At 35.0% G+C, this 144179-nt stretch overlaps 1 protein-coding gene across 1 annotated transcript; it reads right to left on the reverse strand.

Moving 5' to 3' along the window:
• Window positions 1–72758: 72758 nt before the first annotated feature.
• On the reverse strand, window positions 72759–113552 carry GNAT3 (G protein subunit alpha transducin 3). The gene is made up of 8 exons (XM_063100184.1): window positions 113435–113552; window positions 102436–102478; window positions 96941–97082; window positions 91756–91913; window positions 88070–88198; window positions 76200–76329; window positions 75855–76008; window positions 72759–72949 (listed from the first exon to the last, which is right to left on the reverse strand). The coding sequence occupies exons 1-8, from the start codon at window positions 113550–113552 to the stop codon at window positions 72759–72761; spliced, it is 1065 nt and encodes a 354-aa protein (XP_062956254.1).
• Window positions 113553–144179: the final 30627 nt, after the last annotated feature.

Genomic DNA, 144179 nt, shown 5'->3' on the forward strand with positions numbered 1-144179 from the left:
CTTCTTTGACCTATTTGTTGTTTAGGAACATGCTTTTAAATTTCCCTTTATTTGTATAGTTTCTAGTGTCCCCTTTGGTGTTGCTTTCTAGTTTTATTCCATTGTGTTAAGGCAAGGTAGTTCATATGATTTCAGTTTTCAAAAATTTGTTGAGACTTGTTTTGTGACCTATCATATGGTCTATTCTAGAGAATGTTCCATGGGCTATTGAGAAGAATGTGTATTCTGCAGCTGTTGGATGAAATGCTCTCTCTATATAACTGTTAGGTCCAACTGGCCTAGAGCAGAGATTAATTCTGATATTTCCTGGTTAATTTTGTCTGGATGATCTGTCCTTTGCTGATACTGGGGTGTTAAAGTCCCTAACTATTCCTTCAGCACCCTGAATATATCATCCCACTCTCTTCTGGCCCGTAGGATTTCTACTGAGAAATCCACTGAGAGATGTATTGGGGCTTCATTGAATGTTGAATGTTGTGGGAGTTTATTTCTTTCATTAGGTCTAGTAGTAATTGCTTTGTATAACTGGGTGCTCTGGAGTTGGGTGAGTGCATATTTAGAATTGTTATATCCTCTTGTTAAAGATCCCTTTCTCATTATATAACGAACTTTTTTGTCTTTTTTTCTCTTTCCTTGGCTCAGAGTCTATTTTATATGATATAAGTATAGCCACTCCTCTGATTTGGTTTCCATTTGCTTGAAATATTTTTTTTACATCCCTTTGCTTTCAGACAATGTATATCTTTATAGGTGAAGTGAGTTTCTTATAGGCAGCATATTGTTGATGCTTGTTTTGTAAATCGTGGCGCCATTCTGTGTCTTTTAATTGGGGCATTTAATCGATTTTCATGTAGATGTATATGTGGGGAGTAGCGGGACTTATTACTACTGGGGTTTTTTTTCTTTTTTTTCTTTTTTTCTGGTTGTTTTCCTAATCCTTTTCCCTTTTTTCTAATCTTACTGTCTTCCTTTGTGATTGAGTGGTTTTTTCTAGCAGTGTATTTTTATTCTTCACTATTTATTTTTAGAATGTCTCATAAGTTTTTGAGTTGTGGTTACCATGAGGCTTACAAAAAACATGTTATAGTTATAACAGATTATTTTAGACTAATAACAACTTAACTGAGATAGCTAAGAAAAAAAAAGCTAACTATGTTTTGGCGTCATTCCCCTCACTTTTTGACAATTTGTCATTTCAAATCATATCTATTAATATTGCCGATCTCTTATATGGTTGCTGTATATGTTAGCGTCTTGTTAGGTGTGTCCTTTAGCCTTCGTACTAAGTATGTAAGCGGTTTATTCACCACCATTTTAACATCGGCGTATTCTGGGGTTGTCTGTGAACTTACTTTTCTACTAATGAATTACATTCAAATGTTTTCTTGTTGCTCCTTGGTGTCATCTACTTTCAGACCGAAGAACTCCCTTTAGCATTTCTTGTAAGGCAGGTCTAGTGATGGTGAGCTCCCTTTGCTTTTGTTTGTCTGGGAAAGACATTATTCCTCCTTCATCTTCAAAAGTTAGTCTTGCTGGATAAAGAATTCTTGGCTGACCGTCTTTTTCCTTCAACACCCTGAATATATCATCCCATTCTCTTCTGGCCTGTAGAGTTTCTACTGAAAAATCCACTGAGAGATGTATTGGGACTCTGTTGAATGTTATGTTTCTTTTATATAGCTGTTTTCAGTATTCTTTATCTTTGGTTTTTGGTAATTTAACTGAGATGTGCCTTGGGATGTTCCTCCTTGGACTAAATTTGATTGGTGACCTCTGAGCTGCCTTTCCCTGGATGCTGTCATCTTTCTCCACAAATGAGAAATTTTCAGTCATAATTCCCTTCAATGTGCTTTCTACATCTCTTTCTTTTTTCTCTCCTTTGGATATGCCAATTATGTGGAAGTTGTTTCACTTGAGAAAGTCCCTTCTTTGCTGTATTTCTGTTTCATTTTTTCTTATTCTTTTTTCTTTTTGCTCCTCTGATTTGATAATTTCATGTTTTATCTTAGGGCTCCCTGATTCTTTCCTCTCTTTGATTAAGTCTGCTATCGGAGCTTTCTATAAATTTTTTCTATTCAGATAATGTACTCTATTATTTCTGAAATGTCTTTTTTTTAATTGATTCAATTTTTTTTGTCAAGTTTCTTATTCTGCTCCTAGATTGTTTTCCAGATATCATTTAATTTTCTATCTGTATTTTCTTGTGACTCCCTGAATAACCTTTTAGTGGATTGAATTATGTTCCCTCAAAACTTATTGAAGTTTGAATTGTGTCCCCTAAGTTTCATGTGTTAGAAACTTTGCCCCCACTGTGACTGTTAAGAGAATGGGAAATCCTATTATGGTAAATGAAAGGGGGAGCCTTGAAGAGGTGATTAGATTATAAGACCACGCTGTAGTGGATGGATTAAAAATGGTGGTCCTAGGTGTGGTTCGGAGAGCTTTAAAAGGGGAGCATGAAGAGTCACTCTCTGCTTCCACCATCTTGCAATGTGAGACCCCAGATCACCATTGCCACCACCAGATGGACTTTGGACTTCCCAGCCTTAGAGACCGTAAGCAATAAATTTTGTTTTTCTTTATAAATTATCCAGTTCCAGTTATTTTGTTATAAGCAACAGAAATGGGCTAATACAGAAAACCGGTACCAGAGAAGTGAGGTGTTCCTTATCACAAATACTTGAAAATGTGGAAGGAGCTTTGGAACCTGTGTTAGGCAAAGGTTGGAGGACTTTGGAGGACTCAGAAGAAGACAAAAAGACGAGGGAAAGTTTGGAATGTCTTAGAGACTGGTTATGTGGTGGCGGGCAGAATGCTGATAGAAATATAGAAAGCAAAGTCTGTTCTGAGAAGATCTCAGATGTAACTGAGAAGGGACTTATTAGAAACTGGGGCGAAGATCACCCTTGCTGTGAACTGGCAAGGAATTCGGCTTCATTCTGTCCGTGCCCTAGGACTTTGTGGAAGTCAGAACTTAAGAGTTATGAACCAGAGTATTTGGCAGAAGAAATTTCTAAGCAGCAGCAGAGCATGAAGGAGGCTACATGGCTATTTCTAACAACCTACACCATGTTATGGCAGAAAAGGCATGAGGAAGAGCCAGAATTTATAATTCAAAAGAAAGCAGAGAGCATGCCGCAGTGCAGCCCAACAACCCTTACTTAGATTAGTGCAAAAGAAAAGGGTTATCGAGAGAAGAGGAAAAGGCCCTGAAGGCATTGCAGAAGACTCTGGGGCCAACCCCTCCATTTCAGGCCCAATAGCCTAGGGAGACAGAATGGTCTTGGGGAACAGGCTTGGGTCACTTTCCATGGTTTCCCTGCCCAGTGCCACCTCAGGAAACTGCTTCCAGTACCAGCATCCCAGCTGTTTTGGCTGCTCTAGCCATGGCTAAATTGGCCACAGGTGTGGCTGGGCCTCAGCTTTAGAAAAATACAAGCCAGAAGGCTTGGCAGCATCCACATGGTGTTAGGTCTTCAGGCTCAGAGAATGCTGGAGCTGGGAAGGATTGGGAGCTTCCACCCAGATTTCAAAGGATGTATGGAAAAGCCTGAGGACCCAGGAAGAGATCTGTTGCAGGGGCTGATTCACTGCATAGAGTCTTCGCTAGAGCAATGCTGACTGGAAAGTTGGTGTCAGAGCTGCAGCAGAGAATCCCCATCAGCACCATGCCTAAGTGAAGCTGTAGGAGCAGGAATGCAATGGAGACTCCTGACCTCTGGAGCTACCAGAGTGATTCACCAGTCTGCAAGAGCTGAAGTGTGGCCTGAGACCAGGAAAGCCCTAGGTGCAGAGCTGCCCAAGGACTTGGGGACCCAACCTCCACAGTGTGCAGAGGACATGGAACTCAAGGTACGTGATTCACCAGCTTTAAGATTTAATGCCTGCCCTGCTGGGTTTCAGACTTGTTTGGGACCCGTTACACCTTTCTTTTGGCCTATTTCTCCCTTTTTGAATGGGACTATGTACCCTGTGCTTGTCCCGTTGTTGTATCTTGGAAATAGATAACTTGTATTAATTTCACAGATGGGACTTTAAACTTTGTATTTTTGAGTTAAAACAGGTTAAGACTTTGGGGATGAAATGAATGTATTTACATGTGAAAAGACATGAGTTTTAGGGGGCCAGGGACAGAATGTAGTGGATTGAATTATGTTCCCCCCCAAACTCATTGAAGCTTGAATTTTGTCCCCCAAGTTTTATGTATTAGAAACTTGGCCCCTACTGTGACTGTTAAGAGGGTAGGAAATCCCATTATGGTAACTGAAAGGTGGAGCCTTAAAGTGGTGATTAGATTATAAGGCCACGCTGTAGTGAATGGATTAAAAATGGTGGTCGTGGGTGTGGTTCCGAGTGCTTTAAAAGGGAAAATGAAGAGTCTCTCTCTGCTCTCCCTGCTTCCACCATCTTGCAATGTGAGACCCCTGGGTCACTGTTGCCACCACCAGATGGACTTTGGACTTTCCAGCCTTAGAAACTGTAAGCAATAAATTTTGTTTTTCTTTATAAATTACCCAGTTCCAGGTATTTTGTTATAAGCAACAGAAACAGACTAATACAATCCTGAAGAGGATTATTCTGAATTCCCTGTCAGACATTTCATAAATCTGCTCTTCCTCTGGGTTCATTGCTGTAATTCATTTGTTTCCTTTGTTGGTATCATATTTCTCTATCTTTGTGTCTTAATGTTGATGCCTGGACATTTGAGGAGACTTTATACCTCTTGTAGGTTTTATGGATGTTCTTTAGTGGTATGAGATCTTTAATGATTAATATCAGAACTTTGTCTTTGATCTGTGGCTTTTAATCCAAAATTGGGGGAACTTCCTGTAGGGACCAGCACTTGAGCTCTGTGGTTGCACTAATTTGCTGTTTCGGTGCTGATTCTCTGGGGAAGAATATTTGTGTGGACCAGATCTTAATTATTGGTCTTTTAATCACTTCTGAGTCTGGTGGGATCAGATGCACCTGGGCTGTGTGGAGATGCTGGCCCTGGACTGAGTCTTTCCAGCAAAGTGCATCCCATGCAGTTCTTTTGCCTTGACTAGTCTCCATTGAGTGGGCCTGTGCTGATCAGAAGGCAGATCAGCTGCCCACGCTGTACCCCAATGCTCTTCTGCTGGGCCAACCTCCCTCCTGCACTCCAAATGCTACCCTTGGAATGGGCCATGTGCCAGCCTCTCATGATGACCCACTGGCTTCTGGGTAGTTCCTTTCTTCAGTCAGCTGTGGTTCCTCACTCCTGTGTGGGTCCACAGGAACCCTGTCAGTGGTCTCCCTGGCCTGAGGGTTGGTATGGTGCACTCTGAGTTCCTCTTCTCCCCTGCAAACTCCAGGCAACTTCATGCAAAGGGCTCAGCTGCAGCTTTTGATGGCCCCTGCTGTGTGTGATGCAGCTTCTTCCACCTCGCACAGGGCTGGCCCTGACACAGCCAGGACTTCAAACTGCCGGAGCAGTTTCTTCTTCCTTTTACCACAGCTTCTCCCACCTTTACAAACTCTCCTCTTCCCCTGAGTTCCATGGCCCCCGGTTGACAGTCTGTGCTTTTTAATAATTGTAAATTGGTCAATCGTGGGGAAATGCTGGGGATTATCTATTCCACCATCTTGATGATGTTCCTGGGGGAGAACATCCTGATGATGTTCCTTTGTTTATTTAAAAAGAATGTAGATTTCTAGGACTTACCTAAAATTCATTTAAATCTGAGAATCAGGGTTTTTAAGAAATTTCTTAGATCTTGCTAATGCTGATGGACAGCTAGTTCAAGAAACTAAGAACAAATTCATTTTTTCCAGCTTATAGAAGACTGAAGCAGTCCAAGGGAGGTAAAATGACTATCCCAAATAGCACAGCAGATTTGAGGCAAGATTCTAAGTCTCTCAAATCCTAATCCAGTGTGATTTCCATGCACAAAAATAGAGGATTTCCCTTATTATCTAAAAGAAGTGGATATCTTAAAAGAATTATCATGGAAAATACACGAGTTTCTGTATTACAGTATGGTGGCCTCTATTAGGAATAAACTTGTGTGCTTCTATCTTATGTGCTGTTAGGCCATATTCTGAGTAAATTACATATTTGCTTGAAATTTGCTGTCATAAATTGAGGTCACGTAATAAAAATATTACTTATGACAAGAGCAAGTATATTACTGTCAATAATATTGTGCATATTTTGATAATAGTTTACTTTTCCATATTTCTGTAAGAAACTCAACATGATATTTTCCTTCAACTTTCAGCTTTGTGATTTTATAAGCTGGATTTTCAAATGACATTGAAATGCAGCATTAAGTTCTAAAAATATATTGACTTGTTCTGTAATACAACATTCCTGAGATGTGAGTAATCACTTTTTATACTGCTGCAAAGCTATAATAATACTAAATTCTAGCCAAGTCAGTAAGTTCAACTAGAGCAGACATTGCATGAATCATAAATCATGACAAAAACCCATATATTTGTATTTTTTTGATCTCTGAAGAGCCATGAAGTAATATAGCAGCTAAAATCTATGCTGATCTTTATTAATTTCTGCCTAATGATAGCCCTCAGTTTTATCCTAGACTTCACTGATGATAATAACATTTATGTGGTTCAAAAATCATCTCTATATAGGGGTGGCTGGTGCACTCACTGGCTGAGCGTGGTGCAGACCACACTGTGCTAAGGGTTGTGATCCCCTTACCGGTCAAAAAAAAACAAAATCATCTCTAACTACTTTAATAAAACAACATTCTAGGTCCTTAAAGAATCATTTGTTTACAGTGCTAATTATTTACTCTCATGCTGAATTGAAATTTTAGCTCTCTCTAAGGGAAATCTTTGCCATTCCGTTGTTTACTATCCTAGAAAGTACCATTAAGCTTTGAAAGAGCAGACAATCCTTTTTTTTCTTTTTTTTTTTGCCATTGTTAAATGTTTTCTAAAATACACCAGTCAATGCAAATTTCTGCTCTTAACTGAAAAGCAGAGGAATATCTCTTTGGCTATTCAGTCATCACAGCATGCTTTGAAGCTTTCCTATGAGGATAAATACCATGGTGCATGTCAAAAAAGTAGTAGCCTCTGACAGTATCAACTCTATTTCTAAATAGTAGCTTCAAATTCAGTGAAACTGTAAAATGAGTGGTAAAAACGAAACATCTCTAAGGAGCTTTCAGCTCCAAAGGTCTGTATTATTTTGTAGACGAGAGTTTGGGCCACGGCTGCACTGACCTTTGTTGATGATCTTAAATTTCTAGCATCAACCTCTTTTGTCATCTTTCGATTTCTATTTAAAGTATAGAAGATATATTGATTAACTGAGGTTTAATGTTAATTAACTACTAAAAAGAATAATTCATCAGACCACTGATTCACTGAACATTCCAGCTGATCAAGTGGCATGAATACTGTCTGTGCAATAAGACATTGAAATAAATGTCTGATAAAACTCATCCTTGTTCTTTCCTCCTCTCAAAGCCACTCAAGTTCTCTTATCTTGTCTATCATCCTCAGGATAAAGAAATAGAGCAGAAATGACTCAGACTTTCAACAGCTGGGGCTTCAGGGTTTTTCTTCTGTTCCTACCATGTCAGCAAAATGGGCAAAAAATAATTAGAAAAATAATCCAATCTATTTAAATTTGTTCTGAGATGTTTTATAGATTTTGTGTAGAGTGACTGTGTTCCAACTGCCTTGGGGGTATTACACGCTATTATTGGTTGTGTTTTAAAATTACATTTCTAAATATGAAGTAATTTTTAAAAATATAAACTATGTGTAAGACATAAGAATTGATGATACAAATGAACTTTCTATCCAACATTTGGTTTTTAAAAATGGTTGTCATTCTCTTTTAAATCTGATATAATTCTAACAGATATGATGTGGGTGGGGAGGGGAAGGGGTGGAGAGGAACGGGTAAAGGGGCATGAAAATCAACTACAATGTATATTGAGAAGTAAAATAAAATGAAATAAAATAAAATAAAAAAATAAATCTGATATAATTCTGAATTCCGTTCCCTTTTCTTTTAGAGGAAATTAAATCATAAACTTTGTTTTTAACATTGCTTTGCTTTGATTTTTGACTTTCACTGTGTATGTTTCTATACCGAAACATATCGTTTAATTTTTTTCCTTTTTTAGGAATTTTTAAATTCCTAAATAGGAATTTCATTGCAATCATCTATGATTTGCTTTTTAATTTTGTTGCATATTATGTTCCTGAAATTCACTCTTCTTGTTTGAGGATTCAATACATTCATTCTCACTCTTGTTTAGTGTCAACACAATATAACTCTATCACAATTTATTTATTGTTAATGTACATTTAGATTGTTTCCATAGCTATTCAACGCTATTATGAATACTTTTGTTGAAATGCACATGTGCTGGACTTACCTAGGGTAAATACTCACATGTTGAATTATTCAGTTACAGGTTTAGCATTGCTAGAGAATGTGAATTTGCTTTCCAAAATACTTGAGCAATTGGCATTCACATCATCATTTTATAAAAGTTTCATTCGCATCATGTCTTGTTAACACATGCTTGATATTGTCAGACTTCCATATTTGCTAACTTTGTGGGAATGAAAATATATTTCATGGTGATTTTCATTTTCATTTTACTGGTTACTTTTAAGGTTGAGTATCATTTCATATGTTTATTTGCTTTTTGTTATTTCTCTTCTGTGATATGCCTTTTCATGGCTTTTGCTGTCTTTTCTATTGTGTTGTGTATTTTTTTAATAGGCTTGAAGGATTTCTTTATACATTTTGGATGCTACCTCACCTTCTCTCAGTTGGCGACTTGATTTACTTTCTATGAGGTGTCCTTTGATGCCATAAAATTGTATTAATTATTTCCTTTGTGTGTGTGACTTTGTGCATCTTATTTAAGAAATTCTTCCCTAACTCACAACATAAAGATAACCTTCTGTATTATCTTTTAAAAGTTTCATAGCTTATATTTCACCTTCAATTCTTATATAACTGATTTTTTTGTAGGTGATGTGAGGTAAAAGCTCAATTTCATGTTTTCATAACAATAAACAATAGTCCCAGTATGGTCTGTCGAAACTATTTTTTCTCTACCTACCTATAATGGCATCATGTCAAAAATCAAGTTTCCAAATATGTGTGGGGCTTTTTTCTGGGGTGGACAGGAAAACTGTCTGTATTGCTCAGTTGGTTTATACCTGCACCAATACCAGATTATTTTAATTACTATAATTTTATAATACTTCTTGATATTTGGTAAGGTAATTTTTCTTACATTTTAATTTTCTTCAATAGTATCTTACCTGTTGTTGGGGCTTTATACTTCCATATACATTTTTTATTTAGCCTTTTAAATTCCATAAAAAATAGTCTCTTCAGATGTTGACTACATTGTCTTCCAACTATTGATCAATTTGAGAAGAATTGACCTGACAATATCAAGGTTTTGGGATTCATTGTTCATAGTATGTTCTTCTATATTGATTTTTTTACTGTCTTTCAGAGGATTATATAAGTATGTCTATACGGATTTTGTAATCTTTGTTAAATTTTTACTATGTATTTTACATTTTTGATATGACATCTTTAAAAAATTATATTTTTAAATAACCTTTATTTTTTAAAACAGTTTTATATTTACAGAAAAACTGAGGAGATAGCACAGAAAGTTTCCAGATACCACACAACATCTCCATACAGCTTCCCCAGTTATTAATATTCTTACATTAGTGTGGTACATTTGTTACTATTAATGAACCAATATTGACATAGTAATATTAACTGAAGTCCATACTTTATTCAGATTTCATTAGTGTTTTACCTGATATCCTTTTTGTGTTCCAGAATCCTGTCTAAGGTACCATGTGACATTTAGTCATCATGTCTCTTTTGGCTTCTCTTAGCTATGACAGTTTCTCAGACTTTCCTTGTTTTGATGACCTTGGGTGTTTTCAGGATTATTTAAGGGTCAGATATTTTGTAGAATGTCCCTAAGTTAGGATCTGCCTCATGTTTTTCTCCTGATTAGACTGGGGTTATGGATTTGGGGAGGAAGACTACAGAGTAAAGTGCCATTTTCATCACATTATATCAAAATACTTACTGTGTACATGATTTATGACTGTTGGCGTTGAACTTGGTCATCTGGCTGACGTAGTGTTTGTCCTGCTTTTCCACTGTAAAATTACCCTTCCTAACCACCCCCAACCTGTACTATTAGAAGTAGTCACTATAAGTCACATTTCAGAAATGGGGAATTGTGCTCCCTGTAAAATTACATTTTCTAACTACTTTTTTTTTTTTTTTTTTTTGCTGGTAAATAGAAATTAGTATATTGATTTACTATAACCAGCAAGCTTTCTGAGCTCTCTCATTATTAATATTTCTTTCTTTTTCTAAGAGACAAAAACAATAACATCATCTGCAAATGGTATCAGTTTTAGGTCTTACATTTTGTACTTATTTCTTTTTATTGCCTTACTGTGTTGGCCAGATGCCCCAATACAGTTCTTAATGACAAATATTGGATATCCTTGTACTTTTACTGATCTATCTATATGTCTGCTTTAGTTTAAAGTGAACCCTGGTTTACTGTGTCCCGAAGAACTTTGCAGAAGCAAATTTGGAAAAACATTTTTTAAGGCAAATGTGGTAGATTGTATTATGTTGTACAACTAAAAATTTTTTCTTTCCCCAGTTTGAAACTTATTTGTTGCTTTGACTCCTATGGATTTGTCACCCCTCTTCCCCTGGGTGATGGAGCCACAAAAGATTACTCAAAGCCCATCTCTTCCGAGCAGTGAGAAGCCCTAAAAGGGTTAAACTCCCAGAACCCTCAAGAGTGAGGCATTCCTTCCTAGGGAAATTAACCACGAATTGGGGTTCTCTTCCCGCATTTATTCTCCAGACCAGGAAGTTACAGGAAGAGAACATAGGTGGGGTTATAGTTTAACAATATATGCTGGTAACATTCAGTAAAACAAACAAGGTGACATTCCATGATGCAATTTGCAAGAGGTTAAGTCAATCCACCAACAAAAGCTTGATCTTAGCAAACATTCTCTCTTCTTACACCAATTTCCCAGTATCTTTACATATAAATCAGTAACTTGTCTGTCTTTGAGCCAGTAACCTTGCTGTGCTACCATTCTTTAACTTACAACAGAGACTAACCTGTGGAACAATTTCCTGTCTTTTGCAAGGTTGACATTTTATATGTACTTTTAAGAAGTTAGGCTAAACCTGAAACATCAAGAAACTAGACTCTGTGAAATGTAATATCTTTATAAATGTAAGTATACTCCACACTTATTGCCATCATGCTTTGGCTAAGTTATCTAAAACATAACCACAGATCAATTTTATGACAGCTAGGAAGTATACACCTCTGCTTTTATGAAACTGTCGCCTCTCCTGTCTCCCATGTGTTACCTGGTTCTCCTCCCTTTTTCCCTGGTTTTTCTTTCTGTCTTATTTCAAAGTCCACACCCCTGCCTCTTCAGTCAATTCAATTACAGCTCTAGTAATATTTCTATCTTACTAAAACATCTTCAATGAGGTGCTTTAAAGTTCTGAACCTGCCGTTTAATGCTCTTCTCAAATTATGTCAACATTTATTTTTTCATTGTGTATCAGCATTGTTCTCTTCAATTTATAAAAAAGTATATTCATTAAATTCACAGTCACTATGACTTGACAGTAAAATGGAATTTAAAATGAATTTTAACTTTATACAAGAAATGTTTTTTTAGAAAATAGGTAGAGAGAGTATCATCCTTTCAGGTTTTCTTCAGTAATGCACCAACCTACTCCCAATGTCTAACTCACTAGTCCAAGTAAGGGAAGTCAGAAAACTGTTTTTTTAACCTGCTCCTGACCTATTGTACTCTCATGGGAAAGTCTGCTCTTTTCTTGTTTGCTTGCCTGTAAAACAGTAATCATAAAATGTTTAATTCTTGACTATCTACAGGTGAATTATACTCATTGTAGATAACCTTGATTTAAAATCCTTGTTGGCTTAATTACACAGAGTAGTTGAAACTATCTTTAGCTGGAATTATACAATAACTCTTGTTTATACCCACTCTTTCTCCAAGCAGTTTGCTGCCCAGCAAGAGTGCTTTTATATTTAAAAAGTTAATATTTTCACATTCCTGGAAATCTCTGAACAATTATTTTTTAGTTACTATTTTTGAGCTGATAAATTCTCATTAATTTGAGAGATAATGCTAGTTATCTCTAGCTTAGAGTCAGGAGCAAGGATGAGAGGTATCGAGAAGAAAAAAAGTAATGTTTTCTCATCTACATTAGTTGGTTTGCTTGTTTGTTTTTAAAAAAAAAACAAAACAGAAACCAAAAATACCTTAATATTTAATAATGTGCCTGTCAAACTACAGATATTTATGTGGGATAATTTCTGAATTTAGTTTAAATATGCATTATGCCTCCTCTGTTTCTGTAACCCTGAGCGTATTCCTAATCTCTCTTAACCTCTACATGCTTATGTGCAAAATGGACACAATTTTAGTTTGGTATACAAAGTACCTGAGATAATGACTGGAGCTCTTAGCATTGTTGGAGAAATCTTGAGCGAACTCTCCTTAAGTGCTAGCTGTTACTTAATTTTGCTTAATAACTTAAATATAAATTCTAAACCATTACACATACACATAATATAATTTTTAAAAATACTCAATTTCTGTTGATTCTTTGAAGAGACAAAAGATTAGAATCACTTCATATTTTCCATGGAAGGATTGGAAACCACTGAGACATGGAAGATTTTTGTTTCACAGAAATACATATATCTTATTTTATATAAGGAATGTACTCTTAAAAAATCATGTACAACTTGGCATTTTTACAATTAAATGAATTTTAATAATAAGATTTCATCACTTAAAAATTCTTTCTTATACCATGATTGGCTGTATGCACACCACACTCAGAAGGTACATGGGACATATTGACCAACACTTGTAATAGTCAGAGATATAAAACATTAGACCAGAGGTCCTCAGGTGTGGTTCCCCAGCTACAGCATCCTCATCACCTGGGAACTTGTCAGAAACGCCCAAGCTTGGGCTGCACATGAGACTTACTGAATCAAAAACTCTGTGGATGGGGGCCACGCAGTCTGTGTGTTAGCTAGTCCTCCAGAGGATTCTGGCTACATTCTTGGAACCACTGTGCTAGAAGTACGAATAATGAAAAACCAACACTGAGGTACATTGTGGGAGGAAAAAGGGAATGATTATGTCTTCTTTACTTGAGAAAAATGTGAGGTAGCCACTACTTTTGAGCTGGTAATTTGTCCTTAATCGGAGAGTCAATGTAGAACAAATAATTAAACTTAGTTTAAAAAAATTACAAAGTTTTGTCCAGGAGAACAAGGTGGGGAGGAGATGTCGGTCACCATGTCACATTTAGGGAGCTGGAAGTTCTTTAGAATGTACAGAATGGAGGCCAAAAGAGATAATTTCAACGTATTTAGTTGAAAATATTTTAAGTTTCCAGACTGTGGAATTGGTTTAAAAAATCAAGAAGTCAGATTTTGGTTTACCATTTTATAAAGAATTTTCCAGCTGCTAAAGGCTTAGTAAGGGGACCACATCATCAAGAAGGAATGATAGAAATCTCAGCATAGGGTAGAGGATCTCTTTTCTCAAGGTTTTTGGGTATCTAAATCCCGAATTAAAGTGTGATCAAGGAAAAGCTAAAGTCTACAGTCCAACAACAAAGACAGGAGTGAATTATTTAAATCTGGCAATTTATTGTTTCTATTTCCCAGTCACTAAGGAACATTTAATATATATTCCAAACTGTGTGGATTGAAATTGACCTACTTTTGAGTGATTCCTTTCTTGAATGAATTATGCGAAGGTCAGAATTTAAAAACAAAACAAAACAAAACACAAACACTAGGAACAAGTGATGCTGTGCATTTCTGCCAGAGTCTGCTGCTTAGCTTCACTGAGCAAATTCGTGATTGCCCTGAGGCAAAGCAATTCCGTTTCACTCCTGACCCTCTGTAGTTGGCCCTGCCTTGCTTGCTATGAGGTTAAATTAGGAAAATGTGATCCTAAAAATATGTTTGGAAATAACATTATTCTTCAAGGCATGAATTCTGTTACTTAAATTGTCAATTTGTATGTACTTGTTAAGACAGAAAGGTTCAGGAACTGTTCTAACCTGTTCTGTTAACACTATCACCTTCTAAAACCCAGAGTTTTGCTTTGTTTTGTTTTTTAGAAATGTTCTCTCTTCTTCCTTTTTCTTTAGTAAGTATCCATTTTTCTAATCGGGGGCAGAATTGTCACCAGGGTCAGAAGACCCAACGTGTATATGGGAAAACGCAAACTCCCTAGCAGGTCATGCAACGCCAACTGTGATACAGCCTCTACTTGCCTCTCTCAACTTGTTTCTTTGTAAATTGGCAACTCATTTTTTTTAAAAATTGACATAATATTTACATATAGTTAAATGCACAGTCGTTAAGTACCATTCAATGTGTCCTGATAAATATGTATACCCACAGTATACCATTTTAAAACTTAAACCCCTAGAATAATGAACTACTTACATTTCCTCAAATATGCATGACTCTTTGATACTTCTGCACATGTATATGTCTTTTCTCCCTTGACCTGAAATATTTCCTTCTCCTGCCACCTGTCAGAATGCACCTGGCCAAAGTTCCATCTGGCAAACATATCCACTCTCTCTTCTTGCTCTTATACCTAATTTGTAACTGTGATGGCACCCATAAATCTTTATTATACTTGTTAATCCCATGTCTGTGTTATCTACCAGATGGTACAGTTTGAAGGTTGAGGTTCATTTTAAAACTTTTCTGTGAATATTTAATCCTTAGTACCAAGTAGGTGTTCAATAAATATTTGTTGAATAAAGGTACAAAATAAACACTGAATACAAAATGTTTTTCATAGAGCAGGTGCATGGAGCAATGGTTAAGGGCAGTGACTGAGGAATCTGACTAACTGGGAACAAATCAGGGCGCAGCTACATGTCGCTTCTGGGATTTTGGGAAAGTTATATAACCTAAATATGACTAGGTTTCTAGTGTCCAAAATGGAGATATACATCACACTTATGTCATAGGTTGTTACACATTTAAAATTTTTAAATTCCTTTTATAATACTTGGAACACTTCCTGGCACCAAGTAAACATTCAACATTATTGCTATTACTATTTACATGATTTGTTTAACATATTTAATTATTAATAAATTGTAAATTATTTTACATTAATAAAATGTTACATTAAAGATATTTAAAATTTTAGCAAATCTAAGGACAATCAAATATATATCTTAAAGAAGTCATTTAACTTGGTCAACTAGGAATCTTTTTTATAGTCTCTCTTTTAGGTCAGAAGGAAGCACTGAAATCTCAAAATCCTTTGTACCATGGGAATGAGAATATTTCCAGATTCTTAGCTTGTTATGTGAACATTTCCTTTCCATTTTTATCTCTTTTTTTTTTTTGGCTATCTTATTACTACCTAGTGCATACAAATTTGTGTAACAAACCAAATTTAAACCCATATTGTCAGTACTGGAGATCACAAAATAACACGTAAGCACATTCGATAGAATGTCATAAGCAAACCCAACCACCTAGAGCAACTCAGAGACGCATAAACCACTGATCAGTTTTTGAAAAATGAGAGGGGTAAAAGGTTGGGAAAGTAAAACAAGGAGCATGTGCGTCATTGAAAACAGGTGGGATTGATTTAGAATGCCTTCCAAAAGGAGATGCTGGTTGGATGGGAAATTTGTTTATAGTCTAAGATCTGGTGGTAGTTGTTTTTAAAAAAGATTCTCTTAAAAGGCTATATAATCTAACTGATGGAAAAACAATCAGTTGGCAGCCCATTTCGATGGAAAACTGTTGTTACTCAAGTAATTTTTTCCTATATAACACACAGAAAAATTTTGCTGCAATGTATTTTTATTTCTGTTCAACTAAAAATAAAACCAGGATGGAGATTGCAGTTAGTTTTTTCTGAGTATATCTGAATCTTTAGATTCTAAAGTAATGTAGCTTTATTTCTGCCATCTGGTGGTTGAAAATATTGATGTCGTTGCAGGCTGTGAGGCTATATTAATTCTTCATACACACATATTAATATGCACTGCCTCCTAGGGAATGATTTGCCATAACAAACTAGAATGAATTTCCGTATATTGCACATGCGCAAATTGAATATATTTTCCTTTTCTGAATCCTTCAATCAAAATTTGTAATAACATATATTAAATTATTTGCACGCAAATGTATTTTATTGTACTGAACCCTATAAATAGTATTTCAACATGCTCTAAAAGTATTTTTATCCATTCTTTAACTCAATGCATTTTCACAGTACCAAGGAAATTTTAGGTAGCTTTAAGATCAAGTAAAAATCGAATGCAAAATGTAAAAGCAAAGGGCAAGTATCAGCAGAGTCGAAGATGAATAACTATAAGGGTGCTCTTGAGCATTTGGTCCTTTCTCCACTTCCGCAAAGTCCAGTTTATTGTACACCTTCCTAATTATGTAAAATACGTAATGCAGGAGTGCATGTAGCAGGGGAACGAGAGATGAAAGACTACGGATATTTAAGTCCTTAAGGAGGAAATAAACTTAAGATATCCCAGGCTACATTGTCAAATAAAGGATCCTCTCTCCCCAGGCTCAGGGTCAAAACTAATTGTTTACCTTCTATGTGACCCTGACTCTGGGGTCACATCTACCCTTAAATCATTTTGCTCTTACTGGTTATCAGGGACCCTACTGTCCTGTGGCTATCAAAGAGGAAATTTCAACACTATGGGGAGTTTTTCCTCTTAATCTTGTGTGACTTCTTTCTTTGTTTTATCTTTTGCAGCTGCCTGTGCAAAAAAGTGTGGCTCGGCCTAGATGTGAACATTTTCAATATTGACTGAAGTTTTATTTGCAGTTTCCTTTGAAGCCTCTATTTTTTCTATTTTGGGGGGTAAAGAGACATGGGATTTGAGTTTTTTTTCTGTTTGGGGGGGTAAAGAAACATGGGATTTTGAAGCAAACTATCTGGATTCTAGGCCTAGTTCTTTCTGATAATTGACTTCACTGAATGATTTGAATCTCAGTAGACTAATCTGTGAAATAGGGATGACGATAGCACATACACTCCTTGCATCAGAAATTTTTTTGATGATCAAGAAACATCTTGTTTATTAAAGATTTTAAAAAGTAGATTGATAAAATATGTAAACATTACTATCTTTTTCAACATTTGTCCAGTTCTATTTGCTTTTCTCTATCATTGGTCCAGCAGTTCAAAAAAGAGAAAGGGATGATATTTAATAGAGAAAGAGAATATTGTTTGAGAAAGAAAAATTTTCCACAAAGGGTTATCTTATGATGTAGCATAAGAAAGAGCATGGGGTGCTAAGATTGTGTTTTAGAAACAACAATGGGGCCCTCCGCAAATAACTACCACCAACTTGAGGTGCCAAACTCAAGTTGCAATTTTGCCATTAAAGATGTATCCTTTTAGGGCTTGATTGCACCTCCTCCTCAAAAGTCCTTTCCAAAGTGAAAACACTCTGTAGGGGTCCCGCATTATTATTTATCAAAAGCATCTTGACAGAAGTTAAAGAGAGGTTTATGGGTTAGAAGCCAAGCAATGTGTGTGGGTAGGAAAAGGAGGAGGGACACCTTTTCCTTTACATCCACCTTTACCTTCCTAAAGGACTTTCCTAAGGCTACTCCCTATGTGCATGATATTTTTTTTTTCTTTCAAGAAATTACATGGTTTTACTACAATTAAAATAAGTATTCACCAGAGATATAAAAACTCAGGTTTGTTTTGCTCCAATATTTTCTAGGCTTTCTCTGAGTTTAAATTTGCTTTTAAAAAGTATTTTTGAATTTGTACTGTGTGCAGTTATTAATGTGGTATCTTTACTAATAAAAATATCCCTAGCACGTACAATATATTTAAAAACATTTCTGTGGATAACCTTGCTATGTTGGTGATAGCACAGGAAATTTTCTATTCCCATTTAAGAAATCAGGGTGATGATTTTTGTGTTTCTAAAATTATTCCCTACCAAATATATTTTGTTCATAACCATAAAAATGATGTTTAGGATGGTGACAGATTGTGATCACAATTTTCTCAGTGCCAAAAATGAATTTTTAAAAATACCATTCTTACAAGATTGCCAATTACCATTTTATATTCTTTTCTTAATATACTTATGAGAACTAGATCTATAAAATGGATAAGGTACAAAGGAAACAATTACATCTCAAATAATATTCTGTACGTAATAAAATCTTAGAACTTGAAATTAGAAGGACATAAGAAATTACAAATATGATCCTTCATTAAATAGCTTCAGAATATCTTTTCATTCATTCATTCATTCATTGCTAGCTCTAAGCCAAGAATTGTGCCAAGTGCTAAATATACAAAATTGAGTTAACCAGTAAGTACAAAGATGCTAAGTTGCTAAATGGATGATATGTGTAAATATTCAACATGAATCCTGCCTTTAAAGAGATCATATATTTCAACAGAATGTATGGGACATAGTTTACCATGCAGCATTATAAGAGCAATATGACAGATATTTAAAAGGAAAAAGGTAAGATGCAGTCAGAAAGAATGGCAAATTCGTCTTGAGAATCAGAATGAAGAAGCCTGCACATAACATGCAAAAAACAAGAGCTGAGACTTGAATGATGAAGAAAATAGATATTTTACTCACCAGATAAATATGGTGGCTAGAGATGTGGGTAAGAATTGGCATTCTGGGTAGATGGGTTGACATGTAAGAACCGTATGTGACATAAACTAATATTTAAATAATAGATTCCAAAAGAATTGGTTAACATGTCATTTTGTATCTAATGACCCACTTAGGTTTTTGTATTTCCTCATTGGAGTAATAGCTACAAAAAAGAATGAAGTTTTTGTGAAATTGAATTTTCAAACATTTTACCTATCTGGCTTGGATCCAATATTTTAAAATATCAGTAAATTTTAAATGATATATGCATATGTAAGAATGTGTTTAAATGCTAAGGAAGCATATGAGAACTTATGAATCTTGTATTTGTTCCTCAAGATATGTTATAAAATTAACTTTGATATTTCTTGCATTGGAAGATGTGAATATTTTGGTGTTTCAAAAATTTTAAGAGGCATTTTAAAAAATTTTATTTGGGTAAATATGGAGAATATGATAAATGTGGGTTTTACAGATGTTTATAAAGACTATAAAATAATTATAAATCTTACTGCATACAGGACTAAAAGAATCTATTTCATTAATGGAAAAATTATTTATAATAGTGAAATACTGGAAGCAAATAAATGTTTAGTGACAATGTAATTACTAAAGCAATTCAGGTACATCCATATGTTGGAAATACTATGCAGATACTAAATGCTGATTTTAATAATAATTTTGGGAGAAATACTCAGTTAAATATAAAGCATAATAACTAAACCAAATAGTTTTGAAATTAGTAGAAAAAATATATACTTATATATTTTTACAGACTCTAAATCAGGAAAGAAGCAGCCTAAAGTAGAATTTTGTAGAGCTGGGACTCAGCAGGCAGCTTGGCTCCAGGGAGGTGCTGTTAGCTACTACCCAACACTGTCTCGCTGGTAGGTCACTAAAATGTTAATGGCTATAATCTCTTAACATGCAGCAACAGCTGCTTTAAACTTTTTCTTCTTGCTTCATATATTGCCTGAACTTTTTGTAATTAACATGTACTAACAGTACTGCTATAATAAAACCATTATTTTTTGGATAAACAAAGTATGGGGAAGAAGTTGGTACTGAATTTATCAACTAGAATAATTGCAAATTTCTCTTTGTTTTTCTCACCCACTTCAGTTACTCTTGGAATAAACATGAGCATTAATTACTTCTATTCAAGTAATAGACAAAGGCAAATGACAGGCATCTCATTTATTCATTCATTCGGACATCTCAGAATGGAACCTTGTATTTCCTATAGTTGTCTGGTAAATCATAAAATTAGATTCTACCTTCAAGGTACATTTTGCAAAGACATGCCCATTGTTCTTGGTAGTATCCTTCAGGAGTGGCACTATTTTCTAGTAATCTAGAGCTAGCAATGAATGAATGAATGAAAAGATATTCTGAAGCTATTTAATGAATATTTAAATATTCCAGATTAAATCTAGCATTTACATTTGGAATATTTAGCTTCAAAGTTAACCTAAGTAAATGTTAATCACCAATCAATGATTGAGAACGATAAAATTAAGCTAAATTATAAAATACTAGTTGCCTCTTAGTGTACCATAGTTTAACTTCGTAACTGTCTTTTTACAGATAAATTAAAACCCTAAGGCTTACATAAAACAACTTTTACAGCTAATCAGTAGTACAATTAGGATGAAATTTCATTAATATTCAACAACTTCCTCATCAATATTCTTTCCACTCTGTAACATTGTTTCCAATTATTCTGAATTTTTTATCTTATTTGTTTGAAAATATTTTAATAATTTATTTTTGAGTCTTCTAATGAAGACATTACAAATCCAAATGCAAAAGCATGTGTTAAGTGAAAAAGGAATCCTAATGAAACCTGTACTCCTTTGGGTCATTTTGATGGAAAATAATGTTCTGAGAATGTCTGTTGTTTATTGCTATGCTGGTTAAATTTACAAAGTTTCTCTGTGATATAAGTGATTTAACATGCTTATATGATAGAATATATAACACTGTGTACATAATTCTTTAGTTAGATATCAGTTTAAGGCCATTAACTGGGGACATCAAAAGGAGAAGGTGTTTCATGAGAATTTTTTTTTAAAGTAAACTTGGTTGCTACGAATAGACATTTATAACTTTTAAAAATGTATATATTTTTCTTCTTAATAATTTGAGGGTTCTATAATGACTTTATAATCTGTCACAATTTTTAGAAACATGTATTTGTCTTCCTCAATATTTTTAAATTAAATTCTGTGATAAGTATACCGGAACTGTTTCTTACACTATATCTCAATACTGACTGACCTATAAATGCCAAAGAATGATTTACTAGAAGAAATTTGGGGGAAAAGGACAGTAATAAACATTTGGAATCTATCTGAATCATTAAAGGTCTGACTGAATCTGAAGGTCTATTTTTGAGCATCCATAGGACTACTGCATATCCTCTCTGGACAATACTTCATAGATATTGTTACGCTCAACTGAGCTTTGCAAGTATTAAACAATGGTGTATTTTATTTTTTCTCCCCGAATAGTACTTAGAGTACTACTTTTCCAGTTGCCAGTTAGCTAAGTGCAGTTGTCTGTTGTAGCAAACAGTTGTGTAATGTAGGATTGACTTCTTAGTTAAATCACTAACTGGGTAAATTTCTGAGCAGAGGTTTTCTTATTTCTGCTAGGTGAGTCAAGTAGAGTCAAGTAGAGAGACAAATGAAGTTAAAGAATTGAGGCTCATCGATCACAGGTAATATTAGAACTGAATTTGATGAGATTATTCAGGGAAAGCATGAAGGGGACCAGAAAAGTGGTATGTGTTGTGTACTTAGAGGCTAGAAGTCATAGGGGCACCATGAACACCAGAAGAAAATAGTGTTTTGGTAGTCATGACCAAAACGTATTTCAAGAATGAACTGGCCTAAAATACAAAATGTCAACGAGGAAGCAAATAGGATTAAACTGAATGTTAGCCATTTTTTAGGCAGTTAGGATGTCACTATTGACGCTGTCTTTGATAGAGGAAGATCGTTTGCAGTGCATTTAACACTGCAATCAGTGCGTTTAATACTGTAAGATATCAGAAACTTCCTAGTCTTCAAAGAAGTTAGACCGGGAGAAAGATAATTTGTTTGGTGAACTTGGGTAGATTTAGGACGAAAGAGCAGAAAACATTTGCAGTCTTGTGAGAGGAGGGTCTTATGAAGTTACAAAAGGCGGAAAAGATACTTGATGGAGCAAGTCCTGGGGAGATGGAAGACCATGTGAGGATGAGCTAACCTTGGAAAATAGAAGGCATACCTCTTACATTTAAATTTGAAGCTAGAAAAGAATGGCTAAATATAAAGGTAAGTAGAGAAGCAGAGGAAAAGGTTTTTGATAGATTGATTACCCTATAAAATCAACTATTAGATGATCAAGATTCTGAGAAAAATGTGTGGCTGATTAGAATCAAGGAATAGAGTTCTGAACAGATTAAAGGCTGATTCAAAAGAAAAGCATATATTAGTAATGATGCTGAGATGTGAGACTTTTTGATTCTCCCTAGCATTGCTTGGCAGCCTAAGATTTGGAGCAGAGAAAGGAGATGGTTAGATTTTTTACAGAGAAAATTATCAGGATGGTTGTCGTGGAAAGACAAAAAGACTAAGGAGTTATAGTTGACCTGGAGAAAAGAGGTTCTTTAGACAATTTGAATGAAACTACAGATGCTGAGACGCCAAACTGCAGGTGTTGCTCCCAGTTTGTTTTCTGTATAAGTTCACCTCTGTCAAAATTTGCAGCAAGACTAAGTTGAGTGATTTTATCTTAATTACTTCAACTCTATTTTTTTTCCTGTAAACACAAGCCAAGGGAGTGGAAAAATATTAAACTCAAAATAATATCCAATATTTCCAACCTTTGCTTTTCTCTTTGTGTGTGTGTGTGTGTGTGTGTGTGTGTGTGTGTGTGTGTGTAGTAGTAGTCTATTTCTGTTGCTTATAACAGAAATACCTGAAACTGGGTAATTTGTATAGAAACAATATTTATTGCTTACAGTTTTGGATGCTGGGAAGTCCAAAGTCCAGCAAACACGTCTGGTGAGGGCCTTTTTCTGGTGGTGACTCTTCACACCAACACTGGGCATCACATGGTAAGAATGGCTGAGCAAGAGCGAGCTCACCTTCTCACTTGCTCTCCTTTTAAAGCCATCAGAACCATGCCAGCTACTCTATGAATGGATCAATCCATTCACAAGGGTAGAGTCCTCACGATCTAACCACCTTGGAAAGACCCCATCTTTCAATTACTGTAGAAGGATTTCCTACCTTTTTAACACTGCCACAGTGGAGATTAAGTTTCTAATACAAGAAACCTTAGTGGACACATTCAATCCTTTTCAATATATATGGTTGATATGAAGTAATGATGCAGGAAAGAACTCCGTCATATAAATATTCACAATAGGGTTTTAAAACTTAGTGGAATTACAGTAAAACACTATTAGGACATACAGCGCCTAAATCCTAATTTAAAAAACAAAAACCCCCACAAGAGCTAAAGTTACTCTTGATTAAAGATACAACATGATGATAGATATATTTTATTTTTCCACAGGAGATTCTATTTTTCACTTAGAGAAACAGAGAAGTAGTGAGTCAAGATGACCTTTTATTTTATTTTATTTTATTTTTTTAAATTTTTTTAAAAGATGACTGGTAAGGGGATCTTAACCCTTGACTTGGTGTTGTCCACACCACGCTCTCCCAAGTGAGCTAACTGGCCATCCTTATATAGGGATCCAAACCCACAGCCCTGGTGCTATCAGCACCACACTCTCCCAAGTGAGCCACGGGCTGGCCCTTAAGATGACCTTTTAATATGCAGCTTATTTTAACCTTGAATGTGCCCTAAACCCAGCTGTTTCACCATTCCTTTATGTTTAATTAAATGTTTATAAGTAAGTTACACAGAATAGGTTAAGATCATGCATCTCTTGTTGAGTGAGAAAAATTATTAATTTTCTTGACTTAGCTGTCTGACATTGATTTTGAAATGTATTATGCTATCATGATAGATTACAAATAGAAAAACTGTGTCGATGAGGATACTTCAGAAAGTACGTGAGAAAATAGAATTGAAAGATAATATGAATCTTTCCACAAACTTTTTGAATACTCTCATATTTCTCTCTTTGAAAAGCTAACATTTGGTAGTTTTGATTTTTGACCTCTGTGGCTATTGTAAGGACTGAAGTTCGGTCTTGAATTGGCAAGAACAGGTGTTGGCTTTTTAAGTATTCATCTTTATTAATTTTATCTTAAATGTGCACATGAGGTTTTTTGGATAGAAGGCATTATCATTATTCACTGTAAAGCAAGTAATGACTGTGCAGACCTCATATGCTGATTCTTACCCCTGGGCAATGTGAAGAAACCTAGGTATAATGTCCTATACATGCAAACTTCAAAGTCTATCACAGGAAGGAAACAGAGAAAAATTGGTTTTCCCTGCTTACGTATAGGAGAGTCAACTGCCTCCTTTTACCCTTCCAAAATAAAGGAGAAAAATCTTTGCTTCTTAGACATGAAAGAGATTACCCTGTGTTCTCTCTCTAGCCTTCTGGAATGTAAGTATGAGGGTATTTCAAAAAGTTTGTGGAAAAATAGAACTGAAAGATCACATGATCCTTCCATGAACTTTTCGAAGACAACTCATACATCTCTCCAAGGACCAGATTTTATGACCTAAAGATGTTCCCATGTTCCCAGGTCTCATTTTCCCTTAAAGCGTAAAGTTGTACCTCCAAATTTAGGTCAGTCGCTCTGGAGTTTTCTCACTATCTATATATTTGAAAGTTAACATCGCAAGTCTTGCTCTTTCTTAGCTGAGGATCCCAAGTTTCAGCAAAATTCCTTCAGGAAGCCCCAACTATCCAGAAACACAATACTTCTTTTTCCTGTAATAGGTTATCTAAGGCTATCTTGGAAAGAGGTGATAGAAAAATTTGAGAATCAAATATAATAAACAATATGCAGATGACAATGTAGGCTATAGTGACTACCTTTAGTCACTACACATTCACAACATGACCTCAGGAGAGTCCAGGGACAGATTTTAGTTCAAAGTCCTGACACAAAAGAGGTCAAAATAAGTATAGAGAATTAAAAGGAGAACTTTGATTCAGGACGTAGAAAGTTTTTTTGAAAAATGTATACCATCAAAGGAGGTACTATCAAAAAACAATGCAGTGAGACAGGATAAAGACTTGGTTCTTTGTTACAAAATTTCTAAATCGTATACATTGGGTATAATGTATACATTTGTATACATGTATAAAGGTATACATTGAATACATTGGGTCATTCTTGATTCATTCTTTCAGCACTTGTGGACCATTTCCTGTTGAAGACTCATGACTCCCTTCAGTACTGGAAAATTTTCTATTATTATTTCTCTGTTAATTTCTTTTCTTCTGTATTTTCCATTCCCATTTTAAAAATTCCCATTAATTAGGAGTTAGATTTATTGGATTCATTCTCTGCCTCCTCTTACATTTTGCCTATTTTTTTCTTTTTGCCTTTTGTTCTATGTGCTGAAAGATTTCCTTGACTATTGATCTAGTATTTCTATTTTTTTTTAAATTTACAAATATATAGTTAAGTTCCAAAACCTTGCTATTATTCTATTTGTTATATTTTTATTGTTGTTTTATGAATTGAATATCTTCACACATATCTGAGGATAATATTCAGAATATTTCATTTTTTATTATTTTTAATATTGTCTGTATACTCCAAGATTATTTTTTTTATGTGTTTCCTGTTTGACTACTCTTTTATATTAAAGCTTTTTTCAAGTGTCATACAACCCTTGGTAATATGTCCATATTTAACAATAAAAAGTGTGACTGGGATTGTGGAACGTTGCAGCTTACTAACAGAAAGCTTCACTCTGGGGCCAGCCAGTGGCTCACTCAGGAGAGTGTGGTGCTGATAACACCAAGGCTATGGGTTCGGATCCTATATTGGGATGGCCGGTTCGCTCACTGGCTGAGTGTGGTGCTGACAATACCGAGCCAAGGGTTAAGATCCCCTTACCGGTTGTCTTAAAAAAAAAAAAAAGAAAGAAAGAAAGCTTCACTCTGGAGTGGACAATACAGAGCCAGCCATTTTGATGGTGTACCCCTAAATTCCAGAAGGAAGGAGTGTCTACTCTGTTGTGCTAACTTCTACATAAGTTTTCCTGATCTTCTCAGACACTTTTTTTTAAAGAGAGATTCCTAATAATTTTTATTTGGACTTAAACGTGTGACTGTAGGTCAAGTATTGAGGTATTATTGGGGAAAGGGACTTTTAAGACTTTTAGACTTTTGGTTGGTTCAGCTCTTCAGTGCCCCAGCCCTCACTCCAGTTGTTCATCAACTTACACTCTCGGAGTTCCCACTTTCTCTGGAGTTCTCCTGTCCTTCATGGCCTCTGCAGCTATAGCTCCCCCTTAGAATGCTTTAGGTGGAGGTTTCCTCGTCTCTTCTTACCAGCTAACTCGCTCTTCCTCTGTCTTCTACATCTTTGTTGTAAACTCTCGTCTGCTGAAGCCCTCTTCCTGTTGTCTGGATTGCTGTGGGTGTACACCATTTTTATTCCTTTCCTATCATTTTTTGTTTTATCTGAAAGTTCTGACTTTAAACACATCTACTTAGTCCCAAGCTAGGCACTAGGACCAAGGTCTAACCTCTATAGCTATGCAAATGTATTCTTCGAGATGCTTTGTGAAAGAATTTAGGGGGAGAGAGAAGAAATGAAAAGGAAGCTGGATTCATGTTATCTTAGCCTTAAACCAAATTTCATTTGGCCTGAAAAAGCAAACAAACAAAAAGCCCCAAACAGGAAGTGAATGGGATGAAACCAAATATAAAACCATTAATTTTCAGTTAACAACTTTTTAACAACGAAATACAAGTGAGGCCAATAACAAACAAACTAAACTAACCTCCACTATAGTGATACATCTGCTATGAGAATCTTATAGAGCATTCCTGTTCCTTGGAAAGAAGTTACTTTGGGTTTTACAGTTGGGTTTCTATGATTACCTTATTTCCTTGGTTTCTCGGTATACCAGCAATTCTTTGCATATGTTTATAACTGCAGGTGTTTTCCCTGATAATTCTGTCATACCAGATAGAACAAAGCACAAAAATCAGAACCAGAGTTGTTTTATATTTTAGAGGATCTACTCGATATTGTCTGTGAGAAATCCTTGGATTAGGGTAACAGTTTTATTGCTTCAAAAAAAACCCCACCTGATTATTACTAATTTAAATAGAGTGTAGATGATACTGTCGGGGCTCAGAAAGTGACACCCCAAAGCGAAGGCCTCAGGAGCAGCCCAAAAGCAATGATTTCCTGTGACCTTCTCCTGCACTCTTATCTCTGAGCCTCATTCTGCCCCTGAGGGAAGCCATAGAAACTAGATTCCCTCTTCCCTAAAGCAGATGAAAGAAACCAGAAACCCTTTGCCCAAAGCCAGCCCTAAGGACTAAGATCATACTCTATTCTTCCTCCTTCACCTTTTTGTCTTGGAGATGGACATAAAGAAATTCTCTGACCTTCCTTGTCTGATAATAGGACATAAGACCACCATCTCAGAAAGGGTCCTACAGAAACCCTGGAGGAATGAATAATACACAGAGATACCAAGAAGAATCGGAACCGAAAGGCCTCGCTGGGTTTCCCCAGTCAGTCTGTGAGCATCAGATCATACTTCTCTTGTTCAATCACATTTCTACATGGCTGTGCCTACCTCATAGAACCTAAGCATAAATATGGACAATTTTACTTGTATCTTTGGGTCTTCATTCTGCAGACTCCCATGTCACATAAAACTATGGTATAATAAAATTTGTTATGCCTTGTCTCCATATTAATCTGTGTTTTTCAAGTGTTTTTTCAGAGAACCTTGAGAGGGTTGAAGGGAATATCTTCCTTTGGCCCCTATAGTACCTTTAGGCATCCAAGGTGTCAGCAACTGATGGCTCGGTCTTCTACATGCTAAATCAGTAGGTTCTTGGGATATGTAATTCGTGCTGCAAAATAATAAAATTTATGGATTAGAAAGTGCTTTATCATTAAATCATACTCCCTGAAATGCTATAATTAACACAGACTGAAGATTATTTTCTAATTGTGCATATTAAATCAAATGAAGTACTTTGCAAAGTGAGTAATATTTTGAACTATATATAAATGGTTTATACAAAAAAAAATCAAACAACCATGTAATTTTGAAATCATAGTACCAAAATGACTATAATGAAAATGTTTAGTGAGGTTTAAGATACCAAATATGCATATTGTTTTAAACTTTATTAATATTCAAAAGCTTATAATGGAAAATAGCACTGCCTTGTTCTCCACCCTCCAGTGTCATTCCCATGTGGCAACTAACAAGATAATACAAATGTTCATTAAAGTTTTTATTTTATGCTAAAACACAAATGTGCATATTCTTTTTCAATGAGGTGTAACTCACATATCACAAAATTCACCAATTTAAAGGGTGCAATTTAGAGGTTTTAGTCTATTCATAACTCTACCACAGGATTTAACAATTGCCATCATCCCGTTCCAGAACATTTTTGTCACCTATTCCCCCACCCAAAAACGTTTGTACCCATGAACCAGTCACCTCCCCATTCTCTCAGTCCCTTGCAGACTCTAACCTACTGTCTGCCTCTCTGGATTTGCCTTTTCTGGACATTCCATATAAATGGAATCCTACAATATGTGACCTTTTGTGTCTGGCTTCTTTCACTTAGCATAATGTTTTCAAGTTCATCCGTGTTGTAGCATGTGTCAGTACTTCATCCCTTTTTTACAATTGAGTAGTATTCCATTGTATGGATGTAGAATGTTTTCTTTGCCTATTCATTAGATGATAGAATTTGAATTGTTTCCACTTTTTGGCTTTTATGAATAATGCTGTTATCAACATTCATGTACAAGTTTTTGTGTGAGCTTATATTTTCAATTCTTTTGGGTATGTACTTAGGAATAGAATTGCTAGGTCATGTGGAAAAATCTATGTTTAACTTTTTGAGGAATCACCAAACCATTTTCCACTGTGGCTGTACCAATTTACATTCCCACCAGCAGTGTATGAAGGTTTATATTTCTCCATAGCCATACTAATGTATCAAAACTGATCTCTCTTGTGTTTTTATTTGTATTTCCATAATGACTTATGTCATCAAGAATTTTTTTCATGTGCCCATTATCCATTTATATATCTTTTTTGGATAAATGCCTATTCAATTCCTTTGCCCATTTAAAAAAATTAGTTACTAATTATTTGTTAATTAATCGATTTTAAAAATTATTAATTATTTGTTTTATTATTGGAGTGTAATAGCTCTTTATGTATTATGGATGCTAGATCCTTATCAGATATATGATGTACAAATATTTTCTCCCATTTTGTTGGTAGTCTTTTCATTTTCTTGATAGTTTCCTTGGATGCACAAAAGTTTTTAATTTGACAAAAAATTATTTATTTATTTTTAGAAGGTTGCTTTTGCTTTAGGTGTCATATTTGAGAAACTATCATATAATTCAACTTTACAATGATTTACACCTCATTTTTTTCTTCTAAGAGTTTAATAGTTTTAGTTCTGATATTAGGTCATTGGATCAATTTTGAGTTAATTTTCATATATGGTGTGAGACGAGGATACAACTTTATTCTTTCACTTGTGGCTATCTAGTTGTCCTAGCATCATTTTTTGAAGGAGCTATATTTCTCCATTTAAGTTTCTTGACTGCTTTGTCAAAAATTAATTAATTCTGTAAAAATTTGAAAGCATTGATATAATATTTTAGATTCTAGCATAAACCTTCAGAAAGTTCACAGCACTTTTATTCTCTATCTTTCAAGAATATTTCATTATTTTTCCCTTTCTGGAAAGTTTTTGAAAAATCTGTCAATTCTAAATGTTTGGAAACCTTATATCAATGCACTGGTATAGGTCATTTTTTATTCTTTATGCTAAACCTTTATTCTGACATTCAAGCAATTTTAAAACATGTCTGCAAATCTTTGACACTCCTACACTCAAAAAATAGGGTCTATGTACCATCTGCTTGTATCTGAGCTTGATTTAGTGACTTGTTTATAATCAGTATAATTCACTGGGAGTGATGTCGTGTAACCTTCCAAGGCTTGGTCATTAAATGCAGTGCAGCTTCCATATTGCTTTCTGGAGTACTCACACTGGTGGCCTGAGCTACCACGAAAGCAATTTGACTACTTTGTAATCTCCACTCTGTGTGAGAGGCCAGGCCACACAGAGAGTCCAGACAGAGCTCATGTGGCTTCTGAGTCACAGAAGAAAGCTAGCATCAGTTGCCAGATACATGAGTGAGAATGGATCCAGATGATTCCAGCAACCTGTCATTAAGTCACTCCCAGTCATCGAGTGTCCCCATGTGACAGCCCAGAAGATGTGGAGCAAGACAAGCCATTCTTGCTGTGCTCTGTCCAAATTCTTGACCACTGAAACCATGAGCATAATAATAAGAGTACTTAAAATAGCTAAATTTTAGGGTATTTCGATAAGTGGCAATAGAGACCAGAAAACACCAGTCTTTCAGTTCTGGCAAATAATAATTTCCTACCTCTCTACTCTCTTTTTGGAACTCCTGTTAGTTGGATGTTGGTCTACCTAGAATAATCCTCTAATTTCCTTCCTTTTTTTCTCCCATGGTCTGTTAATCTTTGTTGTTATTTTCTGTGTGCCTGTGTGTGTGTGTGTGTGTGTGTATTTGTAGGTGGAAGGTTTTCCTTAAAGTTCTCAAATTCTTTTGTTGAATTAAAAAAATTTTAAAAAATTCTATAATAATGTCAGTTTACAGTAGTTTTTCTTCTTGTTTTCTGCTACCTTTTTATTACATCTTTTTTTTTTTTTTTTGGCATGCATGCATTATCATATGTTCTTCCTCTGAGGATATTAATTTTAGAGTTTTTGTATTATATTTTCTCTGGCTCCTCTCTTTTGCTTGTTTAGTTTGGCCTACTTTTTATCATTTTGGAGGCATTCCTTAAATGCCTGATGATCTTTGGCTATCTGTTCATATTTAAATGAATTTGCAACTACCTGTTCATGGTTAGTGTTTGCTGACTTCTGGTTACACATTAGATAATGTTTTTATGTGGATATTACCTAACCTAATATTTAGAGATCATGTGTTCTGGGGTCATTCCTAGGGAAGACTCTATGATCTTCTGCCCGGAAGCAATTCAGGTAGTTTCCATTTGGCTGTAGTTCACATTAGAAATGGTGTGGGGTCAGAGGCCTAAGAGTTTCACCATTCACTGAATTCCCTTTATCTTAGCCTCTTGTCTCTTGCTACTCTCTTATTTCTCCTACACTAGTCTGGAACCTCTCTGATTCAATTATTCCAAGCAATGAAACCTTAGGCTCTTTGGGGGTCAGGGGAAGAATGTACTCAATTGAGGAGCAGACTGGTAGGCTAATTGCAATTAACATAGACATAATAAATCCCCTTGTATCTGCTGTATATTTGAAGTCACCTTCTCCAAGACTTTGAACTCCCAATCTTTGTGAAGAAGTTATGCCTTATCTGTCAGGATAGCATTCTGCAAGTGACCAAGTTGTAACTTTCTTTGCTCTAAAAGGTCAGTAACCACTCATTTGTATGCTTTCAATCTTCCGGAAACATATTGAAATACCTCATCTGTTATTATCTCCTTTTATTTCTTCTCTGTGATTGTGATTTTATGTGCTTTAAAAAATCTTTACTGTTACTTTAATGGAGTTGGGAAGAAATAATTTTAGCCATGGTGAAGTAAAATTTTACAATTGATTTTTAAAAATCAGTAAGTAAACTATCAGTTTTTAGTGCATGACGCATACAAAATAACAGGAATAATATGATTGTTTATATTATGATAAATAATGATATCACACTATTTAATATAACTGAACTTCTATGACATTGAGAACTATGTTATGCCAAATACATATGTACGGGTGCTTTTATTTTCTTTGCACCATATTCTTTAGAAAAGTAGAGAAATTTTTAGTAGAGAAATATAATGTACCGCCTTTTATGTATCAAATTACATCTGTATTTACATTTCAAAATATGTGGAAGTAGTTTTTTTTTTTTTTTTCCTTCCCTAGAGATGTTAGAATCTGGGAGTTTGTAAAGAAAGAATTGGTTGATTCTTTCACTCATAATATTGTGAGCCTGACTGGTTAATTAATTACGATACTTTCTGTCTACGGTACACTTGGGGAATTTATTTAGATCTGCTCTCAGAGATGACTTCCCAAGAGAATACAAGTCAATTATGGTTCGAGCTCTTCTTGTCTCATTAGCTACTTGAATAATAATATATTTGAATGATGCCTCAAGAGACTAGAATTAGGAAGTACTTGTCTCAGTCCCAGATGAGCTTCTTAGTCAGATAATCCTGAGTGTCCATTATTAGTTCAAATTGTGCCATAGGATTGAATCAGGATATTCTACTCACTTCCAGAAAACTGGTAGGATATAGCTTTACCTGTTTTTAATACATAAAGATCCAATTGTACTAGACATCTGTAGCTTAGCAAATTTCTTTTCAAGCAACCAAAACCACCTCTAAATCAAGAAAAGATTGAAGTGTTATGTGAGTTTTGCTTTTTTCCCGCTTATAAAATGGGTAGACACTGTGTTTTAAAAAGAATTGAGTTTTTCAGGTTTTTAAAAATGACTGTTTCTTTGTAATCAAAACCAACACCCAATGCAAAATTATCTTGTTGTATTGTTCTCATGACTAGCCATCTTTTTATTCATGGAGAGAAAATAAACAACAGCCCTACCTATAAAATTCCACAAATGATTATGAGTTGGGTCATAATTTAAGTAAGTTGTTTAAATGAAGTTTTTATTTTATACAGTGTCCCAAATGCTTGAAGAAAGAAGGGCTAAGTATAATAAATACAGTATGATTGGAGTCAGAATTCATAAAGGAAAAACCAACCATACAGTAGCAATATGAATAACAGTCCCAGAAGAAATACGACTGTTCCTTTACATGTACTATTTTTAAATAGCTGTATATGTAAAACTAAGAAACAAAATTAGTTAGCTTTTGAATTAATCTCTAAAACACTCTAGAGAGGGTAAGATAAAAGAACAAAACCTGGCACCATTTCCCAGTCCCTACAATGAAGGCGTTTCCTATGTGATTAGTGCCTCATTTCGATAATGTGTTTAGCTAACCCAAAGCCAACATTTCTTACTTGTAATTACAGCTTATCTCTCATCTTATAAAATGCTGATCTTCACTGTTTGGAACATTAAACCTCTTTCTCAGAAACCCCAGAATTTAGAGATAACATGAATATAATATTTCTCTAATTTTATCTAAATTCTATATTATCATTAATTCTTCCTATTGTGTTAATACAAAATCTTTTATACAGACACTAATACTGTAGGAAAGGCCTAGATTTCTTATAAAGAGATTTCTGCTTACTTTTGTCTATAGAATTCATGAAAATTTTGTTGTTTTATGGACATTTTCATGCACAGTATGTGATATTGACCATATATTGGATTTTATGAGGTGATGGATTGTTCTATGCATGTGAAATGACTAGATTATAGGCGAGTCAACTTTTCATACTGGCTTTTTTGTTGATAGATGTTTACCACATAGGCAGTTACCTGTAGTGGCTAATATTGATCAGCAAAGGAATTATAGAATTTAACATGCCTTTTGCAGGTTCACTCATCAAATGGAAACCTAACTTCAATTAACACATTTCATTTAAACTAAAATGGAGATTAGATTATTTGATAAAGAATTAGCACCATCCTTCTATGATAAAATTTATTGAAATCATCTTCATGGACAGTATTTGTGAACGAATTGGGCTTGTTGCAATTATTATTATAGTATGAAAAAACTTTATAAAATGTGTTAAGTAAATCCCTAATGGTAAACATTTTAGCATAACAGATAGTCCCCGTCCTCCAATCTCTTTCTTCTCATAGTTTAATAAACATCTTGGTCTAAGAGAACAGTTTCTCAGGCCAATATAAAGATCTAACTATTGTAATTAAAGAGAAGAGCATGCTACATGTATTTCTAGACTTCTGCTCACTGAGTACTCTAAAAGCATGCTGCCTGTTCTTCAAAACACGATGACAATTCTCTCCAATTGGACTTGGCAGTTGTAATGGACTGAACTGTGTCACTTCAAAATTCATATGTTGAAGCCCTAACCTTGACTGTATCTGTATCTAGAAATCAAATCTTTAGGAGGTAATTAAGGTTAAATAAGTTCATAAGGGTAGGGCCATAATTTGATAGGACTGTATGTAGCCTTATAAGAAGAGGTAAAGACACACGAGTTGTGTGCCATTGTTAGACACACAAGAAGTTGGCCACCTGAAAGCCAGGAAGGAACCCCTCACCAAAAAATGGACCCTTCATTAGAACTTTCCAGCCTCCAGAAATGTCATAAAATAAGTGTTGCTTAAGCCATCCCATCTATGGTATTTTGTTACAGCAGCCTGAGATAATACAGCAGTTTATAATCAGTGTGTTTTGATAGAAGGTCTGCTGGCACATTGAATAAGCTGCATCACATATTTAAAAGTAAACTAATTATAAATTGTAGTTAATTAGACTATAGCCACATAGAAAAATAAACAGGTTTCTTATAAATATAGGATAAAAATTATCTTTTATAATGTCACTGCAATATTTAGCTGAAGTTCTAAAATACTAAAATAAGAATCTTGTAATATTTGTAACAATAGTTACAAATTCTTAAGTTCAATAACTATATAATAATAACAAGGATACCTCACATTCACTAAGCACTTACTATGTTCTAGGAGATGTCATTATATTTTATTACTTAAACTTCAGAGTATGCAGTAGATACTGCCATTTTTCCCATTTCACACATGAAGAAATTGACCACAGAAATGGAAATAATGAGAACAAAGGAATTTCATCAGATGGGCTTAATGCCTCAATTCTACACCTTCGCCCTAGAGCTATATTTGTGACACAGAACATAGGCTGGTGTCATCAGACAAGGCTTCTCTGGATAGTGCTGGAGACACCAGGCCAGTTTTCTCTCTTGTTTCCCTTTTTGCAGATAGCATTGAGATTTTTTAAAATTTCAGACATAGAAAAAGAATTTACCTACAAGGGTACTTTAAAAAGTTAGTGGGAAAATGGAATTAAAAGATAATATGAACCTTTCCATAAGCTTTTTGAAGATCACTCATAGATAAGAACTTCCTCATTTACAATCACTTTCCAGTTTTCCATCCTTGAGCTTATCCTCAGGATTAATTTGACTGAATTTGAGGTGTTCCCAGACCAACTCTTATGTCATCTCTTAAACAGGGCTGAACTTATTCCTTACATATTGAGCCCTTCTAATTTATTCTCTAAAAGTAATCATAATTTCAATTTGGGGAATGTCTTATTCTTATCCCTGCCAAGAGAAAGAGAAAGAGATAGCTGCATTTCTCTCTGCACCGCAGGAAATTTCCAGAGCAAATCAAGTATGTCTCCCCTTTTCTTAGATTCTGTCTTTCTCAGTGGGTCCAGGCCCAATAAAAATCTGTCATAATTTATGAGAGCCACTAAATAGGGCACCAATGATTCATAGAAACCCTTTTCAGGATAATGTCCTGTCTCTCCAGCTTCTCCTAGACCATTTAAATGAAGGGCGGGGCAGGGAATGCACCAAGAGAATTCTCCCATGGACCTAGGGAAAGGGAGGAGAGTGAAACTGCTAATAAATACATTAGAGGAATCAAATGTATGCACTTTCCTAGGCTCGATGCATGAATGTCTATTGGGAGAATCAGTACTAACTGCCCTTCATTATCCAGACATCAGTTTCTTAGCCATGGCAGACTGTTATCATAATCTCTCCAAGTCCAATGTTTTTTATGTCACAGAACAGGGATTAAACAAACACTAACAAGCACAAACTCATCATGTAAAGTACTGGATGTATGATATCCAATAAAAATATTTTAAGTGTAACACCTGCATTGAGGGAATAAGTTTCCCTTGGAGAAATAACCTGTTGTTCTTAGGGGTTGGTTAAGAATTTGTTGTTTGGGTAAGCATTCTTTGAAAGGATAGAAAATCTAGTTAGAGAGTCAAATGTGTGGCTACAGGGACAGCAGAGATAGAGAAGTTTTCCCAGTTCTCTGATTTGTGGTATAAACTTTATTATATGCCTAACCTATGGCCATAATTATTGTGACCATCATAAAGCAATTTATAAGATAAATAGGAGAAAAAAGAAATATGAAAAATGGAGCCAAGTTAATATAGAGCTGACAATTAAGAAGAGATTAAAACTGAGGAAAAAAAGAATAAAATAGGTCAAAATAAATAAGACTGTAGTAGAAGAAGTAATTTGTGATTTTAAAGAATGAAAAAATTAGAAAACAGAAAAATAGAAATTTAGGAGTAAAAATAAAAAAGAGATAAAATTATTTAGATTTAAAAAACAAAATGCTAAAAGTTAAAAGTTTACAACAAGTATAAACATACATAAAAATATATCTCATAAAATGTATAAACATATAAACAGGTAGGACTGTACAATGAGAATAATACTTAAGGATTAAAAAATGTTGAGTAAGATCACAATAAAAAACTATGAAAATAAGCAATATCAAGAAAAACACAAAAGTAAAGGTAATGATTACTAGACAGCTAGTTAATACAATTTAAAAAGTTATAAGAACAATCATACTAACATTAATCAAGACAATCAAAGAACTAAAAACATATTAAGATACTAATTTGTATTCTACCAAGACGTGTGTGATCCTGACAATGTTGTAATATGAGTCAGCAAAGTCAATAGCGCGAGCTCAGTATGGCAATCAAAACATTCTTCCCAGCAGAAATCACTAATTCCATGAAAGAAGAAACTAGTTTACACCTATCCAAATAGACTTATCTGTCTCTATTTTAGAGATTGACATTTTCGACTACATAGATATAAAAACTTTATAAACTTTCTGCTCGGTGGAAGGAAAAAACATCATTTCCATTTCAATATAAGCTGAGGCACATCTGCATGATTATCCGTGTCAAGATAAACTATCACAGTCTGGACATATTTTTCATTCTGTTTTACAAACTAGGAATAATCTTTAAGAACTGGAATAATGAACTCTGTGAGTCAAACAGATGAGCCTTTGTGTAAAGAGATGCCCTTTTAACATCTATCTGCTCCTTATACTGGTATGATGTTCTATTCTGGATAAGGAAGAAGTCAGGTCAGTAATTTCTGAATTTCTTATTTAGCTTTCCTTTTGTTTTGAGTTCAGCAATGGAGAACGAGGTGGCGAACAGTCCTGAGAAGGTAGGATAATGAGTTACATGAGCTATTAATACCTGTATTAGATTGTATAAAAGAGCGTTAAAACCAGACACAAGGGGACGAGTAGTTTTAGTCATAGGTGGAGAAGCTTCGAGCCATAGTGGAGGGCGCAGAATGAGAAGACGTCTGAAGGATGAGATGTGTAGATCTATGAACTGGTAGTTGGGACACTTCAATATTGTCTTATAGAAGATAAAAGATAGTAGATTAAGATGCTCATTTTATACCTTACTGGTCCCCTCAAGGACCCGTTCCCCAGAGAGGCATCAGCAGGAGATGGTGTTCGGGTTGGGCTTCATCCCTGTTCTTCTGGCCAAGGCTGGCTCACAGCACCCTCCTCTCCCCTGCCTCTGTGCTCGGCGTCTTCTGTCCAAAGAGTCCTGATGCACCAAGAGCCCACATGCAAACAACTCCTCTGCTGTGTCTAAAGCTCTCTGTGCTAAGCCTTCAATCTCCACTCAGATTCCCAGTCCTACACTGAATCTGACTGGATTTAAAAGGAACACAATTAGATTACACGAATTTAGAACCTATTCACCATCTCGATTGTTGCTGAATTAGCTTTAGCAGTGTCTGCAGTAAGATATTAAAAACCAGCTGACTTTGATTTTGAGCAGCTTCACAGTGTATCTGACAGATCATTCATTTTGAAAAAAATAGTCCCATTTTCCTGTCACTTACCTTCATTTTATTGTGAGAGTAAAAAGCTTGGTGAAAAAAAGGTCATTTATGGTATTAAATTTTAAAACAACTGACATTGCTTTCTTAGAGGACACATTTTCTATGGAATAACTGGCACCCACAGCTAAAAATAAACCAGTCTTTGTTATTACGTTTTCTTTGACAAATAGATACATCACCTTGTTCGAAGACATGTGGACACTGCGTCATAAGTATACCATAAAAATCCAAAACTTTATACTTCCATTTGCAAATTAGAGGAATAGAAGATTTTTAATAAAGAAAATTCAAGTTTACAGTCTTTGAGTTGTCAAAGCAGATTAAAAAAAAAAGTATGAACTGTTTCCACATTAAATATAAAATAAATCTGGTATTCTATAATATTTCTTTAGTCTGTTCTTTTTTAGAAAAAAATAAAGGGAAAATGTTCTCTCTAGTTTTTCTAGATTCTGAGAATACTAGATTAACTAGATAAGAAAAGATGTTTATAGAAGATACAGGAAGTTGTGAAAGTCACAAAGTTGAACATTTAGAAATGAAAATGGGGTTAAATGCAGAGAAGTCACACTTGCAAAGTGAAAATGCTTTCTTTTAAGAAAAAACAATTTTCTAAAAGTTTATTTGGATGCTTATTAGTGATTTATTTATTTGTTTAATTTTATTTTGATAACTATTGAGATATAATTCATATACCATATAATTCACTCATTTAAAGTGTAAAATTCAGTATTTTTTAGTACATTCATTCATGCTATTCAACAATCATCAAAACATAATTTTAGAACATTTTCTTTCCCCTAAAAAGAAACCCTGCTGTTATTAGCAGTCAGCATTACCACCCACTTCCTCTGTCCAGCCCTGATCGACTGTTAATCTATATTCTATCTCCATAGATTTGCCTACTCTTCATGTTTCATGTATACAGAATCGTACAATATGTAGTCTTTTGTAATTGGCTTCTTCACTTATCATACGTTTTCAAGGTTTATCCATATTGTTCCTTGTACCAATACTTCATTTCTTTTTATTGCTAAATAACACTCCATTGCATGGATATACATATTTCATTTATCCATTCATCAGTTGACAGACATTTGCATTGTTTCTAATTTTGGCTGTTATGAATAATGCTGCTATGAACACTTATGCACAAGCTTTTGTATAGACATATATTTTCACTTGGGTATAAGAGTGGAATTGCTGGGTCCTATGGTAACGCTATCTTTAACTCTTGAGGAGCTGCCAAACTACTTTCCACAGTGTCTGCGCTATTTTGCATTTCCACTAGGAGTGTATGAGGGTTTCATTTTCTCCACTTTCTCACTAACATGTGTTATTATCTGTGTTTTTGATTATAGCCTTTTTAGTGAAGTGTGTTATCATAGTGGTTTTAATTTTCATTTCTGTAATAACTAACAATGTTGAGCACTTTTTTATGTGTTCATTGATCATTTGTATATCTTTAGAGAAATATATATCCAAATCCTTTGCTCATTTTTAAATTGGGTTGTCTTTTTATTATTGAGTTTTAAGTGTTCTTTATATATTCTAGATACAATTCCCTTATCAGATAAGTGATTTGCAAATACTTTCTCCCATTCTATAAGTTGTCTTTTGACTTTCTTGATGGTATCCTTGGACATACAAACTTTTAAAATTTTGAGTTAGTGCAGTGTATCTATTTTTGTTGTAACGCTTTCTTTTGGTGTTGTAGCTAAGAAATCACTGCCTAGCTCAAGGTCATGAAGATACTTCTATGTTTTTTTCTGAGGGCTTAGTACTGTCAGCTCTTACATTTGGATTTATCATTCATTTTGAGTGAATGTATGATCTGAGGTAGGGGCCCAAATTCATTCTTTTGCATGTTTATATCCATTTGTCTTAGTATTTTGAGTAATCTAAAATGTAAAAGCTTTTATCAGTATCCTTGACTATTTGTTTTATTTCTAAAAGTAACCTAACCATGTTCTTATTCTTTAAGTTGCTTTTAAAGCTTATTTCTTGCTGAGAGCTTATCATTCAAAGGTAAATAAAATATTATTTGACAAGTGCAAAGTAAAAGAAAAAATCTTTCTACTGCATCTAGAATATAAGCAAATATAAACACATTGATAGTGTCATAAAGTGTCCATTACAAGACAATTAAATATGGTAAGGAACAACATACAAAACAAATATAATTATTTGGAATTTTTATGCTTAAGAACAAAGTCATTAATAAGTTATATATGTCTTTGAATAGGTAGCTTTTCCTTCTAACTGGCATATGTGATGCATTTTACCTCATGTTATAGCCTAATCCAGCATTTAAGATACAGAAAAAACAACCCAAATTTATGTAAGCAAAAAGTGAGCGTATTGATTCATACCAGTGAAAGTTTCATGAGTGGGTCTTGTCTCAGGTACAACTGAATCCACAGCACAATATTGTCATTATCGTGACTTTCTTTTTTGCTCAGTTCTGTTCTCTATGTAGGGTCAATTTTCAGGCTGGCAAAATAGCCACCATCAGCCACAGGCTATGCTTCAGTGTTCCTAATTCCTTTGATAAGTAAACATTTCTTTTCATTAACATTTTTAATCAACTTTCTTTACTGGACAGTGTCTTGAATACTCATCCCTGAACCAATTCCTATAGCTAGAAGGATGTGGTGACCTTATTGGATGGGATTGAGTCACAGGATGATTCTTGGAATCAGGTGTAGAGTCTGTTCTATCCAAACCACATTTGATCCTGGTTAATTTTATGTGTCTGCTTGGCTAGGCTATGATGTCCAGTTTTTTGGTCAAAGACCATTCTAGATGTTTCTGTGAGGTATTTTTAAAGAAGTGATTAATATTTATATCAGTAGAGTTTGAGTAAAGCTAATTGCCCTCTGTAAGGTGGGTGGCATCATCCTATCAGTTAAAGGCCTTAGAGCAAAGACTGAGGTCACCCAAATAGGAAGGAATTCTGCTTTTAGACTGTAACAGAAATTCGCATCATTTTCCAGACTTCAAACTCAAGACTGCAACTTAAGACTGTCTGAATTTTCAGCCTGCCAGCCTGCTTTGCAGATTTCAGAATTGCCAGCCTTCACAATCACGTGAACCAATTCCTTAAAATAAATTTCTCTTGATATATACACATCTGATTGCTTTGTTTCTTTGGAGAATACTGTGTAAAGTAGAAGAAGAAGGAGAAACAGATAAACCCAAGTTCCAGCATTTCAAGTCAGAATCTGGGATAGTGCTTGGATAATGCTTGCTCTTGGAATTAAAAGCATTTTTCTAAATCGTAAGGTTGCTATGTAATAAAAGAGGGGAAGAATGGGTTATTATGGGAAAAGCCTGAATTTTCTCAATAAATGTAAAAACACAAATCATGTTTGCTAAATTTAAGAAGGAAAACAGAATTATTGTTCCAATCACTCAGCATTAATAATTGCCAGGGTTGAAATTAATGGGAAGCCTTACTAGAGGACATAGGATTTGTGTGAGGCTGTTACCATAAAGGTAAGAGTTAGGAAAGTAAAAGAAAAAAACAAGAGTAGAGATTATTCCAGGCAAAAAGAATAGCATGAGCAAAGATACAGAGACAGCCTTGAACAGATGTGTTTAAGAGTCAATGTATAAACCAGATTGACTATACTAAATACCATGTGCAGAGAGTTTGATGGATCCCGGATTACAGAAGGTCTTATTTACTAGTCTAAGTGATTTGTATTTATCCTGTTGACAGCAAATTATACAATTGCACCAAAAACTCAACTGATGCATATGAGGCCTTAACTTCTAGTGTGCTATTGACTAGTTTTGCAACCTCTGGTCAATTGTGTAAATTGTCTAGGTCTAAGTTTCCTCATTAATAAAAACAGCAGGTTTGAATAAGTAATTCCTAACTTACCTTCCAAACTTCATTTACTTTTGACTCTGTAAAACTTTGAAATGCCATCGATGTGAACATTTTTAAGCAAGGGATGAATATAGAAAACATTTGGTTAGGAAGATGTGTTTGAATCACTTTGGAGAGGACTTGGCTTCAGGGAGTTCATGAAGGAAACAATTATTGTCTTGGATATCATGTGATGAGAATACTAACCAGAACTGTAGCTATGGGTATAGAAAAGAAAGAAGGGTTGATTTTGATGAAAAAAAAATTTTTTTTTTAGAAGATTTGAGACTTTTGACAGACTAGATGGTAGGAAATAGGAAGGTGAAATAAATTAAGATCAGTCCAAGAGTGTGAGCCTGAGTAAAGTCTAATATGTCAAAAATGTGGAAATTAAGAGCAGAAGATAGTTTGAGGAAAAGATATCATCGAGCTCTCTAAATGACGATGGCCATCAGGCTCCAGAATATGTGGTGAAATGTGGCTGGGAATGATGGATTTGAGACTCATTCACACAGAGGCAATGAGTGATAGAAGATGAAAATGAAGATAAGATCGTAAACAGTACAGAGCAAAAGAGAAAGAGACAAAATGCTGATTCCAGGGTATGTCCATATTTAACCGGTCATTGTGAAGGTGAAATTTAAGAAGGGAGGAAAACAGAGCTGTGTTTTGAAACTGAAAAAGAAAACCGTGTCAATGCTATGAATAGGTCATAGAGAGCAAGAATAGAGACATGGATATTAAATGTGGCAAAAAAAAAAAAAAATCCAACATTGATGACCTTGGAGAGAATAGTTTTGATAGAGTGAGAAAAGTAGTGCCATATAACAAAGGATTAAAGAGTAAGAGACTGGGAGGTGACCAGTGCAGACTAATGTTCAGCAATTTCGACTTTGCAAAAGATAAGACTGGGCTACAGCTCAAAATAGAAAAGCGTGTTGTGCTTGAAGAGGAAAAATAAGTCAAAGAAAAGGAATTTTAAAAATAGAAGGAATCATTAATTGAGTAAAGTAGCAGGGGATGTGATAGAGCATAAGACAAAGAACACAGGGTAGGATGGAACCTTTTAAAGAACAAGACACCCTTCTCTGGATACATGTTGAGGCGGGAAGCGAAGTTGCTTTTGGAGACATTTTTATTTGGGTTGCAGAAACTATTAAAAAGATTTTTGAATGATTATGATTACAGTGACATTTATTAAGCATATATTATATTCCAGGAGCCGTGGTCAGTACTTTCCTGATGGAATTTAATTCTCACAACAATCTTATGGGATAACATTATTACTCACATTTACAAGATGATAAAACTGAGGCTTAATGTTTAGGCAACTTACCCAAGATCACAGAACAATGAAGGTATGATTTAAACTCAGGCCTGTCTAACTCTGTTTTTAACCATTATACTAGTCTTTCTGTTATCCTTAATCTTTTTCATAAATCAGAAGAAGATATCACTTGCTGACAATTTAGAGTGATTTAGAGTGAGTGTGGCATTTATATACGGACTAGATTTATGATCTGTTTTAGTGTCTAAGAACATAGTCTAAGCTGGATATGAAATATGAAAGCTTAAGTATTTCTGATTCCTAAATTTCTATCTTGAACAGAGTTGGAAAAAAACAGTGACACGAAGGCTTGCTGAGGCAATGCCATATTCATGAATCACAGCTTTGCCCTTCTCCAGTAGGGAGCGGCACACACCAACATATGCCACCATTTGCTCTACCTGCAAACAGTACAAGTAACCCGAAATCTCTTGAAAGCTCTGCTGTGTAAAAGGTAGTGAAGAAACTGAACCTATAATAATAGGATCCTGCCTTCAGAAAGCCTTTAGCAAAATGTGTAGATTAGTTTTGCTCCTTATTATATTATATATTCATTAGTTCAAAGTGCTATGTTGCCAAGCCTATTTGAGAGTCATAAGGGAGCTTCTTAGAAACCGAACTGATTATAGATTAATCTCAAGATCAAATACATTTTAATTTAATATCAAATATAAATAAAATTCTTAAAATTCAGAGTAATAAAAGGAATTTTGCAAATCAATGCTTGGAAATTGATGCATTAAAATGTTTCCAGCATCTGAAACTTTGGAGTATAAATAAGAAAGTAATCTTTGTCATTGACTATATAAAAGAGAATATAACATTACTACAAGATGGAATTTATTTTTGCATTTAGAAGGCCACTGGACTATGTCAAGTTTTTCTTATGAGTATGACAAATTCCATGTTTGCTATTTTATCGGCTTGGTTCACTTCACTGCTACTCCATTAAATACTTCGTTTCAAAAATTTTTTTTTGAGCTTGATGATACAATTATTAACATAAAGAAGAAAAAGCATGTCTGTTACCATGGACACAAAGTAGAGATTTAGAAATGAAAGAGAAATTCAAACCATCTGGTGACTAAGCATTTTGGTTAAAGAAAAAGAAAGATTATATTTCAAGGTAATCTTGAACATTTTCCTTAATAAACACAAAATTTAAAAATTAAATACATTAGTTCCAGCTTTCGAGTGGTCAGAATTACCTGTAGGAAATAGGTTAAAATTTGTTGGGCAATCTAACAGGAACTTTGGATATAATATGTTATTTAATTAATAGACATTATTTTACTGCTGGAAAAAGGAGGTTTTAATAGATCATGTACTTTACCCAGTGTCACTTAGCTGGTGAAACTAGGATTCAAACACAGGTGTAACTTACCCCAGATCTTATCACCCCTCCACAATACAACATCACCTCACTCCGGCAACCCTAATATACATATTTGAGTCCACCATATAGAATGCTTTCTCATGAGCTAGGAATCTTAAGAAGGATTGAGAGCAAGAGGCTTAGAAGACCCAAAACAAAGTCAATAATATTCCAAATATTTTCCTTTTTACTCCTCAATCAGTATACTTCAGAAGATAACTTCTGACTATTATACTTCAGCACAGTTCAGGAGGATGGTGTAGGAGGAGGGGTTGTATACACAGACAGTGTCTATCATCCGGAAAAATGATAAAAGAGTGTGCCCTGGAGGAACTATCTCCTGTGTCTCTCTTCCCTGTGAACACTCTCCTCCTTTGCAGGTAACCGGTCTTCTGCATCACTCCTTTTGTTGTGCTGTGCTGTGCTGGGCTGCCTGGTCTGACTAGTAGCCCATTTCTAATCCTTCCAACAGGCTGCACCTCCATCAAAATGCAAGATTCTGCACTGGGACAATTAACCAAGTGGTGAACTACGTTTAATAATGTTTGCACTTTCTAATAAAGTTTTGGATTTTTACAACTTGAAGCAAAATTAAAATACAATAAGTTACGTATATTTAAAGTATATAATTTGAGTAGTTTTGACATTTGTATATACTTGGATAACCACCACCTAAATGTGAATAACAAACACTTCTATAACTCCAAAATTTCCTTGTGCCACTTGCAATCCATTCCTCTTCCACTCCTGTCCCCAGACTGACTTGCTTTCAGTCCTTACGGCTTTGTTTACAAGATCTGGAATTTATAAATGGACTCATACAGTATTTAGAAGCTATATGAATGGTCAATAAGCAGATGAAAAGATATTTAACATTTGTAGTCATCAGGGAAATAAAAATTAAAAGTACAATGATATTGATACATACTTATTTGACTGAATAAAATTTAAAAGGTTGATCATATCATGATTTGGCAAGGAGGTGAAACATCTGAGACTGCCAGTAAACTGGTGTGGGAATGTAAAATGGCGCAATCACTTTGGGAAACGGTTTAACCTTTTCTTAAAAAGCTAAACATATACCTATCATACGACCCAGCCATTCCACTCCAAGGTGTTTACCCAAGATAAATAAAAGCATATGTCTACACCAACACTTGTACATGGACACTTATAGCTTTATTTTGAATAGCTACAACCTTGAAACAACTCAAATGCCATCAATATGTGCATGGATAAACATATTGTGACATATCAATACAATGGAATAAAATAATGAACTATTGATATATGCAACACCATAGCTGAATCTTGAAGGTTTACATTTTTAAAGCTGCTGCCCTGCCTCTAAGTTAGGGATTTGTGGTGAGGGAAAAGAAAAGAAGGAAGAAGTGAAATCTGGACTTATTGAAATCATGTAAAGATTTTTTTTTTTCACCAAATGTATACACAAGATAGTTTCCATAGAGTGTACCGGAGAGAGAACACAAATATATTAGCAACCTCTTTCCCTGTCTTCCCTGTTTCCCTTTCTTGTAGGGGAACTTCAAACATGGTAGAAAGATAACTACATAGATGTACTGAACATCTTGGCATGTCTTTAGTCAAACTACATAGCCCTCAGCTCTTCTTAGGTGAAGTTAAACCTAGAAATTGACAACATGAAAATGTTTATCATTTTTAAGTCTTTTCTCCAAAAAGGAGAGACCCATGATGAATGACAGGGAAATCTTCTGGAGCAGATAGATTTACTTGAATTTCCAGGGCCCAAATACAGACCAGGCAAACCCGAGAGCCAGGGTGCACTTTCTTTGGGGTAATATTACTTCAGAGTTGTTCCACTTTTGAGAAGCGCATCATGAGTTAAGGCAAAATACAAGCTATTTAAGGCATAAGCAAAATCGTTCTATACCTTTTATTAAGATTTTTACTTCCCCAATCTAACTTTTTTTATAATTTGTCATCTTTTTGTAAAGCTCTTCTAATTTCAGATATCCTCTTACTATGAATTCAGTTATAAGCTCTCTTTTTGTGATTCATACTGAATGAAATGATTGCTTTTGTTATTATGCAAAGTTCTTGATTATGGATTTCAGTATGGTAGTTTGTCTAGGTTACTCCAATTGGCTCGTGTGTACTGTGACCTTTATTTGTTCTCATTAATAGCAGTATTTATTCCTTTCAGGTTTATGATTAGAGCCATTAAAAAACTTGTTTTTCTTTACCCTTTCCCTTTTTCCATTTTAATTTCATCTTGCATTGTTCCAATAAATAATTCCACATACTTATTTCTCAAGCTGATAATGTGGCACATATTCAGTGAATCCCACATCTCCATGTATGACCTGGACAAGGGCCCTTGCCCCTCACTCTGACTCTCAGCATTTGCATGTATTCCATATTCCATTTCTATAATTTTGTGTTCACCAGATGTTTTATAATTACTGCCATTTTCTCTCACAAAAGAAGACCATATAACATCAATTAAAAGCAATCTTCTGGTTGGATCAGCTGGACCAACAAATGACAAGCAAAAACCTCTTAGATAATAATAGGACCAGAATCTTCCTCTGAACTTGGAGAAGGCAGATCTTTGGGAAAGGCATAATTAGCATGTACCTATCACAAACTGAAAAGCGTGTTAGTTGTTGTGAAAAGATTTTTTGTAAGTAATAGACTTTATTCTTGTAGTAGGTTTAGGTTTACAGAGAAATTGAGAAGAAAATACAGATAGTTCCCATACCCTCACCCCCAGTTTCTCCTATTATTAACATGTTACATTAGTGTGTATGTTTGTTACAGTTAGGTAACTGTAACATACATGTTATATATGACTGAAAATGAATAGAGAGCTCCATAAACTTTGCAATGAATAGAAATATTTGTTTCTATTCACTTTGCATTATTTTTTAATATGGGAAGCATTTTAATCTGATTGAAGTGTTTATTTCTGTAAAAACATACTCTAACAAGGTTGTAATTTAGAGATGGAAAATACAATTATTAAGTTTTTAAATATCTGTAATCGAATCAAATTAAATGCACTGAAAATTAAATGCTTTTAATATCTATTGAAAGCTTACTATTAATTAAGTACCATTAATAACCCCAATGACTCAATCTTCCAACAATCCAAAAACATAGATTCTAGTGTTATTAGAATTCTACAAATAGGAAACTGAAGCGCAGAGAAGATAGAGTAAGTTGGAAAGTTAAGCCAAGGCTAAAATGTCATCGTGACGGTATATGGTGCAATAGAATGCATAAGAATGCAGATCTGCTCCCAGGAGGGGGGACAACTATGTCTCTATCTCTATTATTCTGGAATGTCTCTGGAGAGAAAGATGTCTCTGTTATTGGAAGTAAATAATAAAAGTATACAAATTTTCTCTTATAAAAGTATATAAATTTGGTCCTCTGCTCGTACAAACATTCCTAAATAGTTCTGGAACAAATTGGCTGTTAATGCCTGGATGTGTAAAAACAAGAGATTCATGGAGAACTGTCCTTCAATGAATAACAATTTGAATATCCTCAATGAATCTATAAAGGAGACTGAATTCAGGAAATTAAGGAAGCTTATAGAATCGGGGTTATCTGAGATATGAAAATGTATAGCAGTCTCAAGGTTATAATTCTGAGGATTTATCAGGGTGAGCTGCAGAACTGTGGAATATTACACGATATAAAGACCACTTTCAGGTGGTACTGAGGATATTGTTATTTTTCAGATAATCCAAGAAGGATAGGGTCTATGAAGCATAAGAAATAAATAAATAAATAAATAAATAAATAAATAAATAAAAGGTGTTTTCAATAGGAGAGAATAGAGAACAAAAGAAGGAGGGAGGGAGAAGAGGGGGGGAGAGAGAGAGAGAGAGAGAGAGAGAGTGTATGTGTAAACTCTATTACGGTCTCTCCTATCTCCTGCCATCACCACCATCACACATTATTAAGAAACAATTGGCTTCTGAACAATAGAAATCTAGAAAGATGCTCAAGTGATAATAAAGGCAAGAAGGCTTTCACGCTAGCTGTAAATGCAGAAGGACCTAGACATATAAGACCCTTCTTGTGGAATCGTTGTGTGATTACATGGCCTTTATTCCCAAATTTCAGTTTTCAATTCTCATCCTGAATGAATTTAGCTGAATAAAGCCACAAGGATTTCTCAGACTAGGTAGGCCTCTAGGGCCTGGCCTTGCTACTGTTATTTTGGCACCCTGTTGAGTGGGAGGCAACCCTAGTCCTCTTTAAAATACCTACAGCTTAGATTTTTACATAGGCTTAATTCCAAAAGAAGTATCAAAGTGGGAACTCTGTAGTGATGACTCCCAGGAAAAGAGCTAAAGAAACAATATCTTGAGCACATCGGAGATTTTTAATCTCCTTTCTTTTCAACCCAGAAGCTGTATCTCAGCCTTCTTGTAATAGTTTTTTTAAATTTTTTTAATTTTTTTATTATTGGTACAAGTAAAAGCAACTTTAGTGATTTGAAACAATACAAATTTATTATATTACAAGTTCTATGGGTCAGGAGTCCAAGTATTGGATAGATGGCTTTTCTGCTCGTGCCTCACCAGGTTGAAATGAGGTGTGAGCCAGGGTTGCAGTCTTATCTAAGGCTTAGAGTCCTCTTCTAAGCTCAAATGGTTTTTCTGACAGAATTTAGTTCCTAATATCTGTGTGACTGAGGTCTCTTTTGATTCTAGCTTATTACCCAGATCTAAATCTACCACCTGCCATTGTGCTGCATATATGAGTCCCCCTTGACTTCTACCTTTCACTTGGTGTCATTTCAGAGGCTTTTTAAAAATGGAGGGTTTTTTTTTGAGAAGTTTTAGGATTACAGCAAAATTGAGTGGAAAGAATCTTTCCTGTAAACCCCCTGCCCCCACACATACATAGCCTCCCACATTGCCAACATTCTTTACCAGAATGGTGCATTTGTAACAACTGGTGAGCCTACATTGACATATCATTATCACCCAAAGTCCATAGTTTACATTAGGATTCACTCTTGGTGTTGTATGTTCTATGGATTTTGAAAAATTTAGAATGACATGTATCCTTGGTTCTAATATCATATATAGCATTTCACTGCCTTGAAAATGCTCTGTGATCTACCTGTTAATCTATCCCTTCTCCTGATCCCTGGCACCACTGATCCTGTTACTGTGTCCATAGTTTTGCCTTTTCCTGAATGTTATATAGTTCAAATAATACCGTATGTAGTCTTTTTAAATTAGCTTGTTTCACTTAGTAACATGGATTTGAGGTTCCTTCATATCTTTTCATGACTTGATAGCTCATTTCTCTTTAGTGCTGAATAATATTTCATTGTCTGGATGTGCCTCAGTTCACTTATCCATTAACCTACTGAAGGGTATCTTGGCTGCTTCCAAGTTTGTACAATTATAAATAAAACTGCTGTAAACACTAGTGTATGAGTACTTATATCCACACATAGGAACTCTGAAAGAAATCAAAGAACTAAATAAGGGGAGAGTTATTTTAAGTTCATGGATAGGAAGGCTCAATTTTATCAAGATATCAGTTCTTCCCAACTTGATCTAGAGATTAAACAAAATCCCAATTAAAAATGGGTAACTTTGTGAATATCAATAAACAGATTCTAAAATGTGTATGGAAAGGCAAAAGTCCCAGAAAAGCCAACTCAATATTGAAGGAGAAAGACAAACTTAAAGGACTGGCACTACCTGGCTTCAAGACTTAGTATAAAACTACAGTAATTAAGACAGCGTGGTATTGGCAAAATAATAGACAATAGATTAAAGAAACAATAGAGATCCCACAAGTAGGTTTTTATGTGGATGTAAGTTTTCGAATCATTGGGAAAATACTAAAGGGTGTAATTGTTGGATCATATGGTGGGAGTATATTTAGTTTTGAAAGAAATTGCTAACCTGTCTTCCAAAGTGGTTGTGACATTTTGCCTTCCCACCAAAAATGTATGAGGGTTCCTGTTGCTTGACATACTCACCAGCATTGATGGTGTCAGTGTTTAGATTTTGGCCATTCTAACAAGGTGTGTCATTTTAATTTTTGATCCCCTAAGGACATATGATATTGATAATCTTCTCATACACTTATTTACAGTCTGCATATCTTCATTGATGAGGTTTCTGTTCAGTTCTTTTGTCCATTTTTTAATTGCTTTGTTTGTTTTCTTTTGGTTGACTTTTAAATGTTCTTTGTGTAATTTGGATAGCAGTTCATTATCAAATAAGTCTTTTGCAATATTTTCTTTCAGTCTGTGGCTTGTATTCTCATTCTCTTGACAGTTTCTTTCACAGAGCAGAAGTTTTTTATTTTAATAAAGTCCAGCTTGAAAAAGTTTTCTTTCATGAATTGTGCATTTGGTGTGATATCTAAAATGTTATTGCTAAACCCAAGGTCATCTAGATTTTCTGTTATTTTCTAGGAATTTTATAGTTTTTCATTTTACATATAAGTGTATGATACATTTTCAGTTAATTTTTGTGAAGCATGTATGGTCTGTACCTACATGTATTTCTTCACATATAGATGTCCAGTTGTTCTAGCACCATTTGTTGAACAGTCTTATCTTTGCTTCTTTGAATCACCTTTGCTCTTTTGACAAAAAACATTTTTTTTTTTTTTTTATTCTCTGACCAAAATTAGTTGGCACCTGAGTGCATTTTCACTACTGATGTTTGTTGAGGTAAGCCTGTTTCGGCTGAAAAGCAATTCAGAACCCATCCTAATAACTAGCCTTGCACTGAAGTCTACTTTGAAATTAATATAGCTACTTCTGCTTTCTTTTGATTAGTGTTAGCATGCTATGTCTTTCAAGAATTTTGGTTCATTTTATCTAGCTTATCAAATTTTTGGACATAGGATTATTCATACTATCTTATTTATTATCTTTTTAATGTTCATAGGACCTGTAATTATGTGTCCTCTTTCATTTCTGATACGAGTAATTTGTGTCTTCTTTTCCTCTTTGACTCGCTAGAGGCTTATTGATTGTGTTGTATTATTTTCAAAAAACAAGTTATTGAGTTTGCTGTTTTTTCTATTGTTTTCCTGTTTTCAATTCCATTATTCTGTGCTCTAATTTTTATTTCTTCTGCTTATTTTTGAATCAATTTGCTTTTCTTTTTCTAGTTTTCTAAATGTGAAACTTAATATATACACTTAATGCTATAATTTTCCCTCTAATCACTGCTTTCACTGCATTACACAAATTTTGATGTTTTATTTTTATTTTCACTTAATTTAAATATTTTTAAATTTCTCTTGAGATTTATTCTTGACCTATGTGTTATTTGGTAGTGCATTGCTTAATTTACAAGTATTTGGGGGCTTCCCCGTTAATTTTCTGTTAATTATCTTTAGTTTAATTTTATTGTGGTCTGGGAGCATATGTTGTATGATTTCCATTCTTTTCATGTTTGTTGAGGCGTGTTGTCTGGCACACAATGTGGTCTATCTTGGTGCACATTCCACCAAGAAGAATATGAGAGGAATGTGTATTCTGCTGTTGTTTGATGAAGTAGTTTATGTCATTTATAACCAGTTGATTGATGGTGCTGCCGAATTCAACTGTCCTTAGCAATTTTCTGACTGCTGGCTCTGTTCATTTCCAATAGAGGGGTGTTGCAGTCTTCAGCTATAGTTGCAGATTCATCTGTTTCTCCTAGTAATACTATTGTTTTTTGCCTCATGTATTTTAATACTCTGTTTTTATTTTATCTTATTTTATTTATTCTTTTTATTGCTTAATTAGTACTCTGTTTTTAGGCACATATACATTAAGGATTGTAATGTCTACTTGGAGAACTGACTCTTTTATCAATATGCAATGCCTTTCTTTATTTCTAATAACTTGCTTTGCACTGAAGTCTACTTTGTCTGAAATTAATATAGCTACTTCTGCTTTCTTTTGATTAGTGTCAGCATGCTATGTCTTTCACCATTTATTAATTTTTAATCAATATACATCTATAAAGGTGGGGTTCTTATGAACACTGTATGGTTGGGTTGTGGTTTTAGAACAATTCTGACAGTCTCTATCTTTTAGTTGGCATATTTAGACCATTGATGCTTAAAGTGATTATTAATATAGTTGGATTAATATCTACCACACTTTAACTGTTTTTTATTCATTGTCCTTGTTCTTTGTTCCTGTTTTTGTCTTCCATTGTTTGCTACCTTTTGTTGTTAATTAAAGCATTTTATATGATTCCATTTTCTCTCCTTTCTTTGCATATCAGTTATACTTCTCTTGTTTCTTTTTTGTAGTTGTCCTAGAGTTCACAATATAAATTTACAACTAAGCCAAGTCCACTTTAAAATAACAATTTAAATTAATTAATATTGAATATTAATTCTTGAATATTCTGCTTTGCTTTTTTCAGTCTTTTTTCTCTTTGTTTTTCCATTTTGGTAGTTTCCACTGGCATATTCCCAAGCTCAGAGATTCTTTCCTTAGCCTTGTCTAGTCTGCCAATGAGCCCATCAAAGACACTCTTCATTTCTGTTTTAATGTTTTTGATCTCTAGCATTTCTTTTTCACTACATTTTAGAATTTCTATCACTTTACATATGTTGCCCATTTGTTCCTGCATGCCGTCTACTTTTTCTATTAAAGCCTTAAGCATATTCATCATAGTTGTTTTAAAGTTTCAGTCTGATAATTCTGACATCCCTGCCATATCTGAATCTGGTTCTGATGTTTTCTCTGTCTCCTCAAACTTGTGTTTTGCCTTTTAGTGTGCCTTATAATTTTTTCTTCACAGTTGTATATGATGTACTGGGCTAAAGAAACTGAGGCACATAGGCCTTTAGTAATGTGTTAATAAGGTGTGAGGAAGGAGATGATAGAGGGGGCTGGAGTTGGGTATTGCCCTTCCCCAAATAGGCTCTGAAAGAAAAAAAAAACTCCAATAGCTTAGGATCTGGAAAGATAGTTTTTTCCTGAGTGCGGGCCTTGTTAAGAATAAAATGCTCTGGCATATTTAAACATGATTACTTTTCCCCTGTTCTGCCAGAAGCTCAAGAGGATTTTTCTCCTATATTTACTGTGAGAACACACAAAAGTTTGGGATCCCCCTTGTGACTGGGTCCCCCTAGTTTTTAACTCTCAGACTTGTCCATTCTGAGCCATCAGCAATTTGTCAAACACAGTTTTGGTTCTCGTACCTCAGTACTGGTTCTTGCAGAGGTCTCTGCCCATGCATTTCTGCTCTGGTATATTGTGATTCTCTGTATTCATCTGTCTATCTCTCTAATTTTTGAGGTAGCATTTTACTCTGTGATCTCACTTCTCTGAGGAATCTAACAAGAGTTGTTGAGTTTTCATGTTCGTTCAGCTTTTACTGGTTACGATAGTGACCACCTCCAAACTCCTTCTGTGCCAGACTGGAAACCAGAACATTTTAGGAGACATTTTAATGCGGTTTCTGTGTGTGAATCCATCTAGGTTATTCCCATTGAGATTCTATGTTGATATTAGTGAAAAAATTGTACAGCATTTTTCCTTTGAGAATTAGCTAAAGTGGAGAGAAATCTTGATAGTCTCTGATATAACTTGGATATTTTCTCTCGATTAGCTGCAACAGGTTTGCATATTGTCACTTCTATATTTCTAAGAAGGCTGCAATCAATAATAACAATAATAACAGTAGCATTTGTTTGATGTTTTAATATGTACTGGGGATTGTGCTATGTTCTTCATATACTTTACTGTCTTTCTTAAAATAAATCAGTGGTTAGGATGGCTTTATTATGGCCACAATAGTGATAAGAAAACTGAAGCTCAGTATTTAAGGCACACAGTTAGCAAGTAGCAGTGCTGGGGTTTGAACCCAAGGAGTCTAACTCCAGATGCCACATTCCCGAGCACTAGGACACAGTATTACTTCCTTTGAAGGCAGCAGGTGGGGTGATGGAGGAAGGAGCAGATAACGGTGTTTCTCTCACTTAATAGTCTCTATGGTTCCCCCTCAGGGTTCCACTGAATGTAGGTGCCTCTCCTACAGAAAGGTGCCATTTGTTGACCATAAGCAGAATCTCATACTAAACTTACTTCCTTCTTATTCTTATTTATGTCATGTTATGCTCATCAGTAAAGTGTTAAAATCACCTTTATTTATTACTGCTCTTTCAACATTTTTTTTTCTGGAATTATTGCTTCCATCTTAGAAAACTTCCAACTTTATACCAAAAACTAAATGAAAGTATAAAGAGATATTTCTATCACTCCTATTCACGTTAGTAGATCATTTTCTTCTAATTTAGTTCTGCTTGAGATATCAAAGACATCTCACTCACAGCAAAGGAAAATGTATAATACATTGTTTTGTTTTTATTCATTCATGATTTTCCACCTTCCTTTAGTATAATGGCTCCTCAATTTTTCTCTTCTGCCATTCATCTACTTCTCCATATAAATGCTTGATTTTCTGTTTTAATTAGCAAACCCAAGGGAATAAGTGGCAACTTTATCTCCTTTTTCTATTTAGATTATTTTGCCTATCCTTAATATTAAAAATAAAAGTGATAAAGGCAAATTATACACATTGTTTTGCATCTCTGCTTGGAAATTTATTTTCAAAAGTCTTTTTAAATGAAAAAGATTATAAACTAAATTAACAGAGATTATTTTATAGCCAGTCACTCAATCCTTCAGTAAATAATAAGAATGTTATTGCACATGACTTGAACTAATTTACCCCCATTTCACTTGGATTAAAACAATACACCGTGAATCTCTTTGTAGTAATGTAATGTGGACAATTATAAAGTTTAGATCACTGAATCTTCATGACTTTGGCTTAATCTGAATTTCTATTTAAATGTGAATTTTCTCTCCAGCATTTTATATCATTCTTATTAATTTTTGTATGTAGTTACTGAGTGGAAACTGGATAAAAGACATTATGCTCAGAAGAGTCTCATTCACATAAAACTGATAATCACTGAGGACTACAGTGATCAGGAGCTGTAAAGAGCTCTTTGGATTTACTATCTCATTTGACTTCCATGGAAATCCATGAAGTAAGGGATACTCTTCCCTTTTATTTGAGCAAACCCTGTTTAAAAGAAATTAAGTTATTTATTGGAGGTTAGGTTGTTAACTAAATGGTAGAGGTAGGGTGGATCTTTTAGTGGGATTAAGTCATGTTCACGTGACTAGAGGCAGGGGAGTGCAGGGCAGGAGAGAGTACTTTCAACAGCTATGCGGAGGGGTGGGAACCCTGAAGTGTGGGTGGAGAGTACATTAGAGCAAGATTACTCGTTTCATTGACAGAGAGGCTCACGGTGTATCTAACAGAAAATAAATAAATGTAAAAGGAAATTAAAAAGATGAGTAAGAATGTAGAGATCATTAGTGTTTTAAGTTTGGGACATATTATGTTTGAGATTAAAATCAACACTGCCTAATTTCTCTCCTCCAGAAAAAAAAAAAAAAGGCAAAAACCCAACATTGTCAGTACTCACTGCCACCAATACACCATTATCCCCTTATTGTTTAACTCATAACTATCACTTTGCCATCACTGTCAGCTGCATCTCTTTGCCAAAGCTTCATCAGTGACATCTGCGTCATTAATTCCGACGGCTATTTTCCAGACTTCATCTTAGTTGACCTTTATTACTTGATACAATTAATTGCTCTTCTCTGATTTTGCAAAATTTTTCCTTGAGTCTCATCACTTCACACTCTTTGGTCTGAAATCTAATTGTCTTATTTTTCTTTCTTTTTTTAGTCTCCTTTGCAATCTCCTCCTCTTTGCCGGATAATTTATACTTCTTCAAGCTCTTTTTTCTTCCCACTCTGTATCCTTAGACAATCTCATGTGCTTCTGCTGTTTCTGTTACTATGTATCTTTGATGATTCACACGTGGCTATCTCTAGAGTAGAATTCTCTGAGCTCCATACTAGAATTTCCAGCTGCCTACTTAGCTCTATGGAGATATCTCGAAGGCCCCTTGAACTGATCATGTTCAAAACCACTCTTACATGCTCTCTCTGTCTTCCTCAAACCTGGTCCTCTTCCACCATTTCCTACCTCAGCAAATCACAATCATTCCTGAAATTTCTTCCCTCTGACAACACACTATCCCCTACCATATCTTATAGTGTTGAATTAATCACCGAGACATGTTGATTTAGCCATCAGAATACATCATACTTTTGTCTGCCTTTTTATTCTCCACACTTAAAGTCCTAGTCCACATTATCGTTGCCACCCTTGGAACATTTGAATAGCTTCCCACTCATCCATACAAGTTTACTCTTCCTCCCTTTAGCCATTTTTCCATACCATAGCCAGAGTGATCTTTTCAAAATGCAAATCTTATTATGTCATTCTGTTAATGAGCACTCTTTTAAAAATAAAGGCAAAAATCCTCAATGTATCTTAAAACGCCCTGCATAATCTGATCCTTTCAACCTAACTTCACTCTATTCTTCCCCTTCCTCTTTGAGCTCCAGCTCTCTCAATCTTTTACATGACCCATAATTCCTCCTACTTCAGATCTTTGCACATGCACCTCCCGTGGCCTGGAATAGTTTTCTTCCTCTTTTCACCTCATTACTGCATTCTCATCCTCAGTTCAAGTTTATTTGCTCAAATAAAGCTTCCTGACTCCTCTGACTAGATCACTGTTTGCATAATACATGTTTAAAGGATCATATTTATTGTTTTTATAACATATATTACATTTTATATTTTCTGTATTAATTTGTGTAATGGCTTTCTCCCTCCTAGAATGTGTTTTGCTCGCAATCGAACCCCCAATTTAACACAGTGTCTGATCCGTAATAAGCAAATAATATATATTGAGTAAATGGATGAATAATTAAATGACTTAATATGGTCAAGGTTGGAAATCTGATCTTTATCATGTAATTCCTCTTGAGATACATGGTTTAAATCCCTTACTACAATAGACTTTTTTGAAAACAGGTATTAATCTTATCCACTCACATTTCCCTCAAATGTCTAAATTTGAACATACTAAATGTTTTCTTCACATTTAAACTGAAAAAAATGTAAGTGGAAATAAAACTTAATACGAATTAGTGTTTTGTTTAAATGCTGAAAGAAATGTCTCCTCTACTGCTTAATCATGATTGATAACAAATACTTGGGTATTCTTCAGAGCAACAGAAACCAGTTAGAAATCTGTGAATATTCATTTTTAAACATTCATCTCTGGCGTTAGAAAAGGTTGAGAAACACCAGCTTAATACAGTTAACATATTTATATTAATAATAGACATGGTGGTAAGAAAAAAAATGATATCATTCACACATCTGTCTTAAGGAAACTGTGTTCTCTTTTTTCTTTCTTCCACCTTTCTTTCTTTCTCCTATCCAATGTTCATATTGATATAATCCAAAATAAAAATCAAGTTTTACAATGAACTTAAAAATATTTTCCTCTTTTTCCTTGATTCATAAATTCACTTTGGATTTCATCTGACCACTTTTTGCTAGGGCAGATGCATGTTTGTCCTCCTGCATGATAAGGAAATTATTATTATGTCTTGAGGTAGAAGATACACTAGTTGAGGATGAATGCTGTGGTGTCTGTACCTAATAATATGTGATTTACCCTAATCCATAATGATGCAATTGTCTCTCATACACTTTGCTGCATATTCTTTTGGGAAATCTCAACCTTAAGTGCTAACATTTTTCGAGGTTCTACTATGTGGGTTAAATCATCTGGAAAATAGCTAGGCTGAGGATGCCATATTAAGGTTATTAGAACAACATTTTAGTAAAAAATTAGACTGTCAAGGAAGAATTCTACTCAGGTGAATAACCACATATTGATTTTAAACATAAGGGTAAGTGGTTTCCTAGAGAAAGGAAGGGATAATCCTGTCTTTGGTTCAGCATTTTAAAATCATAAGAAATCAAATCAATAACATTCTAATGGTTCCAATTTTGAAACAATTAAGATTTCTATTATGGTAGAATTTGGGTTTAGGCATTTCAATTTCGTATCTTAAACACAGTCATCTTTATGTTTCATATCTTAAAGTTAGCCATCCTTATTTCATGCTCAATTCACCATGGAAAGTCAGGCTGAAAGTTGAGTCCCCAGAGAACTGGAGAACTCCAAGGGCTTTTCTCCTTACTCAGTGTTCTTCTTCTTTTTTTTTTTTTTCTTAAAGAAAATTGCTGCACAAAAATCTTTTGCTATAGCATCTAAGCTCCATTCAGAAAAGAACAGTACTGGTTGCTGGAACAAACAAATTATCCATAAGTCAGTCTAACCTGACCCGGAACAGTTCTCCTACTCCTGAGAACTGGACTTTGTTAATCATCAGAGCTGCCCTTGCCTGTGAGAAAATCTGTTTTCCATGTGTCTATCTAAAGGAATATAAGTAGTGCCCCTATTTCATTGAAATTTAGTTGGTAATCACATCACTTACTGACAGAATTAAAAACTGAGAAGTAGAAAAGGTCCTTGCCCCAAAAAGGTGTCACAAAGCCCATGCAATAATGTTATTGCTGTTAACCTATTATGTAATATTTTCCAAACTCTGTTTCCAAAATTCTAGCTGCATAAGTAGGGATTCCAAATAGAAGGAGCTCTTATACTGTGTTTCCTTCTCGAAGATACACAGCAATAAAGAAACATGTTTAACTTTATTTAACCTTGTATATCAAGGGCTTGTTTGATGAAGCTTATACCTTGTCTTAGTCTGTTTGGGCTACTGTAACAGAATACCAAAGACTGGGTGGCTTTTAAACAATGGAAGCTTATTTCTTACAATTTTGGAGTCTGACGTCAAGACCAAGGGGCTGGCAGATTTGGGGTCTGGTGAGGGTCTGCTTTCTGGTTCATAAGAGGCTGTCTTCTTCCTGTGTTCTCACATGGTGAAAGGGGTGAGAGAGCTCTATAAGGCTTCTTTTATAAGGGCACTGCGCCAATCCCATTCATGAAGGCTCCACCCTCATGAACTCATCACCTCCCAAAGACCCCATTTCCAAATACCACCTCAGTGGGGATTAGGCTTCAACATATGAATTGTGGGGAGACATAAACATTCAGTCTGTAGCATGTTAGACTGAATATTTGTCACCTCAATATGAGGTGCCCATTCAAAGTGCCCATTCACAGTAGTTCTTTGCTGAAAAATCGAATGAGTAAGTGGATGGATTAGTGGATGAATGAGTTGATGGATGGATGAACAAATGATTAAATGAATAAGAATAATCCGTAAGCATCACACAATGAATGTAATTATTAAAGATAGTTATAGTAAAGATGAAATAAGAGTTGCTAAAGTCAGATGTAAGGTGAGCCATTATTTGCAATACATATGAAAATAGCTTGTAGCATCACCCTTTTAATCTATATACTAATGTTTTAAAGAACATTTCTTCCATATATTTTTCCCTTTTGCCTCCATTTTCTTCAAATCCCTTTCTCTTCCCAATCAGATCCTCTGCTACACTATGAAGCCTCTTTATATTTCTATCATACAACATAATATCACACATTAACTTTTTGCCCCTTCCATTAATAGCTATTCATCTCTAACATGTACCAGGCACCCATCCTTGTACTTCATACATATTATCTCATTTATTCCTGCACTCTGAGCTGTAGCTGTTAGTATTTTCCTCATTTTATAGATGGAGATACTAAGAAGTTAAGGACCTTATTCCGGGCTTTACAGCAGAATCCCATGAAGACACCTGCCCAGGGGTGTAACTGAAGAATCCTCACCCGGCACTAGTCTCTCCTATTTATATTCTCCACACTACAGAGGATGGTTCCCTTGTTCATTTATCTTTAAGTAACTTACGTTAGCTCCTCACACACATAAGTCCCTCTAACAGTGAATAAAATGAAACCCACATGCCTACACTGAAACTCAGACTGTCATTGCTCACAATATAGTAATTATGGTTCATCATAGTAATTATGAAACATTAAAGGAAGGGTAAACTATGTTGAAAACATTCTACCTCAGAAGACAGAATAGTCTATAATATAGTTGAACTATTCATTACAGTTTAAGATACTAGGGTTTGAAAAGAGCAAATTGTCTTCTAGTCTGAGAATACCCTCTGTAGTAAGAATTCCCCATATAGCCAGATAGTCAAACGTAACGTCTTTGAGTTCTAGATTGCACAGTTATTCATTTTCTCCTTACACAACTTGTGCATCTAAACAGAGCCTTTTTCTTTCAAAATTCATACTTAGCTATACTTTCCTTGCTTATTACATCCCTTGTTGGAGTAGTAATAAAATATGGCTCTACATGAGTTATTCAATGAACTAGTGATTTAAAACTACAACACATTTTCAATAAAGCTCTAACATCCTAGTCAGCTGATGTTTGGAGATTAATGTCACAATTAGTATGTGGATATTTAATATGCCAACCTCCTGGGGTTAGAACACTTGTGAAATGCTATGGGCTCAGCTGGGCATTTTGTTGTCATAGATCACAAAGGTAATATAAACAGACATCTTTTGGGCCTCTGCTGAGATAGAGTTAAAGCTAGGCCTCTTATGGAGTAAAACTTTATTTAGGCAAAAAAAAAAATACTTTCAAAGTGAAAATTATGTTTTCAGCAGGTAAAATCACAGTGCATTTCTAGACTATTATACATTCATCAGAAAGTCAAATTGTATAATTCACCATTCACGCTCTGTGTGAGTTTAATAGATGGTAAGCTGGTTGTAATTCAATTTGGTCATTATACATGGGGAAAACTTGCCTCTTCAAATCTCCTTAAAAATAGAAAGTAGTGATATTTGTATTTTTGGAATTTAAACAAAGCTGAGAGATAACACAAACTGAATAAATAAGCAATAGAAATTCATTGAATCTGTCTTAGAACTTTTTGTTAAAGAAATCCCATTAATTACATACAAAAAATTTAAAATTCTTAAGTGGTTGGACTTAAATTTCTAAGCTAAGTAAATGGTACGTTTTACTAGTTAAGAAAACAAACACTTCTGAAACTATATTTAGCAATGGTGTTTAGATCTTCACGAAGCATGAAATGATGCACTTGATTATATTCAACAACTTGACTTGATGCTTTACGGCAAGAAGACAAAACCCTTGAGAGTTGTTAGGCTTGATGAGTTTATAAGTTTAAGAAAGAACTGTAGAAGAAACGTGAAAATGTTAAGATGATTTCCCTAAGCCACACCCATATACACACACATGCACAAACACAGACATATATATGCATATAATTTTATGATGAATAGAAATGATGATACTCCTCAGACATCTAAATCTAAGAAATAGATGCACAATAAAGTCTTACTTAACCTTATAGTTCACGAAGGCATAAATATTCATTCAAAATTTTAGTGTTAGAGCTCATAATTGCTAAACTTCCTCAATTATTTGTTGATTTTTAATTGAACCATATCATAAATAACTAAATATATTCTTACACAATTAAATGAAGGAAACTTTTTATACAAAGATATTTTAGAATGTGAGGAATTTAAAGGAAAACAAAATATATTCATATTATAGAAAACTACAAATAAAAGTTTCACTATTATCTCCTAATATTTGTAGACACAAAAGGGTCATGAACCTATTCATTAAATATCCAAGTTATATTATGAGTTTTGAAGTTAAGCATTTTCCAAAGCTCTCTGATAGAACTTTGATCAGGTATGTGGTTTATAATCTTTTGGAATGTTACTGATAGTGGGTGGCTGGCTGTTTATTTCAGTTGATTTATAATCTCTTGGAATGTTACTGATAATGATAGATTATCAGTAACATTATAGTAGAGGTTGCTATTAGCTTTAAAAGTTACTCATACTTTGGTGAATGTTTTAGTTTTATAAAGTGGTTGGATATGCAGTTCAGAATCTGTGCTATTATTCAGGACACAAAAGCTGCTCTTGAAAGCCTCAGAGATAGCTGGGGAATGTATCAAAATTATAGTGGTAAATTTAAGTAGGTTATACTCTAATTACTGTGAAAATATTAATAAGCTATGAAACAAAATGTTTAAAAATTCTGAAGGTTGATTTCTTTATAATTTTTTCACTGTTCCAAGGACAATGCTTCCCGTGGCATAAATCTGCTTTTCAAGGAGTTAGACTAAAGAAATGCGTCTAAACACATTTCAAGGTTCATGTTTCTTATATAATGAACTAAATTATTACAGGCCTTTGTGATGTGCTGCAGCTCATCATCCAAAGCCTCAAAATCTATTTGATTTGCAGGACTATTCTGAATTCAGCAATCTCATCTCAGGCTGAGACATCTGGACAGGTCTCTACAGAAGCATCAGTCAGGCAGCAAAGCCAGGAGTAGTGTTGCTTTCTTTATAATGGCATTAGTAGTCTAATAACTGCTTTTTCTTTGAGTAGTGACAGGTTTGGTTTCCTCTCTAGAAACATGTATAACTCTTCTTGACACCAATGAGATGTAGTAAATGGCTTTGGGAAAATGGAGATTGCTGACATATCCATGTAGCCTCATTTGGAATATAAAATGTCTGTAAGATTTACCAATTGGAAATTTTACCAAATGCATTCAAGATTTTGTAAAGTCTCAATTGGGTAGAAATAAATGATGTTCTCTTACTCATGATACATCATTTTCTCTAGACTTTTTTATTATTCCTCCCTCCCCACCAAGAACATTAATACAGAACTGGTAACCTTAAAACATACACACATGCACATACACATACACACACACACACAGAGTAACAGAGAATACAAAAATTGTGTTTACCCAGAAGTGGATTATTTGTTTTGTGTTCACCCAGAAGTGAATTATTTGTTTTGTGTTCTATTCACAAGAGCTGAAAAGGATTTATTTGACTTTGTTATCATGATAAGGCCTATGAAGAAGGAAAAGTAAGATGGTCAGGTGGTCCTATAGGACAAGACCAGGCAGGCGAGAGGAAACTTTCTGTAAAAAGTAAAAAAAAAAAAAAACTAAAGGTTGAGTTAATCAGTCAACAAATGGGGAGCAGTAAGAAGAGTTTCTGGTAGAGAGGATGTTTGCCAGTGAATTTAGCTTTAAGAATGGCAAAAGATTGGGCCAGTGAGGTAAAAATGTGGCAGATCACGGAACACGTTTAAATATTATGGCAGTTGGACATTATTCTGCAGGCACTGGAGAACCGTGGAATCACTTGAAGTCATGTAGTGTAATTATTCTGGAATTCCGAAGGACCATCCTGGCAGTTGGGTAAAAATAGATTGAAGTGGCAAGAATGGAAGCAGCGTGGACAGTTTAAAAAGCCAATTCAAGACCTCTGCAAGAGACAATCTAGACAAGGGGCAGTGATAATGGAGAAAAGCAGATAATTAAAGAAATATTTAGAATGTAGAATCAACATAACTTGTTAAGTAATTTGAGGGGTTGACAGATGAAAGAAAAAAAGGGTACAATGTAATCTGGTTTAAACTACTTAGAGAAATCACGAGAAGGATAGACCCTGTGTAGGTAAAACAAACAAAAAAATATAAGTTAAATTTTGAAAATGTTGTGTTTTATTTCTTGGCATATGTTCCAAGAGGTAGTTAAGATATGCATCTAGGGACCAAAAGACTGATCTTGCCATGAAAGTACTTAAGATTTCTTTGAAGCTGTAGAATAAGAAGAGAACATGGTCTAGTAAATATTTTTAGCAACACTGACATTTACAGGATGATCAGAGAAGTTTGAAGAGGAGAAGCCAGAGAAATAGGAGACAAACCAGGGAAGAAAGGCATTCTGAAAAGCCAAGAGAAAAAAAGCTTTCCACGAGAACTTGTTGAACAATCACTGGTTCATTGTTTTTTTTTTTTTTTCTTTAATTCACATATATTCATTAAGTTCCTACTTCGAGTCAAGAACACTTGTGCAAAACCCACATATGGACTCTTCCCTCAGGGAGCTTGTAGTAAAATGGAAAAACAAATATAAATCAAATAATCACACACATAAGTATTTCCTTGTAAACTTTAAAAAGCTGTACAGAGTAAAATTATGAAAAGCCATAAAAATACATACAGGTGAACTTCTCTGAAGTTTGGGGACCTTCTTGAGTATGTCTCTGAACTCTGACCTAAAATTTGAAGAATGAGTAGGAGCCAGGAAGGCTTGGAGTGGATGAACCTGCAAGTACAAAGGACTAAATATGCGAAGGTCAGGGCCATGTTCCCTGAGCAGCAGGAGTACTCCTGAAACTGTATTTTTCCAGGGGAATGATCTCAGCTTCCAGGAATTTTAAAAAGTAAAACTTAATTATTATATTCAGGCAACTAAACATTCAGGAAAGTAAACCTAGATAGACAGGGATATTAGAGGCTGGAGCATTTTTGTTTCAGACTGAGAGGTCACTGTGGGGAATATGGACTTATCATTTATCAAATACTTTTAAATTCCATTCAGTATGTAAGACAATACAGGGAAGACTAAACCTCACATTCTTCTTTTTTTTCAAATCACCTTTATTATTACTGTTGTTGTTGTTTTGAGGGATAATTTATATATTTATATAGTTGTACAGTTCAATAATGTTCAGTAACTTTACCAAGTTGTCACATTATTCTTTAGTAAAGTTTTTATGCATCAATCAATGTATTTTCCCTCCCTTGGATAGCAAGGGGTGATCTACCAGGCTTAACAATGAAATGTTGCCCTTGTAAATCTTTTACTAGGAGCAATGTTAATTGCCTGGTCCTTCTTCCTAGGAGTATGTAGCACTACTAAGCCCTCAATTTAAACCTTAAAAAAAAAAAAAAAGAAAATCACAATTTTTAAACATTAAGTCATATTTTAAATGTCACCATATGGTTCCAGTCAAGATGGCAGAATAGACAGTCCCCAGCATCACTCTCTCTCACAAATCAACCAATTTACAACTCTAAAAATGTAACAACAGCAAGGCTTGGGCCACTGGAGCTCAGGGAAAGAGGAGGAGAGACCTATGGAGTTCACAAAGGGGGAGAAGCCACAACGAGAGAAAGAAAAAACTGCTTGGGGCATTTCAGCTGCTGCTGCTTCAAGGCTGGAACTGCTGAGTGCATGGAGCAGGAGCCAGCAGAAGCGGTAGCTGTGCCCTTCAGATGGAGTTGCTTGGAGGTGGCAGGGGAGCAGAGGGCCTTGGTGAACCCCAGGACAGCAAGACCACTAATAGTGTTCCCATGGACCCACACAGGAGCGAGGAGCCAGAACAGCTGGGAAAGAGGAGCCATTCAGAGGCTGGTGAGTCATCACAAGGGACCAGCACAGGGCCTGTCTCATGAGAAGTGATTGGAGCACAGGCAGTGGGGGAGACAGGTCCACTGGGAGAACACTGGGACACAGCAAGGACAGCTGATCCACCCCCAATTAGCACAGGACCACTCAGAGGAGACTGGTTCGGAACACAGAATTGCATGGGGTGCAGTTTGATAAAGAGATTCAGGCCCAGATCAGAGTTTCTACACAACCCAGGTGCACCAGGTCTCTGGAGATCTGGAAGTACCTATAAGGTCAACTATTAAAGCGGAGCTGCACAAAAAGTCTTCCTTATGGAAACAGCAGCAAAGCAGCAATTTAGCTCAACCACACAGCCCAAGTACTAGTTCCCATGGGAAGATCCCTTGTTTTAGAAATAAGCAAAGGACAAAAATTAGTTTGGGCCCAAGCACACCACCAGCACCTCAGGGAGCCTGAGAACCTGAGGCTTAGAGCTGGGAACCAGACCTCTGCCCACAACCAGGCACACCGCCAGCACCAAGGAGCACGCCAAAAACATCACCTCCATGTGGGTGGCCCACCACAGCCACCACATTAACCATGGCTGCCGGGAAAGTGACTAGATGTACCAATCACCACACAGATGGTCCACCAGCCACTGGAGTGCATTGACACAAGGAGAGTCACCAGAAGAGACCAAAGAAGAAGATTTCACTTTCCACAAAGCCCATTCTAGATTGACAGAAGCAGGATCTGCTCTACGATAATATTGGGGAACCTGAACACACCTCTCAGCATTGGACAGATCATCCAGGCAACAAATCAACAGAGTAGCCATTACTCTTTCAGAAGGAGAGAAGAAATCTAGGGTAATTAGAGGGGGGTGGGGGGATGGAGAAGGTGATAAGGAGAGATTGGATGGATAAATATTACCAAATACTATATGATGCTCTTGTTATCTGTAATTGTAAGAAACTAGAATTTCTGAGTTAATAATAAAATGTATTTTAAGAACTCTGAAATGATAATAAAAGTGAGCTATGTACTGTAAAAAAAAATAATAAATGTCATTATACATTCTTTACATACCATTCCTCTTTCTGTTTTTGTTTTAATAACAAGACAAGCTTACTCTGGTATCAATTTTCAAAATAAATTGCTGGCTCAGAAGTTTAGTCTATTTTTCGGGCTGGCCCCGTGGCTCACTCGGGAGAGTGCGGCGCTGGTAGCACAGAGGCCATGGGTTCGGATCCTATATAGGGATGGCCGGTGCACTCACTGGTTGAGCGTGGTGCAGACCACACTGTGCTGAGGGTTGCGATCCACTTACCGGTAAAAAAAAAAAAAAAAAAAAAGGAAGTTTAGTCTATTTTGGACTGAGGTGATTATTTACTCTGTTCATCTAAGGGTGAGAAAATGATCATCTCAAACAAATAAACAATTGTTCAATGTACCACTGGGAGGTGGTGCTAGAACTGGGATTTAAAATTAACTCTTCAAGCACAACCCAGAGTTCCCTACAGTGACCGTGGCACCTTTCCCAGGAGGACAAATATAGTTCAAGGGAAATTTTTGTCACAGATTCACGATGAAGTCCCTGAGTAGTAATTTAGTGTTGGAATCTCATAGTTTAATGGAGCCTTTTAAGAGTGCAGAATCAGAATTTAACTGCCTAGATACTTCCATACTATTTTAAGGTAAAACATCCTAGGAAAAGCATAGCAAAACAGGGTGGCTATTGCTTAAGAGCAGGAAGCAGTTGTAGGAGAGAAAAGTAATATCTTTTTTCTTTCTTTTTTTTTTTTTTTTTTTTTACCCATCGCTAGGTTCACAGCTGAGACTCCTGTAAGAAAAGACAGGTTAACAAAAGAAAGCATACAATTTTATTCAATACACGTTTTATGTGACATGGGAACTACAGAAATAAAGACCCAAAGAAGGAGGGAAAACTGTGTTCTTATGCTGAGATTTGATGAAGACTGGACAGTTCTGTAGAAGTATTATTGGACAAAAGGGGGGATCTAATAGTAATAAACTGAGGGAAACGTAGCAATGCCTGTTTGTTCAGAATCTTCTTGGCATCTCTGTGTCTTCATTCCTTTCCTCCAGTTATACGAGGAACCCCTCTGGAATGAGGGTCTTATGTCCTACATTAAAGGAAGGTCAGAGAATTCTTTTATGTCCTGCTGTAGGAGAGAACGATACGAGAAGGTCAGGCAGAACTTCTTGCTTGTGCTGTTTTCTCAAATGCCAAGGTGCCATATTTTGGGTTAGCATGACCTGAAACCTTTCACAATATTCCTTTTTATATTTACAAAACAGAATTATGGAAAAAGAATAGCATTTGTATGTTTTATGTAATGTAAATGGTTTATATACATTTTTATAGTAAAATTCTCTACCTTTTGTTTCAAAAGAGGGAGATGCTTATGCTACAGTGCTACAGGTGTCATTGGAGAGTGCACCATATATGTGAATAAAAATGTTAAGTGATTGTTTCTTGAATTGAGTAGAGACAGACTAGGCATTTGCAGACTCACTGTGGGCTCACAGACTCACTGACTCTAACTCCAAGGGAAATAAAATTGTTTCTTTTTCTGGCAAATTATCTCACATACCTTGTTGCTATATATAAATGTACACTTGTACACCAATATTTTAAGTGTAATAAAATATTCAGATTTTTAATTGAATAACAAAAATTGTAGCATAGATCATATTTTCCTTTGCCTTTCTGGATGGGGTGCTTTTTATGATAAACTTTCTTATGCTAACTATACGTATAATCATCTAGTTCTTTTTTCCAATGTAAGGCTTTCAATGTGTTGAAATATAAATATTCTCCATTGATTTTGATATTATAATGGCATTTAATATTTGACCATTTTCTTTTTTCAGAAGAAAAAACTCAAAGCAATATACATCAAAATAAATGATTTTCAATCACATATGTGTGCTTGGTTTTATTTCAGTCAGACCACTCAAGAAAATATGAGTGTCTTTCAAATAAAATAATGGGTTTGCCTGTGTTTCTCATATATTATTCCTTATCTGAAAGGTGTAATAATAAGAGGGCCATTATTATCTCTATCAAGTAAATTAGAGTCTTTTTATCTCCTTTTTCTCTCATGTGACTCTATTTCTCAGCTAGTCTGACAAACATGGCTTAAAATAAAAATTGTGCTATTACTAATGAAAAATGTGTTGGCAGCAGTAGTGCTGGTAAAAGGAAAATGTCACAGAGCCCTCATTTTCCTCTTGATTTGGTGGAGTGGTAGTTGAGGAAATGTAATAAACAGAATAATGGAATGGTTAATGTTTTAGCAGAATGGAATTTACTTTGATTTACTGAAAGGAATAAGCAACCAATTCATAAGTAACAAATTGATTCACAAAATATAGTAGTTGTCAGGCATCACATTATTTTTCTTCTTTTCACTGTGATCTAATCTCAAGATTTTAAATACAGTACAGATTAATGAAAAGACACACATTAAAAGTTAATTTACTTAAACAATTTGAAAATGACAAAAAAAATAACAAAAGCGTGAGAAGAGGCTGCTTATAACACTACAAATTTAGAGCTGTTTTAATGGCCTTGTTATTCATGAATTTGGCTAAAATATTGCATATTATGACTATCAGAAGATTATCATATGCTGCTGAGTTAGAAGCACAAAATGAACTATGATTCTTAGTAGGATTTTATTATCTGTTGCATTAAAGTTATTGGTAATGCAAATTAATTGTTTGTAACATTTGAGTAGAAAAATATGTGATGTAAGTGTGCCCCCATGTGGCTATAGATTAGTTTGTAGGAATGTCAGAAAAGGCATTAACGGAAGGAGGGCTTTGTTTGGTTATATTATCTAGTGAATATTTACTCCATGTCAGGGAGAGAGTTGTCTCTCCTATTTTTAGTCAGTCTGGTTTAGAAGATTCACAATGTCTGCCACACTTCTTACAAATATTTTATTTTTATTAATCATACATTTTAATCAATGTGTCTACTTCTGATTTTATAGTGATATAAAAACGAAAGATTTCTTTTTCTTCATGTACATAGTGTTTGGTTAAATCAAGCCTGAGTAATTATCTACTAATGTTTTAAAATAGATTTTGTGATTAAATAGGATGATGGATCAGGTAAGAAAATTTGTATTACAACAGGCCCATGGCCTGAAAAAATAATTGCCTATTTATGTGACTTGTGCGAAGACTGTTATTTGTTTATAAATTTTGTTATCCAATAGGTTGTTAGATATTTACAACAAATATTGGAGATTTCACTGAATTTCAAATCCCCTTTCCATAGAGCTTCTTTGCAGAATTGGCAACATTTTTAATATTTTTACACATAAATAGATATAGCCCAGTTAATACTTCTCTTCATTTCACTCTCTAGTCGCTGGTCCCAGAAGGCAAAGTGTTATCTATTAAACTATTAAAGAAGTTCATGCTTCTGAAAAAGCTCTGTGAGGACTGGTAGTTAATGACCCCGTTGGATATGATCCCACATCAGATCTGAGATAGTGCTATGTGTCTACACTGGACAAACGTTAGAAATGAACGAGTTGGGTGTATTAAAAATCTAAGGCAAGCAGGATTGAGGAACATTCTGAGTTGAGAAGAGAAACTTCAAATAATGGAAGAGAAAAATATCAGTATGATCACGTTTGAATGTGTTTGAGCGGCATTCATTTTTGTTTGTTTGAGCATCTTTCGTTTGTTTGAACACATGATAAAGCAGCAAAGACTAACTCTGCCTCTTTGGGATGTTGTAAAAGTAAGGACACTGTACAGGTAGAAGGCTGAATTTCCAATGGAAATAGATGTTTCAATTTTAACCAATCTTAACACTGCTGGGGTCAGCAGGAGTTTCTTCAGGCTAAAAGTAAATCTTGTATTTTCATTTTGTCAGTTTCTTTAGTACCACAAAATGATCTGCATCTACTCTAACTTTTTATATTAGAAATTAAAAAGTAAAATGAGAAATAGATTCAATTTTAAAGATTGAAATCATTAAAGAAATTATACAAACATTTATTTCATTTCTTTTCTAATAAAACTTTTCTCTTCTTAATTAAAATTCATTGTTTAGCATGGCAGTACTTTTGATTGTAAAGAAAAGTTAAGTTCAACCATAGGACTGGAAGGAATTGAACAGTTTTTTAGTTTATTTTTTTAATAATCCAAACTGACTTCCGTTTTTAGTTTGGTTATTTAACATACTTTTTAAAGTTCTCAGAGAACAATATTTTATGAACAAATATTGATGCCTATTATGTATTTTTAAAAGGCAGGTTGAACCATTTCTGACCCCACACTTTCCACCAACGTTATCTGAAAAAGGAACCCTAATGTTGCATCAGAGACAAAATCTAAATTATAGTAATATTAATACTTCAAATAGTATCTCTTTGCTTTCTAGACAATTCTTCTCACATTGATGCAGAAAAACAAATTAGAGTAGGGGAAAAAAGACAGAGCAATGAATGAAATGATAGTATTTAGATTCTTAATTTTAAATCTCATGTCATCAAATATCTCTTAGCAAAATGTTGGGTTGTTGTCATATGGATATTGGTTCTCAGTCAGAAAGTTTTATTGGATGCCTGAATTAAATGATTACTCATGCTTTTTTGTGCTTGATGTCTTCAGCTCCTTAATTTGTATTCTTCAAAGGAATTCCAAACTAATTTTTAATGTAATTTATTTTTTTATTTGACTGCATTTATTGATAACTCCTTTGTGTTTTTGAAAAAAAATTTAAAAAGCCACAGGCACTCTACTCAAGGTTACTTATCGGGTTACAATCATTCTTACATTTTTAGAATGGGAATGTGTTACAGAACAACAAGGTACCAACACTGAAAGACAGCTACTTAAATGTACCTGAAGTACAGATTGGCAAATTGCTTATTTTATGTTTTCTGTGTATCACCTAGCTTGTAAAACTAATTAAATCTCTTTTAAAAGTCATTATAAATCTTATGCATGGACCTAATATTGTGACATACATCATTTTACACAAGCGTAAAATGAAAAATGATATTCAGACATGCTTTGAGTATATTTTACAAGTGGTAGACAATTATGAAAGAGAAAAAAATCACCTTTTCTTTTCCTAAGCAGCATTATTTGAATGGTGAAGCACCAATTTAGCTTTTAAAAAGTAGGCTTTGACCATTACAATACAATATAATATTTAGAACCACACAGTACTAATAGAGAAAGTCAACATTTATCTTCTAAAAATCTCCTGCTTGTTCCTACTTATTTACAAAACACAAAATGGACTAGTATCAAGACTTCAATTTTTTTTCTCTCTTGCAGTCTAGAATTGTTGTCCCAAAGACTATCTGGCCATCAATTGTAGTACTGTTCTGTGCCACTCGAATAAAATGTGAGGGATCAGTACTCCAGTGAAGACTACTATTCAGCCTACAAATCCTTACATTGTGTACTTGACCATACACTTTCCCTTCTCTTCAACCAGAATGGTGCAAAAAGATATATCATTGAAAATTTTAACTGTAAGGATAAATTTAGCATTAGTAATTTTTTTAAGGAAAAAATGTAGCAGATAGAGTTATATATATTTGTCATGCATATGTAATTTCCCATCAAAAAGAATATGTATAGCAAACATTTCATTTACAGCTGCTAAATAGAGGAGTAATTGATTAATAAATGTCTTGTACCATTTCTGAATACTCTGTACCATACAAGAGTGGCTGCATTATCAGCAAAATGATGCCTCACAAAATCTGGCCAATGGAAATAATATGGAATATTCCAGTTTTCATTACTGTATGATTAAAAATAAGCCATATGCAGATGTTTATTTCCAAGAAAATTCAGTATTACTGAAATGTACCATTAGTTACCAAAATATGTTTTTAGACCCAAGGACATCAAAGACATCACCATTCTTCATGTTTCATAGAAATTGAAACTTATCCCATATACAGACAACAATACATTAAAATTTTGCAAGAAAACTTTTTGCTTCATAACGTTAGTTATACTTCTAGAAAAGTTAATATCTACTCAAACTAAATACATTGCACAGCACCTTTTCTTTTATATCTTGAAAAGCATACATGAGTAAGAGTGAATGAGAAAAGTATTGATTAGAAAAGCCCACAGTCTTTCAGATTCTCTTTGATTATTATATCTGTAACAGCATCAAACACGAACTTGACGTTTTGAGTATCAGTAGCACAGGTCATATGGGCATAAATTTCCTTATCTTCTTTTTTTAAATTCAGGTCTAGAAACTGGTTCTTGATGTAGTTCCCTGCATCTTCAAATGTATTTGGCCCTTGTTAAACAAAAAATTTAAAGAAGTAAATATTAATAGCATGTTACAAAGAATAAAACTCGGAATAGTATAGGAAGTTTCAAGTTTTTACTTTGTGTGCTGCTATTTGGTGTATTAAGTATTGCAAAATCAAAATGGCAAGGGTCGAGGATCAGAGATTTATGCAGCATCTACTTGGTCCTGGCAACTATGCTTATTCCATGGGAAGCTTCTGGTGGCTAAAATGTAACCTCTGCATCAAAAAGCTCACAATACAGTAGAAACACCAACATATTTACACAACAAAGTGAATAATGCAAACCCGCATATATATATATATATATATATATATATATATATATATATATATATATATATATATAAAATGCTCCATGTGTTTGTGTTCTCATGCGTGCATGCATGTTTTAATACAAACTAAAAGAGGAAAAGAATGGAGACAGCAGATGACTGAGCTGCAGAAGGAAGAAGTATTTGAGCTGCACCTTGAGAGATGGCTAGAAGGGAGAAGAGAAAAATTATATATGAGTAAAATGATGAACGCTGAGCTTGAGAAAGTTTAGTCTAGAAGCAGGGCATACAGTGGGTCAATTGGGAAAAAATAGAAATAAAATAGGTAGGCTAACAAATACAGGACAGCTAAAAATGGCCAGTTGATTGACTTTATAAAAGAATATGCTTCATGAGGATTCAACACAGGATGAAGCAGTACCATAAAGATTTCCAAAGGAGATAAAGTTTTGTTCCCCATTTTATTGTAACTTGGAGCAAAGTTCCACGGAGGACAATCTTTAAAACTATATAACATGGCTGAAATCCAAAAATACTGCAAGACCAGTTGCAGCGAAAATATGAAGTCACAGAAACTTTCATTCATTGCTGATGGGAATGCAAAATGGTACAGTCACTTTAGAAGGCATTTTGGCAGTTTTTCACAAAGTTACCTGGTCTTACCATACAATCCAGCAACCGTGCTCCTAGGTATTTACCTAAAAACTTATGTCCACACAAAAAAATTGCATGCACATGGAGGTTTATAGCAGCTTTTTTCATAAGTGCCAAAAATTGGAAACAACTAAGATGTTCTACAATAGGTGAAAGGTTTGTTTATGGAATGGAAGATTTTTTCGGGAATATAAAGAAGTTAGCTATCAATCTACAAAAAAACATGGAGAAGAAAGCCTAAATAAATATTGCTGGGTAAAAGAAGCCAGTCAGAAAATGCTACACATTATATGATTTCAGCTATATGACATTCTGGAAAAGGCAAAACTACAGAAACAGTAAAAACATCAGTGGTTTCCAGTGGCTGGAGAAGGGGTGAAACATAGGGAATTTTTAGTGCAGTGAAACTGTTCTGTAGAAAAGTGTAATGGTGGATACATGGTATGCATTTGGCGAAACACACACGACCAAAAAGAGTGAACCTTTTAACCTATAGACTTTAGTTAATAATGTATCAATATCAGTACATCAGTTGTAACAAATGTACCACACCAATGCTAGATGCAAATACATCATAGGGAAACTGTGGCAGGGGACTGGAGAGGAAGTCTATATGGGAACTCCTTATACTTTCTGTTCAGAGTACATTTCTCTATAAACTAAAGACAGCTCTAAGAAATAAACCCTATTACTTAAATATATATATATCCTGTATATATGTAAGCCCTTAATTATGAGTGTATTTCATTGTAATATTCAATATACAATCATCCTTATATTTAATCACATGGTAAATGTGTGAGCATGTTATAGATAATATTTGTAATTACAGAAGAAAGATATAAGCACTAATCATAGATTAGCTTGTATAAACATGTACTTTTGACAGAATGCCATGCTCCTAGTAACATTTGGGCTACTACTCCATGTACCTAAGTGGTGAAGTTGGATTTGTATTTGTTTAAATTATAAATATTTCAATTGCAATTTGAAGTGGTGGCATGCTGATAGTATTGATCTGATTACCACATCCTGGGCACAGGTGCTGATGGTCAGGTCTGTGTGCTGTGAATATGTATAATCAATTAAAAAAATAGTAAATTTAAAATGAGATAAAATATCATGAACTCCACACTATAAAAAGAACTCAGACTTTGAATGATAAGCCTTAAAGATTTTTTTGTGTCTTGTGTTTTCCAATATTCTTTAATTAATATCAATACTTATAAAAATAACTATGGATTGCAAACAAATATTTTCTTAATACACAGTACATTTTCTCAAAATATATGTCTCCCTTGATGAACTTTTCTGTTATATTTGACAAAAGAAAGGTTTCTAGATAAATTGTCTAATATTTTGTGGTAAAAAAATTACAAATATTTCCATCTTACATAATTTGTTAACAACAGAACATCCAAGTATTTGTAAAAAATAAATTCTCTGAAGGAAAAATCCTTCTACAAAACTTGACATTGATAGGCACTGACTAACAAAACCAGCACTAAAATTCTGGGACCTAGGGAAACCAGAAAAAGAGAAAATGCACTATTCTCAAATTCATTCATGTTATCCCTTTGGAAACAATTCACACATCGAAGAGGCATTGAGATCTAACAAAGCATTACAAGATTTCATTAGGAAATACACGAAAAATTCCAGTTTTGAATAAGATTTACATTCCTATTATAATGTTGACGACATTACAGTTTACATTTCATAGAGTAGCAACCCTGATTCACCTAACCTCTTCTGGTTTATTCCTTAGGGCTTTGCTTTAGTGTAAAAATGTAGGTAGTGTAGAAAAGGTTCCTCTTTATTTGTAAGATTCTTTATAGTTTGGATCACATACATGACTCAAAAAAATGATCACGCACTTCATCTTCATAAATATTAGATGTCAAGATCCAGATAGGAAAAAATATGTCTATACAAGAATTTGCTACTTTGGAATTAATCTTACCAGTGTATTCTGGAAAGCAGATACTAAGATGCACCTTGGTTACTTTTTCTTGAAAGAGATCTTTCTTATTCAGAAACAGGACAATGGAGGTTGTTGCAAAATACTTGTGATTACAGATACTGTTGAACAGGTGAAGGCTTTCATGCATTCTATTCTGTTAGGAATAAGAGACAAGAATGTATAGGATTATTATTTGCAAGGTGTGAATGTTAGGCCTCATAAACAAAGATCTAGAAATAATATCCATCTTTGGAACATCTTCACTGAGTTGGGCAGTGTGGTAGTACTATTGGAAAGCACAAACGTTTGTTTCTTACCTTGGCTTTGTTTTCCTATTAGACTTACCACTTCTTCATCTTCCACTAGGACCATGTCATAGGCACTGAGTGCAGCACAAAATATAATGCATGTAACTCCTTCAAAGCAGTGAATCCATTTCTTTCTCTCTGATCTCTGTCCACCTACATCAAACATTCTTTAAAAAATACATTAAATGAATAATGAATCTTACAAATTTCTTTCAAAATTTGCACTAAGGTTAAGGTTTGGAGTTGTAAATGGATGCTTGCATATCTTTAAAAGGTATTACTTTGATTTTTATTGATTATAAATTAAATCTTATCTGGTCAACTTGCAGCTCAAGGACTACAGAAAAAGAGAAAGTTCATCTTTTGGTGATTTTGTTTTTTCTATTGTCTTCATGCAGACTAGAGTAAAATAATTCGCACACTGAATTTGAGCAACTGGGAAATTTAAAGCAGTTTAGAGGGTTAGTAAAAATGTATTAGCCTTAGAAGATTTTGATCAAAGTTTACACATATTCTCTTGAAAAAACAGAAGCTACAAGAAGATTGGAAGTTGCTATAGTTTTGATACTCTGATTCTTGCCTGTTCTCTTAGCTCTTCCTACATTCATTTGTTTATTCAAACAATTACTATTTGTGTTCTATGTGCTGGACACTGTGCTAGGTCTACTGACACAAAGATGAAAAAATATGGCCACTATCTTCAAAGAGCTTGCTGTCTGATAGACAGAAAAACAAGTAAGTTATTATAGTATTATGTAATAAATATTCTAATATACAAGGTACAATGTGAGCACATCGGAAAATTTAAGTCAACCTGAAGGACCATGAAACTTACTCAGAGGAGGTGTTTGAAAACTTGGCCGTCCCTCTATTTTTGTATTTTGGTAAAAGTCACTATTGTGGACAAAGTTACTCTTAACATCTCCCTCCTCCTTATCTCCATATACTACACATCCAAAATACAGTTTCTAATTTATCCATTTCTTTTTAACTCCTCTCCTCTTGTACAAGACACCAGCATTTCTTACCAGGGCCACTACAAAAGTGTTCTAACTGATTTCCCTGTTTCTATTCTTGCAGCCCCCAAATTGATTCTCACAGCACTCAGAATTGTTTTAATGTAATTAATTTAATGTTTTAATAAATTTAATAAATTCCTTTTTATATTGTTTTTCTGGTTACAACCCTCCAATGGGTTCCCTTTTCCTTAGAATAAAACACAAACTTGCTGTGATGACTTATGAGACCCTAGCTGTCCTGGTTCTTGCCTACTTTCTAAACTTATTTCACACCACTTTCTTCTTTTTAATTCAGTCTGATCACAAGGCTATTCTTTTATATAAAGGTAGTATAAACCTAACTTTTTACTATGACAGGATTGTTGCACAGGCTGTCTCTTTTTCCTGTAAAAAAATTTTCTTTCTTCATTCTATGACTGCCTCCTTCTTTCAGGTCTTAGCATCAATATCTCCTCCACAAAGAAGCCTCCTTGAGCATCCATGTAAATTGTATATCTCATTTACTTTCCATGGCATCACTTTCTTTCCTTTATAGAAATCCTGACAATCAATAATTAACTGGCTTGTTTATTTTTTAACATGTTTAATATGTATCATGTCCCTAACAGAACAGCAGTCTCAAAAGGGCAAGAACTTGATCTATGTTAGTAACTGTTATATTCCCAGTGCCTGGCATAGTACCTGACACACAACAGGCATGCAATACATATTTGCTAAGTAGATTAATACATTCCATGTCACCAGAATGGGGGAGGGGAGATGTGCATGGGCAAGTCATCAAGGCATGAGAGAGCATGGCATGTTTGGGGTAAGCAAGTCATTTATATGTTGGGGAACATGGAGAGAAAGGACATTCAAATATATGTCCTAATACTTAACATTCATTCATTATTCACTCATTCATTCATTATTTGTTCAACAAATATTTATTGAGCACTTATCATATGCCAGACACCAAAGATTCAGCTTCAAGAAGCTTATAATCTGATGGTGGTGATGGGGTGTGTGTGTTTGGGAATAGACTTAATATACCCGTGTAAGATAGGAGTGTAAGGGGTGGGTTTTTGTACTTAGGTAAAAGGACCATTGTGGTAATTGGAAACGGAGTGGTCAGAAATTGTAGATGACAGATGTGTAAAAACCTAAGGAGACGAGGGATTGAGCCAAGTGGATGCCTGGGGAAGAATGTTTCAGGCAAAGGCAACAGAAGAAACAGCAAGAGCAAAGTATTTGAGAAGGCAGGAGTAAGCTGGAGGCGAGGGGCTAGTAATGGATTTACTGGCTCTTTCATGTTACATGAGAGGTTTAGATATTATACTGCAAGCAATGGAGGACTATGGGGGATTTTTAGGTAGGGAACTGACGTTTTTTGTTTGTTTGTTGTTGTGTGGATCATTTTGATCTGAGTCCACAAGATAGATTTAATGAGGAAGAAATCAGAGGCAAAAAAAGAAATTATGGGCCTTTCATAATAGTTTAAGCTCAAGATATTAAGTACCAAAAAGCTTCTAAGCTGTATGCACTTCAAGAGTAATAACTATACCTGAGGCTAAAATGCCGACCAGCTGATGTACTGAAGAGAATCAAAAGTTAAATACATTGTACTTCACATTTCACATATGAACCAAGTAGAGAAAAAGAGAACATATATATTGAACTAAAATTCCTCATATATATACACACACACACACACACACACACACACACACACACACACACACACAAACACACATATGCACCAATGCAAAATCATTCCATTTGGAAGTAGATTAAAAGAGAAGATGCTCACAATGTTGAAGATATGGTTAAGAGTTCAATAGTTACATGGTTTGGAAATTTAAATTCAGTGTTAATAAAGAATATTATATGTACTGCTAATTACCAAACCTTCAGTTTCAGACTTGAAAAATAAATGGAGGAAGAGAACAGTCAAAATTCTTTAAGTTACATTATGTAAAAATTAAACAATAAATTTAATTTTAAAAAATCAGTGAACATTCTTAAGAAAGCAAGGATAATTATGCATTCAGATATTTACATTTTTAGCTAAGTGCTTTGTTAATCCATAAAAGCAAACGGTATTTTTCAGACTTTGCAAAGTAGAATTTTATCTATTCCTTTATTGAAATTACCAAAACTATATAAAATGTGGGAGAAATAGAAATAGTTCAGATCATAGCTTTTATTTCCTCCTTAAATTCTCATATCACCAATTGTAATAGATTAATTTTAATTTAACATGCCTAATAAGAGTTTATTATTTGCCAAGCATATAAGCATATTACGATTAACTTATTTAAACCTCATCATGACCTTATAAGATAGGTACAATTATTATTCCTGTTTTTCAGATGAGCCCGTAAGTGACTTGCCCAAGGCTTATTAATTCAACCAATATTTGTTGAGGCCACTATGTACCAGGCACCTTGATAGGTTCAAACAGGTTCTGTGCATGTGATAGTTATGCTGTTAAAGTTGTTGACTTGTTAAGTATAAAACTATTTACTTAGACCAGAGGTCCCCAACTAGCATTAGTGCCTGTGGTTAGCTCTCAAACCCTCACTGGTGGATTGGAATGATCTTCACTGTGGAGTCTACACACCTCTCCCCAGGCCAGGCAGTAGTTCTATGTGTTGTCAAGCAGGTCACTGGGCAAAAACGTGAAACTCATCCTTCTGAGAGGTTTTGTTCCATTCTTTTAATGAAGATAATGTAGACTTTCTGCATTTGTTGTACGTATATTCTCCATTTGATTATATATGAATGTATTAAGAATTACTTGTTCATCACAAGGAAATATGATACTGTGATTGAATGAAGATGCATTCACTTGTGGATTTTGGTGAGTTGAGGGTGGAGTATATATCACCAGGTTTAAACTCCTGGTGAGCTTTTCAAACTAAGACCACTCTTTATAGCCACACCCACTAGATTTTAACATGTAAGAACCTCCATAGTTCTTCCCTCCTCCTTTGCTCTAAGCTTCTCCTCAGGATTTGCTTAATGGAATACTAAGTAAACATGGAAGCAGGACAAAAGTAATTGGATAAATGGAATATCTGTGCTAAAAGAGCCCAATACTCGGTTTCCATAGTAGGGATGGCAGTGCCGTGGAAACCAAATTCCAGTAAAACTTGGTTAAGTTTTCTCCACTAAGCAAGACTTGAACTAGCCTTTGCTTTTGAGTCTCCTTTTCTCTGCTTTTATGTCCAGCTATCCCACTTACCTCCACTCTGATTCATACTTTCTACCTTTAATCGCATTTACCTTTTCAGTCAGATCATATTCAAATCTTAACAGTTTGAGGAAATCCTTGTCTCCTTAAGGTGACTGCTGTGGATTGATTAAATTGTATCCCCCAAAGATCATTATTAGAAGCTTAATCCCCTCTGTAACTGTTGAGGGTGGGAAATCTTATTACGGTAGTTGAGGTGGGGCCTTGAAGAGGTGATTAGATTGTAGGACCATGCTCTTGTGAACGGTTAATAATGGTGGTCAGGGGCTTGGTTCTGAGGGCTTTAAAAGGAGAGCACCTGAGAGTCTCTCTCTCTCCGAACCACCGTTTTCTGCCATGTGAGACCCCAGTATTGCTGTAAAGCCACCACCAAAGAAGACCCTCATCAGATATGTTCCCTGGACTTTGGACTTCTCAGCCTCTGAAACTGTAAGCAATAAGTTTTGTTTTCTTATAAATCACTCAGTTCCAAGTATTTTGTTATAAGCAACAGAAATGGAGCAATACAGTGACTTTGTATAACTGCTCAGATTCCCTACATGGTGACCAAACATTTTACCTCAGAGAGGATAATCTTATTTCTTTCATATGAATTGCTTTGTTTTGTTTTTGGCAAGGGGTCCCTAGAAATAATATTAAGAATTATCAAAGTACAGGAATTCTAATTTATGGACTCAATGGGGAACATAAAAGTTTCAGGAAAGGGGGGAAAATGAGCTTTATATATTTCCTACATATTTATTTTGTGCAACATAGTGTTCTCAAATGGATTTTCCAAATATTGAAACATCTGAAGAAACTCCAAAAGGAAAATCACAGTGAAAGCAAGCCCAGCAATCTCACTAGCTATGTTCTGACTTGCTGTAATGATCCAGCTTCTTTGCAGCCTAGTGGAGATATATTAACACCAGTGTAAGAGGTGGCTACTCCCATCTTCAGGGAAATGCATACAACTGTCATAAATAACAATAGTGGGAGTAATACCTTATGGTTTTATAAAAGCCATATTAAAATTGTGTGCTCTGCTTGATAAATTCATATTTATAGTTTTATTTGTTCCTCATTACAATTCTTTGTGTCAGAAAGGAAAATAGTATTAAACCCATTATATGAGAGAAGAAACTGAGCCTTTGAGAGGCTAAGTGGTTTCTTCCCAAACTCATAATTAGTAAGGGGTGGAACTTATGTAATCTGACCCTTAGCCCAGTATTCTTTCAGCATATCATGCAGCTTCCAATAAACAGGTTTTAACAGGCTTAGCTTTCTCCCAAGGAAGGGAAGACAAAGATTACTGGTTCTTAGTATTTTATTCATATTGATAAAATGGCTTCTGAAAGTCTGTGTTAGATTGAATGCTTATAATCTTCTCATTTTGTGACTCACTTGAGGAACCATATATTTTTTTTCTGTGCAGATTTATTTAGGAGACATGGGTCCAGGGACCACTGAACATTTCTCTAATGCCATCTGCTGTTATTGGACTGACACATTCATTAGCAAATCGGATCAAGGGCCAGAGTTTTGTTTTGCTTTTATATTGATTCTCCTGGACACCATGTTAGTTCTAAGAAAAGTTACATTTTGTTTTGCTATTTTTGTAGTAGTTTATTTTTTGTACATTTCTTTTCAATTTTAGCTTGTCCTCTAAATTTTCATTTAGGCCTTATTTCACAGTGTTTTAAAGTATTAGAACCTATTAAAACAATTCGGACTTTTCAAAGTGTGGTATTTACTTACATATTTGACTGTAGAGGTCACCCTTATATATGAAAACAAAAACAAAACAAAACAAAAACTCCATTGTGACCATTTTGTAAACAACAGAATTAAAATCTGAGCAAAATATGTATATTTGCTGCCTGAACATTTGGATTGATAAAATATAATATACAATTAATTCGGAGAATAGACATGCTTGAATATCCTTAATTTCCTGAAGAAAGTTACCAGAGCCTTAATGATATTGAATAGAATTTATAGTCCTCATTTTAGGTAAAGAGTTTTTATCTTATTTATTTAATTTGGGGGGGCAGGGAATAATATGTATTTCCTTATTAAGTCTGATGTTTAAGTTAAGATTCTTAAAGTTAAAAAAAAAAAGGTTTTTAAGTGATTGGTATTTATGATGTAGCTAAAAAATGACAGGCCAGGCTTTTAAGTGGCAGCTGAACATTGATTATTTGTTAAATTGCTCATGGCATTAATATAGGGCAAGCCATCAGAGTTTTATGGTTTTATGTGAAATAGTTGACTAAACAATTGAGTTTTATAGTGCAAAACAATTGGCAAAGCTATTGAATTTTATGGGTTTATGTCAAACAGTTGGCTAAGTATTTGGCCACACAAGATTATTCACACTTTATATCTGAAGAGGTTATTATGAAATAATCTGCCCTTTATAATTCTTACAAAATTATTACCAAATCTAAGATAGCTAAAAATCAGTAATATTTCTGAAGCTGTTTTATTTGTTAATGTCTTTGCTTAACATATAAGCACGTGACTGTCTTTGAAAAATCAGTTTCTGACATCTTCTACTATATATTTGTCTACGGAAAAATAAGATCTAACCTGAGTAGATATTTATTTTAAACTGTTTCGTTAGATGTTTTGAAGGTGTTTGGTAACTCTGTCAAAGTTGGTATAGCTTGTTAAGATGCCTACATATGAGAGGTCGACAGGTGGACCGGAGTCATCACTACACAGCCATAGTAAAATGATCCAACCAAATCTTTCCCTTGTGCCCGATTCTGAAAATAGAGAAGGGTAGATACTTGCAGACAGGAATATGCACAGAGGTCTTTATAAATTCCTTAATTGCTCATGGTTAAAAAACAGAATCAAAAGGACTTATAACCATAAAGGAACCAGGGTCTCCAAATCCCCAGAAGTGTTAGTACCTCTGTGCTGTATACATTCTACTAAATGTGTGTGTGCGTGCATGTGCATGTGCATTTGGAACTCTAAATGCCCACTAGATAGTTCTCTGATTATTGAATAACATAATTTATGAAATTATTAAATAAAGTCTGTTAGAATAAATTAGACATCATTTTACATAACTTATTTTGGTCATATTAATCATGAACATACCTGAAACAAACACATAGTATACATGAGTTATTTTTCTATGAGATCTAATAGAGAATATCAAAACTAAATTGAGATATAGCTTCTGGGTAGACAACTAGACTCACTCCTCAGCTGAAATGAATCATACCCCACACAAATGAGCACAGTGTACATGATTCAACTTCATATTTCAGGAAGATGGTAATTTATTTTATATCACAGATCTCAAACAATATTGAAAATAGTTATGTTAAATATACGAAATCCAAAGCTCTACATTGTAATAGTCGCTGACCTTTTTTCTTTGGCTCCCATATAGTTTCTTTTCAATTTGTTTTTTTAATCATGGAACAATTAGGGAGGAAGTTACTTCTCTATAATTATTTGATAAATTTTTATAAATCTATTTCTAAGTTACTTGTTCTGAGAAACTATTCTATAACAGTAGATGGGCTCACATTTGCATTGCATTTTCATCTTACATAGTACTCTAATATCTGTAAAGACAATTTATTTAATCATTTTGACAATTGGAGTTCTGGTTTGATAAGAACTCTAAGGTAATTTTCCTTAAATTAGATGATATATAAAGATGATACAGTGCCTTGGCAGAGAAAATTTCCATTTTGGTGTTCATGTTTAAAATTTTAGAGTTGTCTAACTTAATATGTAAATTAAATCTTTAGCTTTAAATGGTCATAGAATGATTTATGCCATGTGAATACAAATCAATGCTAATGAAATATATTAAAACCTGGGCAATTGCTGAAATGAAGTTGGAAGGTACATTATTTTTATACTTCCTATTTTGAATTACAGCAGAAATCTACACTACAAAAGCCTGTGCACTTTGGACAATCCTATTCAGCACCTGAAAGAAAAGTGATTTAACTATGAGAATTTATTAAAGGATTAATATGTCAATTGCTGTGACTAATTAAAAAATGTATTTACATGATTTTAAATAGTTCCTTAAGAAAAAAAATTAAATATTTTGTAGCAAAATTTAAATATTTTCAAAATGTTATTATTTAAATAAAGACTTGTTTTTAAAGAAATTCCCTGCATTTGAGTAAGGAGTTAGTATCTACTCCATCCTCTTCCTCACAGAAGACACCTTTAATAACACACCATCTTGAGTCAGAGAGAAAGCAAAACCTCTTAAGAAAACAGAACAGTTCCAAGCCTGTTTTAGCGGATGGCAGAGATAGTAGTTGTACAGTAAAGAGAATGCTATATCAGAATAACTCCTAACTGTGCTTCACAATCCAATTCACAAAACACCTTACATTTTAGCATTGATACTGTCGCAGGGAATTAGCAAGACCCTTCCTATTCCTTCATACAGGGCCAGCAATAGACGAAAGTAGAACAGAACACCTTCCTGTATGACTTCAACCACAGAACTACAACAGGCCAGAGGAAATGGATTATGCACCCATGGGGGTCTGCAGGCCTAATCTGAAGAGGCCTAGTATGCTGGAAATATCTATCTAGTAATATTTTATTTTAAAAAATTAATGCAAATGCCGTATTCTACTCAAAATATGATTTTTTAAAATTTATGGTTATTTATATTATTTGGTACTGAGTAAAAGAGATGTTCCAGGAAATGAACATGATTTTCTGAGGTTTTGCGTTCACTGGCAATCATCTCAAACACAGTTTTAGTGCACAAACTTGTGATGTAGCACAAGACCCTGCCAACTCAAAGACATCTTCCCGATAGGCTGTCATTTTATCTTCCCTCTCCCCTTCTCTGTGAAAGGAATTGTAAATGACCCACACCACTGGAAGAAGCACTTACTCTACAGAAAAAGAATGGTTTTCACCCCAATTTCTTTAAAAACCCATCAGTGACATACAATGTAAGGAGTGTAGTCTATGAAGACAAAAGATGTGCATTTTCATCCCATTTGTACTACTTCTATGTAAGACTCTGGGAAAATCTTTCACCTTGTTTTAGCCTGCATTTCTTGATTCTTTATCCTTCATAAGGACAGCAAAACACATCTCCTCATGTTCCTGTGAAGGTGTAAAGATAGTGCAAGCATAGTGTATTTACTCATTCAACAGAAATCACTATATGGTTACTCTGTGCTAGTCACTGTGATAAGCCCTGAAGGGAGAGCTGTAGACAGACACGGCCCCCGGCTCCTGGAGCTCAGGGCATATGAGACAGAAACAGAAACGAAAAGAGAAGACAAATAAAGAAAAAAGGCAATCTCATATATTGGTAAGTTTAAAAAAAAAAAAGAAAAAAGTTGTGTGATGTGTCACTATTATAATGGAGATGGCCCACGCTGGCATGACTAGTGAGACTAGTGAGAGCTGTTTATTTGCCTTTCTTTCCAACTCTGCATTTAGTGACATAATGTTGGCAGGTTGAAATTAGCCATGGTAGGGGTATTTACCCCAAAGAAATTATCAAGCTACAAATTAACCCTCCCTCCTTGCCTCCCTACCCAAGAGAGCCTGCTGTTAAACATTTACCAGTCTGCAGTTGGGTGTAATGGTGACAGGAATATGCAGGGATGATAAATAGATAGCATGGTCAAAGCTCCATGAGAAGATGGCATTTGATTTGGGAACTTAATGATAAGAAGGAGATATTCCTTGCAGAGATCCAGGAACACAGCTCCTTAGGCAAAAAGCCCAGCAAACACAAAGGCCCTAAGACTTGGGATGTTAGAGAACAAGTATATAAACAAGATAATTTATGAGCGTGACTGTTTCTGAGGAGATACTAAATTGGTTGGTGTAGCGAGTGACCAAAGTTGTGAGCTTTTAGGCGTTCAATAGGTGACATTAATTGTAAAACTGGCTTTATGATTCAGATAATCTAGGACTCAGAAACTGTCATTAGCTTTATGCAAGATAAACTATATCAAGTTGTAACTGTCTGCTAGGATTGCACTTCATCTAATCTTTACAACAAATTTATCAGGCAAGTAAAGAAAAGGGAACTGTGTTCCTTAACTCCTGCTGCTAATTATTGGAGAGCATGGGGTTAGAACTTTCATCTGACCAGCGTCAAGACCCTCAGTCAGTTCTAGTCTGTGTTTCAGGGAGAAATTTGGAGAGGAAAACAAAGGGCAAAACAGAAAAGGAAGTGTGTCAAAAATGCTTTACAGGGGCAGGAGGGGCAGAGGAGAGAAGCCAAAGGAAAACCAGAGAAACTGTATCAAAGATCAGGAGGAAGCTCCCAAAGGAAAACCAGAGAAACTGTATCAAAGATCAGGAGGCTGGAGAAAGTAGTTGCCAGAGAGGAATACAACGTGGAGCCAGGACTGATGACAGACTTTTATTACATGTACCAAGCAAGGGATGATGTTGATCTGCATCTGTGCAGTCCCTTTACCCTGGTTTCATCTCTGGCTCTTCTTTCAGAAAATTAACTATTCATGGGCCTGAAATTTAGGTATAAATTTTGAAGAGTTTTTTTTTTTTTCATATTAATTGAAATATTCTATCTATATAATAGCTATTCTAATTAGATATTTTATATTACCAGTTTTTATACTTTAAAAATTTTAAAGCTTTTATCTCCCTGAAACAAAGTGTTTTTGATATTGACTAATTACTATTCTCTTACTTTTTCCTTACAAATAGTTTTTCTACTCTTTAAAAATGTTCAAATTATTAGATGTATGAATCTCCTTATTAATTGTATTTCTTTCCTTTTTTTAATTTAATTTTTTTTATTGTAACAGTTGAATGTACATATCTGTGGGGTACAGAGTTGAATATCAGTACTTGTGAGCAATGTGTGATGCTCAAATCAGAATAATTATTATATTCAATAATATACACTGTCATTGCTATTCATGATTTTTTCACTATGGAAGGATACAGCTAGAACCTGGTATTAATGGTTAATATTTCATCTTGTCCACAGTCCACAGGGAAAGGTGCTTAAGTATCAAGGGATATTTTCTAACACTATAGTATGAGTTTCCATTCCTTATATAGTTAATGAGTATAGGAAATGAGTGATTTTGCAAAAGAATTTCTAGGAAGGTCTTCATAATGAAACTGCAATGAAAATTATGACTGATTTTCATACCCAAAACATGCTTATAAAATATTCCTTGTTATTCTGGTAAATAGAATCACATTCAAATAATTGTGTTCTTAATTATTTGCATTTTTTAAAATTAAGGAAATAGATGTAATGGTACTATTTCAAGCAAATGGGAGAGTAGAAAGGCAAAGGACATAGGATTCCTGGCACCTGTTGCTTAAATGTTATTTGAATATATTTCCTTCTCCCTCTCCCCCCCCCCACCCGCGCAAAGTACTATGTCAGCGTTAAATATGAGAAAAGTAAAATCTAGCTCCTACCTGATCAAGACAGAAGCATTTTAGCCTGGAAGGAGGAATGAAGCTCAGAATGAGGGGTGGTATGAGGGGCAACAGGAGGGCAGTAAAGGACACTCCCTGGTGGTGAAAGTGAACTAGGCTGAGTGAGCATGCCCAAGGATCACTGCATCTGAATGTGGGTTAGTGCTTTTCTCCATGGAGAAATATTGAGCCTGATGCATACTTCTTTTCATGGTTAGAAGAGACATTTTCTTTTACCTGAAGTGCAAGTCTTTAAAGGAGAACTGAGTTTCAATGATTCCAGTTGTTTTCACTCGAGAATGAAGAACATCTTGTTCATCTGGCACATACCCAGAAGCTGTTATTCTATCTAAATCATTCAGGTAGCTAATGAAAACAAAATGAAATAAAGTATATATACTCATATTTTTAACTTTGCATTTGAAGACACCAGGATTTAGTACAAATAAATTTGTAATTTAAGGTCTGTTGACAATAACAAACTATAGACTGGTTATTTTCAAACTCTACTCATTGGAATTTCAAGAGCTTGGTGGCTGGGCTGTTGCGGAGCTGCAGAGCACTTATCTGTGGGGGCCTCTTCTAGGGCAGCAAAATCAGCATTGCCTTAACCTGTATTTTATGAGGCTTAGTTGATAAATTTGCTGGTATATGGGTAGGAATATGAAACAAAATTTCTCTTTATAGGGCACAGATATTAAAAAAAAAAGGCTTTAATAGCTTAGCCATATAGTCATTTATGTGAAAAATTTAAATACAAATAGTAATAGCATAGTAATGTTTTTATGCCAAATTTGGCCATTATATTGAACCAAATTCACTATATAGCTTAAATAGAAAGATAAAGATTAGAATACTTCTATGAGACAGAATTTGAGAATCCAGCTGAATGTGACTTAGTGTTCAAAAGTTGAATTTGTTCAGGGATTAAGTTGAGGAACTGTTATGCTTTAGCACCTAGTGCAATGCCTTAAATAAAGTTATTTTATCATTAAAAATATTTCAATAGCAATAAGGGTAATTTATTTTTAGAGTATCTTTGTAATTTTTCACTGAAAGAAACTAAGAATAGGCAAGTGTCCCAAAGAGGTATTGGCCAAGGGCAAAAATAAAAGTATACCTTAGAAACATGTATAATTCGAAAATTTATCACCATTGTTTTATTCTAATAAAAATTAGGTTAAAAATAAAGTGATAAATCAAGATATAAAAGTATCAAAGAAAGGATTGGCAGATTTTGCTAGTTTTACTTTCTACTTCTGGGAAACAAGTCCTTTTGTGAAGTTCCTATTGACTAAGTTTGCGTATGTGGTAGGTATACTCTTGGTCAGTTGGTGCAGGCAGTAATAAAAAAATAAATAAACATACCTACAAAAATAAAGATTAAATTCATTTTAATGATAGCTAAATGAAAGCTTTGATAAAGACACATTCTAATGCACTTTTATTTGCATATAAAAGTGATTTCAAGCAAAGCAGAGGCATAAGCAGACTGACAAATTTACATTTAAAATATTTGTTTTAATCAACAAATATGGTATTTAGATGTTGAAGCCTGTAGTTTAAGACTTAGACTAACCAGAAGCCCTCAATACCTGTGGTTTAAATGAAAAATACTTAATTTTTTTTACAGTTATGTAAAAATGGTATTTTTCCTGGTGAAGTCTATGTTAAATCTTAGAGCATATGGAATTTAAATAGAGTACTGGATGGCCCCAATCAGTAAACCATATAGTCTTAATTAAAACCTTTCCCTGGGTTACCACTGCCATTTTTTTTTTAGTTTGCTGGAATTGATGGGCTGGAACTGATGGGTTGTTATGTTGCCAACTACAGTTTTCCTTTCCCTTACATTGATTAGATTCACCTCTTTGTTAGCCTCAACTTGAAGTATCTCTAAATTTGAGTAAATAAATATCTTACTTTCATCAAAAAAAAAAAAAAAGCAAGAAAGAAAGAAAAGGAAAGAAAGGGAGAAAGAAATGCTAGAGATCTTGCTCTACATAATGTGTATGAAATAGACATACGATACAGTACCAATCTGATTTTACAGCTTTACAATGTGAATGTAATTCAGTATTTGAAAAAAAATCTGCTCTTCATTTTTGGAAGAAAGCAATGGCCATTTAACAATTTTTCTTAGTAAGCTTTTATATAACTTTCCTTTTAAGGACACCTAAGGGCAGAAAAAATAGTCAACACTTTAATTTTGGGGTTTAGATAAGAAACATTTTTGAAATACAGGGGGAAAATCAGCTTTCCCATTGTTATTCTACTGCTATGCAAATTAATCTGGGTAGTCAAAAACTATTACAATATAGGCAACATTCATAAAATGAATGCACATCAATATTTTTAATTGTATTTAATTTGAAGAACAGATAATTTTTTTAATATGAATCTATAATAAGGGAGATAGTCCCAACATAAAACATATTTTAAGCATTAAACAAAATACCATTTTAAATATGTAATTAGCAAATAACTTTTCACTATCACAAAGCAAATAATTAATTTGGTAAAAGCAATGCTAATATAATTGCAATTATATTTCTTTCAATATTTTAAGGGAAAATAATGTTTTATTGTATCATATATCCAAAATTAAATTTATTAATGGCAGCTCACTCTTACCTATTTGTCTGTCTTTCTCTCACTCTTTCCCCAGAAATTTAACTACCAACATTTTATGGGACTGTCCCATAGTCAGCTTTTTACCCATTGTGACTGCCTTTACCAGTGATTGGTATAGAAAAGCAATGTTTTACTACACTATAAAGATTCTTTTTACTGTTAAAATGTGGTAGGCACTGAGACACTTATGAAAGAAGTTATTCAAGTTTATGTAATCACAGAATGACACCCGTTCTCTCCTTCATCAGAGAGATAAGAGCAGCAATTTCCTCCAAAGGCAGTGTGCCCATTGGAATTTGGGGTCTAAAATAAAGATGAATGAGTAATCACAACAAGACTGTTTTTTTCCTGCTATAATTTATATGGTGTCTTTTCTCTCCATAATCATTCTGTCTGATTAAAAATCTCAGCTGTCATGCAAGTTTCATTCTTCTGTCTTCACGTGATCGTTCATTGTTTCACTTTTACATTACTATTTTTTGTTTGTTTAATTAAGTGCTGCTAGTATGTTCTGTTGGGAGGGTTCATTAAAAAGACTATATTTATACTTTTTTACACATTCACGTGCATGGACAGAAATATGAAATCAGTAATTAGATTATATTTACATACATGTGCAAAGACTCTTGCAGACATATAATAGGATAGGTTAAGAGTCACTTGCTAAAAGGAAATTTTAAAACACTTTGACAATGAAATTATAAATAGTGTCACAAGCTCCTAATTTCCTTATACCTAATTAATGCTAACTGGATGATATTGGCTATGAAAATTATATAATCTTTCTTGAGACTCCAAAAGAATCCCACAGTACACAAATGTTTTGGAAATCAATGTATTACGTCCTTTTAGAATTTTGGATCATGTTCATCAATCCAACGAGCCAAAACATTATGTCATTAATAAAATTATCTTAGGAGACAATTTCAGTAACACTAATGTAGATAAAATGAATAGCCAAAAACCTCGATGTGCATGTCACCAGTCTGTGATAAACCAATTGGGCACTATGCATAATTGTTAGTTCTTTTTAATTAAAAAATATTTGCAGCGTATATATTTTCTTAGGCAAATAGTTTCAATATTAAAATGCTCCCTGATTATATTATGTCTCATTTATGTCACCTTGTTCTTTTTTTATCTCTCTTTAATTGCTTTTTAGTTTACTATAATAAAATGAAAAGCCATTGTCTTTCCTCAGTTGTGTTTACAAATGCACAGTATGCCGAATTATAATTCTTAATTTTAAATGTTTCAACTGCAAAGCCTGTCCAAATGACTTCACTTACTAAGCTGCAGAGTCGTTGAGCTGATATTCAGATGCCCTTTCAAAGCAGGCCTGAATTCCCGGATCCCGCCACAGTCGTTTTATTACCTCAGCCAGTTGAGGTGTCATGCCACCATCTTCAACGGCATTTGCCATCGCAAAAAGTTGTTGCTGGTCTTCCTAGAACAACGTTTTGGTGAGAAGAATAAAAATGCGTTTTTGGAATCACATATTCTATTTTTAAATAAAACATTTTGATTCGATGACTTTTAAAAATTCTTTTAGCTAATAATGCTGCTGAACATCTTTTCAAAATATATTAAGGGCAATAGAACTAAAGTTCCTTATTATGGCTGGCTGATGTCCAGAAGAGTTCTCCTTTGCAAAAACTATAAAATATTATATGGAGAAATCAGGATATTTTGGTATGTATCACTGACTTCTGAATATGACATCAGAAAGGATAACAATACATTGATGTATATATCCATTGAGTTTGCAGAGGGTCAAACTGATGGGGTAAAAGAAAAGGATACTGATCCAGTCTGGCATTTTGTCTTCCTTTGATTATAGTCATATATTTTTTCAGGGAAAAAAATGACAAGTAAGAATTAGAATATAAATGGAAAATAAATTCAGTATTCTAAAATTGTATTTAAAAAACGATTACTGTTCAATATTCTTTGCCATCAGTTACCGCTTTGTCATAGTAGAAATAAGCAATGGTAAACATTTAAAACCACGTAAAGTTTTTGAACATCACTGTAGGTGTTGTTGATTGCATGCTTTCGGAATGAATCAACAGGGCAGAGGTTAGTTCATTAAGAAAAGAAAAGAGAAAAAAAAAAAAGCAAGCATTGTGTTAGCTGTTGGGATAATATTTAGAGGTTAGAAGGAAAGAAGGAAATAGAAGTTTATTCAGTGAATACTATAGTTCACAATTTATTTTAATTAATAATCAAAACCGTTTTATGACAAGAACTTTTTTTAAAAAAGATTAAGAATGGGGATGGGGGAGTTTCAGAGTAATTAAATTGACCATGGCAATAGTCCAGGCAAACAGCGGAATCTGGGCTCAAATCCTAATTGTCAGACTCCAAAGCTCATATCCCATCCAGCTCATAATCATTGTAGTGCATATCACTACAATAATTCACAAGATGGCACATGTACTATCTTACAGAATCCTCAGAACAAGAATGAGATAGATACTAAATGTTCTAGGTTTTACATGTGAAGTATCTAAAACTCTCAAGAGTTAATGTGCTAAGCCTGTAAATACAATATGCATCAGAGGAGTCAAATCTAAGCACATTTTGTGCGATGGCAGGCTGCTACCAATGATGCATGTCTGATAAGAACTTGCTGCTTTCCTGATATGATTGTTTTAAATTGACTACAGGTTCATTTCACCATTTTATCAAAAATCCGTTCTGTGTATAAAAAATTAAGGGCATATTTCTTATTGTTCAAGAGAGACTCTGTTAAGACTAAAAAACCTTGTTTCTTCTTTCTTTACCATCAGATTTTATTATTAAACCCAAACTGATCAGATAATCATTGGACCAGTTGTTAAATGGCCAAAGTCAAGGCTTGACCCCATTTTCTTGCATCAACACCAGCTAAATTTTTAAATCCTTCTTCCGTATTAGATGGATGTGAGAGAGAACTGCAAATCCAGTGAGATACAATCCAGTTACTTTTGCTGGCACTGTCCTATCTGGCTCCTTCCACATTAAAGTGCCATTTAGGACGGCAAATGATGCAATGAAACAGCTGCTCACACAGTTTTATTCCTACGGGGGAAAAAATATATATCTTCTCAGCATATCTTTATAAACCAAACTAATATGCTATCTCATTTCTTTTAAAATATTCCATTTGTAATTTAAATACCCTTTATTTGTATAGGCATCATGAATATAGTTTCACTTTAAACATTTAAATGTGATTAAGTCCTCTTTGACCACCTTTCAATCCTGGTACTTCCCCCAAAGGCAAACCATGCCACCAGGTTGGTTTTTGTTTCTCCACACCTTTTACTTTTCAAATTATTGCATGCATAGGTAGAGCCCAGGGTGAAGATTTTCAATCCAAGCTGCATATTATAAGCACGTGGGTAATGTACTCTTTAAAATATTGACAGCAGAACACCAACCTCAATAAAACGGTTCAGAATCTCTGGGTATCAGGCCCTGCAAAGGTATTTTTTTAAGTTTCCAGGTGACTCAAATGTGCAGCCTGAGTTAAGAATTCCTGGCAATATACAGTTGTTGTTGTTTTCAACCATAAATAACATTTTATTGAACATAGTGCATTTCAGTTCTTGATGTTCTTCTGTACTTATTAAAGGGCTGATGGAGTTTAAAGAATTAAAATTCATGTTTTTAAGGGATTGGGTGCTCTCTCTCTCTCTCTGTCTCTCTCTCTCTCCTGCTCCTGCTCCCCCTCCCTCCCTCCTCAAGCCAAGCCTCAGGATGCCCTGGACTCCTTGCTGTTCCTTGAACTCACTGGCCACCACTTCAGAGCATGTGATTGGTTGTTTTGGTTGTTTCCTTCATGTCTTTCCTATGGCTCACTTCCTATTTCTTTCAAGTCTGTTCCTAATACTCCCTCCTCAAGGAAGCCTTCTGTGACCACCCTTTCTTCCACTCTTCCATCCCCTTAACGCCCTACCCTTCTTTATGTTTCTTCATGGCACTTATAACTGCCTATATAGTGCCTATCTCTCCATTTATTTTGTATCTTTTATATTAGACTATAAAGATAATAAGGCAGAAATGTTATTGTTCTATTCACCTCTACATTCTTAAGATTGAGAACAGAACCTAACCCATAGAACATGTGCCTGAAATATTGTTGAATGAATAAGTAAATAAAATTAATATGCTTTTAGCTCAGACCTCATAATCATTGTAATTCAATGATGAAAGCACTAATATTCTGTGAATGAAGGAACTAAAAGTTAGAGAGGTTAAGTAACTTGTCCAAACTTGCAGAACCAGTGACTAACAAAGCTCATGTAAATTTTCTATCATGACTTTCTCTCTTTGAATGGTCATCTGTGTGATGATGTGCAAATGGTAATGTCAAAATATATAAACTTGTACAAGTAAACAAACTGAAAGGTAAATAGAAAGCCATCGGACATCAGAATTCTGAAAGCCACACATAGGTAAAGTGTTTAGCAATTAATCTGTTGAATAAACAGTTTAAACCAGGCAGAGAGCATATTAATCTTAAAATCAAATACTAAAGACTGTGATTAAAAATGCTGGAGTTTACATCAGTTGAAATAAAAATATGACTATGTAGTATAGTGTCTGACAACTGTGATGTTCTGATATTTGAGAACATAGGTATTCCTTAAGACATGACAATTGCTTAGTGTTGCTTAAGTTGCTCAGTTTATACCATTTAATGTACAGTTTGAATAAATTACACTTATTTTTACTTTCTAGTCAGCATAATCAGGTCTTTAGTAATGACTGGCTTACTGAATTACAAAAACTGGGCTATATGAAGCATACAGTATATTTAAATAAGTAGCAATAGACCAAGTTGTGATTTTCAACTTCCCTGAAACAAATACATGGAATATTGCACATACAAATTTGAGCATAATTAAACCCTTCTTGAAGGAATTTGGAAAGTACACCTATTTCAGTAACTATTAGTGCCTAGAAGAAAAGAAATATTTCTAATTATTAAAAGTATTTTATAAAAATCCTTGCATAGGGACAAATACTATAATGGAAGCCAGGAGAAGTGGGTTTTACCTTAAACTTTAGCTACTTAACTTATACCAACTTATCCTCTGTGGGCCTTATTTTTCTCATCTTTAAAGTAAGGGGTTTATACTAGATTGTCTCTTAAGGGCCAGTTTATAATCCTAGGTTCTTAGTAAAAACCAGGGTCAGAGAGATAACTCAACTACCCTTAAATAAGAACATGATCACTAAGTCATAGAATGAGAAAGAATGAAAGGATCTTGGAGTTCAACTCCTCCAACTTCCCCTCCTGCACGTGAGAGGGAAACGAGAGACAAAGAAGTAGGTTACTTAACTGGGGCCAAGTTGTGTGGAAAGCTCGAAATGAAAGAGTCTATAGAACCCCTGTCATTTGCCTTTACAAACTATCTGCCCCAAGGGTATACTCCTCATTTTCTTGCTCTTTGGAGAAAAGTAAGAGGAAGAAAGGCATTTACCTTTTCCTTTAACAGCCGGGAAAAGAAATTTTCCTTTTCATCCTAAAGACTTCCAATGGTCATTTACACGGTCTAACCCTAAACCTGGTGGTGGGAAGGAGGGAAAGTACAAGCCTAGGTTTCTTCTCTGTCCTTTTTGCACCCTTTCTCTCTATTTCTATTGTTTCTAAAACAAGGCATCTAAAAATTACATTGGGAACAGTTCAATGGACATCCTCAGGAGAATGCCAGCTGCTCCTGGAGGAGACATATAGAAATGGGTGAGTTCTTGTGGAATGTACTCAATTACTCTTTTTTGGGGTGGGATCATCTATTCTTTGGAGAATACTATATGTTTTATTAGCCAAATAAAATGGCTTTAAATATTTGCTTATAAACTGTATGAACAGAGTATATTTGGTGGATTTTAGCATAAAATGATTATATTACAAAATGTAAAATAGAGAGAAAATGGAATTACTTTGATGTTACCTTATAAACAAAACTATGACTACTTGAGTATATTAAGTATACCAATATTCTATTTACTCACACAATTTTGAATTATTTTTTAAAAAGTTAACATTATAAAATAAGCATTTCCCTGTTGCCACAGTCTTTGTAATCATCATCAAACATTAATGGTAATTAGAGTGTTATTTAAAAGTCACCATAAAATGATTCATAATTAAGCTATGAAAATAAATGCATGGATATTGTAGATTGATGCAATAAACTCTTTTGTATTTAGCAAGCACACAAAATATTTTTATTATAGTGTATTATTTGAGATTATGTTTGATCTTTAGGAAAACAGTTAATGATGAACAAGATTATAGTGCACAGTAAAAAAGTTTCACGGAAAGGAAAAGAAGAAATCTTATGCTAAATAATGTTTCCAAAACTCATATTTCATATTCTTAAACTTTTGGTATAGATTAGTACTTCAAATTTATTAAGTCCTACTATTGTATGGTTCACACTTTATTCTAGGATCTACTGTCATTATTTGCATACTTACTGCACTTCTGGGATTCACATAGCCAATCCCAAGGGTAGTCATGGCTTTCACAATAGCTAGGATGGATTGTAATGTATTACTGTAAATTACTGCTTTGAATTCCATGCATTCTTGCTCAGTGTAACCATTCTTATGGATGATCCTATAATTTAAATATGAAAAGCTTTTGTGAGTTGAACAATTGATTGCAGCACTAAAGCACATTAACAATAAATTGCTTGAATAAAATTGCAGTACATAATACTTAAAAAAGGAAGAATTTTAACCATATGTATATGCTAAATCTGAACAATATTATGCCTTTGGATTTTTATTATCATTGTTGTTTAATACAATGTTTTCTTTCTGGGCTCCCCAGGCTAAATATGAAGAGAACTTAAGATTTGTTCTAGATAAAACACTTTTTAAAATGAGTAAATCATGAGCATTTTACTTAGAAAGCTTCTTTCTTTTCAAGAGAAAAATTCCCAGATTCCCAGAACAAGGATACATACAGAGTTCTGACACTTGGTGTTGTGTTTACAATATAGTGTCTAGAGGAAGTGAAGTCATTTAGCAGAACGTTCATGTCTTTTCCTACCATTTAAGACATGCTGGAAAATAGGAGTGCCTGCTTTCTATTTCCAGCATTAACAAAGGCATCTTTTTTTAATGCAGGTAATTGCCCTCTGTTAAATCCCTTTTCACTTTTCCATCTGTGTACATGCCACTGAGTTCTCAAAGTTGAAATGCCTAGACATTTTATTTGGCTGACCTCTTCTCTTCTTTCCACTGATTCGGTCAAAAGTCACGGTTTTACTAATAGTTAGAATAAATAATAACTTAAAATAGGTTTACCTATTAAAAGCTAAAATCTTTGCATGTGCTAATTATACTTTATTGCATAATATATTCTTGTTCTGCTTTTTTTCTTATTGTTTTTGAAGAGCTTTGTGTTCATTAGGTATCTTTTCGGATGTCATATTACTAAAGATGTGTGTCATGGCTACGCACATAGAGGCTTTAGCACAGAGGGAAAAAAGAATACAAATGCCTCTTTAATATCCTTGAAGATATTAAAATGTTCAAATATAAGGATTCCTAACTGAAAGGAATAAAGGCTGTATTATATTTATTATTTATTGTTTCTTATATTTGATTATCAATAATGGCTGCATTTCTCCTTTAAACATGACCATGTTTGTCTTGCTATATTAAACAATTAAATAACTTAAATAAATAAATAAAATAGACATTAAAGGTTGTAGAAAATTCAATAAATAAGTGTCTTTATGGGCAGATAAGGAATAACTTCATTAAAGAAATCCCAGTTCTCTGTCAAAAATTGAAATTGGAAAACTAATTATTAAATTAAAATGGTAATTGTGAATGAACTTGGGGCAATTAAGTTTTCATAGTGGAATAAGTTCTGCCTGCTATCCTTTCTTCAGAGTATGAGGAAATATCTATCACAAAGCAAAATGATAAAAGCAGACTTAACAAAGTCTAATTGGAGCTGGACTTTAAGCAACATTAAGTGACATGCTTTTTCTAAAAGCTGCATGATAAATTTCTGTAAAACAGAGCTCCCTAGCAACAAGTTGGCTCATAGATTTTTTCAAATAGTAAGATTTTATTGGGCATTTTTGGTAACACACCGTGTTATGTGCTAAAGAGAATGAATAAATTATGCAAGTCCCTCTTCCCCCAAAACACATAGACATATAGATTAGTGCTCTGCTGTACAGCACAGTAGCCACTGGTCAATTAATTAAAATTAAATGACATTTAAAGTTCAGTTCCCCAGTCACACATTTTTCGTATTTGTTTGTAAAGCTGTATTTCCAGTGGCTATTAAAGCTACATGTGGCTGGTAGCTACCATATAGGAAAGCACAAATGTAGAACCTTGCTATCATTATGTAAAATTCGGTTGGAGAGTACTGGGTTATAGGAAGAAAGAGCATATAAACAGATTCTTGAAGAGTGTGTAATATATAGTAACAATATCTGCATGTGGTAAGATGCACTAGAAAAGAAAAAAGTGATAAACTTTACATGTCACAGGGAACAATTTCCAGGGGCAGTGATGATCAGCTGATTTTTCATAGATGAACAATTATTTTCAGGTGGTCAGAAGGAAGGAGAACATTTTAGAAAGAAGGATCATTCTGAGCAAATAGATGCTTACAACTATCAAGCTTTCAATATGTGCCAAGCATGGTTCTTTATGTCTTATCCTCTTATTTCTTACAATAAGCCCTTTATGGTAGATAAAATTATTATCTACATTATACAGGTAAGAAATGTAGACATAGATAAATTAAACGGCTACCCCAAACTTATTCAGTTAGTGAGTGGTACAGCTCAGCAACAAATGCAATCTGATTTTAAGGCCGTGATCGTCGCCACTAAACTATACTGTTTTCCATTGCATGCTAGTCCACAGACTTATAAAAGTTCAGCAGTACTGAAGCAGACAGTAGAAGGGAGAAATTATGGGCCGTGAAGATGTACCATAGCAAGGAGTTTGATCTTGATATTACAGGCAAAAAAATGTAATTCAGGAAAGAGAATCATTCTTAAAGGGATCAGTTGTTGCAAGTATGGACAATGCAGTGGAAGGAAGAGGAGGGAGGTAGAAACTACTTAGGAAGATACTGAAATTGATCTAGATCAAAATGATAAGATTTTGAACTAAGGCAGTGACAATGGAGATAAATGAGTGTTTGGAGACAAATTGCGTAGATGTGGCATGACTTGGTGAGAGGGTGAGGGCTTAGCATAAGTACACCGAGATGTATTGCTTAGGAGGCTGGTGTTCCTGTAATTAATTTTAGGAAATTAGAGGTCAGATGGGTGGCAAATTTAATTGTTGTTTATTCTGATTTGGACCTAGCTATAGTGAATAGAAGTAGATGTATCTACCTCCCTAATTTAGACAGTGTCTGAACGTGAAATAAATATTCTGGTACTGTCAGCTTGAAGATGCTTGTGAAAATCATTGAACTTCAGCAGTTTCCATTCTATGAAGGTATTGAGTAAGTAGAAAAGAAGATCTAGTATATTAGGGACATTAGGGACAGAAACATTTAAGATGTCATCAAAGAATTGAGAAATAAAGACAAGTTAGGGAAAGAGTTGTCCTAGAAGCCGAGGAAGAGTTTTAAAAGGGAACAGCCCAATGGTGTCAAGAGGAATTAAGATAAAGACTTAAGAATATTTCATAAAAAATGGCAATTAGGAGATCATAAGTGGTCTTTGTAATGGCAATTTCTGCAACATGCCAGAGGCAAAAGTATGATGGAAAGAAATGACTGAAGAGTAAATGGAAAGTGGAAAGTAAAGAGAGCCAGTGTTAATTATTCTTTACAGAAATTCTACTGAGAAAAGGAAGGAGAGATAAGGCAGAACAAGGAAACATTCTTTTTTAATAATAAAAGTAATAAGTTTTCATAGTAGAAAACGTGAAAAGCCTAGCAATATTCAAAGCAAAGGTGCAATGTAACTTTAAATCCCACGATTGAGAGTGAATTTTTTTCAACATTGATATATGTTTTTTCATCTTTAAAAAATAATCTATTTAGTCATAGTTGAAATAAAGATGTTCGTGCAATTTGTATTCTGTTTTTCAGTTAACATAGCATTTGTCCGTATTAAAACTTTTTCATATACGTATGAATTATAATGGCTGCATAATATTGCATTTGAAGAATGAACAGGCCCGTAATTTTGTAACCTACTTGCTTGTGTTTTATTTTAATTTATGGTAATTTATTCAATCTCATATTTCATTATTTAAAATAGTTATATAATCTCTTTGTACATAAATTTTCATATCTTATGTTTCTTAATTATTTTATTTTCCCATCTTTGCATATTACACATTTTATTATTCAAAATTCTCAGAAGTATATTCAGATGATCGAAAATTATAATTTTCCCAGCTTACAGTGTATATTGAAAAAATGATTTTTATAAATTTGCTGTAATACATAATTTTTCAAGCAGCAATGAGAAATATTCATTTCTCAAAACCTCACCCTTACTGGGTTATATTATCTTAAAAGTATGTTTGCTAATTTACTAAGTAAAAAAATACCTCATTATTGATTTAATTTTTAAATTTTATACTTAGTAAGGTTAAACTGATATGCATTATTTACTTATCTATTTAATTTTGTCTTTTGTGAACTGTATGTTCATAGTCTCTCCCCATTTATATATATTGGGCAACTCACTGTTTTACTTAATCTATTGGTCTTATATACTAAGGTACTCAATTATTTATCTATTATATTTATTACAGATTTCAGTTTTCTATTTTGGGTTTTTTTAAATTTATGGTTTAATATATTTAAAATTTTTATTTTTATATTGCCATATAATTGTCCTTTTTTAAACTGTGTTTAAACTCATAGAGAATGGAGAGATAAGCATAAGAGAGGTTCAAGTAGGATTATAACCTGAAAGAAAAGAGCAGGTGAGCACATGGTAATGTTGTACAAGAATGAGGGATGACGTGGGTGCAAGGATGGACCTGAGAACTCTAAAGTAGTATCATCAGGGAACAGGAAGAAGAAGCCCCGTTCTTCAGAGAAAGGAGGAAAGGTCAAACATTTAGTCGCAGATATAGGTGACAAACGATTTTAAAAGTGGTGCTTAAATATTGGTTGCTAAGGAACTAATATGACATTATCACATAGAAGAAGAAAAAAAAAAGGCTTAGATTGTAGCCAGACAATTTCATCACTGACTGAGCTCCCTTCCTCACACAGTATGTCCCAAAGAACAAGATCCTTTAACACATAGTTTAAAAATAGGCTTGAAAATCATTCATTGTCTTCTTCTATAGCAAAAACCGTTCTTTAAAATTCTCTAGCAGTGACAGAGCCTTGAAGTTTCACCCATTCACCTCCACTTATCAATCACCAATTCCATTTTATTCATGAAAACATTGTATTATTTACTTACAGCTCTTTTGTGTTCATTATTTCCCTACTAAGAAATTCAGGTTTAGTTATGAGCATTTCAGTATAAAGAGAAAAAATGGAGAAAATAAATGCGAAAATACATCAAAATCCTTGATAGTAATAATTTTAAACATGCATTTTATTCCCAGGTAGGCAAAATGCCAATATAGTTAACAGTATTTTTTCCTCAAAAATTCAAACGAATCATTGATTAACATACTTAGAAATGTTTATGGCTTATGCCCACAGTATTAAAGCCCTAGATTACTCCCAGATTAATATAATTTAAATATAACTGCTTTTAGTATTTATCTTATTGAAAGGTGAAATTTAAAAGAAAAATGAAAAATTGTGATATCACTCATCTATTATGCTTTCTGCTAATGAATAGAAGAAATATTTGCACAGGAAGTATGACAACTGTGATAGCACCTATGATTTAGAAGATACTAGCAATCAGAATTCCTAAAATCATTTATTTTTAGAATGGTCAAATATATAACAGACATACAATATTAAACATTTGAAATAGCTGTGTACCTACTTCATTTGTTTAACGATAGTACTTTTTCCAGATTCTCCTGCTCCTGCAACAGAAAGAGGAGAATGTTATCAACTGATACACCAAATTTGTATAGGTATTTAAACCTATCACTTTCTCATAGAAAACCTTTAACAGACACCTCTCTTAGTGAATCTGCTAAAGCAAGCGGTGTATACAATCAGGGAAAAATTATACCATTGCATTTAAAAATAATTTGGGAAGCTTATATCTCCTGGCTCTGCAACCTAAGGAAACAGTCTCCAACTTCGTAGTCTGTAGATCAGAATGTCTCCTCATAGATCCTCTTTGATTAAATAGCAAGAGAAAAAACACAACGAGGTAATAATCTTTTGCTTCCAGACTGTGCAAAGACTGTTCTGATCGAAGGATGGGCTGTTGCCTACAGCATCCTGTTTACCCTGGTGCACAGGTGTAGTCTCCTCCATTTTAACAAGGAAGGTTGCTAATGACACTAAGCAATCCTAAGGATCCGGCCAGTAAGAATCAACATGGGAGTCTCTCAAAATGAGTTACACGTTCCTGGGGGAGGAGCCAGGTCTGAGCAAAGGGAAGCTGGCAAATGGAGAAAACTGTTGCATGTATCTGTAATAACTATGTGATGATACGCAATACAAAACTTTCTTTTAGTATCAAGTCAACTCTTCAGACAATGCAGAGGAATACAAATACATATGACCTTTAAAAGATTAGGACATAAACCTTTGATGAAAAATCAATGGTTGTTTCAGGCAATGTCTCAAGTCTTTTTGAGGATAATTTATTAAGTCTTCCAAGGAATATTCCTTTAGAAAATGAAAACCAAGAAATACTGAAAGTTTGATGATCTAGATTTGAGGTTTGTCTCTCTACCTGTGCGTGTGTGTGTGTGTGCGTGTGTGTGTGTGCGCATGTGTAATGTTTTCAGTGAGTCCCTTTACCCCTTAATTTCCTCATCTATAAACTGAGAATACTTACCTCACACGATTACTAAAAGACTCTAATGACAGACTACACATGAAACTGTTTGCAAACTACAGTGCAAAATTAAACCTAAAGCAATGCTATCTGCAACTTTGCAGGGCTTTGTAAAGAAAGCAGTCTAATATCCTATTGTAATACTCTACAGGTATTTGGCAAATGATGCTGCAGCAGTTGGATATCTATATGGTAAAGAACATATATTCATATCACAGCATATCAAAAATTAACTTGAAATGGTTCATACACATATATAAAAACTAAAACTATAAAAGTTCGAGAGAAATTCATAGATGAAAAATATTTGCAACCTTGAATTAGCCAAAATTTTCTTAGGTAAGATATTAAAAAATGAATTAACATAAAGTAAAAAATTGACAAATTGGACTTGATCAAAGTTAAAAAAAATAAAAAGGGGTAAGCCACTGACTAGGAGAAAATACCCATGACACATACATCAGACATAGTACAGGTATCCAATAGCATAAATATAGAAATCTTTAAAATGACTACAAATACAAGGCTGTCATATGAAAAGACACTAAAAATGACTATCACTCTTGAGAATGAAAATGAGAAAATTTGATTAAATTACCGCAATATGTAAGGTATGGATAGAATATTTAAAAAAACTAAAATTTTTGCTTAGCTGTGAATCTTAGACATGTCGGGTATGGGAGAGGGGAAAGAGTATATTCAGGCAACTTCTTGTAGTTTGAAAGTTCTGATTTTATAGACAGAAGAAAACAGAAAGTCATCAAAAGTTGGTAAAAAGCCTGGTAATACGAATTTGTTCATAAAATTTTTAGATAAAATAACTAATAAATCTCTAAAGTGTTGTTGAGGAAAACAGCATTTTATAATTGATATGAAATCATATCTTTTAAAATTTCTTCTCAGGCTACAACCAACATTTATCAATATAAATATAATACTGATCTTCATGTACCAAGGGCCTGGCAATGAGAAGATTTTTAATCTTCAAATGCCGGTTTCTGTGTCTCTAGTAGAAGCAAAGAGCTTGATATATTACTGGTAGTTCCAGAAATTGGGTCACAGGACATCTTCGAAGTCTCAGTGTTCCTTTTAGTTTTGGACAGGTTTCAAAGTTGCACAACTAAGGAATTTTTCAGATTTCCCAGGAAAAATCCAAATTCCAGAAACCTAATAGACATAGACATACCCTTTACCAGTAGGACAGTCAACTGCTTTGTTTTACTAAAACTAGCATGATTTTATGTAAGCAAAAGTAATATGAATTTTAATAACCCTAAATCTCAGAGTTTTATTCAAATCATATTAAAGTATATATTGAATCAGAGGGCCCTGACCACCCTATTTAAATTTCTAACCCCACTCTCACCACTCAATCTTCCTTTCCTTACTCTACCCTCACTTTCTTCCTAGCACTTATCTTCTTGTGCATGCTTACAAATTATTCAGATATTATTTTCAATTTTTCCTGTCTTCCATCACCACGAGGTAAATTCTGTAAGGGCAAGGATCTTTGTTTTGTTTACTGATACATCCAAAGCACCTAGAATAGTGCTTAACTCATAGTAAAATTTCAGTGAAATACATGAATTCTTCAAACTCATAGTTCAAAAATAAGATTTTGCCCTTTGTACTGTATATTATTTTTTTCTCACTGAAATGTTTCTACTTGATTTTAAAGTTTTCTTAAGCCTTGATGAACAGATAAAGCTATGCCTAAATTTAATTCTATTTCACATAAATTGTTTTTGTCCCAGGTCTATCTAAATGTATCTCGTTTCTGCAATTGTCTGAAACAGCTGCCCACCATATATAATATTGAGGAAATGAGAGCTATGGGAAATAATATTTCATTGCCTGGTGATGCTACACAGATTCTTCCCCTTGGGTAAACCTCCAAGATACTTCTTCTTATGATTTTATGCTAGTGTGTTCTACACCACAGGTAGTAAAATTTGAAACAAAGTAGATGAATGCAAAAATCAACCAAAGTAATTTGCATAATATTTCATCATTGACATGACTTAACATAATCAAACACAAATGACAGATTGGGCATAACTATCTCATTTCATAGAGGCTGCTATGCCCAAGAATAAAACATTTGAGAATAAAATAAAACTACATTAGAATTTAACCTCACCCATTTTCAGAAGACAACTGACTATATTAATTTGTATGTCTGAGAGTTATTTGTCTGTGAGAGTGGCGAGGGCGAATCAATGAGCTTTGCACAACATTCTGGTTTCCTGGCTTTAGATAATTTGCTACTTTGCTGTAAGTTGTGCATCACTTTGAGTGGAAAGTTATCAATAAGATTACAAAGCTGTCCTTGATAGGTTTTAAAATACCTAGCAATAGAAGTGGATATTGAAAACTGTAGCATCATCCTACCCAGGCTACAGATTTGGACAATATCTCACTACTCCAAATATATTTATTTATTTTTACTGTCTTGAAAATTACAGAGTTATGTGGATGTGGGAGGAAGGTCAATGGGCCTAGTAGAAACTCCAGTACTTACACGGGCAGGTGGATTTAGTATTATATTTTGTTAAACCAGAGTGGAAATACTGGGGAAAAAAAACTTTTGAGAAAATTTGAGACTGGGAAGAGGATGTCTCATTTCTGAATATTAATCGAATTTCCTTAAATAATGCTATAATATTTATGATTTCTATAATAAAATGAAAATAATATAGATTTTTTTTTTCTTTCTTTCTTTCTTTTTTTTTTTTTTTTTTTGATCAGTAAGGGGATCGGGACCCTCAGCACGGTGTTGTCCGCACCACGCTCAGCCAGTGAGCGCACCGGCCATCCCTATATAGGATCCAAACCCCCGGCCTCGGTGCTACCAGTGCCACACTCTCCTGAGTGAGCCACGGGGCCAGCCCGATATAGATTATTTTTATTTAAATGAATTATCTACCTTGATAATAGTGAGAAAAGTGTGACAAGACTGTTCCAGAGTTGTACCAGCATATGTATTGTGAACAAATACATATTAATTAAGAAACACTGTTGGATAGATTAAAAAAAAAAAATCACAACCGAATTTCATTTCATTCATTCTATATTATTGACTAGTCAAAAATTTATCATAATTTGGAAAACAAAAGTGACTTTTAGACTATGTCAGAGAGTTAATGTATGTTTAGAATGGTCCTTCATAAGTATGGCAAATTGATAATAATGCTGATGAAACTAAGATCTGATATTTCCAAAATTATTTTGGAAGCTAGAGGGATTTTTTATATAATAATTCTTTGTAACTTAGCTGGTAATTCATGATGTGTCTAATTTAAGTAGAATAACCAATGACCTTTAAAAAGTAGCATATAGTTTTTAATGAAACTGCATATTAGAATTTAATATTTTCCCATAGAAGTCTTTCAAAAAGGTGTCTGAACCATCCTTCTCCTACTTAGTGACTTCAGTCTTCTATGTGAATGAAGGATCAGTATAGTCAACTCCAGCATTAATAGGAAAATTCTTGAATAAAAGCCAGTCTATCTAAAATCTAATTTATTATTTGTAACTCCATTGCAAAGTAATTTCAAAAATGTTATTGAATCCTGTTCTTACAACAGTTCTAGGTCTTAGTTCACAATAACCATTCCATTCTTTTGAGATGAGATCATGTTACAGAGCCAAATATAGACATTTTAACAGAATATTCACATATGTTAAGTTGTACTGAAATAATCTCTTCCTTCAAATTGTGCTCATCACTAAAACTGTTTTGGGTCAAGGGGTATCAAGGGAATTTTAACAAGACATGCATTTGTTTCTTTGAAGTAGATATGTTTCAAATAATTAAATATTTAAATTTATACTTAATTTGTACTTTAATACTCACAAATTACTTTATTCTTGTTAAAAATAAATTAGGGGTTTTGTTCCACATTTTTTATTTGCAAGGATCAAGATAATATTAAATCTACACAATATTCATACCTGTAACTGAACTTCGACTGAACATACATAAGGCTTGATTCCTCCTTTGGTACAACTTGCTAAAACAGGCAAAATGAGATTAAATGCTTTGACTTAGAATAATACATAAGATTTATTTTTTGTAGGTGGTCTTAGAAATCACATAATCATGCAGTAGAAAGAAACCTTAGAAATCAAGCAGCTGTGCACATCTCTTCACTCTGTGTGTGAGAAAAATAAATCTAGTAGAGTTTATAACCCTCATTCAAAGTCTTAGATCTACCTTAAAACAAAGAAACTGTGTCTCCTGACTCCCATATTAATGCTATGTCATATTACTTTCATTTTAGGTGTGCGTGGATAGTGTCAATATCAAAGTGGCTTCAACACTTTGTTTATAAGTTATTTTGGATACGCTTACTTTAAATTAATAAGAAAGCAGTGTATTTTCATTGACATATTGGTATTGCAACATCAGCTTGTCATCCACTGGTAGACTGTTGGCACAGATTTTTAGAGTATTCTTTTATGAATTAATTAAATTTTGTTCCACCCATTTTTTCTCCTCATGGAGCAACATCAAAATTCTCTGTGTCTTCCACATGAGATCTCTCCAAATAGTCTGGACTCAGGGAAGGAAAATGAAATAGGCATACTCATGTTTTGCAATTAAATAGGTATGGGCATGCACTCATTTCCAGCTTTGACTAGGTGCATTTATCAAATTTGATCTCTTTGAGAGTCAGTTTCCTCTTTTATAAAATGGGATTATTAATATCTACCTCGTAGGGCTTGGGAGAATTAAGTTACAGATATAAATTATCTAGAGCATATATTAACATATAGTGAGCTCTCAACATTTTCTATTTGAAGAATGTGCTCATGCCTTTTTCAAGAGACTTTTCAAGTATAATATGTTTCTTTCCTTTAATCCTTTCTTGAGGAACTCTTATCCCTTGAACCACACTCCATGTAAGAAACAATGTCCTTTTGAGATGCTAGTACTGAAAAGTATGCTATAGATATTATATTCATGAACAGATTTATGATATTCTGATGTAGTGAGACAGGGACACAACATAGGTCTGCTCACTCCTGGTGCTTATTTTTAAATAAAATACTTTCTGTAATAGGGGTCATGATTAGTTTGCCTTCTTTCTTTTTTCTTTGTAGCTTTATCACAATATTTACCTATATTGAACTTGTAGTTGTAAAAAATTTTCTACTTTTTTTTTTTTTTACATCAACTCTTTCTAAATAGATTCTTCCACAAAACTTACATATGTAATAGATCTTGGACCTCAATAAAGATGCCTATTAATTCCATTTTGCTTATTCGGGGCAAGCATTTCTGCTAGTTGAGATCATTTGGGATTTTGGCTGTTTTGTCACTGTATTCTTCCAAACTGAATCTTACTAGAGTTTGAAATGCATGCCTTATCAACCTTCACCCAAATCCCTGATAGGAATATTGAAAAAAGGAAGGTCAAGAGCAGGAAACTGGGTCATACCCTACAGTCTACTCTGTTAACAGGAAACCCATTAATCTGTAATCAACAAAGAGAGTATTAACCACTAAGTATCATAATTACTGAAGGATTTTGTACATACTGTTTTATCTGGTTAAGGGAACTTCCTTCTATGCCTATGTCGATAAGTGTTTTATCATCAAAAATGAGTGAAAAACTTTATCTTTTTGCATTTCCTGACATAATTAAGATAATTTTTCTCTTTTAATTTGATAATGTGGTGATTAATATTAGTTGATGTTCCAATAGTATTTCAACCATACATTCTTGGAAATTCCCTCTTCTTTCTATTCCTCCCTCCATTTTTTTTTCCTTTTAACACATTGCTGACATCCGTTTGCCTTGGTTTTTGTATCTGTCTGTGAGGATGATTGGGCTGTCATTGTCTTTGTCAAATTTTGTCAAGGTTGTCAAATAATGAATTGAGAAGAATTTCCTTAAAAATTTGTGTGATCTATCCATAGGCTGTTTGGTAGAATTCACTTGTAAAGCCATATGAATAAATATCCAGATAAATTTGTACATTTTCTTTTGCCAGAAAATAAGTAATAACCCAATGTTTGTTTATCTTTCCCAAACCTTTACTTTTATAATTTTAAAACTTAACAGAAGTTTGAAAAAAATAGTACTTTAGAAGCCTGTATTGTATACCCTTCACCTTTACCAATTATTAATGCTTTGTCTCATTTGTTTTATTTCTCATATATAAACATATACATATATATAAGCTTACAGAGGTATATATGTACACATTTTTATATGCTTTGTTTTGCTGAACCTTTGAAAGCAATCAGACATTTCACTCCTGAATACTTCAGAATGCATCTTCCAAGGATAAGGCCATTTTTATACAAAATCACAACACTGTTTTTATGCCTAAGAAAATTTACATTAATCCAAAATGTTATCTAATATATACTTCATATTCAAATTTATCTGATTGTTTCAAAAATGTTTTTCATACCTTTTGTATTTCATGGATTCAAGATACAATCAAGGTTCATACATTTTCTCTGTTGTTATGCTATTTAACTCTTTTAATTAAGAACATTTCCTTTGTAATATTGTTGTTATTTTGTTTTCATGATGACGTTTTTTTCTAAAGTCTAGGACAATTTTCTTATATAATGTCTGGTATTCTGTACTGTCTGACTAAATTCAATGTAAATATTTTAACATAAATACTATATAAGTAATATTGTGGTTTTTCAGTGCATTACGATCAGTAAGCATATGGTGTGAGATATATTTTTATGATTATTAGCATGTCTAAGTACCTATTTCTGTGATATAGTAATAATAAGCATCATGAATCTGTAAAATTTCTCATCAGCCAAACTATCTAAGCATGTTCTATGTATGAAAAAGAATATTGTGGCTATGTACTATCTTATATTTTTAATGATCTTTTATTTGAAAACTCCAACCTCTAATTTTACACTTATTTTTAAAATATCTGATATTTATAGTGTCTATGTTCACAATACTGTATTGTATACTTAAAAATTTTCCATGAGGGTACATCTTATGCTAAGCGTCCTTATCACAAAATAATAATGATAATAAATAGCAGGTCAGGAAGAAACTTTTGGAGGCTGCAGAAAGGTATACAACATAGATTGTGGTGATGGTTTTCACCACACGACATTATTTTCTTGATAGCAGTTATCAAATGTGCCAACAATACATGACTCATCTCAAGCGTTCTCTAGAAGCCTGCTTTTTGCTAAAAACAGAGATTTGACATCTGTTCTGGAATTATACTTAAGACTTGAAAGATGTAATTTTAAAAAGTCTGCAAGGCAATCCTTTAGGTGTAAAATAGCATCTTGATAGCTCTTCAGAATCAGTGAGTTCTTGTATTCAATAATGTCATAGTTTTGTCTACTTTACAGTATATGTTAAATTTGGGAAGTAGGTGTTATGCATTTAAGCACCTAGAAATTCTCTAGATAATGAGGATCAACATAAAGAATGAATTCTGTCAAAAGTGTCTTTTAAGTTTCTCATTTTTTAAACATAGGCTTAGACTTGGGATCTGATCACTGCTAAGGTTAAACTAACTAGCCCCACGTGACGTACACTCATTGGTAAACTTAAAAACTGTTGCTGTTCAGGTGAATGAGAACATTGTTTCATTGATGGGCCAAATTAAATAGGTTTCATCGGGAGAGCATTTGAGGGTGGGGAGTGGGAAGGTTTAGTTTTCTTGAACACTTTTTTATAATTTTATAATTTTATAATTTCTTAATGAGGCCAAGTTGAATATTAAAATTATAGTTTAGAGAATTTAAGTTTAATTCAGAAATGAGAATGAAGAAGAGTTGCTGCAAGACTTTGTTGTTTTGAAGTTCATAATTGAATCATCATTCATAGAACTCAAATAGAGTCCAGAGAGAAAACTTAGTCAAATGTTTGGAATATAATTGAAATAGGAACAATCTGGAATTTGATTTATTTTGCATAAACAAAATGTGACTGGGAAGTTCAGCGGCATAATGTTGGAACCAAATAAATCCAAGCATTTTATATGGTAATGACAGAACTGAATGTGTAAAACTGTGGTCGTCTTAGGAAAGTACCACGAATGATTCTATTATATCTCTGATACAAAAGTCACTCTCTCTTCTTGATCTAACCCACCACTTAGTCTAAAGTAATTTGTGTGCCTTCTTTTTCATTTGATAGCATCATATATGAGGGTACTTCAAAAAGTTCATGGAAAGATTCAGATTATCTTTCAATTCTATTTTTCCATGAACTTTTTGAAGTACCCTTGTATAATAAATTGGGCCCTAATCAATTGCTCTGCAGAACTATGAACTTTTCTGATTCTGGAAGCCACATGTATCAGTAATCTACTGATTCTCAGTCCACAATTTTTTAAAAAAAATGTTTCAATTTCCTCAATCATTACACTGTACCTTTGGACTAAATTTTCAGTGATGTGTTTTCAGTTACCTCTATATATTCTTTAACTTTTTCTTTTCGTTCACAATCAAGTCTCTGCTTGACCAGATGCTCTAATAGGATCATCTCAACAGTCATTGCTTTGGGCATGTTTAATAGTATTTGCCTTTGTCTAAATCGAACTGTTAGTCCTTTCATTTCTTTGTCTTTCCACTTTTTATAAAGTAATAAGAAAAATGTAAAAAAAAAATGAAAATTGGCATATTGAAAACATATGTCTATTCTTCAAAATTTTATTCAAACATCGAGATTTTTAACAAATTTTACCACTGCTCTTATGCCATTGTTCTTGGTACAAGAAGAATATAAAATGCACTTGCAGGAATACTTGGCTTTCCCGCCCGCCTTTTATTTGCTTTTTCTGTGTCCATATTACTTTCACTCTTGATCAGAGCCTCAGAGAATACTGTAGAGTTTTAGGGAGAGTATGTTTGCTGGTTTCATAGGCACTTACCCCAACACTTTTTGATGTCACCAATCTCTAAGTGGTTACTGGCAAGTGCTCTGGGCACATGTGCAGCCACAGAGCTTGTGCATAAAGGGGGAGAATATCTCTTTTCCTTTGGGGAACAAGTGCTGGGAATTCCAAAGCTGGTTTCTGAAACACTAGTCACCAGGAGCAAATTAGACACAGTACAGAACACTTAAAAAATGAGGAAATGTGTTGTGTGAAAGATTCACAAATCTGAGAGAAAATGAAGTGCATTTGTATATTACCAAGATCAGGGAGAACATATAAGTTGATGAAATTAAATATCTTGTTTTGTATTCTTCTTTCTATAGGTCTTTATTTTATCGCAAAAGCATATTTCTGTTTCTGTGACCACTGCATGTTAAACTTTTTATGTTTTATGAAAAATGTGTGGCATGCAGATTATTTTCATTCTTTCAATTAATTGAAAATTTATTGACTTATAATTGTGGTAAGACATAGTGCTGAGTTTTGAGGGAATGAAAAAAATAAGAGACATAATTTGTGAACTTAATAAATACATAAATGTTCTAAAAGGATTTAAATGAAGTATTTTACTAGCATACAGACAATATCACAGGCAGTATTCAGGAGTTTGAGTAATATTTATTAATATGATATAAAGTACCTTATCATTACTCTCTTGAAAAGTTTAGACTAATTTTAACAGCACAAGTAAATAAATAACATATTAAATTTTATGTCGAACAACTCAATATATTTCTGTCCTAACAAAATAATACAGAGCTTTAATAACTTTTAATAAAGGATTGTTTTCAGTATTAAAAAACTGACATTCAGGAAATGATTAGGATGTGATAAAATAATAAATGTATTCAGTTTTCTTTCAATAATAATAAATTGTATCACTGACATAGAGAGATTGAGTCATCTAATAAATATTTACCTCTTTGCTTAGCAAAAAAAAGGTAATAAAATACTAAACAGAAAAAAATGATTAAATATTTATAGAATGCACCTAAAGTCTCTAAGTTTCCAAACACATTTTCATAATAAATCTCTCATATGGTAATACACTTGAATTGAAAGTTAGAGAACAGTAAATACATCACAGTTTAAGAAAAATCAGGTTTTTAAAAACAAAAGGGAAAAACATTACCTAATAGCAGCAACTTTACAGTTCTTGCATCTCTCTCAGCATCTTCCTGAAGCTTTTTCTCCAGTTCTTTTGATCTTTTAGCTGACTCTTTGCTCTCTGAACTAATTCCGCTTCCCATCTTGAGTTGTTAAATACTAGTCAATTTATTTGCTCAAACTTTTTCAAATGTACAGCTCAGCTCTGGTCTGGACATAGGATGCAAGAGCAATGCTCTGCTGAAGTACCCAGCAGTCCTTGCCCTCACCGTCTAAGGTTCTACTTTGACTAGGGAGATGCTTTCTGAACTGTCACCTGATCAAGGGGTAAAGCCATACAACCCTGGTGGAAGCTAAAGAGGAAATGTATTATTCTTCCAAATTAAATGACCACTTCTGGCACATCTTTGAACACCTGCTTATCTGCTTTAAAGAATAGCATAAAATAATGTAGAAAGTTGTCAAAATCTATACACTAAAGGTAATCTGCAATGAGCAATTCAAATGGAATGTTTCTCACTGATGGGCGATCTTTATTACTGTGACTAAATGTTGTTATTACTAATTCACAATGCTTGCACCTTATCTTCAGTTATTTGGCTCGTCAAATTCTTCGCAATTACTCGTATATCACAATTAGAATATTTATACTAAGTTATCCAAATTTTACAATCTCCCTGTGCTTAGATTGTGGAAAAATTATTGGGAATCTCTGAATATCTTCAATGAACGAGAAAACACCTTTTATAAACAATGAAAATGAATGCATATAGTTCTTATAGATATTGTATAGCTACAAATATATAATTCAACACAATTTTCTTAAATTATTGATTATAGTCTCAAAGCATCCATCTCCATAAATTGAGCTTTTACCACCTATGAGAAAGTCAATCTGTCAGCACTAACTGAGGGCACAGTTGGTGTAGACACTGAACTGTGTTCAATTTAGGCAGCACATTAACTCTTTAAGGCCATTAAACAACAGCTGCTGTGCTGGAGGGAATTTTATTGATTTGGTACCAAGGGAGTAAAAATCAATGTTCTTTGAAATAGTAAGTAATTTGTTTTTTTCTGAAAAGTAAAAACAGCAAATACACCTAAATATGTTTAATACCTTTCAATTACTCAAACAGATATCATGTACTTCTCAAAAATCTTCAGGCTTGAGGAAAGAGATTATGTTGCACAATTTTTGATTTATATGAAGCATAAACCAAATAGTAGGTAATCAATCAATATTTTCCTTATAAACAGAGTTGGTTGCTGTGGCAACAGCTGTCTTTCAATGTGCATTTTGGGATTTGTGAATGTGCTTAACCAAAAAATGTTAGAACACAGTCAGTGTTCCTCAACCTGTCGTTCCTGTTCTTCCTGTGGGATCATGTGTGAAGTTTGAACAGGTGGAGTTTTACATATTCATACAACAAGGACATAAGCTGCAAGATTAAATACATGTTCCTGCTTTGTTTACTTTCTCACATTAAAAATATCAGGCTGAAGATACATAAACATAGTCAAAACTTCCTGGATTTCATCCCTCCAAAACCATATATAAAGATGCAGAAAGGTAGGTATGCAAGGATTTGTGCAAATCATGTTGTATTGCTTTTACAATGCAAAGGACCTGTCCCAAAGGAATGAAATTTGCACTGCCTAGTTTATGTATGCTCACCCATAAACACAAGAGTCCACTGTGAAAGCAGCACTTGGTGTAACATTAAATCTCCTTTGCCTATTACTTTTATATAGAAATTAAATATGCATAGTACCCTAAATATACAGGATTCTTGTATGTTCCATAGCAATAGACTAACAGGATATATCATATGATTTGCATTCAAGTATAACTATATTCCATGACTTTTCTGGCAAGGACTTACCCTGGTTTTTAAAGGGCATTTTTTACTAAGGCTTCCCAGTTGGATTACTAATTAAAACTGACCAACTGTATCAAGAGTAGAAGTATATATGTTTTTTGTACTGTATAAAATAATGAACTTCCACTTTTTTGTGTAACCAAGAATATTGTCATCAACTTCAGGAAATTATTATGTTACTTTTTCATCAGTTACTAACATATCCTTGGCATAAAATTTCAGATGTATCTGTGTTACAGGGAGGGAGGCTGTTACAGGGGGGAGCCAGAGAAAAGAGAAAGGCTCCTTTCTCAGCCCTCTCCCCTGGGTGCCAGGGACACAGCATGACTAATGAGGTTCGGTTGTTAATATAGCTATTAGTTCATGTTGCTTCACTTGGGGATATAGCTTCCTGTACCCAAAGAAATGATGAAAATCAAAGTAGTAAATTCCCCTAGAGCGGGGACAATATCTTACTAGTTTGAATGTCTTCCACAGTATTTGGCACAATACTAGCCATAGGAAATGTTCAAAAAGTGTTTCTTGCTGATAAACTGACAGAGACCTGGAGTCCTCTCCTTTCTTGTGCTTAGCGGCAGTATGGTTAGGCTTTCTTTCCAAGGTTTAGTGTCACAGTTGGTCTATCTCCTCAGCACCTTAAAAATTTTACAGTGAATCAATATAATCAATGAAGCTCAATTTTAGTCTCAAATAGTGTCAATATATACAATTGCAACTGTCAGTCCAGCGTTCACACTTTTTTTTCTCAGCCTTAAAAATGATAGCAGCACACTCCCTCTCAGTTGTTCAACCTTGTCCGCAGTGAGGGAAAAATGACAGAAAATGGTAATAGAAAAGGAAACTAAATTAGACACTAAGGCAATAAATTTTGTTTGTTCTTAAAGACAAGAAACATAAAGCCCTCCAAATACCACTGTCATGTTAGAGTGACATATATTGGCCATCTAAGAGAGGTAGGTTCTTCTGTGTACACACACACACACAAGTGTGCACAAGCTTAGCACACACACAAAAAGCAAAAGGGACAATGTTGGAGTGCTGGGTCTTTAAGAATAAACATTGAGAATGATTTTTAAGACTCTTGTTACTTTTTTCTTTTTTCTTTCTTTTCTTTGGCATCACAGCACTGACCTAAATGGGGATGTCTTCTATTGGCATTGGCCTATGCAAGGAAGAAAATTGACTTGACGTTGAATACAGAGAAAATTGACTTGAGCCCTTATGTTCTAAAAGTCACTGAAAAACCATAAGCCTGGACACTGTGAATAATTTTCCTCTTACTATTTTTGGTCGAGGTCTCCATGAAATCTTCAGGAGAGCACATTAGCCTTTTGAAAGTTTGAGCAATCACTATTTCACATTTATAATTCATCATGTAGCTTGAGGTGACATGCAACTATTTACCACTTGCTTTAAATAACCACATTTTAACCTATGCTGTTGGAGATGTCTCTTCTGCCAACATTACCTGGGTCTCTACAGTCATCAAGCTGCGTTTTGCTTAGAGATATTACACATGGCTAACTTCGATGAGTGGCTTCAATTGCTCTGCTCCTGCTGGAAATTGTCAAGACAGGACATCATCTGTGCTACTCTTCATTTTGTTTCCCTATCTTATAGGAGATGTTGATTTCAGGCATTGAGTCCCTGGGTGGTGTGTGTCCTGGCTACCTTAGCAATTACCTTTATCATTGCATATTCCCATGAAATTTGAGGCAAATCATCCCTTCTTTGCTAATGGTACGCAAATGTACACTTCTGGGAGCTCTGAGCATTCTGTTTCTTCCAGAGTTCATGTCTTGTGGGGCTTCCTAAGAGCAATCTTTTGATCTTGAGGGAATAGGGCAAAACTTGCTGTTTCAAGTAAGTACGTTCAGATGGTGCAATAAGTTAACATTGCCTGCATTAAGCAGCTCTTATGTCTTAACAGGTAACACAAATATGTGTTTTTTTCATTGAAGTTGATTTCTACCTTTACTTGTTCTACACACTCTTCTTTATGGATTAGGATATAATTATGTGTAATGATTACTGAATTAGAGTCACAGTTGTTTCCCAGGATGCCTCTTCATGCCCCAAATTTTGTCTAAGATTTTTTTTATGACTCTATAACACAGTTGCATTACTAACTCCTTTAATCTCTTTTCTCAGTAACTTCAGTGCTGATCATTGCAATAGCCTCTTACTTAGGTTTCCTGATTCTAGGCTCTGCCCTCTCCCAGTCCAACCTGGCTGATGTGCCAGGCTAAATTCCCTCAAACCCAAGTTTCATTGTTATTCTCTTCTTACTGAGAAATAAATGGCTCCCTATTTATTACTGCTTTCTATCTTACTCCTGCTGCCATATACTCAATAATCTAGTTAGAACCACCCAACTATACAAATATATTTTCTGGGGCTGGCTGGGTAGCTCAGTGAATGTGAGTGCTGATAGCACCAGGGTCAAGGTTTGGATCCCCATACTGGCCAAATGCTAAAAACAAAACAAAAACAATTCTCCACTACTTCTCATCTCTTTTGTAGTTGGACTTCCATCTCTTTCCTCTCTTTCCTAATTAGGCATTCCCTCTTAGTTTTCACTCATGCTTCTTTTCCTCACAGGGGGTGTCTTGCTTCTCTACAGATGTCTTTTTCCATAATATCCATTCTTTAAGGAAGAATCTAATATATATGCTCTCCATTAGGCTTCATATCTACCACCACCCACTGGGTAATTCTTCATAAATTTCTAAGAGGAATCTGCTAGCAGGATGTTTGTCCTATCTCATTACCTAGAGAGTACGCTCTCCAAGGACCATGCCCTCTAGTATTCTCTTCTGTTTGCAGGCTCTATGCTGATAGTACATAGAAGAAAATCTTGTTTATTGAAATAACTGGTGAATGGCAGGTGATCAATAGATATATGGTATTTGACAGCTCTTTGCTACATCTTGGAAATGCATGATTCTCCTTCCTAAGTGATTGAGAATATGAAACATTATCTCTAGAATTTCAGGAATTTATTTACCCAACAATTAATCTCCTGTTATGTACTAAGCATGGAAGATTCAGCAGTAAACAAAATAGTTAGATACCTGCCCTCATAGAACTTGCATTCTAGTGTTTGTGTGTGTATGAGGGGGAGTTTACATGGACAATAGACAAGATAAATATGTAGAGTATATAGAATTATAGATATGACACTTGCTAAGAACATAAAAACAAACAACAGCGATAAGGAGTATGGGGGAGGTGGTGAAGATGAGAGATCAGAAGTTTATGTTACATATCTAGGGAAGACCTCACTGAAAAGGCAACTGTGTTAGAGAAGGTTATGTGGAAACTGACTTTAATATGAAAAAGTCATGATGATCATGGTCAGTTGTTTCTACCTGATTTGTGAGTTTTTCCCTTGCCTGCTGGTCTTTTGGCACAAAGGAGCTCTATGTGATAAAAAGACAGCTATAACTTATAGTTTAATAGGACTCTTATTGGGCCCCTAGTGGAAGCACTTCCCCTCTGGAAACCAGGACAACTAGAGTTCACGAACTCTAGTTTTTTAGAAACATAAAGCTCAAATTCCCCAAGCGGAACAATGAGAGAGATGGTAAGTAGGGTCACTTCAACTTTTCTGCCATGTTTCTCAGCTCCATACATTTCACTTTAAGGACACAAACAGCATATCATTTTTAAAAAACTTATTTAGGGTGCATACTGTTTCCTGAGGATGGCTGTCATCTCCAAGTTCACAGATCCTGGGTAGTGTCACATCCAATAGGACAAGTAGATTCCATGGTCATAGGTCCACTGCTATGTTTGCTTTTCTATAAGTGAGTCCATTGGTTCAATGCAATGCTATATGGCATTCTGGGCCAGTTGATCAAATATTCTATAAACCCTAGGTTAGTGGTGCTGGCCAAAGCCCTCAGTCAGAAACGGTAAATCCTCACTTAGGATCTGTGTTTATTCCAGTCATAGTGAATGGATGTCCCTTCCAGACTAGAGGTAGTCCAATGCAATCAACTTGCCGATGATTTAAGACAAATACGTGGTTGGTCTCCTGAAGGAATTGTACTGCATGTTCCAGGGGGGTGGGGAAAGGGGGGCGGTGAAGATCAGGTGGTTTTTATTGTCAGCAGGTAGAACATCTGGCAGAGGCAGTAATTACATCAGCTCTGGTGAGTGGGAGGTCATGCTGTCAGGCCCATGCCTAGTCTCCATCCCTGCCACCATGGCTACTCCATTCCTAAGCCTACTGGTCTAGCACTGGGGCTCTCCTGACAGAGGCTGGGTTGATATCAACCGGCCAAGTGTTTCTGCCTGTTGGTTTCTTAGAGCCTCTTCCATGGTGTTGCTCATTACTGGGTGCTAACATGTGATACGAATCTTCAGCAGGTTCATTTATCCTCTTCTCCAGACGTCTTTGTCCCTGACCTTCCAATTATTTCATTGCCAGGATCCAGAGCATCCAGCCCACTCATTTTCACCTCTCCATAAATACATTTTATTCTTACCTAGGGTCGTTCCTCTTTTATACAGAGTGAATAATCAGATGCAATTACCACAGCTTTACCTATTGGAGGGATTTCCCCTCACAGTGTCTTTCTGTTTCACCCCTAAGTAGCGATATGAGACAGCTGCGGTTTATTCTTGGTTTGCACCTATATATCAAGTTGACCCATCCGTGAGCTTAACTTGGCCTTTTTTATCCTTCACTACCTAGTTATACACATCATCTAAGGGAGAAGCCTTGGTGACTAGGCCATGTGATCACAGCTTGCTTGTTCCCTCTGGCCATGCTTGGGCCAAATCCCAGATGTAACACTTCCACTGAACAATAAATTCCTGTTAAGCCCACCCAAATTTATGACTTGGTGGGTGTTATGGAGCCCATCTCATGACTGGTAGCTCTGGCCACATGGTCCCTTGATGTCCTGTGGTTGGATGCTCTATTTCTATCTGGGCACGGTGTATATTTCTGCTTTAAATGGCATAACTTTGCCCACTATGGGTCTGTGTGAGAATTATCCTGTAGGGGCTTTCCATTAACTCTACAAGTCATCTTTTCTCACTGCAGATAACTCTACCATAGTGGTTTTCAACTTCAGGTGATTTTGCCTTCCAGGGCACATTTATCAATGTCTGTAGACATTTTTGTTTTTCGCAGGTGGGAAGGGAGATCACTACCAGCATCTAGTAGCATCTTTCAAATATTCTACAACACTCAGGACACTCCCCCGCAAACACACACATCAAATAATTATCATCCAGTCCAAAATGTCAATAGTACTGAGGTTGAGAAACCCTGCTGTAGTACTGTGAGTCTATCAGGATATATTCACCACATTGCAGAGCTTTTCATATGACTTGCTAAACCTGCTGCGAATCCCTTTCTTGTTCTGATAGCTTTTGATGTCACTTCATAAATAAGTTGGAGCTGGAGCATGCTGTCTCTATAACCCAAAAAAATCCTACCAAGTTTTATGTTTCCTTCTTATGGATTAGGTGCAGGAAACAATAACTTGTCCTTTACTTTAGATAAAGGTCCCAGCATGTTCCAGACTACTGGACTGCTAGAAACGTCACTGATCTGGTAGGGCCCTGAATCTTTATAAGGTTTTTACTCATCTTCTAGAGCTCTTATGCTTACCAAGGCTTCCAACTATGCTCGCTGGTCCTTGCTCATTTTGTCTAATTAATCAATACAGTGGATCTATGCAATGTTCTGAGGAACGTTAAGATAGTTCAGGTCCTTTCGGAAATTTTATGACAGAGTATGAGAAAGCTAACATAGACCTGGGACAAGTCAGTAAGTACTTACTTACAGTCGTTTGTCCCACATGAATGTAAACTGTTTTTGTTTCTCATTCTGAATAGGAACAAAAGAAATTTATTTTCACTGAACCGATGGCTACATACTATGTACTTGAGGGCATGTTAATTTCTCTAGCAAAGATACTACAATGAGCCAAGCAGCTCCAACTAAGTTTACTACCTAACTCAGTTTGTGGCAGTATCCTGTCATCTACCAGGATCCACTTGGTTTGTACGGCTAGTCTCCTAGATTAAATAGTAACCCCAGTTCACCATCTCTGAATCCTTTATATATTTAAGCTAAAAACAATATCTGCCATTTCCTCTAAGGTGCAATAGTGGTCAAATTTATTTTATTGGTTGGGGTATTAATCTGTTTGTGGTGCCATAACAAAATACCACAGCCTAGGTGGCTAAAATGACAGAAATTTCTTCTCTCACAGACCTGGAGGCTCGAAGTCCAAAATGAAGATTCTGGCAGTGTTGGTTTCCGGTGAGACCTCATTTCCTGGCTTGCAGACGGCTGCCATTTTGTAGGATGGTTACCCTTAGGCCCCTAATGATTACCTCTGATTGTTCTGATTGTCTGAATTTAGCATTACTCATATTGGCTGCTCATTTACTTCACACTGTAAGAACACTGTGTTCTATTAACCATTTCCATAGGTCTCTGCATGTCAGGCTCTCCTGGCTGCCACTCTAATCTTGACTCTCTATACCTGCTTCAGTTCTTATCATTAAATGCTGGCACCTGACCTCTACTATTTTGGAATCTTATCATCCACATTGCTTTATTAAATCCTAGGTCTGAAACTTAATTTTCTATTATCAACCTCTGCCTATAAATAATAGTCTCAATGCTGAAATCCCTCTCACTAATATATTTCTTTGAATTTTAGTATATGTAAAGCTTTCTGGCCCCGTTCTGAAGTCTGATTTATTAGCCTTATTCTTATTCTGACATGTCACCTTCTCTGAGTCTTTTGTTGCCTTCCTCTACCATTCGTCTTGGACAACACTATATCCAGGGTTCCAAGAGTCATTCTAGAAAACGTTAATACCATCTGTCAGAGTGTTTAATTCTGTATCATAGAAAAGGGTTTCCAAACGATACCTCTCCTTTATCTGAATTTATGTTTCACCTTCCTTTGATGCAGCATCCTTAAAATCTAGTCTTATATGTCTTATATATATAGACACACACACAAACACACACACACAAACACACTCACTCACTCACTCAATCTTTCAGCTTCTCCAATTATATACTGGCTAGGTTCTGCAGCTCTTTTCACATATGGGTCTCTTTCTTACGTAAGCAGGTGGGAACATCCCTGGCCAGGTATGGTGTAAGTAGATTATAGTTAGGGACTGGTCTGCAGGAGGAGAAGTAAACATAGATCTTCACTAATGTGCACATTATCTTATAAGACAGAGGCTTCTGCATTGTATTCATGGAAGAGGGAGTGCAAGCTTTTGAAGGGGAAGAGAGCACCACTTCTGCCAGCCCTGAGGATCCAGGGGAATTCAAGGATTCAAGATTTTTTGATGCATCAGCCCAGGCATCCCTATTTTAAGCCTCAGGTCCTACTCCTTCCCAACAAGGACCTTGATCTTATTGTAGTAGACTTGCCTAGGTTCAAAGTTCATTCTTTAGAACTCTGCTATCCTTACAATTAAGCACTGTACCTGATCATCACTTTTTCAACTCTCATCTTTACTACAGGATATGAAAGTTTATTTTTATGCAGCCAGGAAGGCCCTCTGGCTTTTACAATTTTCATTAAATTGGTAATTAATCATCCTTGGTCTTCCATTGTCTTTCCCTGGTGAATTGATAGCCCTCAGCAATAGCCATCAATACTGTAGTCCTTATAATTTCTACTTTCTCTACACCTCTCAAACACTGATATTTGTTCCACCTATACTTTGCCTCTCATTAGTATCCCATCTCAGGTCACCATCAGTGAAAGTTTTAAAAACTGTGTGTTACTGCAAGCCAGGTACTATCAGTAATATACCTCCCACCAGTGATGGGGTCATTATTGCTCAGCTGTATGGGAGGATGGGGTGAGTTATCTAGTTTTACTATCCCATTTTAGAGTCTGCTTCTTAGGACCACCCCTGGTACTAACTCTCTTAGATTAGGTTTCCTGGAAACAGAATTAGAGACAGATTTGCATGAGGAGGGTAAATGGGGAGTACCCTCTGCAGATATTGTTGTATAAAAGAAGGAGGCAGGATGGGGTGCAAGAAAGACTGACTTACAATGTGATTGTAAGAGAGGCCTCAGCCAAGTCTATCAGGAGTCTGTAGCTGGAATGACTCTTCAGAGTTATAACTGAGAAGGATGAGCCCTCATACTCCCAAATCATCCAAGTCATTGGATGTGGGCTGCCCTTAGGTAGGGGTTATAACCTTGGGTAGGGAAGCTCCTTTTGATCAAAGACAATGCCTGGAAAGGAAGTCCACTGCCAATATTCCCAGTAGCTGGCAGAATGAGTACCTCAGTCACGAAAGGAGTTCTAGGTGTTACAGCAGAAAGTTCACTCCAGTTACATTTGGACAAAGACATTGAAGAGATGAGGAAATGAACAATACAGACGTCTGGGGAAAGACACATCTGAGCAGAGGCTGTGAGGCAGGCACTTGCTCACAGTGTTTGAACTGCAAGGAAACCAGGGTGGCTGGAACAGAGTGTGGGAAGTGCAGTAGAAAAGGAAGTAGAGAGTTAGAGGGCATGGAGCGAGCTGTCCAGATTATTGAGGGCCTGTTAGATGAGGTCAGTGCTTTAGCTTTCACTCTGTGAGAGACCGAAAAACATTGCAGAGTGCTGAGCAGTGGAACAAACTGAAATGACCAACATGATAACAGGAGCATTCTGGGTAATATATTGAAAACATACTGAAGAGATGGAGGACAGAGGCAGAAAAATTAGTCAGGAAAATTTTGCAGTAATTCAGGTGAAGGTAACATGATTTAGGCTAGATTATCACAATGGTAACAAATGGCCAATTTTAGATATGTTTTACAAGTAGAAGTGGCAGGATTTGCTAAAGAAGCTGATGTGGGTTTTGAGAGAAAGGAACCTGAGTAACTGCAAGAATGAAGGTGCTATATTTTGAGGTGGAAGGAGGCTGGACCTCAGCAAGATAGCGAAATAGGACTTTCCAGTGCTCGTCCCTCTGCAGAAACATCAGTTTGAACAACCATCCATGACTGAAAATACCTTCACAAGAGCTAAGGAAAACAGGTGAGAGATCACAGCACCTGAGTGTAGCACAGAAATAAGAATAGACATTGAAGAGAATAGAAAGAACAGTTTTATATCACCCACAATCTCCCCTCCCCTAAGCCCGGACAGCATGGCATGGAGAGATATTCTCCATGTAGGAAAAAGAAAGGGAAGTGAGCACAGGACCACTACCTGGCATTCCCCCACAATCCCAGACTCCAGGCCAGTACATGCAGACTGAGCCTTCAGGCCCACGCCACCACTAAGCTGGCCCCCGTGGCCACAGGATCCTGACCACTTCTGGTACTAGGCTTACCCCAGTGGATCCAGGATCCTGACCTCCTCTGGCAGCAGGCTGGCCCCAGTGGCCCCAGGATCATGACTGCTTCTGGCATGAGGCTGGCTCCAGTGGCTCCAGTGGCCCCAGGATCCTGACCTCCTCTGGCACCAGGCTGGTCCTCATGGCCCCAGGCTTTAGGCCTGCCCCAGCACAAGGATGGACCCTGTAATCCTAGTCATAGACTGTGCATATAGGCTCCAGGCCCACCTAGTATCAGGCCAGCCCCTCTAACCCCAGGCCTATCCCAGGTTCCAGGTTGGCTCACACAGCCGCAAGCTTCAGGCCCACCCCAGAGCCAGGTTAGCATTCTTGGCATCAGGCACTAGGCTGGAACCCACAGCCATAGGCTCCAGGCCTGCATAGTGCTGAGTTGGTTCCTCTACCCTCCAGGCCAGCTCCTATGTCCTACACTCTAGCAGACCCAGGGCTCAGGCCATCCCGCTAAACATGAGTGTGGGCCAACCCCCATGGACCCAGGATCCAGGACTGCCCCTGTGAACCCAGGTTCCAGGCCAGCCTCCTTGATGCCAGGAACTAGCCAGCCTTTGCAGACCTCATCTCCAGGCCAATACACACACCCCCAGCTTTCAGGCCAGCCCCTGTGGATCTGGCTCTATACTAGTCCCTATGGCCCCAGGCTGTAAGCCAGCTCCTGTGGCTCCAGGAAACAGGCCAGCACCCATGATTCCAGCTCCAGATGGGCCCCCACAGACCCAGGCTCAATGCCTTCTTAGCACCAGGCTAACCCCAGGCTCTAGTGGACCTAGGGTCAAGGCCTGCTCTAGCACCAGGCCAGGCCCTGTGGATTCAGGCTCAAGGCCTACCCTAGTCCCAGGTCAGCCACTGTGGATCCAGGCTTTAGGCAGGCCCCCACAGAGCCAGGTGCCAGGCCCACCCATCTGCTGACCCAGGCACTGGTGAAGGGCTTTCCCAAACAAAGCCAATCTGCAGAGACTGAAAATGTCTTTACTGTTTTAAATGCACAGACACCAATAGAAAGCCACAAGGATCAAGAAAAATTATGGAAACATGTCACCACCAATAAAGCACCAGTAACAAGCCCTAAAGAAATGGAGATTTATAAACTGATGAAAAGGAATTCAAAATCATTGAGATGGAAGACTGTGGGGCAAGCAGATTTAGAGGAGAAAAAACAAGAGCTCAATTTTCAATATCATGTGTTTGAAATAATTATTAGACAGCCAAATTAAGTGTTCAGAAGGACATCTTATATATGAGTTTAGAGTTCAGAATCATGGCTAGAATATAATTTAAGAGTCATCAGCAGTTTATGGATTTTAAAGCTACAAAAGTAGATGAGATAATCAAGGGAATATATGTACAGATAGAAAAGAGGTCCAAGGACTGTGCCCAAGATAACTGAAAGAGTTTGAGAAGTTGCTCTTTATGTGGAAGGAGAAAAGTTAGGAGACTGTATTGTACTTCTGGCAGCCAAGTGAGGAAAGGTTTTAAGAGGACGGAGTGATTTACTTTGTCAAATACTGCTGATTGTTCAAGTAAAACATATATTGTGAATTAATCACTAAATCAAACTGGGCCTACATCTAACATTTTCAGATCCAGAGTATCATTTGAGGCACTTGCACTTCTGAAAGTTGTCAGAATAAAATGGAATCACATATGTCAAAGTCTAACCAAAAAAATCAATAAATCCACGAGGCTGAGAATGGATACCCCTCACACATACATGCCTATGATAAGAACTATTACAAAGACTCTCTTAAACACATGTGCTTGTAACAAAAATTGCAAAGGACTTTTCAAACTGCAACTTGCTGTATGAGTCACAAGGACAGCTAGCTGGAGGTACAAGAAAATTTGCCTAACTGATTAACTGATATCAATTCCTGTGATATGCTCCTGTAACCAATGCTCTCTTTGTTTCAAAACAAATTATGTGTATTTTTCTCTTTTCCCTTTAGAAACTTTGTCTTCCTTTACCTCCCTGAATACCCACATAGTTTACCATGGTACGTGTATTCCAATTGCAATGTTCTATTCCCAATTAAACTGATTATTCTTTGAGAGGACCTCTCTCTCTTCATAATTTAGGTTGACTCATGATATGCCTAAATATTTATGTTATCATTCAAGCTAACAAACTACTAATGAAATTTTTTCTTTCCTCTTACAAAAAAAAAAAAAAACGTAACTTTATAGTGTTATGAAAAGCCGTGTTCAAATTTAGCACCCTCTCATTCTTAGATTTCTATCTGAAATGTGAATCTGCAATGATCCTGCTCCCATTCTCCTCCCAGAGGAATTGCCAAAAGCAGCAGTTTGTAGAGGTATCAACAGAGCTCGGGCAGAGCTCGGGCAGAGCTTACCTATGGCAGGAGTCCTGTCATGGCAGAGAGTTGATAATGGGAAGAAAAGGAGTGTTCTCTGTCTATTGTTTTAGCTGGGATATTGATCTGTTCTTCCTCTCAGTGATACTGGTTCTTTGGTCTTCAGACTCGGACTGGAATCTACACCACTGCCTGGCTCTCAGTCCTTCAAACTACACCACTGGCTGTCCTGGGGCTCCAGTTTGCATATCGTGGGACTTCCCAGTCTCCATAATTGTGTGAGCCAAAAACATATGATAAATCTTTTTAAGAACTTATCACAATTTGAATTATTTATATATTTAATTCATCACTCACAGTAATTGATAAATTGTAGACTTCGAAGCCAGAGAAATTTGAATTATAATCTTTGTTTTATCATTACTTATAAGTGGCTCCATAAATAGCTACACTATGCTGTGGTTCAAATCTGTTCCCTCCAAAATTCAGGTGTTGCCAATGTGATGGTATTAAAAGATGGAGCCTATAAGAGGTGATTAGAACATGAGGGTTCCTCCATCCTGAATGGGATCGAAGCCCTTATAAAAGAGTCTTCACACAGCATTTGGCTTGCTTGCCCTTCTGCCTTCTGCCAGGTGAGGACAAAGCATTCCTTCCTTCCAGAGAATACGGTCCTGACCAGAAAACTAAGCCTACCAGCACCTTAATCTTGAACTTTCCAGCCTCCGACATATTTATATTGAGAGAATAAATATAGTGAAAAAATAAATTTCTGTTCTCTATAAATTATCCAGTCTCATGTATTTTGTTATAGCAGCAGAAAATGGACTAAGACACACCATTTATGTTTTACCCTTTCATGAATTTCCTTAGATAATAAGATGGAAAGAATACTGTTAGGAAACATAGTTTACACTTTCAACAGCAAGAGTAGGGATATTTGAACTGTAGGACAAGCATATTTGCCAAAAAGTGATATTAAGAAGTTCAATTCACTAGTTTTGATATGGGGAAACATATCTTCTTAAAATGTCTGGTGGAAATCTAAATTGAGACAACATATTAGGCAAAGTTAATCTATCAGTTTCAATTAATATTAAGAATTTAGCTTAAAGAAACAAAAATACTAGTATATAAGTGTGTTAGTTTGCTAGACCACACACTAGGTGTCTTAAACAACAGAAATTTATTTTCTCACAGTCTGTAGGCTGGAAGGCCAAGATCAAGGTGTTGGTAAGTTTGTTTTCTTCCAAGGCCATTCTCCATGGCTTGCACATGGCTGCCTTCTCATTGGGTCCTTACATAGCTTTTTCTCTGTGCATGTATGTCTCTCGTGTCCCCTGTGTGTCCAAATATCCTCTTCTTATTAGAATCTTATTAGAATCTATTAGACTGAATTAGGCCCACCCTAACAGCCTCATTTTAACTTAATCACTTCTTCTAAATCCTTATCTCCAAATATAGTCACCTTCTGAGGTCCTGAAGGTTACAGCTTGAACATGAATTTTGGTTAGACACAATTCACTTCATAACGATAAGATACAAAATCACTTTGAAACACTTTCAAGTTGTAAACAATTTGAAAATCCATCAGTAAAAGAATAAATGGATGAATAATGACATACCAATATTATGAAATAATATGGAGCTATTAAAGTAAAGATTTAGATCTACGGTGATCAACCTGGAAGGTTGTCTATCATATATTAAGTGAGAAGAGCAAGTTGTAGGAAAATTTAGATAGTATAATCCTATTGTTGTAAACAACTAACAAAATATACTCTTCTACATATGTGTGTGTGTGTGTGAATGTTTGCATGCACATGGAAAGTGTTAGGGAAAATATGCATCAGATTAATATTGTTTGCCAGGGGTGAGGGAGGTGAAGGGAGAAGGAGAATAGAGGAATATGAGTGTGGGGTCATATTAGTAACTTTTTATTAATATAGCATTGCATAGTTTTGCTTGATATAGCAAGATTTCTTTCTTTATGATTACCTTTGACAACTTTAGTAAACATTAATAAAACAATACAAATAAATATTTTAATCACCAGGAGATACTATATGTTGCTTGTACTTTAGTAAGAACTGTGCAGTAGAGCCTTCTGCACTGATGGAACTGTTCTGCACAGTTCAATACAGTCAGTATCCACTAGTTATCTGTGGCTATTGAGCACTTGCAAGTGACTAGTACACAGCAACACGGATGAGCTTGGAGAAAATTATGTTAAGTGAAACAAGCCAGACTCAGAAAGAGACATACCACATGTCCTCACTTGTAAGTGGGAGCTAAGAAAGAAAGAAGAAACAACAACCACAATAATACATTGAACGTGGGAAAGTGGAAGGGAGAGGGTAGGTAGCAATAAATTGGGTAATGGACACAAAGAATAATTATGATTTGTAATGATGAGCATGCTAATAATACTGATTTGATCATCGCATATTGTACACAAATAATAATAGTCAACTCTGTACCTCATAAATATGTATAATCAATTATGTTTCAATTAAAAATAAAATAAAAACAGAATTTCAGCAAGTAGTTAAGAGATGAATTTTCAAGTGCTTCATTTCAGTGAATGAACATAAATTCTGAACTAGAAATATGTCATTGTCTTTTACTGTTTTATGCTGATTTTTTGATACTATTTTTCTAATACTGTTTTCCAGTGTGTTTTTATGTACACATTTAAAGTCAGGATTTCAGCCTGGCAGATGAGAAATGCACTTTCAGCTGCTTCATTTCAGTGAAATAAACTAAATTTGAACTAGAAAAAAAAGGGGGGTGGTGATTAGTGCAACTGAAGAAATAAATTTTAACTTTTATTTAATATAAATTATCTTGGACTTAAATTCAAATAGCCATAAGTAGCTAGTGGCTATTAGATATCATGTGTTTGGCCTGCATACAAACACAGATTTCCTGAGTGCCCTTCATCTGCCAAATCCATTCATCTTGCCACAAGCAAACGCTTGCTGTGAATACTGCTGCAAGATTCAGATTCAGATCTCACCTTTAACCCAGACATTACGGAACCTCACTGTGTGTACCAACTTTGGCCTCTTTCTGTGACTCATGTGACATGAATCCTAATCTAGCTATCTTCCTCTTCTCACACAACCCAAAACACATGAAAGTGTGTAATAAGTCACAAAGCCATTACTCTTCTGATACCAACCCACGCTCCAGTGTTTTCATTCTTACCTATTATTGTAGTTTCCATTTTCTGTTTATCTATGGGTCAGGGAATCACTACTGGTTCTTTGAAGATAGCAGAAACAGAAAGTAATGTTTCAATGACTGTGCATTTTTTCTCTCCCTTTTTTTGTGGTGACTTAGACATTCTAATATCTCCATTGAACTGTATTTTCTCCACTAAATCCTCAAATGACTTCCCTACCTATTCAACCCTACTGATATATCCACTGAAATTTTGAACTGTAGTCATACCAGAGAATGAAGCTTTGGAAGAATGTACATCTACAGTTAGGACAGTATTACAAGCACACCTGAGAAGAGAACTGTGTTACAAGAGGTTTTGTTAAATATCAAATAAATTGTACACACACACACGATTCAAGGAATTCAGAGGGGAGATCTCTACTTTTAGATGGAAATCAAGAAATGTTACATGAAGTTATGACTTTAGCTAGGCTTTGAATTATAGGTGAAATTTCAAATGGATAAAAGAATAGGCATTCAGAATACAGTATAGAATACTAACGGGTCATGGAATTTGTAGGCAACACGCCAAGCAGACACTCCAATCTCTTGGTAGTTGTGTAATCTTGAGCACTTTTCATAGTACCTGTAGACTTATTTTCCTCCCTGTAAAATGAGAGACTTGCAAAGCTCTTTTGAAGATTAAAAACAATGTCTGTAAAACTCCTACTTGATGCCTGGAAAATGAATACAGAGCAGCATTTATGACTTTTCCAGATGTAGAAAATTGCGTGTCTTGAGATCTGGAGGCAGGAATTCCCACAGAAAGTGCAGTTAGTTGCGATGAACAGATCAGTTTGGTTCAAGGATTGTGTGTATCTGGGAGAAATAGGAGAAACATAAATACATAAAAATAGATTCAAATGGGATTATGGAGGGCACTGAATTCCAAGATAAAGCGTTATTGTATAAGTTAAAAGAAGCCAGTAAATGTTTTTGATTAAGGGAATAACCAAGTAGAAGCAGCATTTTAAGAATAGAAATCTACCAGCACAATGCTAAGTGGGTTGGAAGAAATGGGAATAGAAAAAGAGAATCAAGTCAGGATCCCAGTACAATTATTAAAACATTAGAAAATAAAGATGAACATTAGGGTACTAAATGTGGAAAAGTAATTTAAGAATAATGTACATATACCAGAAACAATATCAAGAAAGCCAGGAAGAACTTGCTGAGTTTAAATCTTTTCACCTGAAAATGAAGATACTAAAATCTTGCCACAAGTGAGTAAACTAGCAAGTGAATAAGCTAACACACGAGAGAATCTTAGCACACAGGAGTTGTTCAAAAATGGTAATTCTTCCTTGTTCTGTGTCAAAAAGTTATTCTGATAGCATCACCTAGATAATCAGTGATGATTATATCTCCAGCACAATTCTACATTTTGAATGGCCTAATGACATATTTACTAGAATTCCCCATCAGGATCCTTTTCTGGATGCTGTGCTGAGCCAGCCAGGACTGATGGGCTTACTCCTCTAGTTGCTAGAATGCTGCTGCCTGATCACCAAGAGCTATCAGTTCTCTCCAGAAATTTCTCTCAGCTGAAAATGTCTACCTCACCCAAGGTCACATACTTCTGTGGCAGCCTGCATCCAGTGACAGGATCTTCAAATGGCGACAAATCTATAGGCTCAGCCTAGCTTCAGAGCTTTCTGTGGGGTTGGTTGAAACCTTGTTGTTACTACCCCGCAGCCCAGATTTCCCTTTTCTTAATTCACTCTCCCAGATGCTGAGCCTGAGAGCACTCCCTAATAAGCTTCCGTCCTTCACCGCTTCCCAGGGAACCACGCCAGTAACATGCTCCAAGCCGAGTATGTCCAAAATAGACCACCACCACCACTGCATTCTATGTGCTGAACACTGCTATCTTTGACTCATTGCTCAAGGCATCCTAGTCCCCGGCTCTCACTTCGTTCCCACATCCAAGGATGCACAACATCTTCTCATTCTTAACTGCAACTGCTCTCCACCCTATGACTCTTTTCCATTCATATTTTCACTGCTTTTAGTCACACACTTATTTCTTCCCTGGCTTATTATAATACCATATTAACTGGTGTCATGTTTTCTCATGCTTCCTTTTCAATACATTTTAAAAGTATTATTATAGATTTATGCACAGTATTTAACATGCAGAGATTTTCCTAAAACTCACATGGATACCCTTGTGATTTACAATAATTTTAAAAGGACAGAAGAATCAAGGTTGTTTGTTCGAAGGATCACCACTTCTTCCACACACAAAAAAGTTGTTCAGAAATATAAAGTTTTAGATAACCTTAGACAGATTTCCCAAGGAATGTTGTGTTAGCAGAAACCAGTCCTTTGAGTAGTTAGTATACTTTGTGCTTTGCAGTGAGTGAATTGGAAGTTACTTCCTAAAACTAGGTCTTTCTAAAATTAGAGCAGAAGGTCATGAGGACTTAGAAGCATCTGAGGGTGTGGATAAGATGACACCAAATTGGAGCAATTGGACAGAATAAATAAACTGGGGGCACAAATGGCAACAGTTATTTTCCAGTTTACTGAGGACATGGCCTTCCTGCAGCTAACTTACTTCTGAAATCAATTGACTTTTTTTATCACTATCATTCCTCCCATCATCTTCCTTCACCTATGACACTGTCTGAGTGTTCTTTGAAAACAATACACCCATGGTTTTGCCTGTGGTAACAGTTTTTCCAAGTCACAGATGAGAAACAGCAGAAATTAACTGCCTATGTTTAGACATATAAAATTTCTGGAAAAGATGAATCACACGCACGCACACACGCACGCACACTCATTCACCCAAGCTGCCAGATAGAGCCTGCCTCTCTCGGCTTCTCAATTCAACGAGGAGCAGTTGCCTTAGTACAATGCACAACACCTGGAGTGATCCAACTCTTGCTTAACTCCCAGCTTCTTTTCTTGTCCCCACACACCACACCACACTTCCCACTGCAGTCATACTAAGCATCTTAGCCCCACAGACATGACATGTTTTCTCTGAACTCCAGGATTTTGCACAAACTACTTCCTCTGTCTTGAATTTCTTTATTGCTTTAAACTTTCCCAATTTGGACAGGTCTTTGGATCAACTTTGGTGTTTTATCCTCTTAAAATAAAATTAAAACAAAATAAAAAATGTTTTACTACCCTAGACTAGGCCAAGTATTCTCCTATATTCTCCCCTATAAGTCTTGGCTTATCTTGCTAATAATATTCACCAATACATAAAACTGAGTAATTTCATTAACTTCTCGAATTCAGGCTCCAAAAGAACTAGGGACGATGCTATTCCTGACATAGTGCCTGACATATAGTAGGCATTCAAAATTTATTGAAAGAATGAGTGATTTCTGTTGTGAAATGAGTATTCTTTTGGCTGACTTGAAAGAATCAAATTATTGTTTTGATTGTGGTTAGATATAGTTCTAAACTATGGATTTGGGGGGTTCTTTTGGAATTTTTTTTCTCGCTTGAAATTATTGATAGGATTATAGGGTTCTGCATCAGTCAAAATACAAAAAGTTATGCTGCATTCACAAACAATGCCAAAATCTCAGTGACCTGAAACAACTATTTCTTTCTTGTTCACTTCAATTGGTCTGAATAATTGTGTCCCACCAAAATTCATATGTTGAATTCTAACCCCCAATGTGAGGTTATTATGAGGTCTAACCTTGGGAAGTGATTAGGTCATGAGAGCAGAGCTCTCATAAATGAAAATTTGTCCTATAAAAGATGTCCTAGAAAGATGCCTTGCCTATTCTACCATGCAAGGACACAGCGAGAAGGAAGTGGCCTCACCAGATACTGAATTTGCTGGTGCCTTAATCTTGGACTTGCCAGCTTTCAGAACTGTGATAAATAAATGTTTGTTGTTTATAAGACAACCAGTTTATGGTATTTTGTTATAGCAACCTGAATGAACAAAAACACTCACACTCTATGTGGGTAAAATTATACGGAGAAAGTATTCTTGGAATGAGGAAAATAGAATTCTGAGGAACATGTCCTGGGGAATATTAAACAAGTAAAACAAAGAAGAAAAATTTTCTGTATTTTAGTATAATTACATGATGATAATTGTTTCCATCAGTTTCTGCTGGACAGCAATGCATTTATGTACACCTTTGTGAACAAAAATAAAGTTAACAATTGGGTAATATAAGAGTTAGTGAAAATGGAAACCTTTCTCATAAAGGCATTGATGAAGTTTGTGAATTGTTTGCTAGTTACTATATTCCTTTCAGGTTTTGTGTTTTAGATTAGTCCTAATCAGATTCTAAGACCTGATTATTTTTACGTTTTCTTTGGAGTATTTGATTATTAGCAGCTATTCTGGATATTTGAGGAATTATTGTTTTCCTAACTGATGTCCTGGCTTATTTCTCACAAGTGGAGAGAATGTCTTACTTTCAGAATTTTTTTTTTAATGTCTTTTACTACTAAGAATGCAGATTATGGCATTTTGTTAAATGAAGATATATATCACCTCCTACTATTGCCACATTTCTTCTAGTTTATGACACTGACTTTCTCCTTCTTTATGCAATACTTTAAATGCAGGACCAACCCTGCTAATGAGTAGAATAGATAGATTGACAAATGTATGATATAATTTGAGTGGTTTCTAACTTCTCCACAAACCAGATCCAGTGTCTCCCATTCCCAAATTGGCTACACTTTTTAAACGTAGCTATTTTGGCACTTTTATGAAGTTAACTCATTAAACAAAAAAGTTTATCTGATTTCTCTATGTTGTTCCCCTGTTTTCATGTTTTATTTCTCCAGGTTGTAAAGAACAGTTACAAACTGTTGAGTTATTTTAGAACTGTCCATAGAAAGGAATGGAAGAAAGAGGCTTCAGTCACAGGCCAGAAGCTATTAGCACAGTTCCAATCAATCCCTCCCTTTCTGGTTCCATAAGAATTACTAAACAAGGGGAGATCAGAAAGGGTCAAGGAAAGCTATCCTTCTTCCATGACTTGGAAATACATCTTCTCTCCTATGAAGGAGGGTGCGTGTGTGTGTATACACACACGCGCATGTGCACACGTGTATTACTCATTATTAATTCACATTTTACTCACTTATTTCAAAACCTTCCAATAATTCATCTCTCTAATTAGTTGAAAGGTAAATAGTTGTGGAAGTCAAGTCAACTATTTCCATTATAATTATTGCCACACTGCTTGAGTAAGAGTATATGTCTCCTGAATTGACCTGAGGACTTCCTGAATAGAATGATTCTATTTCTTTTTAAAAATATTTTCGTAGTACCTGACACATCAAGACCTTCAATAAATCTTATTAGAGTAACAAATGAATAAATAACTGAATTGATAAACATGCTTTTAAATGCTATTCAATTATTAAAGAGATTTTTGGAAGAAAACTGTAGAAAATCTATTCTTTTGAATGGCTTTTTAAAAGATTTAAAATTGATTTCTCAATAGGCAGATGATTCAAAATATGCAGATGAATTCACAAGATTGATTGAGAAATAAATATACAATTAGTAATAAATAATGAATAATGAATAGTAAATAATAAATTTGAGGACCGGCCCCGTGGCTCACTCGGGAGAGTGCGGTGCTGATAACACCAAGGGCCGGGGTTCGGATCCCATATAGGGATGGCCGGTTTGCTCACTGGCTGAGCATGGTGCTGACAACACCAAGTCAAGGGTTAAGATCCCCTTACCGGTCATCTTATAAAAAAAAAAAAATAATAATAATAATAATAATAAATTTGAAAATGTAGGTCAAGTATCTCTCTGTGAAGGACAGAAGATGTTCAGTAAATGAGTTACCTTGAAAAAATGTGTTTTCCAAGGTCCTTTTAATAAGTAAGGCATGATATAACAACTGTAAAGGACAGATAATCTGCTGACCAATTCCATCAAACAAAACACATTCATATCAATCCAAGTAGGCATGACTGGGGTACCAAAAATCTCATTTGGAGAGATTAATTGCACTCTTTATGGAAAGCTCTTGGGTATGAAGATTAATTTGGGGCCTTCTTTTTTGTCAGGGCATCATAGTTTAGCCTCAGAATCCCATGACCATTATTTCTCCACTCAATGTTCCTGGGATCTGTTATGTTATTTCATTTACATCTATGCCTCTCTTCAGTTTCTCCTTGAACATGACTGTATCAAATCTTAATTGGCCTGGATTCATCAACTCTGGGAGCTCTTAAACATGGTAGAAGTTATCTTTGTAAACAAATGCAAAGAATATTTATGAACATGTTCTTCAGTCTTTCTTCAAAAGCATTAAAAAAAAAAAACCCTTACCGTGCGTACTAGAGTCAGGCCTATCTGAAAAAAATGCAAAGGAATCACATGTAAGAGAATATTAAATTAAAATTTTAGAATTCTGTTTAGGAAATAAAAGAATTCCAAAGTCTCAAGCTAATTTACCTTCAATCACTCATTCACTCATCATCATACAAATTCCCATAAACAGATGAGAATAAAAATATTTCCATATTTGCTATCATTTGTTTGCTATTCTATAATAACATAAGTAGTTTTGAAAGTTTTGCAAAGAAATCCTAAGTTGTTCATTTATACCCTTTAAAATACTCCTTAAAATAAACTTTCTTGCATTGTATTCTCTTATTAGGCAATGTCAGTGCTGAGGAGAGTACTTAGGCATCATCTGACTGATAAGAATTTCTGGAAGATTTTTTTTTCCTTGACTACTTCTGCAATTTGCCTATAGCCTGATTTCTTAAAGACTTTTGTCTATTGACTCATCTTGACAACTAGCCAAAAGGAATTTCAAGGCAAACAACATGAAAAGTCACAGTCAGCTTTTTCTGTACTCTTGGGAAAGCCTTTCTGGGTACAAAGTCATTCCTGACTTCTTTTAGCTAAAAGTCCCACCTAGAAAAATTTACAAAGTAGAAACTTTGGGGATTTGGGGTTTTAATTTTTTGAAACCCATTATGTCTTTCCAAGGCTCTGATTCCTGTTGGAACCTTCTCTTCCCTCACCTACCCCTTCCTCTCACCAGACTCCAATAAACTTTCTTCTTCCTCCTCTGCTTCCAAGGAATAAACCATGGAAGTTAGAAAAGATTAACTGGAAGATCCTTCTGAGCAGGGAATGTTTTATTTATCTATTTTTATCTTTGTCTCCTCTAAAGTTCCTGAGGCGTAAAAGACCCTTAACTCTCTGACTTTCTTAACTTTTTGACTTTCTGCCTGCCTTGCTTACTGAATGTTCACATCAATAAAAGAATAAATGAATGAAGAATCACAGCTGTTGTTACAGATAATTTTATACCTTGTCCTCTCCCTTATTCTTCCAAGTTATTTTAAGAGGATAGTCACTGTATTGAGCTATTTGCTTATTTTTGATTGTATTTTGAATTTTTAAAAATAATTCTTAACATTATTTTGGTCTGTAGCCTACTGATCCAGGTTTTACTACTTTAAGTATAGTCAAGGATAACTTTAAAGAGATCTTTCATGCCATATAAGCTTTCTGAGTTCAAGGATTTTGCTTCCTTCACTGTGGTATCCCTAGGGTCCAGAAATAGGCCTGAATAAACTAATATTTACGGGATATGTGAATATGCACTGAATACATTGATTCATTAAGATCTAATTTTTGAAGGGTTTGTGATAACGCTCTAAGGTAAAATACTTAAGGTCCAAGGCATAAAAGCCCTATAATATTTGATGTTTTGTTATTGAAACACTCATAAACTTTTAGTAACTAGATTGAATGACATGTAACTACTGATACATGACCTATAAATATGGCAATTTCATGTTTCAATTTAAAAATCACTGACAACTTCGATAATAAATAATTCTAAGAATATGAAAAAATTAATAATGCTATATTATGTCAGAAAAATAATCTATCAGCTTATGCTAATGATCTCTGATAATGGCAGAAGGGTTCTTTATCTGATTAGGTGGGTGGTTTAGCATAAGAATTATCTTAGAGATTTCTGAATCCCTACCAATCGAGATTCTGGCCTAGACAATCAAATCTAACTCCTTGGCTTGGCCTTCAAGGCTCTTTGCATCTGGTCATGGCTTCTGCTTCCAGCACTATTTCCTTACCAATCCCCTCTCTTCCCTTTGCTTCCAATCATACCCTCAATCATGCGTTATGCATGCTGAAGTCTTCCGTCTTTGCTATCTCTATCTGAAAGGCTGTACCGTTTGTCAAATTAATAAACTTGTAAGCCTTTCTTCATAGATTAATTAATTAATTAATTTATTTATTTATTGTCTATCTCCTCCACTAGCTATTACAATCCCCAGTGGCAGAGCCATTCACTGGCATTTACCAAAACCCTGGTATATTTTTCTGGTAAATAGAATGAGACCAATAGTATCTGTGATATCCATAATTGAATGACATGTGTCCACTTTGCTATAGTATACAGCCAAATGACATAAATGTGAAACAGAAATGCAAATTCCAGGCAGAGGAACTGCAGAGGGTGGATTTACTAGTTCTCCTAGGGTGAGGGGGAGTTTTAGGAAAGGTTTCATTGAATTGGCAGTTTGGGGTTGGGTTTATGATTGAAGGGTAGGGATTTTGTCCATAGGAAAGGACTGACTGAGGCTTTGAGGCTCTTAATTTTAGTTTTCTCTCTCTCCTTCCTCTCTCTCGCTTTCACTCTCAAAATGGATCATGTCATAAATAAGATTTTTTTCACATTAACTTCTCAGCTGTTATTGTTTGCTACCATCTACTCCCTATTATTGGTCAAGTGCTCAGTTTTATCTTATCTGGTAAGCCTGCCTTTTGTTTACTTCTTTCTTTAACACAACTGGTTTCCTGTTGAGTGTTCTTCTGCATAGTGAGTCCCCGTTAGTTCTCCATAATTCTCTTGACATTTGTGCTCCGTGTAATAGGGAGTTGGCTTTTGAAAGCATCCCAGAAACTTTGACCTATGATTTATGATATTTACTTAATGACACAAAAGAAAACAAACAAAAGAACATTTCTGAACAACCCCGGAGACTCTCCCCATTAACATCTCCTAATTTTAGATTGTTTCAGTTCCTGCTATTAGAGGTCTAGGAAGCTGCCAATTCACACAGTGTTTTCTGATTTACAGGAGCAGGCAATGAGAACATATGGAACCACAGTTCTGTTTTTCAGTCATTTTAACCTTTCCCTTTAAAATTTAATCAGCATGAGAGGAAATAAACACTTTTTGTCTTCATTGTACAATGGGAGTGATATCCTCCTCCATTTCCCCAATGATAGTCAGGTAGATTCCAGATGGCTGTGTTTAACTGTGAAATTTACATCAGGTTGACTCCAAAGAGCAACTTGGCAAATAGTTTTACCAACCAAAGGACAACTGTTTCTAATATGGAGCCCAAGGGCCAAATACTACTCTAACATTTTTCATAGAACTCACAATTCAACTTTGGAGTAAAAAACTGTCTCAAAGAACTATTTGGCATTTCACCTGCAATATAACCCAGGGGAAAAAAAAAATGATTACAAGAGGAAGACTTAAGATTCATGGAGCATTATGTAACTATCAAATACTCGGATTCGTGCTTCAGAATATTTTCTGAACAATTATAAGATGTAACATTAGAAAAGGAAATAAACAGAAAATTATTAAAAACCCACTACTTTTTCTTAGCTGTTTCTCCTGCTTCATTAAAAAAAAAAAAGAAAGAATTACTTATGAAAATTCATAGATCTGAAAAATTTTGCCTATTTTTTTGGTTTGTTTAAAAAAGCATTAAATATCAATTTCTCCATTTTGATTATTATGAAATGGAATTTTCTAGATAGATATTTACTCCCAATAGTGTTCACACTCAATGGTTCTACATTTTATTGACATCAGTATTAAAAACAAAAATTCTCATTTTTTAACATTAGAGGGGGAAAATATTCTAAATCTAAAGGAAGGAAGTTCTACTTTCTATGACTCTACTATTTTGATGAGTAATTGAGTGTCTCTCTCTCTTTTTTTCCCCCAGGAAGACTTGACAAATTTATATCAATTCCTTGTTCAATAAGAGTCTTAAGGCAGATATAATTAGTGTTTTTCTTAATTATTTGTTGAGACTTTTTTTATCCTAACATTTTTGTCACTGACTACATTCTCTTTCCAGAGAATGCAGCAATTAGATCAATGCATCATTTAAGAAACTTCCCCTAAATACACAATTTATGAGTAAAATTTAAGTAGCTATGGTTCTTGTTTATTGAGCTCCACTTGTATATGAGAGACTGTAGTTAAGAACTGTCCACATACTTTCAACTTACCAGTTTTCTCATGTATGAAAGGGGGTGATAATGGTATTTGTCTCCTTGTTTTATTGTGCAACATAAAGAGTTGGTGAATGAAGGCTCTTTCAACAGTGTTGACCACATAGTAATCTCTATATGCATTAAATATTACTCAATATCATACTTCAAGTAATATATTAATATATTACATAATAGAATTGTCCCATGAGGTAGGTAATTTTTAGCATTTAAATGTTGAGAAAACTGAAGTTTAGGAGTTCACGTAACCAAAGTAGGTAGAGCAGCCAAAATCAGAATTCATCTCTCTAATTCCAAAGCCCAAGTTTGCAGTCTGCCTCTCCTGTTGCTTCGGTGTTCCCCAGCCCACATCCTGTCTCCCATACCTACCTGTGCAAAGTAAACTTGAGGGAGGAACTGCAGCCTCACCGCCATGCTCAGGTACCTACCTCCTGCTTACAGGAGAAGCACTTTCCTAAATGGTGCTCTACACATAGGCTCTTTTATTCCATTTTGTGTTTACTGAATGCTACTCCTCTTTTCAATTCCCATTTCTGTTGTAGGTTTGCAGCTTTCTGGCTCTTCTGCTCCTTTCTCCTTCTTACTCTCTGTTGCATCTCCAAGCTAAGAGGAGGAAGGCTACTCTAGTTTAAAGTAAAGCTGTCCGATCTCTCATAATAAAAAACAGAAAGTTTTTTTCCCCCCACAGCTTCCCAGTAGTCAATAGGCATGGTGCAATGCTTGCTTCAACTGGTCTCAAAACCCTTTCTTAATTTTAGTTTAAAATTTTAAGCATGGTTAGGAATACCACAAATAGCTCTTAGATTAAGATAGGCTTTCTTAAGTTACTGTGTGAATTTATATTGAAGAAATTAAACACCAATACATTTTTGGTGAATCTGGTGTTCAGAATGAAACAACACATGATTACTGTAAGAAGGGAAGGCTCATCCCGCCCCCTTCCCCTGAAAGGCTAACAGAAAAGTATTTCATTTCAGTTCTTGATGTATCACATAGACTTTGTAAAAGTAAAAACAGGCAGAAAGGAACACTTTGTAGGCCAGAATCCACAAATCAGAGAGAAATTTTTCAAAAAAAACCTTTTTTGAGTATTAAGTTTTATTTTTGATAGTATAGACATACCAACTTACCTAGGTCAGTAGACCTTTCTGCCTCTTTAATTAACAACTTGTTAACACGTAATTACTGGATAAAAATCAAGAGGAAAAGTCACCCTGCTACTTCCTGCCTTTCAGCCAGGAATATAGCCAGACCTCCCCTTTCTCTTCCTGTCCTGTCAGTGTTAGCCTCTATCCTACTGGCCCAGAGATAACCCTTCCTGATGATAAATTTCTCTAGCAAGAATAAACCAATAACAATTTCTCTGGCAGAGACCATGTTGCTGTGAAAATGGAGGCCACTTACATTGATATTTCTCAAGATACTACTCTAGAATGCTTACTTGGACTAGTTTAATGCATTAAATGGGCTAAGTAATCCAGCAGGGCATATATATATAACATATAAGACATCCAGAAATCAATATTGTTTCATGATATTGTAAAGTGTCTGTTTTTCTTCCTTTTATCAATTCTGGACCACAAATCCTTGAATGACCAGGTCAAATTGACACAGCATGGCTAACTTGTACTAATTGAAGGAGTAAAAATTATTTGTTCAGGATGACAGAGCACTGTTTGAAATAAACATTTATAGAACTAGTTTAAAAATACTTTTCGTGCCTACCAATAACTATGAAGAAAGTTCTAATTCAACTACCAAGGGCTCATCTCTCAGTAATAACTTCATTTATGAGACCAAACATAGTCTTATGTAACTTAGTAATTCATCTAAACATTCCTTTTTCTATGCATCCATGTCTTTTCTGATCAGCTAGTTTCTACATCTTCAATAAACACTTTTTATTTGGCCCAATTTATCAAATTTTATGACCTTCAATTCTCCATGTATGACTCAGAGTTCTAAGACATCCATGTGTTTAAAAATGTGATATATGTGGCTATAGAGTTTGGGGATAAATGAATATTGATTCCACTTGGCTGAAAACTAAGATTTAAATCTCAATAGATACTTTTTGAATGTAAAAACAATCCAGTATGAAATGATGCTAATAGCCAAAATTTTTCAATTCTCTAGAAAATTGTCAATAATTGATGGAAAATTTTTTTTCATTTTCTCTTCCAAATTTTTCACTGGTTTCTCATGTTGAAATATATTTGTTTATGGTGTTTTATTTTTGCTTTTGCTGTTTATTAATGTTTTTTATTTATTTTTACTAATTCTTTGTGATGCAAATTTCACTCACAGATAACATGTGCTAGATGAGGTATCTCTCTTTTTAACTCAATTAAACATGATTTATTAGGATTTATTACCTGAAGGCCTTTTTTTATATGTTGTTTATATTGTCTACATAGATGAGTGAAGCATGCACTAAGCCCATGTAGTGCTTACAATCTAGTAAGCAGAAATCAGCACACACACATCAATTGGCCAATACAAACCAAAAATTAGGAGGTAGTATGTGAGCTACATCCCATTTACCACATGAAAAAAAAAGAAGAAAGAAAGATTTCCAGCTTGGGAAGTTGTTTTACTCTTGAGCAACAAATTCAATTTCTTTAAAAAAATATTTCTGACATTTACTATTAAAATGTCAAAAATGCAGAAAATCAGAAAGTATAGTGAAGCCCACATACCCAACCCCTCATATTCAGCTATTATTAACATTTTGTATACTTATTTTATTTAAAAATAGATTTTGATAGTTGAAAAATCTGGGTGGACATTCCAATTAAAATAAACTTTATAAGAAAAGGAACCAGAGTAAGGTCATTCAGGGAATGTTAAGAAACAAGACATTTAGGAGGATAGGAAACAAAAAAGAAAACCGAGGTTATTATACAACTGGTATCTGGATCATATCATTAAGGTGCAGAAAACTATTCCCCAAAATATGGCACTTTGGCTGACTGCTTTGAAAATTAAAAGGCTTCAGAAATAAGCTTTGGAATCAAGGTTTCCTTAACTTTGTCTTGTTCTCCTCCTTATCAAGCACAGGAAGAGACTTTCTGTGAAATTTCCTCATCTTACTAAGAAAGCTTTCTAAAAGAAATGCATTGTTTTAAGATCCCCACCGTAAGAATCTCACCAGATAAGCAAGAAAGAATAAGCCCGGAGCGTCTAGAGGCACTGGGAGGTCACCACATCTGGACAGACCATTTCACAAGATAAAATCAGCTTCTCAGGCTCATTCCCTAATAATCAGTTACTCAACAGAATTGTCCACATTCGCCACCTCCCCTCTCCCCTGTGAAAATTGGTATATAAGCTTCTGTACCCCACTGGATTATTGGGAAATTGCTCTCTTGCAATTACCCTGTGCATTGCCTCTCCCCAGCACATTAAAATAATATTTGTTATGCCTTTTCTTCATATTAATCTGTGCTTATCAGTTGATTTTTCAGAGAACCTTTAAGGGGTTGGAGGGGAAATCTTCTCTTGGCCCCTACGTATGAACACAAAGCTCAAAAATATGCGTATAGAAAGGGATGATGAGGATAAAGGGGATCTAACTTCTTTTGCGTAAAACACTTTGCTTCCTTCTCTCACCTATCTTATTTCAGATGAGATGTTCTGAACTTTTTCTATAGGTGACGGGTCTTTGTCATCAGAGTTTCTCTTTGGAAGGAATTTCTAGCATGTTGGGTTGAAT

This window comes from Cynocephalus volans, chromosome 6 (assembly GCF_027409185.1).
Source record: "Cynocephalus volans isolate mCynVol1 chromosome 6, mCynVol1.pri, whole genome shotgun sequence".
NCBI classification, from domain to species: Eukaryota; Metazoa; Chordata; class Mammalia; order Dermoptera; family Cynocephalidae; genus Cynocephalus; species Cynocephalus volans.

Bases quoted from the DNA above. Each gene is read 5' to 3' on its own strand.
- GNAT3 (XM_063100184.1), bottom strand. From the start codon at position 113,552: ATGGGAAGCGGAATTAGTTCAGAGAGCAAAGAGTCAGCTAAAAGATCA. The intron at 91,914-96,940 runs GTAAGTATGCAA...ACGTTGTTCTAG, and splicing joins ATGTGAATCCCAGAAGTGCA to GAAGACCAGCAACAACTTTT. The intron at 76,009-76,199 runs GTAAGTCTAATA...TATTCCTAACAG, and splicing joins TAGTGGAAGATGAAGAAGTG to AATAGAATGCATGAAAGCCT.